General features: G+C 39.6%; 1 protein-coding gene across 2 annotated transcripts; it reads right to left on the reverse strand.

Moving 5' to 3' along the window:
* Positions 1 to 8,799: 8,799 nt before the first annotated feature.
* FRMD6 (FERM domain containing 6) lies at positions 8,800 to 87,554 on the reverse strand. Of its 2 annotated transcripts, none has more exons than XM_068545514.1 (14): positions 87,448 to 87,554; positions 43,348 to 43,594; positions 37,609 to 37,699; positions 34,602 to 34,681; positions 33,525 to 33,601; positions 31,121 to 31,307; positions 27,798 to 27,953; positions 24,496 to 24,561; positions 23,537 to 23,605; positions 20,861 to 21,035; positions 15,988 to 16,323; positions 15,101 to 15,232; positions 13,697 to 13,788; positions 8,800 to 11,709 (listed from the first exon to the last, which is right to left on the reverse strand). In XM_068545514.1, the coding sequence occupies exons 2-14, from the start codon at positions 43,444 to 43,446 to the stop codon at positions 11,425 to 11,427; spliced, it is 1,845 nt and encodes a 614-aa protein (XP_068401615.1). In that variant the 5' UTR covers positions 43,447 to 43,594; positions 87,448 to 87,554; the 3' UTR covers positions 8,800 to 11,424. The 2 variants fall into 2 exon arrangements, with proteins under 2 accessions (XP_068401615.1, XP_068401612.1); XM_068545511.1 differs by having other exon boundaries at positions 34,578 to 34,681.
* Positions 87,555 to 144,179: the final 56,625 nt, after the last annotated feature.

Consider the following 144,179-nt stretch of genomic DNA (forward strand, 5'->3'; position numbering starts at 1 on the left):
CCTCTTTGAGTCTTTCTGAGTATCACTGAGGTTCGTGAACCCTTGAACTAGGGAACAGACAGATCAACAGTCTCCTTGTTAGCTCTCCTCCCATCCTGATATCCTCTGTGTCTCCCCGCCTCCCTCAAAACCAGGCCTCAGGTTCAATCTTCTGCCCCGCTTTCGGACACTAGCCCCCAGGGGCCTGTGGCTGAAACCTGAGTCAGCCCCAGCCCCCGGCCAGGGGGAGCAATTGACTTGGGCCTGTTCAGTAGAGGCTTTGGGTTACCAGACACCCATCTGCTGGCTGTTCTCACTAAGGAAATGGGAGCCAGATCACTTTCACTGGGCATCAACCCCACGCCTCCCAGTCTGCAGGGAGGAAGGGAGACCCACCCGCCTTCTGGTGCCTTCACTACAAACAGCTCCCATGTGACTCTCCCAAGCCATTTTCATGTACATCTCAACACCTCCCAGAATAGCCTGCATGCGTTGTCAGGAAGAGATCGTGTCTGAGAACAATGGTCCCCCTCCCATTCCGCCTCCCGGGCTTGGCACCCAGGTTTCTGTTCATTCGAGACAAACGTACAGCCCAGGCCTCAAAACAAAGACTGACCTCCACCCCACTGGTGTCCATTTGCCAGTCCTGTGCTCCTTAGGGTCTCTGGGAACCCAGGGTTCTATGCTAGTGACTGAAATTAGTTTTATCTCCTTAAAAAGAATTAAAAAGGAATTTTAAAGTAATACATTTACATAATTTGACAGTCCAATGTACTATAAAGCCTCTAACAAAAAATAGCCCCTCCTTCGTTCCCTAAATGCTAATACTTTCAACTCTTGAGGTGGTTTTAGAAGAAAAATATTTACCTTCATATTTCTAAGTAACATTCTTAGAATATATGTATGCTGCTTTTCCAATTTGGAATATTATCTGTCAACTTCCTATCATGGAAGATAAGGAGAAAGCACTTTTACATACATTCACTCTGTCCCACCACCCCACCTAGAATCTCCCTCTCCTCCCAATAGTTATGTCACAGTTTTGGTTAAATCAATATTATACAGTGTTTACTTTATGCTTATGCAAGTGTTAATTGTTAAGCCAGTCGTAGAATATTATGATGATATATTTATCTTCAATATTTTTTTCTCAGAGTTAATTTCCTTTTTGTTTGCTCAGTTATTCTATATGTGTATCAAATTTTCCCACATTCCTCACAGAACTATGAAGTCCCTCTCAATATCCTGTTCTACTTGGTCAAATACATTGAGTGAGCCGTCAGTTTTATTTTCCCTCTGGAGACGCCTCTCCTAAAACCCTCCATTTTCCTGTTTCTACATGGACTGCCTGCTCCCTGAGTCTGCTGTATGGCTGACAACCTATGCCTTCCCTTTGCTTCTCTCCTGTGCTAGGTCCCATGTTCCCTGGATCTCACATCTATCTTCCTCTTAATTGACTCACTCCCCCATCCTGTGGGAGCACATCCTTCAGAAGCTTTGCGAGTATGAAAATATGGGAGATAAACTTTAAAAGACTTTAATGTCTTTATTGTACTTTCATACTTGATTAATTTATTCTACAATTCTAGGTTGAAAAACATTTCCCTCAATTTTTAAAGTATTGTTCATTGTCTTCCAGTTTCCTGTGTTACTGTTGAAAACACTAATTCCATTCTGTGCCCTGATTCTTATATATGACTATTTTCTTTTTCTCTCTCTTGTTCTCTACTTCCCCCTTTCTCCCTCCCTCCCTTCCTTCCTTCCATCCATCTCTCTTTCCATCCTTTTTATAAAAAAATCTATAATGTGTGGGGGCAGAGAGTATATGGGAAATCTCTGTACCTTCCCCGTAATTTTTCTGTTAACCTAAAACTGCCCCTCCCCACTCCCCAAATAAAGTCTTAAAAAAAACTCAACCAGAGGTTAGGGAGGGAACATATGGACGCTTTTAGGATCTTTTCTTTATCCCTAGTTTGTAAAATGTTATGATGATATGTTCCTGGATTGGTCTTTATTACTTATTTTATGGGCATTCTTTGCATTTTTTCCAGTTTGGAAATGCATATCTTTCAGTTCTGAAAATTTTTCTTGTAAGAATTTCCCTTCATTTCATGTATGTACATAAGCTATCTATTGGTATGTATGCATGTATGTTAACATCTACCATTGCTGTTTTTGTTCTGCATTCTGAGAAATTTACGTTATCTTCCAACTCCCCCATTGGAACATTTATTTTGGCTATCATATTTTGAAGAGCTCTTGTAATTCTCTACATCTCTATCCATATAGCAGTCTTCTCCAATTGTCTGAGTGCACTATTTTCTATCTCTCTGAGAATATTAACAATAGGTTGTTTTTTCCAAAGTTTTTTTTTACTCCCTGAGATATCTCTGTTTGTTTTTTTCTAAGAAGAATATGGACTTAAAACAAACAAAAGAAGGTAAGTCCCCTTTCCTACCTTGCCTTTAATCACTCTCCTCTTCAGAGTTACCCATAGTTTAGTTTGTTAGATGTCCTTCAAGGTCATTTTTCATGCACTTACATTTAAACATACACATATAATTATATACCTTGTTTTTTTTGTGCTACACTAATGTGCTGCATTGTGCCTTTGTTTTTGTACTTAACAGCATATGCTGAAGATCTTTTAATGTCTGTACATCTAAACTACTTATTATTTTAACCTGCTGCATACTATGCCAAAATAAGATTGTGCCAGTATTTACTTGACATTTAGATCATATTACATGTTTCTCTTTTCAAATCAATACTCAAGTCTTATTTTAAAATATGTTTTTATTTCTGTAGGATAAGCATCTAGAAATAAATGGCTGGGTTGTAAGTCAGCTTTATTCAAAATTGCCCTATAATGCTAGTTTATACTCCTGTAAAAAATTATGAAAGAATCTATTTCTTCACAGTTGTACAAACACTGGATATTATCAATTGTTTTATTTTTTGCCAGTTTGGTTGGCCAATTTGCCAATAGGCAAAAAAAAAATCTTAATGGTATATTAATGTTGGTTTACTTTGTTACTGGTGGAGTTGAACAGCTTTTCATGTATTTATTAGATGTTTTTTAAAATTTCTCCTTCTGTGAATTGCCCAATAATATTTTCCCCCATATTTCTACTGTGTTGTTTGTATTTTTCTTATTGATTTATAGAAGCTCTTATATACTATAGATACCAATTATTTGTTTGTTTAAAAAGTTGCAGATATTTTCCCCCTGTATGTCTCCTACCTTTAGGTGACATCTACTTTTAGACAGTATACAGGAAAGTTAAAAAAATTTTTTTTGTACTCAAATTTATCAACTTTTTTTTTTGTGACTTGTGACTATAGTGTTTAGTTTAGGAAATGCTTCCCCCCACCCCAAGTTTATAAATACATTTTTCTCCACTGCCCTCTACTTTTATAGTTAAATTTTTTAATGTTTAGCTCTTTAATTAACTTATTTTTGTGAATGATACAAAGTTGATTCTAATTTTATTTTTCAAAAGAAACAAGCTAATTTTTCTTGCACTAACTGCTGAATAATCCACTCTTCCCCCTATGATTTGAGATGCCACCTATTTCATATACTATGTTCCTTTTTATATGTTGGTCCACTTCTGGCCTCTTTGTCTATTACACTGTTGTAGATCAGGACTGGCAAACCACAGCCTGTGGGCTAAATCCAGCCTGCTGCCTGTTTTGTAAATTAAGTTTTACTGGAACACAGCCACGCTCATTTGTTTACATATTGTCCATGGCTGCTTTCACACTACAATGGCAGAGTTGAGAAGCTGCAACACAGACCATATGGCCCACAAAGCCTAAAGTATTTATTTGGCTCTTTACAGAAAAAAGTTGCCAATCCTTGCATCAGCATTATCAATAACAGGACTTCTATAGTGTGTTTTGCAGCTGGAAAAGTAAATATGATCTTGCTGGGTCTATATTTCAAAAAATTCTTCACTATTCCTTGTAAATGTCTTTGGGTGAATTTTACATTTAATTGATTGTTGATATGGTTGGGTTTAAATGTACCAGCTTTCTATTTGGTTTTTACTTGTCCTACTACTTCTTTGTCCCTTTTATCCTATTTGTCTGCCTTCTTTTGGGTTTAGTAATTTTTATTATTCTATTTTATCTCTCATGCTTTTATTTTACTGGTTGCTTTAGAGTTTATAGGATATGCCTTTAGGCTATCATAATCCATCTTTAAATAATATTATACCACTTCAAATATAGTATAAGAAACTTACAACAGTATACTTTCATTCTTCTTTCCTGGTCTTTTTGCTATTATGATCATACAATTTACCTTTTACATATGTTATAAACCCCATAACACATTGTTTTTAATTTTGCCTTAAATGGTCAATTATTTTTAAAATTTTCAATTAGCAATTATTTTCAATTATCTTTTTAGATCTAAAATATGAAAAAAAATTGTGTTTTATATTTACCCATATACTTCCCATTTCTGGGGCTCTTCGGTGCCTGAAAGACTTCTGTTAACATTTCTTGTGCAGATCTGCTGGTGTTGAATTCTTCAGCTACTGTAAGCCTGAAAAAATTTTAATTTCATCTTTGTTTTTGAAAGAGACTTTTGCTGGGTACAGAATTCTAACTTGACAATACTTTTCTTTCAAAATTGAAAAAGGCTTACTTTTTACACTTTGTTAGGCAGGACCAGAACAACCTTTAGTCTTGGAAAATACCCTTCTGAGTACTTTACGAGATGCCCCATGTATCACAAGGTTTTTTCACTCTCGCTGGTGGGAACACAAACTATTTCTGGCCCTATGTAAGCTCCGGGGATGGTTTTGCCCCTTTCTCGTGGTTCTCTTCCCAACCCCAGGTGCTTTCCTCAGATGTACATGCTGATTAAGTGCTCAGCTGAAAACTTGAGGGGAACCTTCTGCAGATCTCCAGAGCACGCTCTCTCTTTCTCCCCGCCCCCTGCTCTGTGCAGCTCTCTCTTCTCTGGTACTCTGTCCCTTGAACTCTAGTTACCTTGGCATCCCCAAATTCTCCACTCTGCCTTCTCAGGGAGACCACTCCTCCCTCCTTTTGGCCTGGGAACGCTCTCCAGGCAGTAAGCTGGGGCAGTGATAAGGCTCATCTATTTCTCTCCTTTTGGGGCTTACACTACCGCATTACCTGTTGTTGAATGTATAAAAAACATTTTCATGCATTTTTTTGGGTTTTTAGCTGTTTAAGGTGAGAGGGTAAAACTGGTTCCGATTACCCCCTCATGGTTAAAATGTTTCATTTGGGATTTTGATTGGAACTGATGGGAAAAATTGACACACTATTGAGTCTTTCCTTTCAGGAACATGGTATATTTATTTAGGCCTTCTTTTAATTTCTCCAGTGGATTTTATGGTCTTCCACATTTATATTGATGTTGCATTTAAAGGCCCCAGTATAGGCTCCTTATATTCTCTCTTATAGCACCTTATTTATACCCTGTAGCAAATCAGGGATAGAATCTAAGACCCTGGGGCTTCTGCTTTGCTGGGAAGCTCTTACACCGATCCACTTCCTCCCATCCCTGTAGATCAGAAGGAGAGGGCCTCTGACTTGATCTTCGGTGTTGGCTTCATTCCAGCTGACTCTTTCATGATGGCAGAGCAGGGTTGAGCAGCTCTGAACTAGGGCCTGGGGTGTGCATGAGAAAACACTAGAAGCACCCTTCGTGGAACCCCAAGGTAGAAACTAGCTTAAAGCTGCTTCATTTTGGCATGGTTTGCCTGAAGCTTTGTTTCCACGTTTATGTATAGCTGGGTATGAATGTACTCTGAGAAGAACCTGAAGACTTAACTATTGGTCTACTGGTGGGGGGCCGCTATCATCTCCATGTGGTTGTGGGGTCACTCCATCTACCTTATTTATACACTGGGCCCCTTCTTTGATAGATGATTACTAATGCACAGAAAAAAAATCATCTCTAATAATCTCTCTGGGATAAACAGGCATTTGTGGGCTAGTTAGGGAAGTTTGGGATGTGTATTCTAAATATTAAACAACCAATTTAGGAGCAAACTTGGAACATAATTCCTTCCTAAGCTGGGAGAAATCTACCTCTTGCCATAATGACAGTAATAAATTGAAGAGACCTTAACTGACTACAGTTGACACCAGATGGGTAAGCGCCCATCCTAAGTAATGAGTTGGTTAATTATACCAGTGCCATGTTTATAGACCTTCGATTAATCTCTTGAGAGTATATAACTCCATCACCTACAATGGCTCATAGCATCTAAGCAGGACTTTTCAGAGCTCAGGCTCCTCCATTAAGTCAAAATGTATGTCTTAAGAATCAAAGGATTGGGTGGAATTTAGCTTACTGTTTTCATTACACCTCTGTGTGGGGATCAGCCTGTATAAAGCATCAGAGAAATGATGAGGCAAATCAAACAGCGACAGGAAGGAGATTTTAAAATATTACTGGTACTCACATAACCGCCACCCTCATACTTAGCCAGACTTGGTCATATTTATGTAACACCCAGGTCTCTAGTATGTGGGTGCATTCAGACTTTCTGAAAGTGAGTTCAGTGCCTCACTCTCTGACAGCTATGTTGGCGAAAAGAAAACAATGCCACTCTCACAAAATGCAATACACCTGGATACTCTGGAGACCCAACCCATCCCATGTGCGGATCACTCTAGTTCAGGAGCAGATAACTGGTCCATATTGCTTGGGCTCACCTATAGACCACTAGGTTATAACCCTGATGCACATAAGCATCACTTGTGGAACTTTTACTAGCACCATGCCTACCGCAGACCAAACAGATCAGCAGCTCCGGTCTGGGCCCCAGGCATTGTTCTCTAGGTCATTCTAATGTGCAGCCAGGGCTGAGAACCACTGCTGGAGACTAGAGTAGTTGAAGCCATTGTGCCAATTTTCAAAGTATTCATGCAGAGTATATTTTAATTCATAATATAAAGCAGTAATGAACTCTTTAGTTCTCTCAAGATTATTGCCAAGTATGGCAAAATTGCCTATTTCTCCAGTTTTTAGCTTTGGAGGTGACAACGGTGTGTGTGTGTGTATGTCTGTGAGACAATCCTGCTATTCTGCTTCCTACACAGCTTTTGCATCTTTTCCTTTTCCTCCCTGCTGTCTCATACTTAGTTCAAATCGTCATCTCTCTCGTCTTGCTGCTCCCTCCCCACCCCTACCTGCACTGTTCCCATTATTTCTCTCAAACTCGAAACACATCTTTCTTATAACCCTCTTCAATGGCTCCCTGCTGTCCAGACACTCAGTGTCTTCACCTGGGCATCCAAAGCCTCTCCTGAGTAGGCTGGGGGGATCATTACTTGAACCAAAGGGTCCCTCGCAGGTCCTGAATGAGCACGGTTGTCCCCAGCTTCTAAGCCCCTGCCTGGACAGCTTGTACCTCACCCATCCTGCCAGAAGTCCCCATTCAAGGCTCTTCTGAATAAAACCTTCTCTGATCTTGCCACCTCCCACTCCCAGCTCCTAGGTCTTCACTGCCTATGTCAAGGCAACATCTGATTACGCCTTGTGTGTGTCTGGCAGATAGTGGGTGTTCCAAAAAAAATAGTGTGTGAACAAATAAACTCCATTTATCACAGTATCAAAATTGTAAGTTTGTCTTTCCTATTAGATACTGAGCTTTCTCTGAGAACACTGGGTAACATGGTGTATGTAGTAGAAAAAGCAAAGCTTTTGGAGACAAATTTATGTTGAAAACTCTGCTCTATCACTTACTAGTGACAGGATCTTGGGCAAATTGAACTGCTTCCTCAGCTGCAAAATGAGGGTGACGACACCTTGAAGGGCTGTGAGGATTAGCCGTGACTTGTATGGTACCAGACACATAGTAGGTGCCCATATATTTCCTCCCCTTGCCTCCAACTGACACAACTTACCAGATACTCTGCAAAATTCATGAATAACACCATGCTAGAAAGCGTTTGCTTTGTATCTTATGCTTCCAAATGACCAAATGACTCAATTCTATTAAAGTTAAATGTTTGTTAGAAGACTTGAGAACCTCTTCTCTCCCACCCTAGTCATCAGGGGCATATTACACCCATTACCTTATTTAATCCCCAACAGTCCTTTGAATTATTCCTGTTTTACAGCCGAGAAAGCTGGAGCAAAGACAAGACAATGGATTCCCCTTTAGGAGCAGAGCTGGGCTTTTCAGAATCCTGACTGTTGACTCTAAGTTCTGGGCTCTATACTTTATGCCATGTTGCTCTCACATTTGGTCTTGCGAATGCATGCTTTTAAATGCAATCACTCATTTTTCTGAAATTAGAACCAATATTCCAATAATGTCTGTTGAATGGGTAAAAGTTAAAGTAGCTATTTTAATTTAAAAAATGAAAAATACTATTATATTTTAAGAAGGAGAGTCCTTTCAGCCCCACACTTTGGGACTGAATAGTGGCTGACTGCCACACCCTCTCAGACTGAGCCTCTTGGAGCCTTGGTTCCTTCATCCCTAAGTTGAGAAGAATAATAGTACCTGCTTTATGGGAATACAAGGATTCAATGAGTTAACACATGAGCTTCTATCACACGTGGAGCAGGATGGGGCACATGGCAGGGCTCAGCATCAGCTATTAGCGTCATCTCCACAAGGGCCATTTTGCTCAGAATTCTACCAGGTTGTCCTTTAATGTGCTCTGTTATAGGAAAGAAGAACAAAAAGAGAACATTCACTCTTGCATAACTGAGAACTCAATTTAAAAAAGGCACTTCAAAGACAAATAAAAAGTAACTTTATTGACTGCTAATCTTACCATGAAATTCCTATAAGAATAATTACAAAATAATGCAGTTCTTTTTTTTTCACACACTTTTGGTATCATCTTGATATGATGATCCTTTCACAGAAAGGATTATTTACAGTTTATGTAGATATAAAGTTCATTGTTGCAAATACAAATGTAGATGTATAGAGGCAATATATACCAAATTGGTATACTGACTAGCAATGGATATTAACAAATGCAGAATAAATAACAGCTTTATACTTCTCCTTTTTTATTTTTAAAACAATTTCCAAATACAAAAATGTAGATACTCAAAATGGATTTTCACATACATATATATAATTCTGCTGCAAACAGTGGATCAAAAAGCAAAAATGTCCTTAGCACGTTTCATTTTTGAAAACCCACGAGACTATTCATAAATGCAATTAGAAAGAGGGTGTGCAAAACCACCAACGATGCTGGAAAAACCCTAAAGACCTGATTCTGTTTGAAGTAGAGAGAAAATAAAGTATAAAGCACTATGTACTTAATTAAATATGTTTTTTTCTTAATGTTTAAACAAGAAACACTAGGAGCTAAGGAAATGTACCACATTATGAGCTGGGCTCTTTAGAGTCAAACTTCATCAGGATTTGTCTCTTAAGCATCTGTAAGAAATGGTGGATTATTTAATGACATAAGTAAAATAGTCATTAGATGATCCTTTCATACTTTCATCCTTTTATACAAAGATTGAGATACTTTTATACATTCTGATACCTGAAACTTTGGTTCTTTCAAACATTTCATAAAAGCAAAATCATTTCATGACTACAGAATGTCATAGAATTTTTTTCCTTTTAAAGTGTCAAGTTAGGCCAATTTGACCAGGCTTGTGTGTACACACTGCCCTGTCACGTCCACGGTGGGACATGCGCGGGACAGTACAGGCGGAGTTTGTTCTCGTTCTCCATGTGTTTATAATACTGACTCCCATCCATGGGGAACACTGCAGGTGCTGCCGTACCCTAAGTCTATTTCTTTGTTACCTGAAAACTTAATTTTGTATAAAAATATGACCATTTCTTTAGAAAATAATATAGTTTTTTTAATAAAACCTGGTAGATAGAAAAAATCGTATATCAAAATATGGTAAACAAATGTTGTAAAATATGAAATCATTAAAAACATCTCATAGAAAGACATTGTGCTAAAGTACTTTCCTGAAGTGTGAACAACACTGTTACTGTACATCTAAAGGTTACTAATGTTCAATCTCCTGACTTGGTTTCATTATATATCCTAACAGCAGTGGCAGTAACTGTCTTAAAAACAGTTCTTTCTCAAACACTAACATTTTCTGTATACTTCAAAATTAACGAAAAAGACATCTTCTGGATCGGTGGTTTTCAATCCTGTTACATACTAGCTCCATCTGGAAACTTTAAGAGAAAAGGCAATTCCACCTGAGTCTCACCGCAAGAGACCGATTTAATTCATCCAAGGTGGGACCCAGACATTGTTATTTTTTTAAAGCTCCCCAGATAATTCTATGATGCAACCAGGGTTGAGAACTATGGCAAAAGACACGTGAGAAAACAGTCGTTCTTAACTCTATCTATCAACTGATTGTCTGTAGGCATCATTCATTTGATGACGTATCCTCTGTACCAAACAAGAAAGACCATATATACGAGATAGTCATGGGAGCCAAAATGAAAAGTTAGTAAGCTTTAAATACATATAAACACACACAGTCCCATATATTTACATATGTATAACATGTACGTATAGTTAGGGTATTTTGGTTAAGCAGAAACCAGCATGACCATACTTTGCTCTTGATTTAAAAAAAAAAAAAAATCCACCAAGTACAGACATATTTTAAGACACTTCCATAGTTTTAACAGAAACTGGTTTTGGAAACTCCACAAAATTCATTATGGCATGAACACAACCGATCCGTTACTTGGACAAGGGGCTCAGCTGAGTCCTAGAGCTTTCTGGAAGAGCAGGAGGATGACGTGGCACTGACCAGGTGTGAAGGAGTCACAAGGCATCGCGGCATGCACGGTCTTTTGGTTATTGCTTGACTCACATCTTCTTGGCCCTGGGCTGCCCTTCTGGTGGAGGCATCTTTGGCGTGCTGGATTTTGACTGCTTCGTTCGTGTTCACTTTCGTACAGCCCCAGTGGGGTGGCAATGGCTATGAGTAGGTGACGGTCTCTCTATTAATAAATGAGAGCCTCTTCTCTCTCTCTTCCCTCCAACCACCGGCATTTCATGAGGGAGTGGTAAAAAAAAAAAAAATGTACAAGCAAACAAAGGAACCCAACAACATCTTTCACATGATAAAAAAAAAAAAAGTGTTGTTACACGTAACTGAACTGGGAAACAAAACAATGAACAAACACACCACAGTTGGATATTCTGAAGGCTTGGTAACCAGTAAAGCACATTTCCTTCCAAAGGATCAGTGAACTTCTGGGCACTTGTCTTGGTATACATTCTCTGTAGTCCTTTTACTTCTGTGTAATACTTAAAGTGCAACTGTCCCTCAGCTTTTATTTCTGTCGCAAATATTATAAAGAAAGAGCTATGTTTGGGGTGAAGAAAATATGGCACAAGTAATAGGTAAAGAAAGAACTCATGGCTTTCACAGCCTCTAGTGAACAGCAGGCTGTCTGTACAGCTGCACATAGACGTCCTTTATACAACAAACTCTGGAACTTCATCATGCGTGAGATCCAGAGAAAAGTATTTGCTGGTTCTTTTGACTGGAAAAGCATCTTGGATGTTGACACACTGCTGAGCCAAGCAGCTGCTGCAATAGAGGCCTTCCTCATCCAGTTCATGGCCGCACCCAAAGGTATAACTCTGAGCAGTGTCCTGACACAGCCCCGCAATGCGCAAGAAGTCTTTCTGATACAGTCTGATGTCATCGAGGCTCAAGCTATGTCGATCGGTGGAGGTCTTTGGTTTTCGACATATAGTCTACAAGACAAGAGAAGGTTGAAACAACTTTAAGAGCATACACTAAAGCTAAAAGTTTAGCACCATTTGCCTTGTACAGAGAGAAGCTGCAAAATCATAAAAGGTTAAGGAATCCTTATATGCTAGGAAGTGGTTTCCAATCTGTGGTTTGTGGGCCCTGAGGCCCTGTGGGGCAAAACGCCACTCCCACCACCACCAATAATAGCAGCTAGCTTTTACTGAGCCCTTATTATGTGCTAGACCCTAGAACTCATTTAATCTTCCCATCAGTCTGTGAGCCAGGTGCTATTATTCTCCCCCCTCTACAGATGAATAACCCAAGGCACAGAGAAGTCAGTGCAATGTGAATCCAACTGTCTGTAGCATCTCAGAAGCCAAGCAGTTATCTTAAAATCAGGTTGCAGAGGTAAAGATACTGTTTCTCGGTTTTTCCATGAGGATATGGCAATTCAGCACGGCAACACTCTCATGCTGAGGTCTGTTATTCTTTTAATAAGAAATGGGAAAACAAACCAATTATTACTCAAGAAACACAGTTTAAAAAACGATTTTTTCAAAAGCCAGAATTCTTGCGTAGAAAAATAACATGAAGTGCTCTTGGTATAGCAAATGTTGGGAGACAGCCCCAGGGCAAAGAGGTGGCTCCTGAACACTGCAAGAGGTCACACTCTGACAAATGCTCCACACAGCAGGTAGCAGACTTTTAGAACTCATTATCTCAAGAGGTGGTTCCAGCTGAAAATATAAGTAGGTTAAAAAATGGTTCCAATAATTACATGAATGGAAGATCCTTAATGGTTACTTAATGAAACGAGGCATTACAGTTCTAATCTACTTTTGCGGCTGAAACCACAAAGGCCAGCCTTGTTAGAATAAGATATCACTTTTTCTGGAGGCAAAAGTACCAGGAAGAAAGGACAGAGCCTGAGCTCAAAAACATTTTACTTGGAAGGGTCAGGTCTGAGAGCCTCCTGAAGATGACGATCCTTGTACTGACGTCTTCTGAGGCTCCACTGAAATTTCACATAGAATTCATCAGGTCATCGCCACGAAGCATCAAGGCAGGCACACGAATGCTCTTCCCATCTGGTAGATGTGGAAGCTGATCCTTCGCGGTGCCCCACAAACGTTCACGTACAGTAAGAGCTAACGCTGACTGGCAGGGCTGGGGTGCAAACCCAGTCAGTTTGACCCTGGAGCTTGTAATCCTAATCATCATGCTACATGTACTGCAATAAATATCACTCATTGGAGTTTCCAGAAGAATATTTAATAAAATGTCACGTTCACATTATGGTTACTTAAATGGAAAAGAAAAAAAGGACAAATGAGAAAAAAGGGAAGAAAGAGAGAAAAATATAGGAGGCAAAGATTGCCAGAATGCAAGAGAAAGAAAGAAAAGAGGAACACACGTAGAAGGAAAAAAACAAAAGAGACAGAGAACACCCAAGTGCTTCCCTGGAGACAGAGGTGAGTATCAGCAGTAGATTATATCTAAATGCTGCAATGGTGCATTTTAATTTATCTATATCTTCTGATAGTTTAATAGTCTAACCAGTGATCATGGGTTATCAAATGCTCTAGCTTAGCATAGTTTGAAAATTCAATCTGAACGGAATAATTAGAGTGTGGAAACATTTCTACCACAACACACCTGATGAGAAAATCACTCTCCCAGTTATTGAGATCAACACACACATACACACACCAGAATTAACCTGAAGCCTGAAGACTAGAGGCTTCCCACCCACATAAAGTATGAAACAAAGTACATAGTTTATCCAAATAAAAACCCAACTCAAAGATAAACAGAACTAGAAAATAAATGGACATAAATTCAGACTAAAACTAGAATGTATGTATCTACTAGGAATCATTTCATTAAGGTTTTAAATTTCTGATCATTTATGTAATTATAAATGTAAGTTCCTATTTAAAATTTTCTATAACTTCAGCTGCTGATTTAAAATTTCAATCCCTTCCATACCTGCGGAAGAGAATCAGTACTCTGGCCTCGAAGTTTGACCACCGTCTCTGAGGAGCTGGAGGTGGAAGAACCAATTTCTTTCACAATCAACCCTAAAGTGAAACGTAGAGAAAAACCAGTGAAGACTTCAAATTATTCATCCCTCTTGCCACTCATCTGACATATACTGCTACCAAGAAGCAAAGGGCAAATATTAACCACTGCCCACAAATCTCACTGTGGCCCTTTGGCGGCAGACGACCAGGGGGGGATCACATTCTCTCCCTGTGCTGCAGTGAACAGGAGGAGTGAGATACACGTGGGGTTAGAGCACAGGATGGAGGTTAGAAACTGCATTTCCTAAAATAAACTTTTAATTAAGCTATTTATGATGCAGTTGGGAATGAACACAAAGGCTGAAGGTGCAAAGCAATCTCTTTACTGTATCTCCTAAAGCTCCCCCACTCTCCACACAACACTGACTTTGAATTTAACCTGGACACAGCCTCTAGGTCTGGTTCTACTTAGACGAGCAGTGGGTTAAGTGTGGGGCTCGGGCCTCCTCTGGAGTCACACAGATCTGGGTGGGAACTGGGTTCAGGTAAGTTAAGGAGCTGTGTGTCCTGGCCAGTGTCTGTGTGTCCTTGTGTCTGTCTGCTCCTCTTATAAATGGCGCTGAGCCTAGTACCCATCCAACTAAAGAGCAAACACCCACAAAGGGCTAGGTCCAGGGCCAGCATATGGAACACACTGTGTTCCGGAGGCTCCTCTTGGCCGACGGGGACACCATGGCACAGGCCTCCTGCAGCAGATCCCACCGGTGAGACACCAAAATGGGAGGCCACGGTGAGAAGTCAGTTCTGGGGCTCTGAGGTCAACGGAGCTCCCTGTCACCTTTTGAATCAACTTTTGAGTCAATCTTCATAGGAAGAAGATGTGGACTAGTGCACTGGTTGGCACTGGGTATGGTTCCTTTTGAATTTCCTTGTAAATGTGCCCTTTCCTGCCTGTCAATAACTTGCTCCAAAACCCAGAACCAGCACCAGAAAACTCAGTATCAAGCCTGGTGCTCAGAACACTGAACAGACTCCTGCCAAACTTCCACGAGAATGAAGGATAGAGCAGTACACTACGTCACTACTCAATCTTAGCTCCACGTTTTTAAAACAGTGGGCTCACATTGTAGAGATTCTGGCAAACTAGGATGATGCAAAGAAGAAAATAAAATCATCCATAACCCCATCATCCAGAGAAAAGCCTATTAATATTTTTATGTATATTTTGTCATATACACATAAATATTTTTATAATTTGAGATCATACTATCTCAACAATTTGTACCGTTTTTCTTACCTAGGTTTCTTATATTATTAAGTATCCTCTGAACCCACTAGCTAAGGAGAGCACCCTCCCGAGGGAGCTCACCAGAGTGTCCATTCAGCTTCCGAGACAGGAGCATGTCCTCTGTGATGTAGATGCACATGTCTGGGCTGACTTCCAGGGACTCTTCGTTCATCCTCTCCAGGTCCCTGGGGTCGTCAACCAACATCTCTATTTCTGACACAGAAGATGGAAAAGACATTTAGTGACATAAGGGGAAATGGCCACTGTAATTCATAGCCACACCTTGAGGGAGGTTATTTAATTATTCATATTTAAAAATAAATCTGCTAATGAGACTCCACAATAGGAAACTCTAGCGACAATTCTCAACTAGATGCTGCTTCTCTTTTTCACAGGACTGCTGTGTTATCTACATGTCTGCTAATGCCATGATTTGACTGTCAATTATTCTTCTCTTTAAGAAAAAAGAAAAGCTATACTAGCATGCTGTGATAACAAAGGGCCCAAGGAGACTGATGGGTCATTTGCCTCATGCCAAAGCAGACTGTCGACAAGGACAAAATGAGTAGTGCATGAAGCTCCCCATCACCCATAGCTGCCTTCTCTCAGAGCATTTAGCGACTTGATTTGATATCCACGTGAATTCTATAGTAAGCACACATTATGTTCTGCAGTTTTCCTTAATGGAATCAGTGTATCTTTTCCCCAAACCTGAATGCTATAGCAATTATTTGAAACAGAAAAATAAAAAAGATGCACACAAGTACTAAGTTTGGCTGATACAGGCTATAGGTCTGATCGTATCTCCTTAACACAGGGTTAAGCAGCCAAATGTTGTGTTTCTTTCTTCTCTATTACTACATCAATTCTACAGAAACAATAATGCGAAAAAACTGGAAGAGAAAAAGCAGAGCATCCCAGACAGCAGGTCAGCACGGGTAGCTCCGAGGGCCTGGGGGGCAGGTTACCATCATCCTGCAAATCCTCCTCCAGCCGGTCCTTGCCGCCACTCTCCACCCCGGAGGTGTGGGAGCTGCCGTGGCTGGTCATGGAGCTGCAGGTTTTCAGCTTGTGGTGGATGGCGCTGCCGGGGTAGGCATCTTCGGGGCCCGCGTCCCGGGCCTTGGTGTCGGCCTCGATGCCCGAGGTGTGAGAGCTGCTGTGGCTGGCGGTGGAGTGACGGGACAGGCGCTTATGCTTCATGCTGCCCGCGCTGCTCCCACTGGCCCGGGACCGCTTCTCCAGCTGGTCCATGTCGAGGTCCAGGTTGTCGCTGATGTAAGATTCCCGGTACTGCTTCTTCTCTGTGTGGTGAGGAAGACAGCTCGTCATTATATTCAACCAAGGCCGAAGGAACAGCTGATTAGCTGGGGTCAAGCCAAGAACAAGTACAATTTCACATTCAGAAGTGAGTGAATGGAAAGTGCTCATAATTCTGATAGGAGCTCAATTTAAGAAGACTGCAAAATGAATAAAAACCAGTACCACAGATATGAGGCGAGTATTTAACTACTCAAAGAGTTTTAAAGCTTCAAACACCATAGAAGAATGCTACTCAAAGTGTAAGATGGCAGATCACTTCTTGTCTGCAAACTGTTATCGGTCCACAGTGGAATAAGTTCAGGAATTGAGAATAAACATTTAGAAACTTTTAGAGTGATCTGACATTGCCAGGACATCCACGAATGTGATTTTGAACTTTGCAAAAGGATTGGTCCACAGTGGATTAGAAGTTTTTAAAAATCTGGTCCTTCCCCACAGATACTTTCAAAAGGACTGCTACAGAAACGGTTCAATAAATATACTTATGCTAATTGCCTTTCATTTGATTTATTCATCTGTTCAATTTGGGCCATTGTTAGCTTAGCTCTAACTGTTGAATACAATTTAAAATAAAATTATTCTTCTGAGAATTTCTTTCAAAAAGTTGTAGAATTTAGATTTTCATGGATGAAGATTGCTTTTCTCCATTTAGGCTGAATCAGTGAGGTTTTACCATCTATTAAGAACACATAGTAATCACTACTGGTTTGATAATTTATACCCATGTAGCCTCTGATTGATTAAACTGTTCTTTGATTTAACATGTCAGTACACCTCTTTAACGTAGCAAAGACACAATATTGGAAAGTCCCTTTTATCCAATGCTAAACTAACCATTACATAAAGGCACAAAGTTACAACTGAGCTACAGGTGTACAACTGATACAAACATACTATTTTTGTGCTTCAGGTCAGAAATTTAAAACAAAGAAATAGTTAAACTGCCTTGTATCTTTAATACTGATGAGAAGTAACACATTAGAACAATGTTAAAAATGGAGAGTGCATTTGGGGAATGTTAAATTGATATTATTTCAGAAACTGCTGACTATCAGACTAATTGGGTTCTCAAGGGCCTGTTAATGGATTTAATTGTATTGTGTCTTGGTTAAGTAAAAATACTTGCACTCTTGATGTTTGAATCCAGCTCTGAAGTATAATCACCACAGGCTTCCCCAGAGAGGGAATGAACATCAGCAGGAAGAGAAAATATGCATTCCAGGATGCAAAATGGAAAAAATGCTTGGAGAAGGTTGTGTGTACATTTCTGGGCTTCAGCCCTTTCATGTCAATTCTAAGGAATCGAGCTGAAACACTCAAAGGTGAGTGTGCGGAGCCACACAGAGGCAGACTGGAACCAGACATCAGAGCCTAACACACACATCACTGCAACAAAAGTACATCCATCTACAGCCCTTTTTTTAGGGTTAGACTGGGTTCTAATGATTCCTATTTTCTGAAGGCAACAGGAGTTTGAAGATGAAGAACTAAAGGGGTCTGCAAAATTCTCATACTTTCTATTCACTGTAGTTTCAATACAATAGCCATATGGCCCTTGGAAGGGTAGAAAGTTAAGAGAAAAAGTAAAAAAAAAAGTCCTATATGGTGTTCGAGTTCTAAGACAATTGAGAATTGTGGATCTAATAATTTAAAAACTTTTCTATCTCTTTAGAAATAGCCCTTTTACTCCCAAATTTCTGGTAGATTTGGAATCAACTTCAGTTATTCTATACTCACAAGCATAGTCACTAGAAGACAAGCACTTTGCCGACTTGTTTTCTATCTAATAGGAGCCTAGCATGAACTACTTCCTGTCAATGTGTCAGCGCAGCCTTGGTGTTCCATGTGCTGGCTTCTATTCCTGTCATCGTACTTTATCTCTTAGACCCTCTGCAAACATTTAAGAAGCTTCACACCAATCGGTTACAAAATGAGGGAAATGCTGAAATAATTCTGAAATTTATTCTAAGAGATGCAAAATGCAACCTCTCACCCCCTAGTAATCACTGGTGTCAACAGGGCAAATCATCAATGTGCCAGTGTTCTATTTATTCCCTCTATTGTAAAAGCCCACAGACCACCAAGTTTTTCCATATGTTCTTTTGTAATATAATGCAGTCAATGTGCCCTCTTGACACAGACCTAAGAATAAGCCCTAGCTACTGAATAAGGTTGAGTTGAAAAAAAATTTTAATGACAGAAGCATTTTTTATCCATCTGTTCTAAATACCGTAAGATTCTTGTGATCATTTTTACTATAAAATGAGAAAATAGTGTTTCAGACAAGGTGATTCTAGATGAAATTTAATTAAGAAAAATATAGATTCTTTTCATGCTGTGATTTTGGCTAATGTTAATAGCTTTTTTTGTTTAAAATGATGGAGTCCTTAAGTGTGGGTGAGATAACTGGATTCAGGCCAAGGTAAGTCCAAAGAAACTGTTTCAGGTTTTCTTCAGATCTGGAGGGATTTCTAAGCAGAGAAAACTAAAGATGTAAAGGAAAAAAAGCCATCCCTGCAAAATCTATCTATATGTATCCACGTAAAAGATCCAATCTGCACCTTTATCATTCTCTCACTGCCCCTACTCACATAAGCCCTCAAATGCACTTGGTGCTATGCTTGGTAACAGACAAAGCCCTCCCCTCTTAACACGACATTCTATGTAATTTTGCTTTAGAACCTGTAGGGGAGGTTCGTTAATTCTTTCAAGCTCTAAGGGGCTCCTGTTAAGGTCACCTAAACAAGAATTTACTAAAATGCTGCTGGCAGAGAGCTGCTGGAATAAGTGAATTTCTCAAGGTGCCAAGTTGGCCATTTAGGAATGAAGCCAACTTGGCAAAATGATGGGCTCTGCACCTAAGTTACCTATGCTCACAAGCTTCCTTGGCGCTTCTGTCCTGTTTAAATTCCTAATCTTCATATCAGTGTCAGAGAGATATATGCATTTATTATACTGATGAGTCATCATGGGAAAGAACTGGCAGTCTGGCAGCAGGGGAAGCCAATACACTTGACAGTGAGACCAATTCTCTCTGAAGACAGATGCAGTTTGGTGGCGGACAGTGGAAAATGATTCACATTCCAACTGATACTTAAATTACAATGGCTTCTCCAAACTGGGTCTCATTTAAATCCACAGACAGCTTTTGAGAGAAATCAATCAGATGCAAACCTCTATAAGGTTTTTGTTTGTTAAGAGAGAAAATGGTACAGATGAACCTGTCTGCAAGGCACAAATAGAGACACAGATGTAGAGAACAAACATATGGACCCCAAGGTGGGGAAAAGGGGGGTGGGATGAACTGGGAGATTGGGATTGACATATATACGTAATATGTATAAAACAGGTAACTAATGAGAACCTGCTGTATAGCACAGGGAACTCTACTCAATGCTCTGTGGTGACCTAAATGGGAAGGAAATCCAAAAAAGAGGGGATATGTGTATACACATAGCTGATTCACTTCGTTGTACAGCAGAAACTAACACAACACTGTTAAGCAACTATACCCCAATTAGGAAAAAAAAAAAAAAAGAGGACAGGTACTTGTCTCACTTCTATAGGAAAAGTGAGGTCTGAGAGGTCGAAATCTGTTTCCTATATGGACCTAAGGTGAATCTGCATCCTAATGTTCATGCAAATACCCCAAATCGAATCCGATCGAATTACCAAGAATTACTACAAAATGAGTTTGCAAAAAAATCGAAGACAGTAAAAAACCAAATATGCAAAGTAGCATTTTTGGGGATTAGAAGCTAGAGTGTGCCGAACAGGGTAACCACAGGAGATAAAGAGTTAACCATTAGGTTAATACTGTGAAGTTGAAGTCTGCAGCTAGAAGCCCCCATCCCCGTCTTCCTCTCTTCACCATGACTTGACCCCCCTTTCAGGGCCCGGAACTCTGAAGCCCCAAAGGCACTGCTCTATTCTGTGTCTCAGCAAAGCTCCCACAGGACTGGCTGACGAGATCCTCAATTGTAAACCTCTCTCTCCTTTGTTTGTCTTTCTTGCTCAGCCAGACGTGGGGCCTCCTAGCAGTCAACAAGAGGCTGGAGACATTCTGTGACCCACCTTTATTGTCACTCTAACCTAAGGAATAATCACACTGGAAGGAATTCCAGATAGCCTGTGGATAACAGCACCAAGGTGGATCAGTGTATAAACAAAGCTCTGAGACGCAGATAAAAGCTGATATGCACAGAAACCCTGGCCTGCGACTTCATGTGGTGGCTTTCTGCAAGAATTCTCAAGCCAAGTGTGGGGAAACCTTACAGAGGCTGTTCTCGAAGGTAGCTAAATGGCAGGGATCATCTCGGATATGCTGACTAGCACTGTGGGAGGTGGGCCTTCCGGGACAGTGCTGAGATGAAACAGGAATGCTGCTGGGGATCTGGAGAGGCCGGCCCCCAGGTCCCACTCTTCAGAAGACTAAAGCCCCAGTTCTTGGCAGCTGTAGAGTACGGGGCCCCGGGTGGCAAGAGCACCATCTGCTTCCCGCCCGAGACCCTGCAGGACCTTCATTTTCCTCCAGCTTCCGGATGTGGCGCAGGACAGGCTGCAGGTTCATGTAGAGGCGGTGGCTGTTACTCAGGAGCTGCAGCAGGTGTCTGGAGCGCATGGGGCACCCCGTGTAGTAGATGAGCTTCCTGGCTGAGGGCAAGCCATCTGGCAAAATCTCAAACTTCTTCCCCTGTGGAGGGACGGCATGAATCAGATCAGGAAGAAAAGTGTCCTATATGCCAAGCTCCCCTTCATTTTCTAGTTAGTAAGGAAAACTACAGACTCAGAAATAGATGTATAAAGCTCCATCCAAAATTCCCGGAGGATAAATTACTGTTTTCCCTTTCAAAAATGTCACAGGACAGAGGATTACCAAAAATTCAGGGAAGTGCCTAGCCAGGGCCTTCTGGTTCCATCTTTGGTTTCTCTGGCTGGCCAGGCCATTTACATAATGGAGAAGAGAAGGGCCCATCACAAAAGCATCCTTAAATGTAATCCCAACACCCTAACTCAGTAAACAAGACAACAAATTCTAGAAGGGTAATGCATTCAAATATCTGTTGAACACTTACAATGTACCAAACACTTTGCTAGGCCCTGAGAAAATAACAGCACAGAGGACAAAGTCCCTACCCCCATGTCACTACATTCTGGTGGGAGAGACAGTAAATAAACACATAAAATAACTGCAGCTTATGATAAATTCTGGGAAGGAAATAAACAAGGAGTTATGATAGTGAACAATAAAGGATATCTATTTCGGGTTTAGAAAAAATGAAAAACTCTCTAGTTGGATAAAAGAGGGAGCTGGAAGCCAGAAGGAAGTTAGAGGGATGAGACAGGAAGGAGAAATAAGAGATGGAAGTAGCGTAAGTATCTTTCTGTCAGTAGAGGAATCTCATTCATTAGGTTTGGGATCATTAACATAAAGTTCTAAGTTGAGGGCGAGGGTTTGGCAAAGTTCCTTACAGTTATGGAATGTTATTAACTCCTTTAACTTTCCTGACAATGAACAGGGCAGCAGGACTACAGAAAGGAATATTCCAGGCACAGTGAGTCTCAGCTGGAGGGGAGAGATAAAGCAAAGAGGGAGGCATATTCTAACTACACACTTAACGTCACCAGTGCAAAGCAATATGGGTTTGTGTAACTCAGACGTGGATGGAATTTCTTACCTCTCGACTTTACATTTTAAAAGGAACCAACATTGGATCTCAATGCTAGAATGCTTATAACTTACACTTAATGAGCACTAAGCATGAATTAACTCACTTAATCCTCACAAGTCTATGGGGTGGGGGGTGGGGGGACAGTCAATTATCCCCATTTTGGAATGAAGAAACCAAGGCACAGAGATGTTAAGTGATTTGCCCAGGGTCACACAACTAGGCAGGGCTGGGCTGGCTGCAAGAAGAATCATCTGGGAAGTTTGCCAAGATAGATTCCTGGTCTCCACCCCAGACCTACTGAATCAAAAATCTCTTAGGTGAGGATGATGAGGCCCAGAAATCTAAATAAGCTCCTCAGATGCGAGTGATGCACAACTAGATTCAGGAACCACTGGGTGCAGGACCCTTAAGAAATTCAATTTCTATAAATGTATTTTATTACTTCTTAACTGGGGACATGAAGGGGGCAAGTGGGGTAATAATTTGCTCATTTACAAATAGCTCCACTCCTTTCCCAAAGAGCTTGAACAAGAAAGAGCCAGCGAGTAGGAGGCAGGTCAGGCCCCATTTAACGTATGAGTGAAGTGAAATCAGATTGGACTGTGCCCAATGTAAAGTCAGAAACAGGTCTTTTAACTCCCAGGGCAGTGTGGAGTCAGTGCCCAAATGCTATTTGGCAACAGAGCCCTTTATTTATATAGGCCATCTTCCTGATGGAAAGAAAGAAGCACATGTGTCCTAATCCTTATCTTCCTCCTTTCTTTGTGTATTTTTTCCAATAATTTCTGAACAAAGCGAAATTATGAATTTTAACGACCACTAGAAATACATATAATTAACTGTAATTCTTTGAACCCTCCCGCAAATGGATACAGCTGACAAAACAGTGAAACAGCTGGGAAAAATCAAGAATCTGCTCCAACAAAAGAAAGTGTATCATTCTCAATAATCTAAAAGTAAAAGTACTTTTCCCGTTAAGAATTGCAGTCCTTTCTTTATAATGATGAGTTTCAACAGACAGATATTAATAGAAACATCTTTTTATATCACTCTTTATTCTTTGCTCAAGAGAAGTTAACTTCCACAAGAACTAGCCAACCCCCATGCTAAGAGTAATTTACCCTCTGATTACAGCTTTCTGTTTTCTAATCCCTCTGCTGTACATTTTTAAAAACAATTCTGTTTGATGAATTCATCTTGAACTTTTCCCATCACATTTCTTCTGAAACTAGAATAAGTTAGGGTAGAGTGGTGGGGACCAGATACACAAATAAAAATTAGTAATTTCTTTTGCTATAAGACTCTGTGTTTTAGGTTCACTACTGAAAAGTGGCAAGGATTATAATTATAGCACACGCATAAGAATATAAGACAGCTAACTAACTATTTTCATCTTCAATTTTGAGAAAATATCAAGTTTTGTGCCTGAAACAATACTTTGTTTAAAAAAACAAAACAAAAAACAATACAAGTCCACAAAAACAAAAAACTGAGTATTTTAAGTCAGTTATTTTAAACTTACCACAAACACCAACTTTCCAACATTGGTCCAAGGGAAATCATAAAGTAATTGTTTCTCTTCATCTAAATTCTGTGGAAAGAATTATAAGAGTTACTTATAACTCTTACAAGTAATGCACAGAGAGTTACTGAGGAAACTGACAGATATTCTAAAATAGCTCTAACTTCTTTCCCAGAAAACTAAAATACAGTAATTAAAATCTGAAAGAGGTCCCCAACTCTCTTTGGAGATATGCAGACAGTAATTAAAAGAGGAGTGATACAATTCTGTCGCTTTTGGTTCCTGAGTGACTGCGTTAACCTGCCCTTTTAAGGCAATCTTTTCCCTTCTGGCCTATCCCTAAATTTAAATAAAAAGTCCAGAAGCCTCAGGCATTCAAGAGATGAGATAAGGCACTCAGACTTTCATAACTGGATACTTTGCCTATATCGAAGGTAAGGCATCCTTTTATTCTCCCCGGTCTCACAGAGGGAGGCACTCTCTCCCTTGTTGATGGCTGTAGCATAAAACCATCCCACCTGCAAAAGGATGATGGTAACTACTTACTCAAGGGACAGGTTTTATCAGAAAATTGTAACGGAAATTAAAATGTCTGGTCAGTCACTGTATTAAAAAGTCATTTTTCTTTCCACAGATATAGATGTACCAGATGATAAAAAAGAATATTAAAAATTAATGACACACAAAGAAAAATGTCTGGATATTAATGATCTGTGAGTGATGAACTGGGGCCAATCTTTGGTTTGTTGTTTTCTGTTCTAGAGGACTTATTAGTGTCAAGGATCAGACTGCTTCACTTCGTCTATCCCACGTTATCTACATCTGTGCTAGACAAACAGGAAGTAATGACCAATCAATGGCTGGAAATGGACCAGTGAACCTATCGCAGGACCAGGCAGGCACAGTGCCACAGTAAGACATAGTGGATGCCATTTGACACTTACTTCCCATTAACTAACCTGAAAAATCTGTATTCCCCGCATGGTCAATCCAAGGGTCAGAGAAGCTTCAATTTCCCTTTTATCCTATAGGAATAAAATTGTATGAAAAAGTATATTTTTCTTCTACAATGAACAATTTAGCACCAAAGAAAAGAACCAAAGATAAATTTCAGGATTAGAAAGCTTTTGACTTAAAATAACTTTGCTTGTCTTTCTGCATCCCTTGTTTTCTGTAAGATTTAAGAAAATCATGGGCACATATTAAATCAGTAATGGTATTTTCTACTTTCTAAATCCCTGCGATTTCAAAGTTTTAGTGTTTTTACTATATTATATACACTTTCATATCTGACAATATTCTAAATATTTGTGTTACTGAGAACTCCAGTAAGTAAGACTATTTTGCTGCTTTTACATCATTTTTTTTAATCTTCTCTCTTATGCTTAATCTTTTCTCAGAAGTTAGAATCTTGAATATAAGGTTGTAGTTATATTCTGAGGTGTACTAGACTTTATGTGTTTAAAACTGGTTAAATCTCCCAACTCTGAAAACAAAGTCAGAGGCAAGCCTGAATAGTTAATGCTCTTTCATGAAGATAGCTAATAAAGCTATAAAAGCTTTACATTTAGTTAGTCTTGAAAGAAAATACTTATGTTTAAGAAGTTCAATTATCACTTGCCAATATGATATACATTCTACCAGCTAAACCATAAACTAAAAAAAAAAATACTACAACAAGTATAAGGGAAAAAGTTGTACAATTAAGAATGTATTCTGAACTTGGCCACATCTTCTAAGTGCTCATCTGTAACAAGTGGATATAAGGTATAAAGTTCAAAATAGAAAACAAAATTGCTGAGTAACTAAAACATTTTCATTATGAGATTTCTCAATAAAAACAATAAATGAGTACATGCAGATCTTTATTACATTTACTGCCAGTTTTTGCATGATCATGGAAAGGGATATTTTTAGAAAATGCATCCTTACCTGGCATAGTAAAGAGAAGCCACAGCTTATTTTCACTATTGGGGCTGTTTTTTCCCACTAATACTCTTTACATCAAGAAAGGCACATACAGTACAGACTTAACAGGAGAAACCAATCCATCACTATGAGCTTAGGCCAATTTCCCTTTCAAGGCTGTTCTGATTGCTTCCTGAAATAAGATTGTGCTCATAAAAATGCTGGTCGTGCGTGTATGAGGTGCGTATTACTGGGAAAGAGGCACAGAGGTTTTTTTTGTTGTTGTTTTAAGTTTCCTGTCTTCTGTCTCCATTTTATTAACAGTCCTTAAATGACGCAGTTTTAATGGCGGCCACGTGATTTCTTTAAAGAATGAAAATTCTGCCTATAAGGAAAAAATATCTATTTCCCCACCTCATTGAGTTCATTAGTATTAGTTATCTTGCTTTAAGCAGACCAGAGTGATTTTCTATGACACATAAAAGTAGTGCACTTTAAACAAATTGAAAGATTAATTTTTACATGAAAGATAAATTGGAGATATCTACTTCACTAAAGGATTCCTAATAGGATCTTAATAGGATTCTTTAAAATACCAAAGCTTCCCTAGAAAATAAAAAGCAACCAATATTTACTGAGCATTCACTAATGTGCCAGGCACTCCATCTGGTTATTTCAGATTCACCATCTTGTTGAATCTTCCCAACCTGTGATATGTATAGGATCATTCCCACTTAACAGATGCCCAGGATTGTAGCAACAGTTGCCTAGGATCCCAGCATGAGTGAATGCTGATGGAGGGTTTATAAAGCCACAGTCTTGCTGATATATCATTCATACTTCTAATACATTTAAAAATATAAATTTATTGTCAAAAAATGTCATTTATTTGCATTTTCTCATATAAATTGAGGTGTCACAATGAACTCCCTTAAAAGAAAAAAAAGAATTCAGTCTTCCAGGAATTTAGCTGAAGAGATCTTGTGGAACTCTATGCCTTTGAAAGATGACAGGGCATTAACAATGCATCTCTTGCGCATGAAAGAGAAAAAATAACATCCTTTGCTCTCAAAAGACTTTTTAAGTCTTTTGAACCAGCCAGGAAAATTACCCAGCAATATATCCAAACTACGGTCTAGTCTCCAATTGTCTAGTTATGCTAATCTTACCACAAAGGATGTAGGAGAGATAACAAACCTAATAATAACAATGATAATGGTAAAGGCAACACGTTTAATTTCATGCCTAACACATGCTGGGTACTGTTTTAAGCACTTTTCACCCACTAATTCCTTTAGTGTTCAATAAATCTCAGAGTTTACTGGGTATGTTACCATCCCCATTTATCTATGGGGAAACTAAAGCACAGAGAGGCTAAGTAACATGCCTAAGGTTACACAGTAAGGGGGTGAAGCTGGGATTTAATCCCAGCAAGGTAGGCCCAACAGACCACACTCTGAACCACTTCATCCTATTTGGTTGGAGAAGAAATATACCTTTGAATACTTAAGTGGGAATTCAAGGGTTCTTGCCATGGAAGTGATACTTGTGAAATAGGGAGAGGAGTGGGAAGGAGAAGCAGGAGAGAAGACAGAACGTGACAAATAGTATTGCCAGTGATTCCCTGCAGAGCCCGCCCCAGTTATTATTTGGGTCTGTGACCTCTGACCCAGGATGGAAAAATGAGGCTAGAGACACAAGAACACAAAACACAAGGACACAGGAGAAAGGCAGTAACAAACTTTAGAGTGACAGCACAGAGTCAGTGGTTTAAGCACACAGGCTCTTGTCAAGTAGACCTGGGTTGAATCCTGGCTCTTATTAGTTTTGTGATCTTTGGTGTGTATCCTGGTCTGTAAAATGAAGATTACAGTCCTATCTTATAGCTATGAGGATTTTAAAAAGAGGATAAATATAAAGTGGCCCCATAAACACAATACTCAATAAACATTAGCTATTGTGGTGATGTTCTTATTACTAATGGATACATGCAGGTACGGCTTCACTTCAAGGAGTATTAAAAATTACTGATTGAACAAGTTGCAAATGTTACTCCCCAAGGCAGAAATACAGATTTGGGAAGGAGAAAAATAACTATTTCATAATCACTGAAATGCCAGATGCACAACCTACAGCCACTTGTTATCTCAATACTAGGACCATTAAAGAGACTCCATTCTGCTCCCAGGACTGAGGAAAAGCATCATTGACTCCAAGACTGACCAATGATGACAAACAGCGCTTGAAATGAAACTCTTTTAGAAGCCCATTAAAAACAATTAAAATGACAACTTTCAATAAAAGCTTCTCCTGATCAAGGAGGTACGGCTGCAGACCTACTGCAGTTTTGTACCTTATACAATCTGTAGTAATGGACGGCAACATCATCCAGTCGGACGGCCTCTTTGATATATTTAAGATGAGCTTCAGAAGCCGTCAGTGCGAACTGATCTTTGTGCATGTTTGGAATGTGCTTCAGGATGTAGTCCTTTCCTCTCTTGGAAACAACCTGTTGGAATACAATGGGAGCGCAATGCAACATTTGTTGGAGGGATGCAAATACTACCCTCATCCCCAAAATGATGAAAGGATGAGAACCAAAAATAGGCCATGTAAACTGGCTGATTTCCATTAGAAAATTCCCACGCTTATTCTTTTTTGATCATCTGTTATGTGACCTGGCTGAATCAGCAAATACTAGAAGCGACAGAGTCAATTTAGCTGTAGTACTCCATATCTAAGAAGAAAAATCACAAGAAATGGGAAAAATATGTTCTCTTGGCTTTAAAATCACCAGCAAAGAAAAACCATGCAAACTTGCACAATTTTGTCCACCTCACTGCTTATACTTGCAGAATTACTGGTACCATGAAATGCAGCCACTGTCAGCACATCTTCAGGTTCCGGATCCTACTTAACTCTTCTAAAATTACAGCCACAGAGTGGGAGGTTCTAAATGTTAATCCGAAGAAAGCAGGGGACTGCGAGGAATTCTCAGAAACATTTCTGGTTTTTGCATAAGAGGCTGATATGAACACTTTACTCGAATACTTATGAGAAAACAGTTTCACGCAAATATTCATTACAATTCACTGCGACTTCAGTTTTCATCAGACAGTAGTCAAAGCTTTTAGATATCAAAAATATACAGTATCCAGTAGCTGCAGGCTCAAAGAAAGGTGTTGATAAGTTAAAAGTCTTAGCTGGTTTTACGAAGATTATAAAATATGGAAAGAATTATGCAAAGTGAACAAAAAGCATTTTAGTTCTTAAAATGACCAGGATTTGAAAATTAGAGAATTTTTAGTTTTATCATTGTTTTTATAGTTCCTGATGTTTTGTTTCTTCCTATGAATATTTTAAGGAGAATTAAACATGATGAGTTATTGGCCAATAATCAAGTTTTGCTGAGAACTCAAGTTACAGATTTTTCTTTCTAGGTTCCTTTTACATGGAGATCACCTATATCAGTACTTGTCAACCTTTTTCAGGTCAAAGAACCCCTAGAAAATAATATCTGTAAGGGCAATGAAGTAGATGATTTTGGTGATCTCAAGGGTTGAGAAAGCTGGTATCTCAGCACCCTGGGTGCCATGGCACACTAATGGCAAGCTCTGCTTTAAAGACTAAGGGTCATTGAGTACCTGTTGATAACTAGGGAATGTAAATACAGGTTAATTTTGGCCCAACAGACATTGCTATGTAATAGCCTGACATCTTTTGTGGGTTTTCTTGAACAACTGAAGCACAGTCAGCCAGTGAACAAAAGCTTATGTTGAGCACCGTGATGTGAAATGCTGAAGAAACAGAAAAGGTTAAGTTTATGCCTGTCCTTTAGAATATGCTAAGAAACACTTAGATTACTGGGTGCAAGAGACAAACAGAGCATTTGAAAATAAAATACTTATGTTCAGGGTCTTACTGAGCCCAGAGGAGGGGCATTGGGCACCTAGACAGTCTGCCCAGGGAACCACACCTGAGCTGATGAGCAGGAGTAGCCAGGTAAAACAGGGAGGGGGCCTCACCAGCTAAAGGAGCTGCAGACAGAAAGGCCCAATGTGTGAAACACCACAGTAGGTGTGCAGACACAGGAATTGCTGGGTGTTGCTAGAGCACAACACACAAGGTGCAGGACAATCAGAAAGGAAGCTGGAAAGGCTGGCAGGGACCACATGCTGGGAAGTTCCTAGGTCATGCTTGGGAGCCAGGGCTTCACTCCGCAGATGAAGGTTTAAATCAGAAGCAAAATCAACTCCTCTGCAAGCTGCAAGTAAAGCCTGAAGCAGGGACACGCGTCTGCAGGAGTGCTGATGAGAGCTGGAGGCTGGGAAACATGAAAAACCACGACGGGGAGGACACGTGGTAATGTCTAGGAAGTTAAGAGCAACAAAAATACAAGAGGATCTTATTTCTTAAGCTGGGTGATGCGGAATCAAGGGTTTATGTTAGAGGATGTTCTCGTCGACTGGATGGGGCAGGGAGAAAGGAGGGTGATAAGAAAGAGCCCCGAGTGACTCAAGTTTCTGGGTGATCAGGTGGATGGCAGTGCCACCGGCTGAGGTTAGGAACACAGGGGTAGGAACACAGAGAAGTGAGGTGGGAAGAAGACGAATTTGATTTGGGACATTCTGAGTGTGAAGTGCCTATGGGTAAACAGCTGTCTTACAGACATAGGGGAGAGAAACAGATTCAGGAGGTGCCAGCACATAGGTGGTTGTAAAAAGCATTAATTTGGAGGAGATCTCCTGGGATGTGAGTGACTAAGTGTCAAATGCAGCAGAGAAATTCAGGAAAAGAAGTGAAAAGTGTCCACCGGATTTGGCAATTTAAAGGTCACCGCTGGCTTTAAGGACAGTACCATCAGTGGAGGGGGTGGTGAGGAAAGAAGGCAGATGGATGTGGGTTGAGGATTACACGTCGAAGTAAAGAAGCTAAAAAATCAAATATACGTCGTCACTTTTTCAAGAAGCTTTACTGAGAAGGGAAGGCGAGATTGGTAGGTCTTCTTTCCCTCCCTCCTTTCTTCCCTGAGGATGGGGAGGTGTGAACCAAACAAAGTATGTTCTGACATAAGAAGAGTTAGTTGGCGTAGAGGCTGAAGATACGGGAGAGAGAGATGTCTCAGCAGAGACCTAGAGGAAGAATGGGAAGCGATATCAACAGGGTGGGGATGGAGAAAGGACCTCTGAGACAGTCAGTGCTCAAATAACCTAAGTTTTCTTGCTGAAGTAAGGGGGTGGCTCCTCTTTTGAGAGTGAAGGAGATGGTGGTCAGATCAAGCAGTTTACTTATATTTGTTTCCTCAACACAGGAGAATGATCTCACCTTTTAAAGAGTAATGTTTTTCTCCCTTCGAAGGGGAAAAATGCTGCTTGAATTAAGAGTAAATAAGAAGGTCAAGGCCGTGTAAATGCCAAAAGAAGGCAGGCAAATTCCAAGTTCCATAATCTTTAGGATGGATAGCAATCCTCTTCTTCATAAGCCATAAGCAGATTGAGTCCATCGAGAGACTGTATGTGCCACGCTCTCAAGTGTGAAATGTGTATCTGGGCGTGATGGAGGGTGTACTGGCCATCAAACATCTGGGTTCCCAGTTCTTGTAGCAGCATGACTACCCACACAATGAACTAGAAATGTGCTAGAGAAAACACTTTAGAATTTGAAAACAGTGCCTACCCAAGACGGGAAGTAAGCCTCGGGCTCAAAGTATTTTCCATAGTGCTTATTCCTTTTGAAGTTCCCAAGATCAGCCTGCAGCGCGAAGGCTGCCAGCAGGAAGTAGGCCTCCTCTCGGAGCACACACTGGGAATGAAGAACTTGTTTTCTCAGGTGCCAGTAATAATAGTATCTTGCTGCTCTGTCACTAGGAAAATAAAACAGAACTCACATTTTGATGGAACAATCTAAAGGCATGTAAACAGAACCCAAATCCTGCTATCCATCTGGTGACAAGAGCTCTTCTGTTCCTGCTCCCTCCTTCCCCCTCCCTCCTCACTCACTGAAAAGGGGGAGGTTGTAGCTAATACCTGATTGCTGCCTAACTGCTGCTTCACCAAGGTCGCAGAGCGTCAGGACCCCAAGTCAGACTACCCAGACTGCAAAAATAACACTTCCTATGGCCAACAGCATTTGATTCATTCAGAGAATGGAAAACAGATCTGAATCATTCCACTCCAATATGGGATATACTACATTGAACAAGTATTAGAATAGAAGCCTAGGCATCTGTTGTCTGTATTAAAATAATTTTGCTACAATAATGCTGCACACATGACACAAATAAGGACAAATTTGAGGAGACAATCCTGGCTTGAATGTTATGCTGTCCTTTTTCGTTTTGTTTTTCATCTGAGCACATTACAAATACACTAAGGCCCTTTTCAAAATATTTCTGTTTATATGCCCTACTAGAAAAGAATTTGCCTAACTATGAATAGTCTTTTTTTTTTCCTCTAAGAATGAATAAACTGAAAACTCTCCTTAAATCTTTTTTTTTTTTTTTTAATTAAGTGGCTGTTACTTTATGGGTGTGATTTTATAGGCACATGTTATAAGAATCATGATAGTCGTCACAAATGGAAATACTAATAGTGCACTCATTACAATCCATTGAGGTTAGAAATAAATACAGTCCCCATTAAATACACTGAGTAAGAAGTGCTGACTGGGGAAAAATATGGTCAAGCTCCAAAAAATGTCACAGGCAAACAGGACGCCTCTGTGATCAAAGTAAAAATGCAAGAAAAAAATGTGTGTGTGTGTGTGTGTGTCTGTGTATGTACTTAATGAGTATTTGTCTTCCTATTATTTTAGGTTGAATGTTCACCTGAGATTAATAGCTCATTAGTTGATGATAATAAAAACATACGGGTTTACTTTAACCAAGATTGTGTTTAAAAATGAAAAGTTTAAAATTTAAAAATAAAGCATTTATGTAATTTTTTTTCCCTTATGACTTTTCAGAGCACTTCTTTTTATAATGTTGAGTACACAGTGTTTGGACTAGCTCATCACTGGGGAAAAGGGCAGAAGTGTGGATTAAACATTCATTAGTCCCAGGGGGCTAATTAGTGGCTAAATAATATATTTTCCTTCTTTCCAGCCCATTCCATTCCAATTAAGTAAACTGAGTAAAAGTTTTATATAAACTGAGAATAACTAGAAAAGTTTCTCTGCTTTAAAAACATTCTTTACGGGCTAATATTTTTTACTTTTTAATTTGCATGTGGCAGTAACATAGATATTAAGAGCAAATCTCAGATACAACTCATTAGCCACATGTATCTTTGTCCCTTTTATGTGGGGTTTCTCAAAATTTAAAAATAAATAAGTAAAGCACAGAGTTCACATTTCTAGTATTTTCTATCAGCCAACAAAATCACCTCAAAGTCTTCCAGCACTGAATCCTCCTATACAAATAATAAACTGAGCTTCTAAACTGGGGAATTCTGAGTCTGTATCATGAGCACAGTATTATTCATGCATCTGCCTCCAGAAAAAGAATCAATTACCTGCCCTTGCCAAACTGCATCTAAGATTCACACAGGATACCTCCACTGGGCGTAATCTTAGCTTTAAAGCTACTGCCAAGAACAGAAGCAAGACCCCAAAAGTGAAAAGAAAACCAGGCTATATAAACACCCATGCATTTTTATAGGACAGAGTTCCTGCTGCTGTTCCACTCCCCACACCACCACCAGAAAAGAATATAATCCGTTAACCAACTTTCCACTTTACACAAGAGTGCTAGCTCTTTCTTAAAGGAAATATCTTTTTGGTGACTGATTTGTTATTGAAAATGTGGAGTAGAGAAAATGTGAGCTGATGAGATTGTTAACATTTTCACTGATAGTCTAACATTATCACTCATTCATTCAACACATGTTTATTGAGTGTCTACTGTACCTCTGTTTTAGGGACTGAAGAATACATGCGTGCGTAAAAATATTTTTTAAAAATCCCTGCTCTTTTATATTCTAGCAGGTGGAGACAAACAATAAACACAAGTACTTTATCTGATATGTTAGAGGATGAGTACTGTAGAAAAATAAAGGTTCGGAATTTCTCCCTGTCCTCATACCTGATCAATCGACCATTTTCCACATAGTACTGCACGCGGAAGTGGATGATCATAGGGGGTCCAAACTGGTCAATACCCTAAACAAAGACATGCGTAAAAATCAGGCTGTTTTTAGTTACTTCAAAAGTGGGTTTCAAAAACAACAAATACCATTATTTACAAGTTACTTTTTAAACACTGAAAGGTTTGATCTACTTCTAATGAGTAGGGGCTTGCAGTGGGTAGACAGTTGTCTCAGTTGTCCTAGATGGATACCAGGTTTATGCGAAAACGGGAAGTTTTATAACTATATCTGATACTCATTCACTGTAATGCCAATGACAACATACGGGAAGATAAAAATAAATGCCAGTGGAAATTTCTAGCTGAGATCCAGCTCCTCTCTCAGCTCTGTCCCCTGTGGTGACCATTTGCTCCTCATTACAATGTTCTGTTCGTCTGACATTCCACATACCAAATGCTAACATGCTGTTTGTTTATTTAGACATTCACGTTCCTTACTTTGTAGTTGGCTTTGAAGTAGCCTTCCAGTTTACTCCAAGAATTCTTAAATACAAATTGGAGGATTGAGGATTAGACACTGGGGATTATTACTGATTTGCGAGGAGGTGATCTTGAAAACACTAGGTAAATTCCCAGTGAATGCTCCCCTATGCAAATGGAAGGCACCGGTTCAATAAAGTAACAAAATATCAAATGAAAGGATAGTAAAAGTGGATTTTAAAATGACTAATAATTTCTAGACCATCAGTTTTGACAACTAACGTGGCCAAAGAACAGGAACAAATACTTTTTCCATGCTTTTCATTTCAAAACATTATCCCAAGATTACTAAAAAGTTATTATCCAATATTATTTTAGCAGATATTCAAAATCTATTGCTACATGCTATAAGCTATTAACACTTCACTAATGGGATATTTTAGAACTTATAATTCATTTCCCTTTCCCAATCTTTACTGTATAAAGTGTTAAGATATTTTTCTAATGTATAATAATTAAAATAAACCTTTTAAAAAATCAAAAGAATTTTGCTCATAAATGTAATCTCACCCAAGTGACTTCGTATTGTCGTACCTTGCTGGCCTCTTTCTTCCATTCTTTTGGACAATACTTATAAAGCTTTTGTGACAACTCCATATACACATGTTCATTATCTGCACATTAAAAAAAAAGGAGACAAGGTGATAAAGGATAGATTTTTTTAAAAGAAAAGAAATGGGTTTTTCAAAAAAGCCTCAAGATTTGTGAAAGTACCCTGAATTCACATATTACCAAGAAAACTCAACAGGATATTAAAAGATAAAAGGTTCTGTGGGATAGACATTAATGACAATCTTTATGAATTATTTTGCTTTTGCAATACAGAACACGTCTCATTAAAAATATGTTAACATTTAGAAGAAATATTAGATTCCAACTCTTACTTTTACTTAGTTTCTGGGGTCGTTATAACTTACAGTTTAACTTCCAACACTGTGGGTGTTACTCGGTTTTAGAAAAACATGCTCTTGTTTGGCTCACAGAGGACTCATCTCATAAGTGCAAAGTAATGAAACAGGGCAGAAACACCGCCTTAATTCTATGTAAGAAATTAGAAAACATTGATGAGAACCAACCGATTCCCAAGTGAGGAGCCTGACCCATGTGTTTTATGAAGAATAGTCTTTAAGACCCATGTGCTTTGTGAAGAGAAGTCTTTTAGACTATTCCTTCTCTGTCTCCTCCGCATAAAACAGCATGAAGAAATGATAAAGCATTACTCGCACTGCCTTTGGAATTGACCTTGTGGGAAGAGGAGAAGAATCTTATGCAAAACAAGAATGAATGCCAAAATATTTCTTCAAGGGAATGATGTTCTTAAGATGAACAGAAAATAAGACTGCTAAAAAACCCATGTAAAAATGATCTAAACATGTGAAAACAAGCTGGTAAAAAATGTAAAAATTTTCCGATTTCCCAAATGGACTCTTTTAAAGAGAGAGATATTTCATATGAAAAGCCTTCCTATCTTGTACAGTTTTCAATCTTTTTTTAAAAAAGCTCCTTCATTTTCCTCTAACCATCACTATGGGGGCATGCTCTTGGAAAGCCCTGGATACAAATGTACTCATTCTGGAAGAGAAGTGTGTCTCTTTGACTACTCCAAGGATAACACACTTGACCACGCTGTCACTCATGACTGAATATTGGAGTTTGACTGGAAAAGCGTCATAAGAGAACAGGAAGGGTAAGGCCACTTTTTGTCTATGAATGGCATATTAAGTCAACCAGTTTGGATGAAACTGGTAAGGAAGAGGTCCCCAAAACAAGAGGACGCTACTAAAATCCACTTATCACGTCAACTAAAACTATCTCCCATCTCTCTTATGTTACCAATTAAACATGAAATGGACAAGATCAGACAACCTTCCTGTTGAATCTGATTTGTGTTTGGCTTGAGTTCCTGTCTGAAGAAGCAACATAATGAATAGAACAGACTGTTCACCATAATGGCACATACATATTTTTTTAAACTATCACTGTGTCTCTACCATCTGACAGTTTGACCAGAGCTTTGTACTTTAGGAATTCTCAAGCACACATCAATCCTGGAAACAGGTGGAACAGTGATTTCCATTTGACCTGAGAGAAAGCTGAAATGGAGAGAAGGCAAGGGATATGTCTAAAGCCACACAGCTAGCTATTGGTAGAACCAAAATCAGAACCAGGTCATCTGATTCCTGCTCCAATGTTTTTTTGCCATCCTGCAATCTCTCTTTTAAAAAGGACATCTGAAAAACTCTTATTTTGAAACCTAAGGAAGCTGTAAACTGGTTTTATGAGATTGACTTGTTCAACAACAAAGATCAACAGTCTGGCTGTAGCTGTAGTAAGAAGAATTAACTCTGAGTACAAAATAAAAGTAAGGTTATTAGAATCTGTAGGGCATCTTATACCCCCAGACCCTTCCTTGAAAGAATGACTGAGGTGTATACTAATACAAGGATAGAGCTGAGCATTTGTGTTTTTATTGCTTTCACTACCACAGGAAGAAACTGAAGAGCAAATGGTTGGTTCCTCACTTCCTGCTCCATGCTCCCTGGCCTCTCCAGAGCTGTCTTTTTAGACAACTGAAAACTGCTCACATTTTGGAGCTGAACTTGTTGATCAGTTGATCATGATATACTTTCCAACGTGGCAGACCTAAGCATTTTATGGTACTAACCAGATTCTCAAGATATCATAAGCCTTTAAATTGAAACCAATTCCAGTAGTAGAAAATAATTCATATCCAAATATAAAATATAGATAAATTTCACAAAAAAAGGTCTCCTTGGAAAACTGAGCAAAGATTTGAAAGGTTTTTGGCATCTAGAAGACTAACTTTGAGAAATCTTAAAATATGATTTGAAAGAAGAACGTTTTAAGGAATGGCTGCACTTAAACCCTGGGAACTTAACTCTAACTAAGGTGTTATTGGCAGAGAAAGCTTATATGGAGCCCTTTGCTTGAAAATCTTTTCCACATAAAGTATACAGAAGAAACTGATCCCATATCTCCAAGTCATGTGTTCTGACTGGAAAAAAGAGAAGGGGTAAGGAAGGAAAAACAGAAAATAAGAGTAAATTAATAGATCACTTTGTTATACTATATATTCAACAGCAAGAGAACTTGAATAGAGGAAAGTCAGTTTTATTATGTCTAAATGTCTTCTAATGTTAAAAATTATAAAACAAGTTAAATTACAAAAACATCCAATTTCCTACTAGCGCCAGCTGCTCCCTGAGTGCAAAGAAACAAAAATCAAGCTTAGTTCATTAAAACATAAAAGAGCAAACACATAAAACCCAGACTCCTAAAGAGGAACCAGTTTTTAAGTTCAAACCATAATAAATTCATGACCTAAAATTTTAAACTTGTAAGAAATACAGAACAGTACTCATATTAAAATATGAGTACTAGATTAAAAATCATGATCAGTTTATGGGTATTTTGACAATCGTAATTACATAACAATATGCTCAATTTAAGTTACAGCTATGAAATGTCATTTCCTCAGGGACAGCTGGCTAACTCCATCAGAGATGGGATTGAGACTTACTTTGTATAACACTGAGTCCAAAGAGGTGACAGTCCTTTAGCCTGAGTAGGTCACACACCTGGACCAGCAACTGGTGACACAGAATTTTAACCTATAGGAAAAAAGACAAAGACAAACACACATTTGAGATAACAATTCAGCCAAGTCCAGACAGTGAGCCACAATCAGGCAATGTAATGCATCCCAAATACATGCCTTGAAGGGACAAGCTGACACTAAGCTAAACAACAGTTGGTTTATGGAAATCACTTTAATCTGCAGCTGTGTTTCAATAATGATCACAATTCAAATTTCTACAACCTGGTAATAAAGTACCACTGCAATCTTGTACAAGACTCATAAATCTTAGGATACATGGACAAGGCCTTACTCTATAGATATGGTGCATGATAAATATGTATTTCAGAAGGAACCCCAAGTAGCCTAATCAGATTATCAAAATTATTAATTTGGCAAGTATCTTTACAAGGAATGTTTTCTTCTTGATGGTCTAAACAAAACGCTCACATACTGCACAATGAGTGAATATCTAGCTTTTATTTACTTTAATAATAACTTGTATTGACACATCTTGTAAGTACCTAAACCAGGTTCTTTTTCTGAGTCCTAGTATAACTTAAACATAATAAAACCATATTAATTTGGAACTCTGGGGTTAAGTTATTCTGAAAAGTCACATGTTGAACGATAACAGTCTTTAAAACATATAGTTCTAATGACTTTCCAAATGTTTAATGAAGTGTTTTGGGAGACAGTAATTCTAATGAGTCTGCCTTGTTGAATTCAGAACCACTAAAGCTTATTAGTGTTAGGATTGACACTAAGAGACCACATGGGTCAATTTCTTCATCTGATAGAAGTAGAAAAGAAAACCCAGACAGCTTGCAGTCATGTAGCTAGTAGCGGCAGAGGCAGCAACTCACACCTTTGCTCATTTGTGTATTACAATATTTTTGTATGTGTATATTAATAAAATATGTGCAACATGACAGTTTAGCATTCTAGGTACATATATTATGTGGCATTTCCCCTCGTATTTGTAATATTAACTTGCAACTTCTTTCTTCAACAATGATGACAGTTACAGTTTTAATGATTACAAATTCTAAATTAGTTAACTCTGAATTAATGACTTATCATACCTTAATCTGTAACTCAGACTCAGAAAATAAAAACATATTGAGATCTCTTGACAACTGAAAGCCAAACAATTCAAAATGGTGACAATGTCAACTGGAGTAAGAAAAATAAGTTTACAGCTCTTTTCCACATTCACTATTAAATGGCAAATAATCTGAAGTACCTTATCCACTAGAAAGTGCAGAAAGTATTTATGTAAGGCCAGAGAGTACCACTTAGGCTGTTTTAGAAGTTACAGGAACTCAGTGAAGCTGGGACAGTGTCTTATTTTATATTCAGGATATACAGCAGGCACTCAGTAAATGTCTGATGAACGAAAACCAGGGATCTGATTTTCCCGTGGGCTCCTCACCTTCCTTCTGTTCCATGACTACAGACTACTCTCTGACCCACTAAGCAGATCATTGAGTAATGTGCCACGTAAGAATTTAGGGAAAATGTATCAATACAAATCCACCAACACCACTGGGGGAATACATTTGCCAATAGGAAATCAGTATCATCTTCATTCACTAAAAAGACTTTGGATTTGAGTTCTGTATTACTGTAATTCCACTTTACAAATAAGCTTAAATAAAGGAAATGATAAAGTAATGGAAAAAGTGTCTAATGTTAAATAAAACTGAATTAGATACTACAAATTTGAGACTTCAGGTGTCATACAGTCTAGGACTTCTCTAATCTTTAGTTTTGACTGTATTTTAAAATGTCATGGGACTTCCCTGGTGGTGCAGTGGTTAAGAATCCGCCTGCCTATGCAGGGGACATGGGTTCGAGCCCTGGTCCGGGAAGATCCCACATGCCGCAGAGCAACTAAGCCCGTGTGCCACAACTACTGAGCCTATGCTCTAGAGGCCGTGAGCCACAACTACTGAGCCCACGTGCCACAACTACTGAAGCCCGCATGCCTAGAGCCCGTGCTCCACAACAAGAGAAGCCCGCACACCACAATGAAGAGTAGCCCCTGCTCGATGCAACTAGAAAAAACCTGCACACAGCAACGAAGACCCAACGCAGCCAAAAATAAATAAATTAATTAATTTAAAAAAAAATGTCATATACAAAGCATTCTGGGTAAAACGTGGTAAAACGTTAAAAGAAAAATTCCAAACCACACAGTGTATGCAAAATGAACTATGTTGTAACTTTGTGTAACTGCTGTTCAAATAATGCTGTGCATTTCCTCCACACATCCTATACAATTATTATTGTCCCCCTAGTTTAAATCAAGTATTTGGAGCCTAACTGATAAAGCTCTTTAACAACTATTAAGGAAATAACAATGTTCTTGTTTAAAAACTGTAATTAAGTAAGGCTGTGGCTCTGAAGGCTTACCTGCTGTGAAAACAAGCTTGAGTTTTTTGCATTTGCATATTATGAGTCTTTAAGGCTACATTTTAGCTGATTGTGAAATTTTTCGAGTTCTTTAATCTTCAGGAGCAATGGGAACTTTAAAAAATGCCATAGAGTATGAGGTATTAAGAATAAGAAGGAAAGCATTATCTAAAAATATACTCTATATGGAACTTTCTAATAAAAACAGCATTTGATTCTCAATGTCAATGGTTTGTTATTGAGCAAGAATGTTTAAAATATGCTCCAGAAAAAGAACTGTTCACTCTTGTCTCAGTGAAGAGGTGTAACCTCTTACCCATAATTTATATCACTCAAAAATTTTGTGGCTCCTACATTTACCATCATTTGATTTCCAAAAGTTTCCAAGTTCCCATATTTATTATCTGATGATTAAAATCATTTAGAACAGTCCCTATTAGTCCAACTCATGGAGAATTAAAAATGACCAAAACACTAAATGTACCCCACATGCAGAAAGGCAACATTCCATCAGCTACATTTGTCAGGGAACAAACTTTCTTTGTTTAAAAAAATGTTTAGAAATGATTTAAAAAATGAGACCATTAATGAAATAGTTTTTGTTACAGTTAATTTGTTCTACCACAACTCTACAAATATCAGCTGCTATTTTCCAAAGACAAAAACAACACTTTGTAGAACACGACAGGCCTTTGGCAGCCCTGAGTTGGCTTTCTAGCAAGGAGGGGCCTCCATACTACTTAGCCCAGTTCCTCCTCCTCCGTCCTTTGGTCCAACAGCTTGCTTGCTAATGAGGAGTCGGGACATGGCAGGGCCGTCTATGGACCCTGGAATAAGAACAGGTCTACGTGGGATTCAGACTCCACAGCTGAGTTTCATTAACAGTGAGCACACAGCTCAAAGAAATGAAAACAAGTGCTACTCTATTAAGTGCTCATTCACTGAGCAATTCCCAGGTACCAGGCACTGCAATAAGCATTTATGCATGTTATGTCTTTATATCCTCACAATGTCCCTGTGAGGAGAGTAAGATTATCTCCACTTTGTAGAAGAGGAAACCGAAGCAAAAAAACTAACTTGCCCAAGGTTGCAGAGTAAATTGTGAAGCACAGATTTCCACCTACATCCCCGCGTCCTACCCTAGACTTACTAGATCAGCATCTCCAAGGAGTGGAGTCCAATAGTCTGGGTATTTAACAAGCTCTCCAGGTAATTCTGATGGACATCAAGTTGTAAAATCACTGATCTACAGGAACGAATGGACTGGCTATCTGACAGTCTGTTCTCTGTAATTATCTTCCTCAGCTAAGATTTTAGTACAAATTAATTTCTTAGAATATTATAGTCAGCTCCTAGTATTCCTCATGAAGTCAGATTAGTCTTCCTTCTAACTTACCTGAGGTCAGTAAGGTTTTGTCCCATATCCTGTGTATGTGTATACACACACATGAACACATGTATACACATTCCACCAGGTGAAAAGACAGAAATGGAACGGAGAGAAGTTTCTTAAGTGCTTATGCTTATATTTATGTATATTTTAAAAATGTAGTTGATATCTTTTTTATATAACTGTATAAAAGAACTCAAACAGCATATTCATGTATACATGTAAATTATACTTTGATATAGTCTGACAGTGCCCATACTGACAAAGAGAGGTAATGTTGCCAAAAATAACAGCCTATCACTTCACAAAACCAAAACAACTTCAGGTACGCTGAGTAGAAATGTAGCTAATCAACAGAAATTCTGCCTAACAGATTGATAAAGTTCATTCAACAGGCAGGTTTGATGCTCAGACAATTCCTGTGAGCAAAAACAAGGTTACACTAGTAAATCAAGAAACCGTGGTGACTGACAGAATAAAACCAAAATAATTATGGTAATAAGCAGAACCTTTTCCTATTTAAACTTTTAATGGAGCTATTTAAATGTCATATAGCTTCATTATAACATTTAGAAATATTCTTTTATACAGCAATTGGGTTAAAAATATAGTCGCATATAGCAAAGAAAACTAATTCAAGGCATGCGCTAAGGCAATTTTTTCCTTAATTCCATCAGAATACAATCAGTGAAAGAAAGAATATGAAAGTTGATAATAGGGAGAGGGGTTGAAAAATGCTAGGCATGACTGTGGTTACATAAAACTGTTTGGCAGTCTCTACCAAAGCTAAACATATGTTTACTTCATGATTCACAATCCACTGTCAGGTATAAGCTCAGAAATGTATACATATGTGCATATACATAAAACGTTCCAAATTGTTTCATTTGTAACAGCCCCAAACTTAAAATAACCCAATATCCATCAATAATAGTAGGAAAAGAAACTGGGCATATTCATATAATGAAATATTATACAATAATGAAAAAGGAATTACTGTCACATGTGATAGAATGGATGACTTTCACAGGCCAAATGCTGAGTACATAAAATATACCCAGATATAAAAGTGAGCATATCACATAATTTTAGCTGCATGAAGTTCAGAAACAAGAAAAGTACTCCATGGTGATAGAGGTGGGAATAGTTATTACCCTTGGGTGGAGATTACTGACTAGGAGGGATCACAAAAGATCTTTCTGGGGTACTAGAAATCTACTATATCTCAAGCTGGATGATGGTTACATGGATGTATACACTTGTAAAAATTCACTGAGCTGCTCACTTAAGATTCCTATACTTCGCTGTAAGTAAATTATAAGCCAACTTTAAAAGTAAAAAATAAAAAAAAGTATCATATTCCTCAATGTCCAGGTTAACTAAAAGAGTTAACTCCAACTCATGAACCATAAGCAACAGTTTAGTACTCAAATACACAGCCTATTCTTGAAATTGGCTAGACTTAGGCTACAGGTTACTATTAAAACAATGATCAAGCGCATGTTAAAAAGCTAGCAATTGTGTATTACCATTTCATGTGTGTAGGTTGACAACTCAAACGTATTTAAAAAGCAAACTCAGATATCCATAAAAATTATATTTCAATAAGGGTTTAAAAATAGCAGTGTTCATTTTTCTATAATATAATAACCAAAATTCTCTTATTTTACCAGACAAGAGGATGCTGAAAGCAGCTGAACTTAAGCCATAATTCAAAGTTTATACCTGTGTAGACCACTTTAATACCCCAATTCTCCCACATTATTAATGGTCTCATTCTGTAATGATTTCATCCTTAGCCAAGTCATAATTTGAATGTGGTCACTGGTGGAAAACATCATCATTTACACATTTCTAAAGTGGGATCTACTCACATTTATGATGATGTTCAGAGATTCATCGTTGGGAAGGAAAATACACACACTCCGGCGGTCTTGCATGACTCTGTTGTTATGGAAGTTCAGTTTGTTCATTGTGTTGTGGGCTCTCTAGGGATCAGGGCTGGGCTCCGAGTCCTCGGCAATTCCTCTGGTTCCGAGCACTCCAAAGCCAAACTCTGCTCCTCATCACACGCCCTACAGAAGAAGCATCATGACGTTCGACTACGTGGGTTTCATAGAGCTGTAACAAAAGCCCAGAAGGAGGCTGTGAATAAAGGCGGTAAGGCTGGTGAGGAGAGAGAGGAGGAGAGGAGCAGCAGCACGGCTAGTCTTGTTGGCGCAGGTACAGCACGTCTCACGGTGAGGGCTCCCTCGCTTAATCAATGAGAATGCACAGAAACGTACTCTGTGCTTTGCCCGCTATCAAGTGTTTTAAAACTTTCAGGGACTTCCCTGGGGGTCCAGTGGTAAAGAATCCGCCTTCCGATGCAGGGGACGCGGGTTCAATCCCTGGTCAGGGAACTAAGATCCCATACGCCGCAGGGCAACTAAGCTCGCGCGCCACAACTACTGAACTCACACGCCTCAACGAGAGAGCCCATGTACCGCAAACTACAGAGCCCACGCGCCCTGGAGCCGGCATGCCTCAACTACAGAGCCCACGCACCCTGGAGCCGGCGTGCCACAGCTAGAGAGAGAAAACCCGCAGGACACAACTAGAGAGAAGGCTGAGCGCCATAATGAAAGACCCCAAATGTCTCAATGAAGATCCCGTGTGCCGCAACTAAGACCCAACGCAACCAAAAAAATATATAAGGAAAATAAATAAATAAAATAACTATTAAAAAAAAAACTTTTATTCACAGTCATGAATTAAACACAAACCCTCTACATTTAAGGCAGTACTGTGTGCTACAGGGCTCACAGAAGCAGAAGCCTGCCTTTGAGAAGTTTCCAGCCTCACATGGGAGAAAATGAAGGGTTCTGGAATAAACAAACAAAATGACAAAACTGCAACAACAACAAAATTATCAATCTCTTTCTTTTTTTCTTCCATTACAATCAAACTCAAATAAATGTCCTGGCTCTTACATTATATTCCTTCTTCAACCACTGAGGTCTGGCTTCCACTTCCTTCTCTTCACCAGCATGGCTTTGCTACAGGAAGCCAGTGATCTCCAGACCATCAGGAGAATCCATAGGATTCATTTTGATTGATCTCTCTATGTACAACACTTACCGAGGTTGTTAAGCCCTCCTTACAACTTTTTTCTTCCTGAGTTTTTACGGTGCTGCTCTCTCTTCTGATTCTCTAACTTGACAATGCAAACTTAATTTTTCTATATGTTATTTCACCAACCAGTTAATACATAGAAATAACATGACTGTATAAACTATATTTGTATACCATGGATTTTGGATACCTCTCATATGTAATCAGTTTATCAAACCATGTCATTTTATTTTTTAACTTCTCTCAGATTTTCAGTGTATACAATTTTGTTCGCAAGTAATGAAGACTTTATCTCCAATTTTCAATAATCACACTTTTATTTCTGCTTCATGTCTCATTGCATTGGCAAGACCTTGAAGAATAATTTTAAAACAATGGTGGATATTTCCTATTTTTAATGAATGTGTCTAGCATTTCATATATTATTGCTAATATAACACGATTCAACCAAGGTATGTTAAGACTATTTGTCTGTGAAACCATTAGTAATTATTTATACTGTTCCTTTCCAGCTACATTTGTAGGATATGTAGGAATTTCCAGGCAGAAAGTATTACCATACAGTTTTAATAGAAGAGCTATTATCACTGCTGACATAAATCAAAGCATACATGAGGCTTATTTGCTTAAGGTTCAATGTCCATCTGTTATCAGCAGGAAGACGGGACAGAACATATTCTTAGATGGCACCATGAGTAAATATAAACTAGTATTTCTTTTTAAGCTATGAATGAAATACCATCCACAAGGGAGCTACTCAAACTAAGTAAAAACATATACAGTAAGTATTTCCTTATTAGGAAGGTGACCAAAAGCCCCTTAGGAGTATTCTGCTTTTCTTAAAGCATAATAGCAATTGTTTCACATTAGGTTGGAGCCAGTACATCACCCTACAGGGTCACCAGAGGTCAGTGCTATAGTTCTCTCCAGTATGGGATGGTTAGCCCACATGTTCTATGACCACACACTAACTGCACTCCAAATCCAATCGTCCATCTGCAGAACGCACACTTTTAGTTTAACAGTTCCGATGCACCAATTGAAGGACCAGTGTCGGCTGCATCAGAATCACCTAGGTGTTTGTAATAAATACAGAATCCTGAGCACAGTGACATTGCTACTGACTCATAATCTCCGGGGTCAGGGCCCAGGAATCTTAATCTTTTAAACAAGCTCCCCAAGTATTTCTGATATGCAGTCACATATGGAAACAACACTTTAGCTAACAGAAAGAAGTTGCTGAGCAGAGGGTTGGATATAACACCTTCATAGAAGACACTGGGAAAATATCTTGAGGTACAGAATTAGGGATAAGCAACATATGTGAAATATAGCACAGAGCATCACTATAACTAAAAAAGAAAAAGTCCTCAACATTTTCAAAGGTATGAATTCCTAAATCAGGTCAAATTTGTGTACTCAGAATATTTTCCTAAAAAATGTAACTAGGTGAGGAAACAGGATATCCTGTATACCCTCTCTTAGCAATTCAGAAAGCACTGAAGGCTCTGAGAAGTCCTAAGGGCAACTTCTTAAATTTAACTTAATAATTCTCAAACTTACTTGGGCTCAGAATATTTCCCCCCTCCCACCAAGAAAAATCTATTAAGGTCCTGTAGAATAATATTCTCAGGCACCTGAGAAATACAGTTCTGAAACAATTTCATTGTCAAATATTATATTTCATGGCAAAATTTTTCCCTATGAATTGATATATTCCAACATTTAGGCCTCTTCTCTGACATTAAAATCTTTTCAAGAAATTATAAGCTATGATTAAATGTAACTTGTTTAAATTCAAACCCTTAAATGATATTAATCTCAGTATAATTATTCAAATCTACACTTCAAGTTGAGTTACTCGTATAATTTTCCATTTCTAATTAAACTAATTAAAGGGGGATAATTCTACTGACCTAATTTCTAGAATTTAAAAAATAAACTAGGGAAAAATACCTTCTGAGTTTTGGGATATTTCCAGAGCCTCATTAAAATAATTTTAAAATTTCATGGACATGATTTTTATTTACTAGTTTGTTTATGGTTCAGATAGTGCAGTATTAAAAAAAAAAGACTAGAAGAGGATTATTGAAGAAAATTTAATAAAAGCAGAGTCTTTAAGAAGCGGCGCTGCTTCATTGCTGCGTTTTCTGCTTTGAGGATAGCAAACTAGAAAAGCCCTGAAAGAGAGATAGTATTAAGATTTTACTTTACCCAGGCCTGCATTAAAGCTGATTAAAAGGTTCCACTGAAATAGCAAACTACCCACATCTCTAATGTGCTTCAGTATAAGATTTAATCTTAAATTGGAGAGTCCTGGGGGAAAGAATTCGACTAAATTTAAACCAATTTTAATCGTAGAATTTAGCCTCTGAGCCATTGGCTACTTATTCTGTATCCTAAGCTAAATCCCGACTCAGTCCCAGGAGGGCACATTTCCTACTCCAGGGCAGCCCTTGTCTGTTCAATCATCTTGGGATAGATTATCTATGAAGAACAAACCATGTTATAGTACCATATTTCCCAGACAACAACAAAACAGCTTAGATACTGATCAAACCCCATCCTGCCAGCTTTACAGACACCCAACTTACAAATAAAATGTTAAGCTATAAGATTTCCCCACTTGAATTTTAAACCCACATTATTGTAAATTCCTTACTTCCTGATAAGCCCCACTGGTTACAAAGTTACTTCATTTCTTTTAAGAATCAGGAAGCTACCGCCTAGTATGGACATTCAATATTGATTTTCATTTTTTAGAAATTATTGGATGTAGCCTTTAAAACTGGGTCACCCTGGAATAAAAGTATGGGCTTTAGTTCATTATAATGTATCAATGCTGGTTCATTACAAATGTTCCACACTCATGTAAGAGGTTAACAACAGGGAAAGTGGGTACCTGTCGGGTATAGACGAACTCTGTGCTATCTTTGTAACTCCTGTATATCTAAACGTATTCTAAAGTTAAAAAGTTTATTAAAAAAAAAACCCTAGGTCACCAGAAACTTCCTACCCATACAATATGTATAGTCTCACTTTGAATGGAGGCAAAGGAGGATTCTCAATTCTGAGATTGTCGCCCTAAAAAAAGTGAACAGGTGGTTAATTTGATAAGAAAATTACTATAATGCAAGCATGGCTAATAGGCATATTTCAACAGTCAATAAGGTATCTCTATTACCTAACAAAAATAAGGCAAACATTATCTTGAAAAACTGGATTGCAGACAGCCCTATCTTTTAATTTAATCACTACACATTAATGAAACTCAAGTTATACACACAGCACTGTAGTATTTACTTGGTGAAAAGCAGAACACAAAAGCAATAGAAGATGTGCCCCTATACCCATGAATTCACCATCTAGTTAGGGATATAACAGGGCCAAGACGCTTAGATGATGACATTGTCCCTGCTTCCCAAGAGCACACAGACTCCAATGGGCATTTCTTATGAAAAGACATAACAGATGACAGCATTAGGTATACGAATACTGTAGCTAAGATCATTTTGGAAAAAAAGGACATGGTCTTTTAATGAATGGTATCCTAAAAGTGATACCAAAATGCCTTTGGTAAAATTAGTTGGCTTGTTGTTGTTGTTCACTTATTCATTCATTCATTCAGCATATATGCATTAAACACCTACTATGTGTCACGTGTTGTTGTAAGTGCTGAGTATACAGCAATGAACAAAACAAATATTCCACTCTAATGGAGAAAGACAATATAACGTAGATGGTGACATGTACTATGAAGAAAAATAAACCCAGAGTAGGTGAGAGAGTTGGTGAAGATAACGTGGTAGTGTGGACTGCTATTTCATACACGGTAACTAGGGGAAGCATCTCTGACAAGTTGATGTTTTAGCAGATACCAGAACTAAGAGAGGGATGTAATTTATTCCCTCCCTCCCTTCCTCCTTTCCTTATTTCCTTTCATCCATCCATCCATCCCAGGGAAGAGTTTTCCAAGTAGAGGGACAGTAAATGCCAAGGCTCACTTACTCTTCAGAAAAGGTAAAATAATAGCACTAATTATAGCTAACATTTACTTACTATGTGCCAAGTGCTGATGTTTAGTACTTATGGTATATTAAAGAAAACTGAAAACTCTTTGCCATGCTTCCCATGGAGAGGCGGGATCTGTTTCCCCTTCTCTTGAATCTGAGCTGGTCCTGGACTAGTTCATGCTCCGTTAAAGTTCCGCCTCATGGATGACTCAGTAACTTGTAGTTGTTATTTTTCTTGTCAATCTCCTCTATTCAGATCTTCTTAGAGCAGGGTCACTAGCTATGTGTGTATGTGTGTGTGAGAGTGTGTGTGTGTATTTTAATCTCCAATGGCAGGCACATAGTACATGCTCATTAAAAGTGGGTTGTTTGGCTTACTACACACATGTCCTTGGACAAGGAAGATTATACAGCAGGGTTTCTTAACCTTGGCACTATTGACATTATGGAGCCAAATACTCATTGTAGTGAGGGGCTGTCCTGTGCATTACAGGATGTTCAGCAGCATCTCTAGTCTCTACTCACTAAATGTAGGGAGAATCCCCCCACCCCCCAGTTGTGACAACACAAAATATCACCAGACATTGCCAAATGTCAACTTGTGCGCAAAATCACCCATTGCTGAGAACCAATTGTTGAGAACAAGTTTCCTTATTGAGTCACTATGGGCTACTTTTACCGTCCAGCTATTTTTTTAAGTAGTAGTATAATTCTTACCAGATAAACATTTTCCAACTAAAAGTTGGAACTAAGTTTGCAACTTAGTTTGCAACTAAGTTCCAAACTCAGAAATCTGGATTGAACCTTGAAGTCAAATTTTTCAACATCTTGAATGTCTAATGGCCTCTAGCTTCAGAACCACTTTGAAGTTTAGCCTTCTTGAAACTTCAATTTTTTTTTTTTTAAACTTCAATTTTTAATGGAGTATATTGCCAAACTTCTCATGTAAGTAGACTTCCATTATTACCAGGTACTTGTTGCTGGCGAGTCCTATATTTTGATCCCAGTATCTAGAAATATAAAAACTGACCTGGAAACAAGTGATACCTGATTTTCAATTTGTCTGTATGCTCTCTGTATTACGAGAATATTTTCTTTCTTAAGTAAGAGTCATTTGCTTACAAGGTTCATTTTGGATCCACAGAATTATTCTCCTCATATAATTTTAAGAGTAAGTACAGCTTCCCTGGTGGCACAGTGGTTAAAAATCCGCCTGCCAATGCAGGGGACACGGGTTCGATCCCTGGCCCAGGAAAATCCCACATGCCGCGGAGCAACTAAGCCCGTGTGTCACAACTACTGAGCCTGCACTCTAGAGTCCGTGAGCCATAACTACTGAGCCCGCGTGCCACAACTACTGAATCCTGCATGCCTAGAGCCCGTGCTCTGTAACAAGAGAAGCCACGACAATGAGAATCCCGCGCACCGCGATGAAGAGTGGCCCCCCACTCGCTGCAACTAGAGAAAGCCCGCACGCAGCAACGAAGACCCAACACAGCCAAAAATTTTAAAAAAATAAATAAATATATTTTTTAAAAAAAAGAGTAAGTAAATTGAACATTTTATGGCCTCTTTTGCAGTTACTGTTTTATCTAAAAAAGAAAGTAGCTGACATCTATCAGCTATCTGGAGCCAAACCCTCTGGAAAGAACATCAGACTCTTTTGTTTCTCTCTTTCCCACCTCTAACCATTGTTCTAGTAGATAAAGGAGGGACTGAAAAGCTGAAGATCACCTCCCATACGGTTGAACATCAGATGTTTAGAGACAATATGGACAGAATACTGATTAGGAAGATAGACTTAACCTCCCCAATCAGACAAACCTGAATCCTACCTAGATTCTACAATAAGAGCTGTATGAACTCGGGCAAGGAATCTAATCTGTGAGCCTGACTCTTCATCTGTAAAATACGTACTACTGGCCTACTAGGATTATTGGTCAGATTAAATGAGACAATGGACATAAAGTACTAGATATCAGGTTGTTGGGGGAATGCTCGTTAAATAACAGTCATGAGTTGCCAGCTCATGAGAAGACACATCTACAACTGATTGACAAAAATACATATCACCTAGAGATCTAGAGTTTAGAGCCAGAGGCAGCATCAGGGCTAAACTTTGGATGTCTATTTGGGGTGGAGAAGTTAAGTCTACTGTTGGTTGTAAATAGGACAGCTGTATTATATAAGGTGGTAATTCCTCTGAAATTTTACGTATTGAAAAAGAGAAAGTATGTATGAGTGTATAGGTTCAAATGTGTGTGCTTGTTGACCAAAGGATGGAATGTAAAAAAACATCTGTTTTCATCTGCTTGGTACCATTTCTCCACTGGGGAGTGTCCCTCTCCCATCCCAGATATTTCTAGTGGAGCTATCAATCACAGTGTATACTCTACTCTGGAAGGGTAGGGATGTGACTCAAGGCTGGCCAAACAGGGTACGTCATCTTCAGTCACAGTGCTTGGTCTAAAGGAAGAACATAGAACTCAAGCAAGGCCAGAATTCCTCCATAAAAAAGTATACAAATGGAGAGGGCTGCTCCTCTCTGGATTGCTATTTGTGAGAATGATATGAGCCTGGAGCTGCTGGCAATCATCTTTACATGGTAAGAACTTTCGTGAAGAAGGAAGACATCACAGATGAAAGAGAAGCTCAGAAAGCATCCTCGTTACATCATTTGAGCTGCTACAACCAGCTGTGTCTGAAGCCAGAAACTACCCCTAGGAATTTCCATATGTGAGTGAATAAATTATTCATTCTCTTCAGCTAATTCTGCCACTTGCAACTGAATGAGTCTTTCTGAATACAGCCCATCCAAACAAGCTGATATACTGCTTGATACATTCATTCATTAATTCACTGAATGCCTACTATCACTGGCTACCCACATCAATATTTACTTGAAAAAAGCATTGCCCTAAGTTTTAAAGCTTTTCTTGATTCTAAAACAAAGGAGAATATTCTCTATGATGAATATTCACCATTAGCAGAGAAGACCTGAGAGGCAGGAAAAAAATCTGAGTAGATGAAAAGTTTAGGTGGTTGAGTTGCTGGTCAGATACCATCATTCTCTAAGATCATTACATACAGCAAGTGATTTATGGGTATAATGCATAAATTCATTCAAGGCAAACAAAGTATACAGGGCAGTTAATTCATAACAGTAAATTTCAGCAACAAGAGAATATCTCATCTGGAATACTAATTTGTGGGTGAATAATCCTCTCTTATTAAAGACCACTATGTGTTTTTACAGAATTGTGCTGAATATGCTTTTATTACGTTTTCCACTTATAATAAGTTACAGTAGCTGCAAAAAAATGCTTTTTCTGCAAACAAAATAGCTAGAAAGCATCGTTGATATATAATTTCGGAATTGGTCAGTTTATAGTATAGTTGTAGCAATTTTGCAAAAATTGGTAAGGGGAAAATCATTAAGCTAATTACCAAATGCAATCTAGTATGGACCTTAACCTGACTGTAACATTATTACACTACACACACTACATAAGTAGCTGTGTATGTCACTTGAAATGCAGTTATTATAATATATAGTTATTGTATGAAAAGTTTGCAGATATGTAAATATATGTAAATATGTAAGTATACATATATATTTTACATAAATAGCATATGTATGTAAATATGTACATATAATACAAGTGATAACTACACGTGAAATGTAGCTATTGAATCAACGGAAAGTTTAAGTTAGGAAAGAGGCAATATAATGTGCTGCTTAAGCTTGGACTCTGGAGCCTGACTGCTCTGATTTGGATGCCAGCTCCGACACCTGCCACTTGGATGCCCTTGGGCAAGTCTCTTCACTTCCTTCTGTCCATTTTTCTCACCTCTGAAATGGAATTGTTGGGAAGATTATTAATTGGGTTACTCATTTACTACTAGGTAATGTTACTGACTTCCTATCATGGAAAGCAAGTGGAGGAACTGCTTTTTGGTAATATGTGTTGGTTCTAATCTATCTATTCTGTCATTAATCATATCTTGAGTTTTGCAAGACATAGTATTTTTCTCCTGTTAGTAGCTAATTATTTCATTTTTGTATTTAACCAATGAGATTTGCTGCACCTTGAGGCTGGGAATGGAAAGAACCTTCCAATTAAAGTGGACTTGAACTGGTGCCAAGTAATGTTTATCATACTCTAATGAATAAAATTATATGGCTAGTCCTTGGCTATAGACAAGGGAGAATATAAGAAAGATAGGCAAGGAAGCTTTGTATTGCAATAAGGAGAAAAATGAGTGAAATGGATGTACTCATAAGCTGTAGTTAGCATTGTAAATCACTGTGACCAACATGACTCTAGTAGGAAGCCTAAAAATGTTCATACCTTTTGACCCAGTAAGCCAACCTTGGGAAATGTATAAGAAGGAAATAATTCAAACAGAGCACCACACTTTTGATCAAATGTACTTAAGGAACCATTATCCATCAGAGTAAAAACCGGAAAAAGAAAATCTAAATAGTCTAACAACAGCAATGGATTAGTGAATTATTTTATATCAAAAATAACATCAATAATAAAAAACACCATTTACTGAGCACATTCCCCCCAAATCACAAATACCCACTACAGGCAAAAATTACCCTGTTTCACTATATGTTTTTCGAACAGAACTTGCAGGAATAAAGAAGTAAAGAAAGCCTCTAAATCTAAGAGGTAGGGAGAAAAAAAAGAAAGAAAAAGATTGCAAGTATTCTGTTAGTCCGTGAACAATCATAAGCCAACTGGCATTTGAGTCCTGTAACACTTTGTTAAAGTTTACTACTTTTTTTTAAAGAAATTCACGTTCTTTTATTTATTTATTTATTTATTTATGTCTGTGTTGAGTCTTCGTTTCTGTGCGAGGGCTTTCTCTAGTTGCGGCAAGTGGGGACCACTCTTCATCGCGGTGCGCGGGCCTCTCACCATCGCGGCCTCTCTTGTTGCGGAGCACAGGCTCCAGACGCGCAGCCTCAGTAATTGTGGCTCACGGGCCCAGTTGCTCCGTGGCATGTGGGATCTTCCCAGACCAGGGCTCGAACCCGTGTCCCCTGCATTGGCAGGCAGATTCTCAACCACTGCACCACCAGGGAAGCCCAAAGTTTACTACTTTTTGTCTCTCATACCATTTCTAAATTCTGGCCCTTAGAGACCTTATAATCTCTCTGAAGAGCTGAAATTAACAGTAGAAACAATAGAAAGTAATACAATTGTATTTTAAGTTAAATGCTAAACTGCGCGGTAACATAATGGTTGTGGGATTTGAGAAAAGACTGAGACCTGAGCGGAGTGCAGCATTCAGGCCAATTTCATGGAGGGAAAGGAATGACTTGTATGCGGTTGGGAGAAGAAGGAAGAACTGCAAGGGTGGAAAGCGACACAGTTAAGGCCCCGGGAGGGGAGGCAGGAGAGAGGCCTGCGCACCCCCCGCCCCAGCAAAGGCCAGATGGATGACATCAGGTCTTGGAGCTCCCCTGCATCTTAAGGCACTTTCTTCAGTACCCTGAGAGGCTTCTGGCTCATTAGGACATCATACAGTGGGTCGTTTTTTTCAAAGGTGTGTTCTAAGTTAATGCAACCAATCACCTCCTCTAGCTCTGGCAATGGTTTTTGCACACTGTGGTATTCTGACTCCCAGACCTTTGAATTTTCCCCTTCTTTGACATTATTTTCTATGACCATACTCACTTTATTCACTCAATTATAGAGGCAAAGCAAAGGGTAATGATAACAGTGATACCTGGGGAAATAAAACCACCACTTTTTTTTTTTTAAACGCTTGAGGTTAAAAACATATTTCTGCAAAGCACCATTCTGGTATACTCTCCCTAAACAGAACAGTTATAAGCATAATTCTTTTAATCAACAATTACAATGGCTTCCCTCCTGAAGTTCATAAAAGAAGTAATGGGAATCTTTAGAGTTATTTTAAATATTTCAAAAAGTCTAATAAAATTGGCATATGTACCCATGGTGATATCTCAAGGGAAGTTAAAAGAGCATTCACTTAAGTAACTTTAATGTCATTTTTAAGTGCTTATTTTCATAGCACAATTAGTTTTACCTGCCAGATTAAAAAAGTGAAAACAAATGACTTAAATTTATTTTGATAGACAATTTTTCCAAATCTAAAGCCAAGGAAGGTGGGAGAGAAGGATAACAAGTGATCCTCAATGGTTGAAAGGTTGGGATAGATTTAGTTGCTATATATACATTTAAAAAATAACCTTAGTAAGGAAAAAAAACCCCTTCCTTCTGTCTAGTCTATCATTCTAGTGGCTTTCTCCCCTGCCATACCTCCTCATTGTGTTCTCACTTGGATTTCTAAATGTTCTGTCTTTTCTCATTGTTTAAATCTACCACCCCCGCAATGCTGCCAGGGTGACCTCATTAAACTGTACATCCGATCTTGCATATCACACCCCAGCTCACATTCTTCAGGGCTACAGCACCTCCACAGGATAGCATCTGAACTCTGAGGCACAGCAATCTTTCACCATCAGGTCCCCTCCTTCCTCAGTGTGGCCATTCTCCAACTCACGTTTTATATATTAATGAAATTCTTTTCTTTATGGTTCCCTGAACAAGTCTTGGCTCTCATATTTCCATGCTTTTGACCATGGTGTTTCCTCTGCCTATAATATCCTCCCTTGCCTATTATTCCACCCACCTCCAAAAGAACAAAAGCAAAGAATCTTCATTCTCCCTGGAAAACTCAAGACACTGGTCTGTGAAGCACGTCTCCACATCAGTAGGCAGCTGAGGGGTGTTTCTCCTACACTTTTATCACCTTTGTACTTGTTGGCAAGTCTGTCTCCCCAAAGAGCACTGGAAGCTCCTCAAGGATAGGCTCTGCCAGCATCTCTATGTTTCTAATGCCTGGAGTAGTACTGGGTCTATAACAGGCACCCAGTAAGGTATGTTGACTAAATTATTTAGAAAGTCACCCGAAATGTGAATGAATTCCCTAAAAATTAAGATTAAAATTAGGTTCTTTAAGAAGCACTCCCCTCACCCCAGCAATGGGAGTCAGTATTGGTCACAGCTTCCTGAATATTTTCTGTATGTTAATTATAGGTGAAAGAGGGCACCTTTTTTCTTGTCTTTAAATTTAGTGGACAAACGTAATGTCAATACTGTCAACAAAGTACAGTTTTTAGGAAGGTCTCCATGTGTATCAGGTTAAGCCAACTTTCTCCATGTGTATCAGGTTAAGCAAACATATATAAAGATACATTCGTTGGGATGCACTAAGTTGCAAGTACCCAAGATATCCAAATTGAACTTGGACTCTGAAGCCACATTGCCTGGGTTGGACTCTTTGACTATTTACTAGCTGTATGACCTTGGACAAGTCCCTTCACCTCGCTACATCTCAGCTTCCATATCTTTAGAATGGAAATAATAACTGTATCTACTTTAAAGGGAGTTATAAGGCATATGGTAGACACTATATAAGTGTTAACTACTGATAGTTAAACTAGTTAAATGATATAAGGGGAATTTATAAAAATTAAAGTAACTGGAAGCCTAGAAGTAGGATGGGTAAGCCTGTGGCTGGTTTGATGTAGTAGTTTAACGTGTCATCCACGACCAAGTTTCTTCCTGGCACCTTGGAATCACTCCACTTCAGGGCTGGCATCTCTCAGAGTAGCCAAATCAACCAGAATGTAGAGGCAAACAAGAGTACTGATACTCACTCTGACTGGATGTCTTAGGCTACAAGCCCCCTATCACTGGGCAGGAGCATGGAATAGTTAGATGAGCTGAAGCCTCCCAGGGCCCACCTCCAGAGCTAGAGGTGGGATCAACTTCCCCTGAAGTACATGGACATCAAAACAAAAACATGGGAAGTTGGGAGATGAAGGCAGATGCTAGATAAGCAACCAACAAGAAGAACAAAGGCAATGGTAAAAATTCATAAATTTTAAACCACTGAAACTTCATTTTTTCATAGCCATCTGTATTCAAAAGTCATATCGGTTTAGCAACCAGGGCAAAAATTCCTTTCAACCAAGATGAATTTCTAGCATGACATCGCCAACAAAAAGTGCTGTTCTCAGGGAAAATCCTCCAACTTAGAAGCATCTGCTTCTAATTTCCACAATGAAATCTCTGATTCCTTCATTCATGGGAGTTGCATTCAATTCCCTCTGACACAGAACTGCAGCTTTCTAGATAATAATTTTGCTGTGAAATTCTCATTATCTGGTGGTAATATATGGAGCTCTTTAAAGATTGAATTAAGCGTTTGGGAAGCTGCTAGCTTTCTTATAACACTGCAAAAGGATTTTACGTGTCATGAAATGGTTCTTAATAACAAGAATGAAATAAACATACAAGCTGGAAATACAGAAGTCCACTGGCAGTAGAATAGGTAAATAAAGTACGGTACATTAACACAATTCAGCACCGAACATTAATGAACTACAGCTACACATGAACAAGCATGAATTTCAAAAACAGTGTTGAACAAAAAAAGTCAAGTTGCAGAAGACTATATACGCTATGATTCTTTTCTATGAATAACAAGTTCAGAAACGGGCAACCAAACAATGATTCATTTAGGGATACATATATATGCGGTGAGACTATAAAGAAAGGGAAACGAACAATTAACCTCAAAATTGTAATAGTGGTACTGAGGGGCGGGGGAGGCTGAGGTAGGGAATGTCTTCAGGAAAGGGTCAGGGACTTCAAAGGTGCTACAGAAATAGTCTTTTTCTTAAGCTTCGTGGTAAATACAATGGTGTTCTTTTATAACTATTACTGTTTAAAATGCACATAGACATTCTATGTGTGTATTTCGCAATTCTATTCTAAAATGCACATAGACATTCTATGTGTGTTATTTTGCAATTTAGAAAAGTTAAAGTCAGAGGTACTGATGTTAAAATGCTGTGAATAATCACATACTACTGATTAAACTTTAAAAAGATATGTAACAACCAGTTATACAAGGGTTAAGTCACAACCCACGTAGTCACTAACCAACAATGCATCTTGAAAGGAATTCAGGATGAAAAAACAGGATGAGGCATTCTGTGCTTTAGATAAACAAGCTCCTAGATAGTTAGATGCAGATCTCAGGAAGAATTTCAAAGACCCCAGCTTCTTGCATCTTCCCATACATAGAAAAGCACTAGAATCATTAACTTGTGATTATCTGTTCTTTGTGATTAGTAGTAATCTTTTACCAAGATGTATGCTTGACCACCTGTATTTCCTAGCCCCAAAATTCATATACATACTGGCTCCTCGCCTACCTCTTTGGAGCAGTTAACTCAGAGCCACTGAGTGGCTGTTTCCTGGGCTATATAGTCCCCAGTGAGAATAAAACTTAACTGAATAAAACTTAAACTCACAACTCTCATGTTGTGTGTTTTCCTTTAAGTCGACAGTGGATTATGCATGGGTTTCTATCTACTACTAAATGAAAAAGTAATGCAATAAAGTACAATCAAATGAAAACCTTACCACTGAATCAGATCTTCAAGATGGTTCAGTCCAAATCCTTAATTTTATAGGTTAAGAAACTGACACTTAGAGAGAATGACTGGGCCAAGATGATACCAGGTAGTTTTAGGCAGCTGGTGTGTTTTCCTTCCAGAATTTTTCTTCTCTAAGTTCTATTCAAAAACTCCCATGCGGGGCTTCCCTGGTGGCGCAGTGGTTGAGAATCTGCCTGCCAATGCAGGGGACACGGGTTCAAGCCCTGGTCTGGGAGGATCCCACATGCCGCGGAGCGACTAGGCCTGTGAGCCACAATTACTGAGCCTGAGCGTCTGGAGCCTGTGCTCCGCAACAAGAGAGGCCGCAATAGTGAGAGGCCCACGCACCGCGAAGAAGAGTGGTCCCCGCTTGCCGCAACTAGAGAAAGCCCTCACACAGAAACGAAGACCCAACTCAGCCATAAATAAATAAATAAATAAAAATTAAAAAAAAAAAAAAACTCCCATGCGTAGAAAACAATTTAAACTAGTCTCTTTTCAGAGTTCATATTTCATATATTTAAATAGGAAGTTAAGAAACATGTTAAAATGATTCACTAAAGTAAACATACCCAAATGCTAGTAAAACCTGCCTTTTATCCTAATAGTTGTAGAATTATATGTAAAAAAAAAAAGTTTATGAAGCCAGAAAAAGACTTTGAAATGCTAAGGATCCAATTTTTACACTTATACATATAAATTATGGACTGAAATTGTTTTAACCGGACACACCCAAATAAGCAGCATTACCTGGACACACCCTCACACACGTACACATACTGTGCATGTGTCAAACGTGCAGAATGGTACGCAGTGAGACTCACAGGGCCAGGCACCCTCTACAGTAAAAGATCAAAAGCACAGTCTACAGACTTCCAAGTAAAAGATTCCTCTGGACATTCTAACGGGGCTTTATAATGCTACAAAAGTCTTATTTAACATTCCTTTAGGGGTTTGGCTGTGAATATGTAAGTTAGAAACAAAACTGTCACATAAGTATAAAAGACGTCTGAAAATACCAATTTAAAAAGTCAGAGAAAAATAATGATTATTTTAATCATCAAAAACCCTCCTTAGAACTCTGATTTACAGTTTGAAAAATCCTTAAGGGAAATGATAAATGTTTGTTTTATATATGGCTTCTTTTTTTTAAACTGAAGTACATATAGTTGATTTACCATTTTGTGACAGTTGCAGGTGTACAGCAAAGCGATTCAGTTATTTTTATATATATATTCTTTTTCAGATTCTTTTCCAGTATAGGTTATTATAAGATATTGAATATACTTCTCGTTGCTATATAGTAAATCCTTGTTGTTTATCCATTTTATATATAGTAGTGTGTATCTATTAATCCCAAACTCCTAATTTATCCCTCCCCTTTCCCCTTAAGTAACCATGGTTTCGTTTTCTATGTCTGTGAATCTGTTTCTACTTTGTAAATAAGTTATTTTTATCATTTTTTTTAGATTCCACATATAATTGATATTATATGATATTTGTCTTTCTCTGTCTGACTTACCTCACTTAGTATGATAATCTCTAGGTCCATCCATGTTGCTGGAAAAGGCATTATCTCATTCTTTTTTATGGCTGAGTAATATTCCATTGTGTGTGTATGTACGTGTGTGTGTGTGTGTGTGTGTGTGTATACCACATCTTCTTTATCCATTCATCTGTCAGTGGATGCTTATAGGTTGCTTCCATGTCTTGGCTATTGTAAATAGTGCTGCTATGAACATTGGGGTGCATGTACCTTTTTGAATTAGTTTTTGTCTTTTTTAGATATATGTATGACTTCTTTATTATAGCTTTACAAAATATTTATCATTGCTATTGTCATGCAGGGATACATCTCCAACACATTAAAAGACACTCATTCCTAACAAAGCTTTCAGTTACCATTAACCAGAGACTAACAATCTAAACTTTAAGAACATCTTGCCACCCACTTCCTCCCCCCCCCCACCCCATTCCTCTGGGGCATCATCAAATTATTAGCCAATCTACTCTAAGGAGAGAGAAGTGGCTTGTGTCATTCTGGAGAAACATGAATCCAAGACTGTTAAGATTGCTATGGGGAACTCCACTGGGAGCCAGGGCTGCGGTCTTAGGTTTTTCCCAAGGGAATCATCAATCAGAAGCTGGCTCTCCTCTACCTGCCATCCAGTGTTGAATTCCCTTAGCTTCTGGAAGACAACTACCATGAATTTGCCAGTTCTATCAAGTGTGAAATCTGATTTTCCAGTGGTACTTACCTATGTACTAACATTCTATTTCCCATATACTAATACACAGGCCTTATTTCTGGAACTCTTCTCAACTAGGGTTTTGAAATAAGATAAAAACCAAGGTCTACTCAATTATTACCCACATATTCCAAAGGGAATAGAAAGAAAAGCCACTTAACAGTGAACCTCTGGGCTCCTTGGTGTGTGAAGTCAACAAAACCCAATAGAGTAAGTCACTAAATAGCCCATTTGACCTACCTGTTCATTGGATTTTCTGGTTCTGTGCTGTGCATTCCCCCTGCATATTGCCAAAAGAGAGCATTCCTTCTTACAGTAATCATCCTCTAATGCTGTGAGAAAGACAAGTCTGGTTTTTAAAGGGTGTGGAGGAAGGAAATCAGAATTACACCTTGCCCTACACTAACAGGGTTAATCCTCCATGAAAAATGGAACCACAGCTCAGCCTTGAAGGTTAGAGTTAAAAACAAACAAGCAAACCAATCAAACAAACAAAAAACAGAAACCACCCTACCTCTGCTCAGGACTGATTTTTTTATATGGCTCTAATCATGCTGGAAAGGCAACTAGTTCTGAGGCTGACCTATAGACTTTTATCCTGGAGAAACCAGATGAGCAGCCTATTCCAAGGTCTCAGCCATCACTCCTGACGGGACAGTTGTGTAAAACCAATAGTGCATCATTGCCATTTTACTCCCTTAACCCTACCAAAAAAAGGCTGTATTTTGCCAACAATTGCCTTGGAATCATCTCATCTTAGATCCAGAGGCAAAACTATTCAAGCGTTCAAAAAGTCATTAGGAGAGAAGTACCTCTTTCCCTTCATGACTTTCTCATTTGGAAGAGTGAATTAAGAAAACATGGTGTTGGTCCTAGTCATGGGCTTTCTAGGGAAAGCTGGATGAGAATTCTTTTTCAGATATAAGATTTGGAAAGTTGTAAGTTATCTATTGGCTTTGCAACTTCAGTAAAAGTCTCAGGAAATTCAGGAGATAAAATCCTGAAATTCCCTCTAAAGAGTCTTTCGAAAACATCTTCCAATTGAATTAATATGTCTACAATGTGGAAATTATTTGCTCCAAGAGTGTAAGAAGTCATGACAGTTTATGGAAAGCCTACAGCTAATATTATACTTAATGGTGAAAGATTGAATGGTTTTCCCCTAATATTGGAAACAAGGCAAGGATGTCTGCTCTCACTACTCACATTCAAAGTTGGAGGACTTACTAGCTGACTGTCAGCCTTATTATAAAGCATACGAACAGTAATCAAAACAGTATAATATTGGCCTAGAGACGGACATATAGATCAATGGAATAGGACATATAGATCAATGGAATAGGACAAATAGTCCAGAAATTGAGCCATACATAAAAAGTCATTTGATTTTTGACAAAGGCACCAAGGCAATTCAGCGAGAGAATGAACTCTCAATAAGTGGTGCTGGAATAATTAGATATCCTTAAGGAAAAAAACGACCTCAATGCATATATAAAAATTACTTTGAAAGGATTACAGATCCAAATGTAAAAGCTAAAACTATAAAACTTACAGAAACTTCTAGAAGAAGATCTCTATGATCTTGGGTTTCTTAGGGCACATAAAACCATGACACATTAAAAAATAAATTGAACTTCTTTATAATTAAAAATTCTGCTCTTTGAAAATCACATAAAAATGACAAGGCAACCCTCAGACTGAGAAAACTATTTTTAAAACACTTCTCTGATTAAAGACTTAAATCCAGAATACATAAGTAGCTCTTATAACTAACAGAAAACAATTCTCTTAAAAATATGGCCGGAAGATTTAAATAGCCACTTCTCCAAAGAAGATAGACAAAGGGCAAATGAGGATTTGAAAAGATACTCCACATTATTAGTCATTAGGAAAGTGTAAACAAAAACCACAGTGAGATACCACTACACACTCACAAGAATGGTTAAAATTAAAAAGACTGAATACCAACTCTTGCTGAGAATTTGGAGCAACTAGAACTCTTAGACACCGCTGGTGGGAATGTTAAATGATACAGTCACCTTGGAAAACAATCTGACAATTTCTCATAAAATTAAATTCATTTATCACGCAACTCAGGTATCTCATTCTTAGGTATTTGCCCTAGAGAAATGAAAAGATATGTCACCAAAGACTTACACATGAATGTTCATAGTAACTTCATTCATAACAGGTCCAAACTGGAAACAATCCAAATATCCATTAATAACAGATGAATGAATAAACATATTGTAACAACTGAATAATACCCAACAATAAAAAGGAACTACTGATACATGCAACAAAATGGATGAATATGAAAAGCATTTTGCTAAGTGAAAGAAGTCAGATATAAAAGCAAGGAAGAAAAAACTAGATGCCATATGATTCCATTTATATGAAATTATATAAAAGGCAAAACTAAAGATGATTAGTTGTCAGGGATGGGGAGGTAAGGGGAAAAGGCAGAGAAGAGAGGAAGTGGTGGTGGGGGACAGGCTAAAAGATGGCTGTAAAAAACTTTTTGGCAGGACAAAAATGATTTTTATCTTGATTGTGACACTGGTTACATGATTATATACGTTTGTCAAAAGTCATCAAATTATCTACTTAAAATTTGTGAACTTTATTTTTATTGTATGTAATTCATATCATTAAAAAATACTAATTTAAAAAAATTTTAATGAATCTACATGTTCATTAAAGTGCCTTACGTGTTAAGTAATACATCACCTCGAACCCTTCACTGCATGACACAGAGCATAAACAAAAGTGAAACAATACATTAGGTAAACTGGCTAAATCCATGGCTTCAAAAAGTTTAAACCAGACCTTAGAATTAAAATGTAGGAAGTCATGGTGATTTGGAAATAGACTATAATTTTCAAGGATACTAAGTAAAAACAAAGGTTGGCCTTTTATGTTTATCAAAGGTTACCATCCAGCAAGAATTCTGGAGAGACAAAAGAAAATTTCTTGTTAAAAATTGCAATAGCAGAGTTTTTAATAGGTAGTATTTCACTTGTCACATGGTATACCTGTTCATTTGTTTGTCTGTCTCCCCTCATCAACCAGCCTCTAACTTCTAGAGGACAGGTCCATGCATTGTTCATCACTGAATTTCTAGCAAACTGCCTGGCACATAAATGATTGTTGAATGAAAGAATGAACTGCAGATATTCTCATGCTAAATTAGGTTTCTTCTCCAAAGTCCACATGTAAGTAAAACTTCCTGCAGGAGGACATATGGTAGATGCACTTCCATAAAACATTAGCACTATTTTATTCAAGCTTCAGAGCATTCTTTATTGCAATTTAAAAATTACAAAGTTCTAAAGAGAAATCAGGCAACTGTATTTAATGTCTCACCTTTAAATATATGATGTGCAATCATTTCAAAAAATCTTTAATTTCCCTTTACTAGAACAGGTTCAAGAAGGTGGAGTAGAAGGACGTGCCCTCACTTCCTCCTGGGAGAGCACTGGAATGACAACTAACTGCTGAACAATCACCGACAGGAATACACTGGAACTCACCAAAAAAGATACCTCACATCCAAAGACAAAGGAGAAGCTGCAATGAGACGGTACGAGGCGCACAATCACAATAAAATCAAATCCCATAACTGCTGGGTGCGTGACTCACAAACTGGAGAACAATTATACCACAGAAGTCCACCCAATGGAGTGAAGGTTCTGAGCCCCATGTCAGGCTTCACAACCTGGGGGTCTGGTAACGGGAGGAGGAATTCCTAGAGAATCAGACTTTGAAGGGAAGCGGGATTTGATTACAGGACTTTGACAGGACTGGGGGAAACAGAAACTCCACTCTAGGAGGGCACACACAAAGTAGTGTGTGCATCGGGACCCAAGGGAAGGAGCAGTGACCCCATAGGAGACTGAACCAGACGTACCTGCTAGTGTTGGAGAGCCTCCTACAGAGGTGGGGGGTGGCTCTGTCTCACTGTGAGGACAAGGACACTGGCAGCAGAAGTTCTGGGAAGTACTACTTGGCATCAGTCCTCCCAGAGTCCGCCATTAGCCCCACCAAAGAGCCCAGGTAGGCTCCAGTGTTGGGTAGCCTCAGGCCAAACAACCAACAGGGCGGGAACCCAGCCCCACCCATCAGCAGGCAAACGGATTAAAGTTTTACTGAGCTCTGCCCACCAGAGCAACAAACAGCCAGCTCTACCCACCACCAGTCCCTCTCATCAGGAAACTTGCACAAGCCTCTTAGATAGCCTCATCCACCACAGGGCAGACAGCAGAAGCAAGAAGAACTACAATCCTACAGCCTGTGGATCAAAAACGACGTTCACAGAAAGACAAGATGAAAAGGCAGAGGGTTATGTACCAGATGAAGGAACAAGAAAAAACCCCAGAACGACAACTAAATGAAGTGGAGATAGGTAACCTTCCAGAAAAAGAATTCAGAATAATGATAGTGAAGATGATCCAGGACCTCGGAAAAAGAATGGAGGCAAAGATCGAGAAGATGCAAGAAATGTTGAACAAAGACTTAGAAGAATTAAAGAACAAACACCTAGAAGAATTAAAGAACAGAGATAAACAATACAATAACTGAAATGAAAAATACACTAGAAGGAATCAATAGCAGAATAACTGAGGCAGAAGAATGGATCAGTGACCTGGAAGACAGAATGGTGGAATTCACTGCTGTGGAACAGACTAAAGAAAAAAGAATGAAAAGAATTGAACACAGCCTAAGAGACCTCTGGGACAACATTAAATGCAACAACATTCACATTATAGGGGTCCCAGAAGGAGAAGAGAGAGAGAAAGGACCCAAGAAAGTATCTGAAGAGATTACAGTCGAAAACTTTCCTAACATGGGAAAGGAAATAGTCACCCAAGTCCAGGAAGCACAAAGAGTCCCAGGCAGGATAAACCCAAGGAGAAACACGCTGAGACACATAGTAATCAAACTGGCAAAAATTAAAGACAAAGAAAAATTACTGAAAGCAACAGGGAAAAACGACAAATAACATACAAGGGAACTCCCATAAGGTTAACAACTGATTTCTCAGCAGAAACTCTAAAAGCCAGAAGGGAGTGGCATGACATATTTAAAGTAATGAAAGGGAAGAACCTACAACCAAGATTACTCTATCCAGTAAGGATCTCATTCAGATTTGATGGAGAAATCAAAAGCTTTACAGACAAGCAAAAGCTAAGAGAATTCAGCACCACAAAACCAGCTCTACAACAAATGCTAAAGGAACTTCTCTAAGTGGGAAACACAAAAGAAGAAAAGGACCTACAAAAACAAACCCAAAACAATTAAGAAAATGGTAATAGGAACATATATATTGATAATTACCTTAAACGTGAACGGGTTAAATGCTCCAACCAAAAGACACAAGCTTGCTGAACAGATACAAAAACAAGACCCATATATATGCTGTCTACAAGAGACCCACTTCAGACCTAGGGACACATACAGACTGAAAGTGAGGGGATGGAAAAAGATATACCATGCAAATGGAAATCAAAAGAAAGCTGGAGTAGCAATACTCATATCAGATAAAATAAACTTTAAAATAAAGAATGTTACAAGAGACAAGGAAGGACACTACATAATGATCAAGGGATCAATCCAAGAAGAAGATATAACAAGTATAAATATATATATGCACCCAACATAGGAGCACCTCAATACATAAGGTAACTGCTAACAGATATAAAAGAGGAAATCGACAGTAACACAATAATAGTGGGGGACTTTAACACCTCACTTACACCAACTGACAGATCATCCAAAATGAAAATAAATAAGGAAACAGAAGCTTTAAATGACACAATAGACCAGATAGATTTAATTGATATTTATAGGACATTCCATCCAAAAACAGCACATTACACTTTCTTCTCAAGTGCGCATGGAACATTCTCCAGGATAGATCACATCTTGGGTCACAAATCAAGCCTCAGTAAATTTAAGAAAACTGAAATCATATCAAGCATCTTTTCAGACCACAACGCTATGAGATTAGAAATCAATTACAGGGAAAAAACCGTAAAAACACAAACATATGGAGGCTAAACAATACGTTACTAAATAACCAAGAGATCACTGAAGAAATCAAAGAGGAAATCAAAAAGTACTTAGAGACAAATGACAATGAAAACACGACAATCCAAAACCTATGGGATGCAGCAAAAGCAGTTCTAAGAGAGAAGTTTATAGCAATACAAGCCTACCTCAAGAAACAAGAAAAATCTCACATAAACAATCTAACTTTATACCTAAAGGAACTAGAAAAAGAAGAACAAACAAAACCCAAAGTTAGCAGAAGGAAAGAAATCATAAAGATCAGAGCAGAAATAAATGAAATAGAAACAAAGAAAACAATAGCAAAGATCAATAAAACTAAAAGCTGGTTCTTTGAGAAGATAAACAAAATTGATAAACTATTAGCCAGACTCATCAAGAAAAAGAGGAAGAGGACTCATATCAATAAAATTAGAGATGAAAAAGGAGAAGTTACAACAGACACCACAGAAATACAAAGCATCCTAAGAGACTACTACAAGCAACTCTATGCCAATAAAATGGAGAACCTGGGAGAAATGGACAAATTCTTAGAAAGGTATAACCTTCCAAGACTGAACCAGGAAGAAACAGAAAATATGAACAGACCAATCACAAGTAATGAAATTGAAACTGTGATTAAAAATCTTCCAACAAACAAAAGTCCAGGACCAGATGGCTTCACAGGTGAATTCTATCAAACATTTAGAGAAGAGCTAACACCCATCCTTCTCAAACTCTTCCAAAAAATTGCAGAGGAAGGAACACTCCCAAACTCATTCTATGAGGCCACCATCACCCTGATAGCAAAACCAGATAAAGATACTACAAAAAAAGAAAATTACAGACCAATATCACTGATGAATATAGATGCAAAAATCCTCAACAAAATACTAGCAAACAGAATCCAACAACACATTAAAAGGATCATACACCATGATCAAGTGGGATTTATCCCAGGGATGCAAGGATTCTTCAATATATGCAAATCAATCAATGTGATACATCATATTAACAAATTGAGGAATAAAAACCATATGATCATCTCAATACATGCAGAAAACGCTTTTGACAAAATTCAACAGCCATTTATGATAAAACTCTCCAGAAAGTGGGCATAGAGGGAACCTACCTCAACATATAAAGGCCATACACGACCAACCCCCAGCAAACATCATTCTCAATGGTGAAAAACTGAAAGCATTTCCTCTAAGATCAAGAACAAAACAAGGATGTCCACTCTCACTACTATTATTCAACATAGTTCTGGAAGTCCTAGCCACGGCAATCAGAGAAGAAAAAGAAATAAAAGGAATATAAATTGGAAAAGAAGAAGTAAAACTGTCACTGTTTGCAGATGACATAATACTATACATAGAGAATCCTAAAGATGCCACTAGAAAACTACTAGAGCTAACCAATGAATCTGGTAAAGCTGCAGGATACAAAATTAATGCACAGAAATCTCTTGCATTCCTATACAGCAATGATGAAAAATCTGAAAGAGAAATTAAGGAAACACTCCCATTTACCAATGCAACAAAAAGAATAAAATATCCAGGAATAAACCTACCTAGGGAGACAAAAGACCTGTATGCAGAAAACTATAAGACACTGATGAAAGAAATTAAAGACAATACAAACAGATGGAGAGATATACCATGTTCTTGGATTAGAAGAATCAATACTGTGAAAATGACTATACTACCCAAAGCAATCTACAGATTCAATGGAATCCCTATCAAATTACCAATGACATTTTTTACAGAACTAGAACAAAAAATCTTAAAATTTGTATGGAGACACAAAAGACTCTGAATAGCCAAAGCAGTCTTGAGGGAAAAAAACAGAGCTGGAAGAATCAGACTCTCTGACTTCAGACTATAGTACAAAGCTACAGTAATCAAGACAATATGGTACTGGCACAAAAACAGAAATATAGATCAATGCAACACGATAGAAAGCCCAGAGATAAACCCACGCACCCATGGTCAACTAATCTATGACAAAGGAGGCAAGGATATATAATGGAGAAAAGACAGCCTCTTCAATAAGTGGTGCTGGGAAAACTGGACAGCTATATGTAAAAGAATGAAATGAGAACACTCCCTAACACCATACACAAAAATAAACTCTAAATGGATTACAGACCTAAATGTAAGACTGGACACTATAAAACTCTTAGAGGAAAACATAGGAAGAACACTCTTCGACATAAATCTCAGCAAGATCTTTTTTGTTCCACCTCCTAGAGTAATGGAAATAAAAACAAAAATAAACAAATGGGACCTAATGAAACTTAAAAACTTTTGCAAAGCAAAGGAAACTACAAACAAGACAACCCTCAGAATGGGAGAAAATATTTGCAAACGAATCAACGGACAAAGGATGAATCTCCAAAATATATAAACAGTTCATGCAGCTCAAAATTTAAAAAACAAACAACTCAATCCAAAAATGGGCAGAAGACGTAAACAGACATTTCTCCAAAGAAGACATACAGATGGCCAAGAAGCACATGAAAAGTTGCTCAACATCGTTAATTATTAGAGAAATGCACATCAAAACTACTATGAGGTATCACCTCACACCAGTTAGAATGGGCATCATCAGAAAATCTACAAACAACAAATGCTGGAGCGGGTGTGAAGAAAAGGGAACCCTCTTGCACTGTTGGTGGGAATGTAAATTGATACAGCCATTATGGAGAACAGTATGGAGGTTCCTTAAAAAACTAAAAATAGAATTACCATATGACCCAGCAATCCCACTACTGGGCATATACCCAGAGAAAACCATAATTCAAAAAGACACAGGCACCCCAATGTTCATTGCAGCACTATTTACAACAGCCAGGACATGGAAACAACTTAAGTCCCCCTCGACAGACGAATGGATAAAGAAGATGTGGTACATATATACAATGGAATATTATTCAGCCATAAAAAGGAACAAAATTGGGTCATTTGTAGAAATGTGGATGGATCTAGAGACTGTCATACAGAGTGAAGTAAGTCAGAAAGAGAAAAACAAATACCATATATTAACGCATATATGTGGAACCTAGAAAAATGGTACAGATGAACCGGTTTGCAGGGCAGAAACAGAAACACAGATGTAGAGAACAAATGGATGGACACCAAGGGGGGAAAGCGGCGGGGGGTTGGGGGGAGTGGTGGTGGGATGAATTGGGAGATGGGGATTGACAGGTATACACTAATATGTATAAAATGGATAACTAATAAGAACCTGCTGTATAAAAAATAAATAAAATTAAATAAAAAAAAGAGTGAACACATCAAATAACCATTGGACAAAATAGTAAAAAAAAAAAAAAATTTCTCTTTACTAACCAACCCTACAAATTAGTAGAGATTTTTTCAAGGTAACAAAAGGATTGATAGTGTGAAATTTTATGCATATCTTGTTTTCTTCAGACAAAATCCAATGATCTGGAATTTTGTGCCAAGTTACATGCATTATCATGGGAAGTAGAATGTTTGAAAAGATTATCCTATCTAGTTCAGAATGACACAAAAATTCTCTATGGCAAAATCAACGTAAGCTAATTAAGGGCCACACGTTTAGTATCTGGCAGAAACTAAACTCACTTAAATAGGTAGTTAAAAAAAAAAAGAAAAAAAGAAATCAAAATGTTGCACCATATTTTACAAACACTCTAGAAATGTTTTATCAACAGGGCAATTGTGACTGAGGTGGCAAGAAACAAGCACAGGTCCCAGAGTTAGAAGAAGAGTGTCATGTTCTGGTTTTGTCACAAACTGAATCAGGTAAAGGTGTCAAATCATACAAGTCATTTAACCTCCTTATCTGTAAAATGGAGAGACTATTACTTTGAGGACCAAATAAAGTAACCAAGTAAAAGTTCCATTTATTAGTAAAATAAAAAATGTCCTACAGATATACATTATTATGATGCTAGAAAATCTAGTTAAAGGAAATAAATGCTTACCTTCCATTAATTTTTTTTTTTTTTTTTGGCCATGCTGTGCTGCTTGCAGGATCACAGTTCCCTGACCAGGGATCGAACCCTGGGAGTGAAAGCGCTGAGTCCTAACCACTGGACCGCCAGGGAATTCCCACCTTCCTTTAATGTTTAAGTAAAAAATACCATACAGTATATGAATCATGGTTCTTACATAATCTGATAAATAGTATGCATCCTTGCCCTACAAATGTGTCCATGCACACATACAGTACATTTGTGTTTAATTTTAGAATTAGAGTCTCTCTCTCATGATCTACAGTCTAGGTTAAGCACCCTGCTGTAGGCTGGCCCAGGTACACTATGATAATTTCTACACTCTTCTTTCTCCTACAGTATCAGTAGTAAATGACAATTCAGATAACTGTGATAAGAATTCGAGGTGTGTCTATACAGTATATCACATTTACAAAGCACTTTCAAATACATTATTTCATCTTAGTAGTATATTCCAGTTGCTAATAATTCTTTAAGATCCATGGCCTCACTCAAATATCAGATATAATTTAACTTCCTAACTGTAATTTATTATAATACCAAACTATAATGGTAGTTAGAATTCTTAATCATACTGTATGGCTATATTTCTATCTACATTTAGGCAGAAAAATCTCACTAATTAAGGTACATAAACATTTACGAAAATCTATTTTATTTTACATTTTAGCATCTCAGAGAATTGAAAAAACACCATTTGTAATTATTCTTATGATTATATATAATTATTCTCATAATCAAACATTTAAAATATATAATATGATTTTTTAAATTACCATAGGAACCTTATCAATGACATCTCAATTTTTTTGAGGAAAATGTTCTATTTTATAGCTACATTCTATTGGTAATCTTCAAAATTCAATCTTTATCTATAGTTTTTGAAAATTTAAACAAAATATTTTTCAATTCTATATTAAATTTAACTACATGTTACTTTTATTCATATTTTACTCATATGTCAGACTTGGAAGGTACATACTTGGCTTTCATAAATACATTTTTAAGTTTGCTTTATGGGTCAAACTGTTCCCCCTGGCTTGTGGAAGGTTTAAATTCATAAAAATACTCACAAAGTAACTTTATTAATATCCTCAGGGGGAAACACACACACACGGTAAAATAAACTAAGAAGGGGTGGAATCTCTATACATGATTTTAGTTAATTTCTCCTTATCCCAATATAAAACATACCATATGCAGAGATTTTGTTTTCTGTAAGAATAGAGAACACACAGGTGGACAGATGAAGCAGGAACAGAACACAGAAGAGGGGTGAAGAAGTAGAGGTCAGGGGAAGTTAAAACTCCTATTTCCAAGGAAGTCAAGGCAACAGCAGAGAAGATGGGTGGCCCAGCAACACAAAAGTTTTGTAATTAAATAATCCCAACTTTTTGTGTTTTTTGCCCCTAATCTGAAAGAAAGGTAAGACCAATATAAACTCTTTAATAATAAAATATGACATCCATTATCATCTCATTCCTAGGCCACAGGGCCAAGCATATCAACCCAAATGGTCAGAGGTCCATGTCAAGTTAAGATTACCTCCTCATGGACAACTTGATCACCACAACATGAGTGGACACCACCACCTGTCAAGCCAAGGAGAAAAAACTGCAGGAATGGTCAAGTGGACATTTTCAATGGATTAAGCTTATGCCTTGGCCAACCCAAGAAAAGCAGAGGAAATCTGTGCACACTCTACCTTCCTTATGCTCACAGAAAACTGATGGCATGAGGAAACAAGAAACCCTGTTCTTTCGCAGGCCAGGAAAAAACCCCAAATTAAGGCATTTCAAAAGAGACCTTGCCTTTCTGCATGGAGAAATCACAGATAATTTCTATCACTGCATTCTACTGTTAATGTTAAAAACCCAATCTTATGCTCTTTTGAAAGTTTAAGAAACAAAATTTGTATTTTCACAGGCTTTTGAAAATTTAAGCAACACACTGTGTATTTTTGAATGCCAACATTAAATCTGAATACACATGACTGTTACGGGAAGAGTTATATTTTACTTACATGTCAGACTTGGGAAATAGGCATATGGGTTTTCATAAACACATTTCTGTTACTTTTTTTAATGGGTCAAATGCCTCCCTGACTTGCTGAAGGTTCAAATCTACATGATGGTTCTCTCACCTTATAGAGATCAGAAAGAATAAAGCTGTAATCCTGTTGCGCTTAAGTCAAGAGCCAGCACTTTTCTAGGAGCTATGGAAGAATTCAGCAGAGGGAGAAATGCAGCATCTTGTCTGTCCTCAAACAGCTTACTGCCTACATGGAAGATGTGACTAACCTTAGTAATGCAGAAAATAACATCATACCAGAAAAAGATAGACAAACAGGAGTCCCACTACAACATGTCTGGTCAGGATTCAAAGCACTAGAAAATGGAATTCAGATGACCACTAACCAGCCTACCAAGCCCCCAAATAAAATTTTATATCCTTTCCCATCCCCTTGCCAATTGAGTATATATTTCAAAGTCTCCTCAGTAGAAAATAGATTATACATTAAAATGCATTAATTTAACTCCTGTATCTATAATATACTGATTACAAATTTCCTGAAAACGTATTGGTCAGAAACATGAGTCTAGTTCAAAAATCCATAAGCCAATTATTAAAGGAAGTTTTGTTCTGGGACTTCCCTGGTGGTGCAGTGGTTGAGAATCTGCCTTCCAATGCAGGGGACGCAGGTTCGATCCCTGATCAGGGAACTCGATCCCACATGCATGCCACAACTAAGAGTTCGCATGCCACAGCTAAGGAGACTGCAAGCCGCAATTAAGACCTAGCACAACCAAAAATAAATAAATAAAATAAAAATAAAATAAAATAAAAAATAAATAAAGGAAGTTTCGTTCTATGTTATGAATAAAATAACTTCCATTAGCTTTTCCTGCTAGGTTTTAATCGACAACTGAAATTTACAAAAATTTATCTTTACATTTCTCCAGGCACCAGTAACAGCAAATAATTTAGTAAATGACAAATTATCAGTTCAACATCCTTTCTACAGATTTAAAATGAATGTGGGTTCAGTTAATGAATATTTGAAGTTAAAAAGATTTTATTTTAAACAGATTTATTTGGAATTTATTTTAAATTGTACGTGACACTTGACATTTCTTAAAAACTATGCCCTGATCTGATTTCCTTGCATTTCCTTAAGATCACATTTAAAACTCTTGGGTTTATTTGAACTAAACCTTCCTTAAGTATGGTGATTTTTCTGAATCTCCTTTTATAATTAGCAAGTGACACGAGGTTCTTAACAAAGATTTCAGAAGTGGCACCACTGCGGCTGACCTTTGTTTCAGTGTGACAATAAACCATGCAAAAAATTAACTTTACCACTATATTTAGATGGGTTAAGTATAAAAGTCTATTTTCCTTAGGAAAAAACACTTAAAGCATGTCTGACTGTTGTGATAAAATATATGCAACCACACAAAATTCCACTCTATTTTTTGGCTCACACTTGTCACTAACTTTACTGCTGAGGTTTTTCATGACACCACATTACCTCACTCCAAGATCAGACTGATAAACTATTAATATTTCTCAGTCATGGGCTTACAAGTATAAAATCAAGGTACTATCCACTGGTTACTCTTGAAGGAATAAATCAGTTTATTTTTTATATCCTATTTTTGAAAGTCATAAGAAAAGTTCTTACTACAAATGCCTTTGAAATAATTAGTGTCATAAAACAAAAGTTGTTTTGCAAGTTAGCTACATTGGAAATTTCTAGCTCAATTTCCCTTTTCCCTTTTGTTTACTTAAACAGAGTTCAACTCAAGTATTAAACAAAGACTCTAGTGCTATAAATTATAATTTTTATCATTAATGCAATGTCTACAGCCAAAGGTAAATTCTTTGGAAAAGTTTTTTTTTTAAGCTCTTATTTTGTTACATAAATTACCCCTTAATTTATTTGTTTTTCTAAGGTTAAATTTTTACCTTCAGAATATTTTACAAACTGCTATGGAATTATGAGAAAGTCAAGGAGTTTAGAATTCAGTCGTGTTATATGCCATACTGCAGCCCCTGCCCCCAGACCAGAGTGCTCTGTTATAAGGTCTCAGAACACGCCCTACTTCTTAATACTTATCAAAATTGAACAATTATATACTCCATTATTTAATATCTGCCTTTCCAGCTAAAAGTTTCTGAAGAGCAGGTACCATCATGCTTGTCAAGTTCACACATCTCCAGGGCCTTCCGTATAGTGTACACACTATTTGTCAAATGAATGAGAAAATAAGCCATGTAAAACAATAATAGCCATTAGAAAGAAGTATACCTGAAATAAATTAAATGATATGTTGTAATGACCCATTTATTTGGAAACTTCATTCATCTGCCTAACAGAATCAGAGAATTGGCAATAAATGAGGTGTTTAGTGAATTAATACTCAATTAGATTACATAAATGTGATTACAAAGCTACAAAGGAATGGACATAGTAAATTAAGAAAGTCCTATTTGAGGAAGTAGACTTTATACAAGATTTTGATACTTTCTAATCTTTTTACAGAATCATAATAATCATATATTACCATACACTGGAAGCTAAATCTAAACAATAGTTAATCTATTAAAACTAAAATAAACTTGATAGGCACTAGTAAATTCTAAGATATAGTTGTTGCCCTCAAGAAAATTCTAATACAGTTGAGAAGCTAGGAAATATATATAAAAGGATGACTTATACAAAGTAGCATGTGCTCTGTTTCCATCAAGTGGTATAGGCAATAAGCAGCTCAGTTCAGTGGAAGGGGTAGAGGAAGCATGACCCAGACGAACTGTGTCTGTGTTTGACGGGACAAAGGGCAGAACAATTTGGCTAGACTTAAGGAGCTTTGAGATGACACTGGAAAATAAGTATTTACAACAGGAGGACAGCAAACTCACATGCCTACAGGGACAGTTAACATCGGAGTGAAGCCTGCAGGATGAAAAATGTCAACAGACACTTGGTCTCAATGTTGGAAGCAAGAGGATCTCTGTTGGGGACAACGGGGGATTGCAGAGCACACACCCGTATAAAAAGGGAAGCTGCTATGTTGCTCCAACAGATCATTGCCATGCCTTCTAGTTTTTTAAGAAAATTCAATTTTTTTAAATTTAAAGTTTCTCAATTTTTAAATGCTGGAAAATAGATGTTTTCAACACTGTGTTAAAACCAAAACATGTCTGTAGCCAATCTTGCTGGTGCGCCACAGGCTTGCAACTCTGGTTTGGCATGTCGAACTCCACGCTAAGAGATCTGGAGTTCATCCTGTAGTCAATGACTTAAGAGACTTAGCATTTATTTCATAATTTGCTTAGTTTTATACCTCTGCACGCTCCAGTATTTAACCATGTAAAACACTCAGCACTGCCAAATTATTTCACATTGGCCTTGTGTTAAGTATTTCACTGTTACAGGCCAATTTCATTCATTTAATTAACTGTAGAGTGACTTATAAGTTTCAGCTGGAACAACATTCAAAATGATACTAATAAAACAGTGTTGACAGAGCAGTACCTCAGAGAATGCTGACATTATATGTGTATACCACAACCCACTAGAAACACACATATAATCACTGGAGCTCCACTTCTCAAAAAACATGTGCCATAATCCACTACAAATGAAAAGTCCTTACCCTTTCCAGCATCTTCCCATAATCAGCAGCTTTCTAAAGGCTATTACTATACAGTACTTTCATTACCAAGCAGCACTCAAATATATGTAACAATGTTTTAATTCTACCAATCACTATAAGCTTTTAACTACCCAAAAACAATATTTAAGCATTAAAGGCCTATGTTTTAGCATTTTAATAAGCTTAGAGAAAGAAAAGATAATTAGTATCAGAGACCTGTTGATTCTTTCTGATGATAGTATTACAGAAAGTTAGAATTATAATTCAAAGGTAATTCCCAGACGAGAAAATTCTTAGTGCATAATTATGATATAAAATACAGAACTATGAAAATTGCTCAATCACATGCCTTGAAATAATATTCACAATGAAAGTTATCAAAGCATAAAAGAAATATTAAACAAGCAAAGTTTCTATTCCTCAATTTGCTCTGGCCCCTGGGAACCCCTAACCTGAGCCATCCGCTCCAGGAATGAAGGTTTTCAGGCTGGTGGAGTACCATGACGTATAGACTGGTCAGCTCAAACCTATCAGTGTTGCTGAAAAAGAAGCCAACTCAAAACACATGTCTCACTGGGGCTCTGTTTTATCCTTTTCATATGAAATGATTAATGGGTTGAATTAAAGAACATGTCGTCACTAGAAACAAAACAAAACGATCCTACCATACACTCTACTAGTGGGAAACTCAAAGGCTCCCCATGCCTGTCAGAACCCATTGAAGACCCTCATGGCCCCCAGCATTCTGAAGTCCCACGCCGCATTTTATCAGACATATTAAAATGTACTCACAAACAATATTGAATATTTATAGTATAAGAAACTGAACTGAAAATAAGAATCATCTTTCAGAAACCTTTCATTCTTGACCCCACTCCAGCCAGGTTTTTGTCCCCACCCTGCCACTAATACAGCTCTTGTCAAGGTCACCAGTGACCTCAAGGTTGTTAAATCCAATGAGCAACTCTCGGTCTTCAAGCTACTTGACTTGACACGACACCACTGAATCACTCTCTCCTCCCTGAGATGCTTTCCTTACTGGATTTCAGGTATATGCTTTTAATTTCCCTCCTGTCCTTCTGACTGCTCCTTCTCAGTCTTCTCTACTGGTTCCTCCTTATCAACTCACTCTCTAAAGCCTCAAGTGCCTCAGGCTCAGCCCAAGCCCCTCATCACAGAAAAAGTAACTCATAGTTCCTTCTTCCCATGGTGTGGGTCAGTAGAATTAATATCTACTAATAATAACACTGTTACTTAGGGAATGGAAACAATTGGGTCCACTATGTCAGAAATATGTGCATAATTCCTTTGGCTTAAGATACATTCTTATGAGACTTCTCTTTTCCACAAACTATAAATATGGATATGACCCAAGGCTTGGTCCATGGACTGCTTTCCCTGTCTACATACATTCCCTATATGATTTCATCCAAAGCCTGCTGGCGACTTCCAAATTTCTATCTCTAGCCTGGACATCTTCCATAAACTCCAGATTCCTAAATCCAACAAGCTGCTCAACTTCTCCACTTGGAAGTTGAATATAACATGTCCAAAATGGCTCTCGGTTATCCTTCCCAAACCGGCTCCTCCATCAGATCCCCATCCCAGTTCATGGCAACTCCATAATTATGCAAAAAGCCTTGGTGTTATCCTTCCTCCGATCGCTATTTCTCATATCCCTCAAACCAGGAAATCTTATTGGTTCGACCTATAAAATAAATCTTGGTCATTTCTCGCCACCTCCTCCACTGCTACTGGCATCTCTCAACTGAATTATTGCCAACAGCGGCTAACTTGTATCCCTGCTTCCTGGGACCACCCCACTCCATTTTTCAATCTCAACACAGCCGCCAGTGATTCTATTAAAATGCAAGTCAAATCACCTTACTCTTCTGCTCAAAACTCTCCAGTGACTCCCCATTTCACTCAGAGTAAAAGCCAAAGTTCTTAAAATGGTCCACCAGGCAGACACTATGTGATAAGCTCCCCAAACCTCTATAACTTCATCTACTGCTACTTTGTGGCCTTCTCACTGGTCCTGGAACAGACCAGGCACTTCTGCCCAAGGCCTTCGCTGGTCGCTCTGCTGGAACACTCTTCCCCCAGGTGTCTCTGTATGGCCACCTTCTTCCCTCATGTCATCTTCTCAGTGAGTCCTACCTTGACCATATTATTTGAAATTGCCGAAGGCCCTGCTTCCCTCCTCCAGCGCTCCTAATGTCCCTTACCTTGCTCTGCTTTTTCTTTTTCCAAACACACTACTTTCTAAAATACTATAGCTTTGTTATGTTTAGTGTTTGCCTCCTAATAGGATATAAGCTCCATAAAGGCCGGATTATTCTCTTTATTTTGTTCACTGACGTAGCTATGGAGCCTAGAACAGTGTCTAGCACACAGTAGGCATGTATTATGTTGAATGAATGAATGAATTTAATTAAACATTTAATAGTTTCAATTTCATAATTTTCTTTTAATATTTGAGACTTTTACCAAATCCTGAACATTTCTGTTGCTCCTAGAAAAGGTCCTTTGCACTTGAGGAATACAAAGGTCCCAGCCTGATCTCCTGACCCAACCCAAATCCAGCAGCCCCAGGGAAGCTAGGGCCATCCTACCTTTGGCCATCATTGGTTCTGTTCCTGGAGTCCACTTAGCACTTACTGGGAAATATCTAATACCTCTCCAAACACATATATTTTGTTCCCCCACCAAGACAAGAAACCCTTTGGCAGGACTTGCAGTAAGTATTCAACACAGTCCTGGATACTTCATACAGAAGCAAAACCTGTTTTTTGAGGGACCTGGTGAACATTTTTAAAGTATTAAGTTTATTAAATTTAAGATATTATACAACACATAACAGGGCACAGGGTTATCTGGGGTAGGCCCCCCTTTTAATGAACAGAGCAGAATGACACCATGATTATTCTGGACTATCCTGTGCCTATTTTGACTGGATTTGTAATTATGCTATTTAGATGTAAATGTGTCTTTCTAATGTGCTTAAGTTTGTTTTTCTTAAAAACTCCTTTGAAACTTTCAGACTATTAATTTTCTTTGAATGAATGGTTTAAAAATCTTAAGTTTTGGGCCTAACAGAAAATCGTAAAGGGGTCTGGCCCACGTTTTATAAACTGTGCCAATGGTGGGGCGTGGGGCTGGGAGGAAGAAACAATTGCTTTATCCCAATAATAGTGGCTTTCTTAAAAAGGACTCACATGAAATCTACAGAGTACAAGAGAAAAAGACATGGGACACTGGTACTCTAAGTTTAAAAGTACTTTGTACAACATTATTCATCACAAAGAGAATTTTTTAAATCTGTAAATTTACTTTTTGGCAGCTGGAAAGAAATATTAGCAAGCAGGCAGAAGCTGCGGGAATGAGACTGCTGGAAATAGGAGAATTAGGAAAAATAACTCAATTAGTGATCAGTGGGACATGCCAGCTATTCTTAGTGCAGCAGTATAGATTGCCCAATATCTGTAACTGAGAAATACTATAATTTGTTGCCTACTTAATGTGATCAACACACAAAATAAAATCTTGTGAGCAGGGCTTCCCTGGTGGCGCAGTGGTTGAGAATCTGCCTGCTAATGCAGGGCACACGGGTTCGAGCCCTGGTCTGGGAAGATCCCACATGCCGCGGAGCAGCTGGGCCCGTGAGCCACAATTACTGAGCCTGGGCATCTGGAGCCCGTGCTCCGCAACAAGAGAGGCCGCGATACTGAGAGGCCCGCGCAACGCGATGAAGAGCGGCCCCCGCTCACCGCAACTAGAGGAAGCCCTCGCACAGAAACGAAGACCCAACACAGCCATAAATAAATAAATAAACAAATACTTAAAAATTAAAAATTAAAAAAAAAAAAATCTTGTGAACAACTGCTTGTAAACAAAAGCTTAGGGATTTCCAATGGCTAGAAATCTTTGTATACATCATTTCTTTTTCTGTTAAGTAATAAAAGCCAACGTTTCTTGACTGTTTACTATGTGTCACACCATGGCACTTGCTTTACATGTGCTATTTCACTTAATCAAAACAACCCTGTGAGATAGTTGCTATTATTATCTTCATTTTACAGATGAGGAAAAAGAGATTCAGAGAGTTAAGTAACTTCCCCAAGGTTACACACTAGAAAACAGTGGAGCCTAGATTTGGACCCCAGAGAACTAATCTCAAAAATCTTGTTCTTAACGTTTATATTCTACTGCCTTTCTTCCATTTTGTCTTCAAAACTTATTACTCTTTTCTGTGGTAATTTCAGTGAGCAATTTGTCAGGCCCTATGGTGAGCACTCTTCCCCCAGGTATCTCTTATTTATCTCTTATTTGCTAAGATTATACATGGTAAGTTTTTGCTGTTATAAGCTGTATCTCATTTGAGCAGGATATGTTATTTACTACCCATTTATGAAACTTCAGGTTTTGCTTTTTTTTATTTGTTTGTTTGTTTTACCTTTTTTTCACCTTCCTAATGAGCCTAAGTTGAAATTCTGAGTCTTTTCTTGAACCACGAAAATGTCCTTTTTCTCTTTAGGGAAACATGAAAGAAAATACCTATACCAACAGTCTTCCTTCACAAGCACTTTGTTTTACCTATCAGATTTCTCATAATCCTGTATTTTATTACAATAAGTGCTTCCTGGGAGCACTTATTACAATAATTGCCACAGATTTCAGCATCAGAATTTCACTGTTGTTTTTGGTAGACAGAGACCAGAAACTGGATGTTTCCAGGGATATTTAAGAAAAGATAACTTAAAGGGGGTGGGGGGTGGCAGAATGGAGGAGAAAAGTGTATAGAAAGGGGGTGACATAATGGCAGGAAGAGGCAAAAAATATATATTTATATATATTCTTATCCTTAAGAATAAACTATTCTGAAAGTATTTAGAGAGCAGTCCTTTGAAACTGGAGTCAATCCTAGATTGTTTATGGATGAATAAAACAATGAGCCAGGAGGGACCTCAAGATATCACCTACTTGGCGCTTATAACCCAAAGTCTCACTGGAGAGCCCTAGTAGAGAGGAGAGAAGGAGAAAGGGGTTAAACAGAAATTCCAAGGGCTCTGTACTGAGGGCAGAGGCAGAGCAGGCTTGAGGAAGTATAATTCTGCCTCACTGGGCCACAGCTCCATTTTCTCTGGGCAGGTCTGCTTCCATCTGAACTGACCCACAGGATATCTTTGTGTGGATCAGGAAAGGGCACCCCATGCTCCAGGCCAGTGGACTCACTGCTTGGACAACAGAGTAGTGAGCTGGGTTTCAGCCCTCAGATGGCACTAGTCTAGACTAGACTGGAAGTCAGAAGCAGCTTCTACTCTTGGCACTGTCATTAGCTGTGAGACTCTGAGTCACTCAGTCTTTTGGATCTTCAGTCCCCTCACCTTTAAGAAATGAAGGGGCTAGCTGTCACCTAAGGTCCCTTACCTTTTCCCAATTCTCAAGTGAAATCCGGCAATATCCAGTTGGTATATTCCGAAATGTGTCCCTGAAACACTAGGATTCTGTGGACTGAGTTGACCTTTATTGTTTGTGTGATATTGTATTTTTTTCTCTCACGTTTCTGATGTGTTTTTTTCTTTTAATCTTAAGATTACTCTTCTTTCAATTCCAAACTGCTTGATTTTTCTTGAGCCATCAAAAGGTCAAGCCCCACACATCAGCCCCAAACTACCCAAATGTCTATCAACAGAATGGATAACCAAACTAGGTATATTTATTCACAGAAATAAAAGAAAAAAGAAGTACTGCTACCTGAATCAGTTTGGACATGACACCACGTTGAGTTTAAAAAGACACGAAAAAGAACTTATACTTGATTGCATTCAAATGCAGCCCAAGAGGGGCTTCCCTGGTGGCGCAGTGGTTAAGAATCTTCCTGCCAATGCAGGGGACATGGGTTCGAGCCCTGGTCCGGGAAGATCCCACATGCCGCGGAGCAACCAAGCCCGTGCGCCACAACGACTGACCCTGCGCTCTACAGCCCGCGAGCCAAAACTATTGAAGCTCACGTGCCACAACTACTGAGCCCACACACCTAGAGCCTGTGCTCCGCAACAAGAGAAGCCATCGCGATGAGAAGCCCGCAAACCACAATGAAGAGTAGCCCCCGCTCGCCGCAACTAGAGAAAGCCCGTGTGCAGCAACGAAGACCCAACACAGCCAAAAGTAAATAAGTAAAATAAATAAATTTTTTTAAAAATTAAGAAAAATAAATGAATGCAACCCTAAAACAGGTTAAAACCATCCTACAGCAGTAAAAGTCAGAATAGTGGTCATCCTTGGGGCAGGGATTATGACTGCAAGAAACTTGGAGCTGGGGCGGGGGGCGGGGGGGGGTGTGCCTGGTAAGGTTCTGTTTCTTGATTTGGATGCTGGTTGCCTAGATATGATCACTTTGTGCCGTACACTTCTGATCTGTGCATTTTTCTGGCTGTATGTAATTATTCAGGAACGAGTTCAAAGAAATAAAGCCACAGGGACACCTACTCCCTCCAAACAAAAGCCATCTACTAAAACTGGACAGTGTAAGTACTGCTACCTGTAGGGAGAAAATTAATTACATTTCATTTAATGTGAATCAGACAAAGAACCACCTGAGAAGCTAAGTGAGAAACATCATTAATTTCCTAAAATCTTCATCCAGAATTTCCTTGATTTTTATAATGATTTCCTCCCGCACATGAAACTGTGGCTATAAGGTAGTATAAAATATTGCTTTTCCCTCTATCTTCATATACCAGTAAAACATTTCTGCTCAAAGTTCTATAACATACATGTACAAAGGCAAAGTTATTAGAAAACATCTGAAAATATCCCAGGATAATCTAATTGGAATATGGAGGCTCAAAATAAATACTTTTGATCAGAATTATCCCAATTACCACATTAATGAAATGATTTGGTTAATGACCAAATCTCTACCTAGATTCTTGCTGTATAGATTAAACTCTGCTAGGTAAGGCCACATAGGTGGAGAAAGGCATTCCAGAAAACGCTGTGCTACAGACAACTCCAAGGAAGCTCCAGGAAAAAATGCCTTCTCCTTTGCTCTATGTTTGGTTTATCCGTGAATGTTTCGGCACAACACTTTCCTCCTTACGTTATACCAGCTGTCAGATCAGTGATTTCTTTCCCCTCCCCAATGTTCTAGGATCCCTCTTTGATCAATATGGTATACTGCATGACTGCTCCATTTGATACATATGAAAAGTGATAGTACACAAAGTTGCATCAGAAGTAATTACACCATTAAATCATATAAGATAACTGGAAACACAGATGGCTTGTTTTCACTCAAAACTTTATGATAACTTCAGCCAATATTGCTGTAGAGTCCCTCTGGTCCCACAGCATGGTGGGTGGGCATTAGCAGTTCTCCCAAATGCTGGAGGACTAATTAAATATTTCTCGAATCATTAGAACTTAGACAAAAAATGTTTCCAGCCTTTGAAATGGGAAGTGGAGGTGGGGGATATAAGGGGGAGAGGGGGAGCAGAGGACAGTAATAAGCATCCAGTCCCTGAATGCAATATTTGACACCAAACTAGTGATTCAACACAAATGCAGGCAAGGTTTCCAGGATAAATATCACTCCGCAGCACTATTTCATGTTGTATACAGACCTTATAGGGCACCTTAATTCTAATCCTTTTTTTTCTCAGCTAAAAAGATCTTCTTTAATTTACACTTTTAAATAGAAAGTTTTCCCTACTTCAGCCTTGCTCTCAATACTCATCCTTCTAGGTTTAGATGCTCCTTGCAATTCAATGCCCAGTATTCTACTTCTTCCTTCCTCTCAAATTATCCCTTTAACTTGTTTCTACTTATTTTTATAGGCCCCCAAAGCCTCTTCCTCAGAAGAATGTGCAATTCAAAAAGCCCTCTCAACTACTCCCTATATCAAAGTTTAACTACGGAGACCAACAATACCATTTTTCCTGTTTGGGTTTCAGGAAAGATACATTTTAACTAAAATTTCATCACTCATAAATTCCTTCACTAAATCTTTCCTTTCCCCCCCTCCTACACTGGATTGTTTTATATACAATCATAATGTATTCAAACACCCAAAATGTATAATTATATAATCATACAAAGACTTCCTAAAAATATATAATTTTAAATATATAACACACATACTTTATAACTCTGGTATTGGGAGTACAAGCTAAAAAAATGCTGGAGTCTTCTTATTAGTTGTGTTTGCTGTTTCTTGTTGAGAAAGAACGGTAGAGGCTCATCATACAATTGCTATATCAGAGACCACAAACTGTTAACAACAGGATTCTACTGAAGATTGTAAACACATTTAAAACTTTTTCCTTTAAAAGAAGAAAGTTGGAATTGCATAAGCGAAAACCAAAGCTTCTATGCTTTGCCTATAAGGATACACAATTCTTATAACTGGAGTTTTGTACCTCTTAATTAAAAAAAAAAAAGAAGAAGAAGAATACATGATACTGATTACCTCCAGTTTCCCCATAGGCTTCATCTACCAAACCAGAGCATTTATAAGGTTAGTATTAATGAGTAGTATGAAAAATCCATCTCTCTATAAATGCAGAAAACTTTCTATCCTTCAGAAGACTTGAAAAAATATTAAAATGACTTTATAGAAGGCTGGTGAAATTTAGTTCTGAACTCAGAAAACCACCTAAGGGATAATTTGTGAATGCCATCTGGGATCCAGGCAGCCTCATCAACAAAAGGGAAAACTGGTTGAGATCATCCAAATCTAAAATTCACATACATTTTTACATCTGGACTGAATTAATCTTTTCTTGGTACCGGCTTCCATGTATTAAAATAATTGTTTGCAGGTTTTAGTTTTTTTTTAAAAAACCCACAGACTCAGAAATCAAAATCTGCAACATTCAAGTTGAAAACTACAAAGAATTCCTTTATCAAAAAAGTTACTTGTGAGACAGGACTCATTTACACTAAACTCTGAACTTGACAGCTCAGTCAAAAACAACTCTGTTTGAAACTTTCATTTCAAGCATCTGCAGCAAAAGGCTACATGGTCTATTATGTCATAAGTTCTGAAAGCCAAAAGCTTTGTAAGTGTAGTTAAAAGTGGAAACAAAGTTCAGAAATCAGAAAAGCTCTACAACCCACCCCCCTCCCCCAATTCAACTAGACCAGCTGAATGAGTTTCTCAAGAACTTGTAGCTAAAGATTACCTAGCACATTGACATTTCGCTTTCAAAAGCAGCGGTCTTCATCCTGGCCCATTCAGTTTTCCTGTAGAGCCAGGAGCACCTTAAATCTGCAAGTTCAAATTATGTATTTGAAGCTGGTAGCTTACCCCTGTTGCCCCACCAAAAAGGAGGGGGTAGCAACAGAGAAAGATTTCCTGTCCCTTGAAATGTTTGGGGCCCTGCAAGAATTGATTACTGTGGTCCATCAGTGTCAGATCTCAGGCACTCTTACAAGCAATTCAAAGGGGGGTGGGGGGGAATTAGTTCATATTACAGGCAGTCTGCTTTCTGGAAAAGATATCCTGCAGATAACTTGATACTAGATATCCCCTGGGGGACCCTTCTCATCTAATAATCCCAGAAGTCCATTTTAATATGAAATGTAAATCCAATATGTTTACAAACATACTGAAAGAGCATTCTAATGTCAGCTGTCTCATACTGTGGAGTATTTTCATTTTTAACGTAATACTTTTATTTCTCAAAACCACACCCAAGGAAAAATGATTAAGTGCCAGAAGTTTTATACGACAAAGGACAACAACACAGGCATCTGTTTTCCTGCCTCTCTCTTCTGGTCTTCTCCCCTCCCCCACTCTCTATCCTGCAGGCAGTTTGCCGGTCTTGGTGCTTGTTAAAATTACCTTCTACAATAGTTTCAGATGCTGTAGATTCTGAAAAACTTCTGATACTTTAACACTGCTGAGTCTAAATTTATGCCCTGCTCTAAGAAGAGAAATCCAAAAGTCAAAAGCCTTTTTAATGACAGATGTATTACGGAAAATTTTCCCCACAAAGTTTTGATGCTGTGAAATATCAACTCCCTGAAATCACAGAAAGGAAATGACTTACATTCTTGCAAAATGAAGCCACTAGCAGTTTTATCCAACAGTATTCTCTAATCCCTAAACTACACCCTGTAGCAACGGGGAGTATTTCGTTCAAGGACTAAATTTAAATAGATGCTTATAAAACCAATAAACAAACATCGTCGGGTCCCAGAGAAGAAGAGACGGAATCCTACATGAGAAATCCAGCAAGAGATACTTTTTCTGCACACTCAAAAAGGCTGGAGAGCACAGGCAAGTTAAAAGCAACCCGAGAACGCTTGCTTAAGTTTTCCTTCCCCGCTGCGGGCAATGCACAACTCCTGAGGGAAATACTGGCAAAACAGATTTTTGCTAAGAAATCCAAACGAAAAGGGTGTCAAGGAGCTAATATTTCTTTGGACACTAGCTACACAACTGCACGGCCTGAAAATCCGCCAACTTTCATTTCAACTTTAAAATGGGCTTATTTTGACAGCTTTCCATTTTTTCCTGCCTTCAAGAAAACGCCCTCACCATTAGGTTATGCTGTCCCGGGACTGGAGGTGCTGCTATAATCCCTGTGGACCTCACCCGGTGGCTCCCAGCTGTCCATCCCTGACAGGTCCTGGCCCTCCCCGATCAGCAGCTGGGGGTCTCCTCTGCCCCGGGCCGGGCCTGCGCTCCGCCAGCTCCACCAGGAACCCAAATTCTGCAGGCCGCGCCCCCCACTCGCATCCCACCAAGGCCCCCTTCCGGCGTCGCCGAGCCCGAGCTCAGCCTCCGGCTCCCCCGACTAGGGGGCGATGGGGCAGACCTCGCGCCTCAGGTCTCCTCCCGCAGTCGGGCTGCCCGGGCCGACGCGCGCACAACAGGCGGCACCCAGGAATTCGGGGTTCAGGGGCTGGCCCCGCCACCGGGTCACAGCGACGGGGCGCGAAGGGCAGGCGCCCCAAGCCCAGGGCGCCGGCGACCACCGGGAAGCCGAGCACGGGCACCGAGCCCGGGGGCGCAGCCCACAGCCCCGGCCGGCCTCCCGCCCTCGCCGCAGACGCGGCCCCGGAGCTCCTCGCCTCCCCCGCCGCCCGGCTCGGCTGCCCCGGGGCCCCGTCCTCCCTTCCCGGCGTGGGCGAGCTCCGACTCGCGGAAAAGCGACCTTCCAGCCCGGTGCCCGACGCCCAGAGCCGAGGCAGCGACGAGAAGGCGAAGAAAGACGCAGAGAAGGGGACACCGCCTGGGCTGGGGCTCGCGACTTCCAGAAGCCCTCCCGAAGTCCCGTCCAGCCACCGCCACCCGGCCGGCAAGGGGCACAGTGAGCGGCCGGGGCGCGGTGGCTGGGCTGGGGGGGGCGTCCTGGGGAGCCGGGTTCCTGGTCTTACCTCGGAGATAGCTCGCAGCACCAGGCGTCGGACTCCCGTCAGCTCTCAGTGCCTTCCTGCAGCCGCCACGCCTGCCCCACTGCTCTCAGCCCCTTGGCCTGAGCAGCCGGACGAGTGCTCCGCGTCCGCCCCGCCCCTCGCCCACGCCTCCCGCCCCGCCCCCCGAGGCTCCGCCCCCCGTCGGCCCAGAGGTGGCGGGGGCGGTGGCAGAGCCGCGGGAGCGGAGCTTGCAGCCGCACGTGGAGCGCCTGCAGGCCCCGCCCCGGGCCCAACCAAGCGTCCTGCGGAGGGGTGCCGCGAGTCGGGGGCGGGAGGAAGCCGAGGGCGCCACGCCTCCGGGGTCGGAGAGGGAGGCGAGCCGCAGACGGATGCTGTGTTAGGACCGCGGCGATCTAGGCCTTTCCCCGCGAGACGGAGACGGAGGCGCGAGGGGACACTGTCAGCTACCCGCCTTCTGGCCTAATGGCCCCTTCCGACGCGCGGACCCCCGCTCCCGGGGATCGCTCCCTCCGGAGCCCGGTTGAGCTGGCCGGGGGCGGCAATTTGGCCTGATCTTCGTCTTATTAATTCGGAGCGACTGTGGGGAGGCCACTGAGAGAGGAGGCGGTCCCAGCGGAGGAGGCTTCGTGATTCCTTGCTCCCTCCCGTCCTCCTGTCTCGCACCCACCTGCCCACCCACTACTCAGGACGCCGCTCTTTCGCGGGTTTTATGCTGGATGGAGGGGGCGCCGCCGAGGAAGCCAAGCCTCCCCCGCTAACTCTGCCTCTCCAGGTCTTCAGGTAGACAAGGCCTCTCTATCCGCTGTGGTTTTAGTGCCAGTGACCTCTCAGAAATTATACCTGTCCGCTCTTGATGGTAGCCGAGGGTCGGCGCGTGATGCGAAGGGCCAGTGGAAGATATTTTTTATGGCACTAAGACTCAGGACAGGAGATGGAGATTTCTTTGCCACTTTTAGTTGTTGGGTCTAGGGAAGGGGTGAGTTACGCCTCTCCAGTCAGCCTGCTCCAACTGGACCAGCTTCTGGGGACTGGAGACGAAGAGAGAACCAGCATCCACCTGGCCCGCAGGCCCGCGACCCACAGAGCTCCAACCCGCCCACCCCCAGCCCCCCAGGCTTCTACCCTCCTAGGTCTTCTGTTGCCTGCTGATCCGGTGAGCCCTGGCCAGGGGCGGCAGTAACGCCCCACAGGGCCCCTCACTAAAGGAGCGATGGGGTGGGTCTGCATGTGACAAGGAGACAAGGAAGCAGAGGACCTAAGAAAGGACACCACCCCAGATCAGACTGATGCTAACAGAAGCCAGCTTTAAAATTGCCCTGCTCTTTTGATCCAAACATAAATGTATAAAGCTAGCTGTTATTGGTTGAAAGTATGCCTGTGTGCCTTGTTTGCATGGCAAAAGAAATTCCGTTTTGTGTTCACAGCTGAAGCTTCCTTGGAATAGTTGTCTTATTCACAGCTTTTACATTTTGGGAACCATGACATTAGAACTGAATACTAAGAACGGTAATCTTTTTGCCTTTCCACAATTGAAAATACATTCGGAGCTTATTTCAGATAAAGCAGAACAGTTTCTAAGCCTATTGCACTCATGCTTTAAAGTCATGACTCCCGTTATAGGAAGGAGGTCAAGAACCATGTTCCAATGACTACCTTTTAAATTAGCTGTATTTAATTAACAGACTGAATTTAAATTTTTGTTTAGTAGTTGATTACAATGTTGGCGTTTAAAAAGTGGAGGATTATACTTTTTCTCTCATTTTTGTCTTTAATATGCATTCAGAATGAGTGCATATTGAACAGTAGTTGTTAAGGTCTTAAATTAACTTGAGGTGAGACAAGTGAGAAATATAATACTGTCTTGGAAAACAGTTCCTAAATCTGATTTTTTTTCAGGCTTCATGCATAAAAATCTAGCAGATAAAGAATAACATATTGTTAGACTGTAAAACATTGCTGCAATATGAGATGAATAGGTAACCCAAGGAGCAAAATATTTTAAATATGATATCACTTATATGTGGACTCTAAAAAAACCCCAAACTCATAGATATAGAGGACAGATTGGTCAGTTGCCAGAGGAAGGGGTGAGTGGGAGTGGTCAAAATGGGTGAAGGTGTTCAAAAGGTACAGACTTTCAGCTATAAGGTAAATAAGTACTGGGGATGTAACATACAGCATGGTGACTAAAGTTGAAAACAACGTATTGTATATTTGAAAGTTGCTTAGAGGGTAGATCTTGAAAGTTAACACACATGCACACAGAATTTGTAACTATATGAGGTGATAGATGTTAACTTGTATTGTAATCATTTCACCATCTATACGTATATCAAACCTTCATGCTGTATACCTGAAACAAATAAAATGTTATATGTCAATTATATCTCAACAAACCTGGAAAAATGGTAAATTTTATGTTATATATCTTTTACCACAATAAAACATCATATTATCACTCCTACTAATGAAAAGAAGCTACAATTACATTGAAAAAAGAAAGAAATCAATAAACCTCTCAGGATATATAAGGCAAAAAAATAAAAAATAAAAAAAACCCCTTTTTTAAAACATGCGTTTAAGATTGGGTTTATTGTCTAGAATTTGATTATAGCAAAACTTACTGTATGAATTTTTTTAAGTATAATGATCATGTTAACAGTATGAATACCTTGATAAACATAGACTCTTAACATGATACACTTTGTAAACTAAGTACTTATTTATTTACTTGTTTATTTATTTTGGCCACGCCACGTGGCATGTGGGATCTTAGTTCCCGGACTAGGGATTGAACCCCAGCCCGCTGCATTGGAAGCACGGAGTCTTAACCACTGGACCGCCAGGGAAGTCCCAACTAAGTACTTTAAAACTCTTAAAAATCAGTTTTATAAACCCCTGAAACATCATAAAATTCGGAAAGGATTGCTTTGGAAAACAACGCATAATCCACTCAAGATGGAAATGGAACTGAGAAAGGATGGGTTGTTTTAGATGTTTCTTATCACAGGAAACGTTTTTCTGTGCTTACTACAATAAAGAATGAAGTTTTGTAGGTAAAGTTATATTTTATTATTCTTTTTGATGTTGAGATATAGATTTATTTTCATTGGTATGATGAGATGTTTTCCTAAATATGAGACATTGCCCATCAAGTGAAACATTATCCGAAAACACATCTTAAACTAATACTTTCTCCATAACATATAAATATTAACATAACTGTATGTTTTTGCTTTAGTTTTATCAGGAAGAAGTTATTCGTTCCATGAATGTATTTATTGAGTACGCCCTTACACCAAGCACAGGGTGAGACTGTGGGATTCAGACCTAAAAATAGACTCTTGGAGTAGTTTGAGGGAACAGGTGAGCAGGTAAACAGTTACAATATACTTTTTACTGCTTGCTATGGTAGAGATATGCAGGAGGAGTAATGGGAAGGCCTAGAACCTTCAGGGAGGGCTTCAGACATACCCTGTCAACTGAGATGGGAAGGATGAAGGACAGTTTGGGAACAAGTTGGTTGAGGTGGTGGTTCTCAAACTTGGCAGCATATTGCAACCACCTGGGGACTTTAAATAGAACTCCTGATGCCTGTGTACCAGGCATATGATTTAATTGGTCTGGGATGTGACCTGGGCTTGGGAGTGTTTTCAAAATCCCCAGATTATTCTAAGTGGAGACACATGTGGGAACCATGGGTTAGGGTATCTTAGGAAGAGAGCGCAGAATGAGCAGGTGCACGGAGACATGGTTTTAAAGGACAATGGCCGTAGCCTCATTTTGGAATTGAAGAGGCTTAAGCTTTGGTGGGTGATAGTTACACACTTTTATGGAAGAAACACAGTTGTATAGAAAACTAAGAGATGTGAACTGCTATAATTTACATTCCTTTATAAGTACTGATATTTTCCAAACACCAGAATAGTATGTTAAGAATTAAGATGAGTTCAGTATGTTAGAAGAAAAAAGCTTAGTTATTTTTCATCTTTTATACATAATTCAAGGGAATTTGGGACTTACCGTATGTTTTAATGCTGAAATATAAATTCTAGTCAAAGGGAGAAGCCAGTAATTTGACATATTAGCTTTTAAAGAATACTTTCCCTAAATTAAATACTGTTCATCATTCTGGCTGAAGGTCATAGTAAAGAAATTAGGTTCCTTTTTCTTTTTGGTAATTACTGAAGTTCATTGAAAAAGCAAAACAAAATGCATTTTAAAGCAAAATAAATTTAAGTAAGTCCTACTCTAAGGTCTTAAATGTCCCTTTAGCTAATGTATATCACTTTGAAAGAAAAAAAGAATCACTTGTGGAAACAAATAGTGCAGTGATGTAGTCCTGGTTTTCACTGACTAAAACTCCAAGTGCCCTTTTTATTATTCTCAGCTAGTATATAAATTGTGTTCTGTAAAATAAAAACACCAAAAGATATTTTAATTCTCAAGGAAAGGCAGGAGAATTGATTAACAGTCATTTAATCCAGCTGTCTCATTATTATGTACCAGGAATCCCTAACCAGGAATAGAAAGAATTACATTTGACCCCTGAACAACACAAGTTAGAACTGCACAGATCCACTTATATGTGGATTTTTTTCAATAGTTAATACTACAGTACTACAGGATCCGCTATTGGTTGGATCTGCAGATATGGAACTGCAGATACAGAGAAACCACACATATGGAGGAACTGAGGGTATATGTGTATATGTGGAGGGCCAACTATAAATTATACTTGGATCTTTGACTGCACAGAGGGTTGCTGCCCCTAAATCCCACCCCGCACCCCTCGGTTGTTCAAGGGTCAATTGTATCTTGCAGAGACAGCACAGCATTGGGATTAATATTATGTACCTCTAACTCAGGAAGATTTACCTTTACCCAATTTAGAGATACAAACTTGAAAAAGTCTGCATTCATTAAATTCTGTTCTCTTGGCCATCAAATTTTGAGACACTGTTTTTAAATAGGTTAACTTGATTATCCTGGGACAAAGTCTGGTTTTAATACAGTATATAAAAGTTTACAGGAGATACATTTGAAGAGCTTCTTTCTTTCTATTCCGTTATGGTTTTAGTTTCACCACAAACACCACATTCCAATTCCCTGAGGGCTTGAATTCTTGATACTCCAGACAAAAGCTTCCAGAAGACCGGGGGCAGGCAGGCCAGGCCCTTTACTCTTGAGGAGAGGCCGTTCTAAGTGGTACAGCGGAGGTATTAGGTACACAAGGTAGGAGAGCCCAGCACAGAGAATTGCACTGAGGTCTTGGAATTAAGTGTGAAAAGAGCATTGCTGCCTTATGCATGGGCTTCACATTCTAGAGAAGACTGAGGACAGGTAGAAGGGCCCTCATACCAAAAAATGTCTAGTAGAAGGGACAAGACAAGGGGTAGACTGCCTACAGTATAAAACCTCCTGATATATGCCGCTTGTGTGTTTATACAATGGGCCTTTAAGGTCCCAGAGCAGTTTTTCGGTCCGATTCCTTGATTACTCTCCGAAAAGCTGAAAGAAAACATTCCTACCCCCCAGAGATGGAAGGCAATGCCCTCCACTCCCCATTGGGGGAGACAGATGAGAAAGGAAAGGAAGTAGGACTCTGGTGATAGACTGGTTACTCTTGAGTTATGCCTCGGGCACACGCTGATGATCTTTATCTGGGATAGTATTCTAGGTGGCGTCACTTTGAAACACAAATGATAACAGTACAGATGTCACTGAAATTCTCTTCCATATTTAAATGCCATCTTATCGATTTGTGCCTGAGGCACATGAAACATACTGAACTAGAACGGGGGAGGTATGAACGTCCATCTTCCCAAATGAATACAGACTTACAGCCTGGCTGATTCTGGCTTTCTTGAGGGAAAGTCCATTTATGAAGAAGGTTTAAAATCTGTCCAGTCTGTTTTAATTTGGTTACCTTGAGTAGATTGTAGGCATAACGAACATGCTCTTAAACTTGATTTTAGTTGCTTAAAAAAGAATGATGGATAAAAGTACAAATAAGATGTGCTTTCTCTGGAATTTCACAGGAGATTCACTGAGGCTAAAGAACTCTGTCGGTGGGGCCTCCAAGAGACAGCCCTACCCATCTGCAGTGGTTGGGATTTTGGTTATAACACAAGGTCCTGGCGTGCTGGTTATTATTAACTGGTAGGATAAAAGGGAAAAAGTATTTGTGAACACCCACATTAGATCGATGTTTCCCTTTCACCTGATCCTAGTTTAGAAACAAAACCTACATTCACTCTTGTTTGGCTTGCCTATGGAACCTAATGCCAAAAAAATCTTAAGAAATTCTTCTGCAGGCAAAGCAGTGGTTCCATTTTTCTTTTTCAAGGGTAGCCTAATATATCATTCTGTTAGCCTAAACAGAATTCTTATGCTCTAGTTCTTTGACGAAGGGACACTGGTAATTAGACTATGGAGTTGGAATTAGGAATCATGGATTTGAGATTGTTCTCAAAGGATCTCAGACCCTGAAGTTTAGTTTTGACAGGCCGGGAGAATAAAGTGCTGGTTGGTAGCACTCTTAACTAGATCTTGCTTTGAAGGTAAGACCATTCGGGGTTGGGGGGGCGGGAATAGGCTTTCTTAAACTTGCTTTCTGTTAAAAACTTTTAATAAAGTATTTGTGATTCATATATCATAAGCCAAATATTCTATGTGATTTCTGGAGCAGAAAAACAGAATCAGCAAATTAATGACTTTCTCTTCTGCCAATAGTTCTATATTGGATAATAATTTTTGTCACTTTCACCCCAATTTCTTAAAAAATAATGGGGATATATACCTAGTACATGATAATTTTATATACGTACAGATTTAATATACAAATGAATATAAAATAATTTATTATCACATCACAGTTTTTTGGTAGCATTTTCACAATCTGAAATTATTTATGAATATGTTCACTTGTTTGTCAACTGTCTCTCCATTTAGAATATAAGCTTCATGTAAGCACAGATCTAACCTCTCTGACTGCTGTGGCCCCAGCATCTAGAACAGCGTCTGGTACATATTTGTTGAATGAATGAATCGCATAAACTGTGTGTAGGGAGGGTATGTATGTATGTATGTATGTATGTATGTATGTATGTATGTGTGTGTGCGTGTGCGTGCGCGCAAGCGCACACAGCTGCTTTGAGAGTGAGGTGGAGAAAAGAGAGAAGGCACTGAGATGAGAATGGGAGAGGATTAACATTTGCTGAGATGGTTCTTGGACAGATATCCCAGGTAATGATGAGAAAGAATCAATCCCTTAAGAAGACTTTCAGTTGATTTGAATGGGACATCATACATCAGCCAGTTTACCTAATGTTTATATTTAAAGTATAAACATATGGTATAATTATCAATGTTCTATCTCTACTGATATTCCTTGATGTGTACTTTATTTCTGTGTGAGCCTTCCCCCTGACTTTAACTACTCACACTACAGCCTTTTGAGATAGCAAGAAGAACGTTAGAGGGATTTTAATAGAGCAGTTAATCAATTATTGAATTCCTTGCCAACAAAACATTTTGATGAGATACCCTTGGGAACAGAGTGGTTTGAGTTGATCAAGAGGAAACGAAGTGGCCTTGCTTCCATTCCTTGCTGGATTCCCCCACCTCCATGTGAAGTTTAACTGGACCTTGTGTCATCTGGAGCTGCTCCATCTCTGAACACTGGAAACTGCTCTGTCCACCACATCCTGCCCTTCTACCTCTCCCACCAGAGCTGTTGTTTGACCTTGAGACTTTCAGTCACCAACCCGCACCCACCCCCCAGTTCCTTCAGTTTATTAGCTGTTTTGGGCTTCCCTTCTTAACCTTTGAGTTTAATGCCTGGGCTTGCCATTTTGAATATATCCTCCCCTTAGTCTCAACGTCCCATATCTCTTTGACCTTCTAATGCAGCTTTCTTAACAATCCCCAAATTCAGGTCAACTCAATCATCAATGTTCTTGCATTTTGCTTTAAAGTCACTGAGGAAGATTAAGGAAAATCGAATACATGAGTCAATTAGTCATATCACCAAGACAACACTTGCGTCAGTGGAGTGCTCACAGATGTTTGGTCAACTTTTTACTCATTCCTGGTTGGCTTCCTTTTCCTTTCACCACAATGATCGTTCAGATTTTTATGGCTCTCAAGTCCCTCATCCTTCTCTGAAACACTGCCACTCTCAAGGGTTGATCTAGCTTGACCCTTGGCTGGTCACTGGTCTAAGAGGTTTATAAGTATTACCTCATTGAACCCTCATGACAGCCTTTTGACAGAGGAACTGTCATTATCCCTGGTTTACAGATGCCCAGGATCTTAAAGAAAACAAGTGGTTGTGCCTGGATCTGAACTCAGGAAATCTGTCCAAGCTCATGCTTTCTCCCTAAACTGCCTTGCTTCTGGTGCAGAGTTGATCAGGCATCTTCTCACTAGGGCTTTAGTCCTCTCCACTTCCAAGCTTCCATGTATCTTCCTCTTAGGCCATTCTCTCCTGACTCTTCTCAGTCAATTTCCTCCTACCAAAGCTCTGTATCCCCAGTCCCCACAGCTGCTTGAGGGCCTTCTCCATCATTCGTTTATTCACTTAGCAAATTCTTATTAAGTACCTATTGTGTACCAGGTGTTAGGGACACAGAGGTAAACGAGACCTTATCTCCCATCTTGTAGTTAAATTTCAATTATCCACTCTCCCTCTTAAATATCCAATATCTGACCCTCTCCTAGACCCTTCTTTCCACCTACAGAATGTTGAAGTCACTGTATATTTCACACTACATCTAGCACCAATCGTGACAAGGCAGCAGGTATGTGTTAGACAGGTAGATGAACAATTCCAGGTAAAGTCATCAAGGTTTGGAAGTTTGTTCTTAGTCCTCCTTCTGAAAAGTGGTCCACTTGAGGTGATCTGAGCAGACCTGGGAAGGTTCTGAAAACCAACCTTTTGTATGTATGTATGTACGTTATGTATGTATGTATGTATTTCTGTGGCCGCACCGCATGGCATGTGGGATCTTAGTTCCCTGACCAGGGATGGAACCTGTGCCCCCTGCGGTGGAAAATGCAGAGTGTTAACTGCTGGACTGCCAGGGAAGTCCAACCTTTTGTCATAATTGACTGACTAGTTGCACTTTAGCTGAAAGTATTCCCACAAAGTTAACCTCAGACTGGTACCTATACAAGAATAGGTACAAGTTTAAGCCCTGTATTCTGCAATTGTGGAAAGAAAGATACAAGGCCTTATTACAGGAATTTCAGCATTTTTAAAGGGGGAGATGTATATTTTTGAGATAAGGCACTTTTCAAACCCCTATTTTGCCACTTCTAATCTGGTGGTTCTCAACCAGTATATGACTTTTGCCCCTCCAGAAACATTTGGCAGTGTCTGGAGACATGTTTAGTTGTCACAGTGCGGTGGGGCATGCATGGTGAGATGGGTGATACTACTGGTATTTCGTGGGTAGAGGCTAAGGATGCTGCTAAACGTCCTACAGTGTAGGGTACCTCATGATAAAGAATTATTGCCCCTAGTTGAGAACCGCTGATCTAAAGGGTGAACTTGACTGGAACATTTAGGTGCCCTGTGAGTTGGGATGAGGGGAGGTTCCCATCTAGGGATGCTGGCTGAGCCTACTGAAGGTCTGTTGAAAAGAGTTGCTGGAGGTGAGGGATCATTTGGGACCGACAGAGAGAGGTATTTAGTCTCGGTTTCTCCATCTACTCTCCTAACTTTACCTGGATCTCTTTCTCAGCCCCAAGACTTGATACACATTTTATGTCTTCCTGTATCACCTTTATAAGTATACAGTGATTTTTAAGAGGGAAAGAAAATAGGATAATCTTTTTATCTGACGAAAGCCTTGTTTGCATTAGCATAATTTCTATCTCTGGCTATAAAATTTCTAAGGTGGTAGAACACATCCTCTTTGTCAGCCGAGGTATGGCAAGATTTATCTCAATTCATATTAAATGATAGTGATGTCAGAGAAGAAAAAATTTGGAAACGCTGAAGCTTTTCACTTCAGTGAAGAATCAACTTACTGAACTAAAATTAGTCTTAAGGAAAAGTTATATTAATAAAGTATAAACTTTATAATTTAACAAGCCCTGACTAGTTATTAGTTCTCACAATGAATAATAATTGTAATTACTTAAATAATTTGCTAAATTTTATTTTAAAATAGTGTGATAGAAATGTACTTAATAGATTAAATATTAAAAATTGTTTTGAACAAATAGCTATTGACAAATACTACATAGAAATGAACTTTGAAAGGATTATTAGGGCTATCAAAAATTATTTGCATAAATCATATTGATCACATTCATATTGACTACAGCCACTTCCTTGTCTCTATATTTCCTTCCATTATTCTTCATATCACTAGCATTTTAAAATAAAGAATATATATGTATGTATTCAAATATATTCAAATTCTCATGAAAGCAAAACCCAAGAAAAATAGCTTTAAAAAGACATCAGTAAGTACCTTTTACAAATATTGCCCGATTTCCACTTAGACTTATTAGCTGATTTATTTTAGATAGTGGTTTCCAAACCCATAAGTGTATCAGAACCTTTTAAGAACTAGTGACAGGGCTGGGAATCTCAAAAAAAAGCAACAAACTCTCCAGATGATTCTGACACTCATTTGTGACCAGTCTCTCTGTTAATACCGATGCTAAAGTAAGATTTAAATGAACAGGCCAGATTAAAGATACTTTTGAAATGTTTCATTTGAAAGCCCCAAAATACTTTAGGTACTGTTACTCCACCAATTCATTTTATCCAATGAATAAAAATGGGTGTTGGTGGGGAGGTAATGTGTTAGTAATCTTTTTGTCACAATAAGGACATTGATGTCAGTGCATCCAATTCAAATTCACAAAGGGTTGCCTAGTTTTAATTTTCTGTGATGTGAATGGAGTAACTAAAACTGTGATCATTAATTTGGTCAGTAGGAAGCTGCTGACCTTAAACAAATAGACTGCCGATTATTTCTCCAGCAAAAGTGGGCTTACTCAGGACCAGCAAAGAATTGCAGTTTGGGGTCTGCACCCATGGGGAGCCACTTTCAAGTCCCACACAACAGGGAGAGGAGATCTCTTTCATAAAGGGGAAAAGGAAGTTGGGAGGGTTATAGTAAACAGAGTCCACTGGAGGAATTGAGAGTTCAAAGTATAGTGGCTTTTCATTGGCTGAGTCTCTCATTGGCTGAGCTCTTGCCAGGCAAGAAGAGGAAGTCTTCTTCTTTTTGGGCTCTGCTATCGTTGTAGGGCATTTTAACCCAACTCTAGTTCAACTGAGGTTTCTGTTTATTAATTTTTACAAAGTCATTCAACTAAAGATAAAGCAATAGAGACTACCAGTCTTAGTGAATAATGTGAATAACATGAATAACGCATCTCCAGAAACATCACAATAACATTAAGTCCCCAGAAACTTCCTCATGAATCTAATAGCATGTAAATGAATCACAGTCTTAACTAACATTTCTGTAAATATGCTGCAGGGCAGCTCTGAGAATATAGACTGAACAGAATATATAAGCATCCCAGTTTTTATTTCTTCCCATTTCATAGCTTTGCTCTTTTAATGCTGCCTGATAAACATCTATATATTTCATGCCCACTGCACTGACCCACTCAGGGCTTTGGAAGGTGACCGACACCTCATGGATAATAAGTGCAAGCCTGCGTGGATAGATACTATTTTGTTCTATGAATGACGAGTGGCTTCAAAAGAGTGGTTTCCAGGAATAAAATAAAATGACAGTTGATGGTTTATTATTTACTGTGTTGCAGGTACTGTGGCAAGGGTTTTAAATTTATTATCTCATTTAATCATAGCAGTCACCCCCTGAGATAGGTACCATCACAGTTCCTACTTCACAAATAAGGAAACCAGGGCACAGACAACATACCCAAATACAAAATGCCCCTTAGTATTAGAGTTTGTAAATAATTTTTTTAAAGCAAAATGGAAAAGTCACAGTTTGCATTTGCATTCAATACAATTTTTAAAACCTGACACTAGAGTGTCCACTTTTTAGCAAAGTGTCTGATTTTTCAGACAGCAAGCTACGGTATCAGAAAACTTTGAGAAATACCCAAGATCTGTGCCCACTCAAACGTGTGCAAACCCAGATTTGAGACAGGAAGGGCTGGGGACAAAATTCTCAGCCCTGCTGCCAGTGGACAGATCTATTTTTAAATAATTATAAAGAATTAAATGAATTTATAAAGAATTATGTATCATTTGACAAGAAGGTGTCAATAGGGCAGTGCCTGATGGCACCCCTTCCACCCTAACAGCTTAAGTTTGCCTGGGTTTTAAATTGATAAACTGAAGGAAGAATGACAAAGCTCTCAGGTAAGTTGCCGTTGCCTCTGCATTCTATCTGCAGCCTAGCTTTTTTCCCCTTCGGGTTTCCAGTTACTTCATCTGAGCCACACACACAACATAAAGGAGAGAGTTGGACAGTTCAGGGTCCATGTAGGGAACTGATGGCAGTCCCTGGAATCACCTTTGCCTTTCGTTCCTATGGTTTTGTTTATCACGGCTAGAGCCGAGCTGTAAAATGTAGCACGCGACAGGAGCTTCCTCTGTCAGCTGTGGCTCCCAGAGTGACCGTCAGCCCAGCCCTGACGGTCTCTAGGAGGAATGTGAACAATGCAGAACCACCCACAGCTGGAGGCTCCCAGTCTGAATGGGGTGGTAGGGACCGAATTACTGTTCCCACTGATGTTGAGGATGAAGATCGGGCACCGTGCTATCCTATCTCACTCCAAACCCATGGAAAGAATTTGGCAAACGTTCCATTTCTTAAACAGAGATTTCCCCATTACTCTTCGCCAACTTGGAGAACTAAAAGTCCTTGAGTTTCAGGAAAAGCCAGTCATTAAAACCTTTTGAGAGATCTGGGGAGAGATGAGTTAAATTGGAATGATTTTTTTAAATGGTTTTAGATGGATTTATGGATTACCTTCCCGAAGATATAAAGATATCAACTTGTCTTGTGAATTTAATCTTTAGCCTCAGTTTTTGAGATTGCCCCCATTATTTGTAATTCCTACTTCAAACTAAAATCCCTCTAGCTTTGTGACTTATGCTAATTAACAAGGAAAAAATGTTTTCCCTGTTCTCCATTCCCTTGAAGCTTGTTTTTAGATACAGGGCACTGCAAGTGTGTGCGGTTGGGCAAAATGTTATTGCTAATTGTACTGTTCTGGCTGATTACATGCCATTTGCTTGATGTCAGTTTTTTCCCCCAGCAACTACTTCCAGGCAGTGGTATCACTCTTATGTATTATGCTTCCAAAAAAAAATTGCAAAAATACGTTTCTAAAATAAAGGAATGACACATACATTTAACATCATTCATTAACATACGAAATGGGGGCACATCAGTTGTAGAGTAAAACCAGTTTTCAAAGGATTTTGATTTAATGGTTGTGAATTCAAATGTTTATTCTTCCCCTTAAATAGGAGACATAGTCATATAAATTTCCTGTCAGTTATTTTAAAGGAAAACAAACATTTATTTTTTAAAATGTAAAATACAATTACTGTTTACTTAAAATGTTTATGAATGTGAGAAAATAGTTCAAAATGAATATGGCCTTTTCTTCCCTATGGTGCCTCCATCTTTTCATTCCCAGCCCTCTTGGGGAACAGGGTCTCTCCTCTTCCCCCTCAGGTCATCCCTCTCATTGTGCCAAATCAGGACAGAGAAACAACCACTCCAGGACCCATGGGACATGAGCACAGTCCCCTGTAATAATGAGAGACCTTCCAGAGGTCACATCCCACATTCTGGCCTTTTCCCTTTAGATTTTATCTTCAAATTGGACCTTACGTATAATAAGTGACATTTGAACAGCATTTTGCAGCATTTAAACCACAGGCATTATCTCATGGGCCTTGCAAAAACAGGACAGGGACTTCCTGAACCATCATTTTCAACATAAGTCAGCATTTCACATGGCAACTTCTGTAGAGCTGCCCAGAATGGGCCAATAGCACACAGCTAGACAGATGGTTAACTTTAGGCAAATTTGATGACTTGACTAAAGCGATTTAGTTGCTTGCAGAGTGGAACAGAACTCTAGGGTAGGAGTGGCCAGGAGCAGACAGGCTATGATCCCTGCCTGCCTTCCTCACTTATTCTGCAGATGTAAATGTAAATAGCTCAGAGCGGAAGGGGTAGGTACACACCAAATGAACTCTTTTATTGTGTTCTTTAGTAGGAAAAAACAGTTGTTTCCTAAATAAAGGATATTTGGGAAAAGACCAACTGTAGCTGCTTTATTGAGTGATTACTACATGTCAGGCATTCTCCTAAGTGCTTTGCAAGTATTGTTTTTCATTTAATTCTTATGCCTCCCACAAACCTGTGAAGTAGATAGCATTTTTTTTCTTTTTGTAATCACTTAAAAGAGATGAGGTAATTGAGTCATGGAGAAGTCCCTTGTCCTAAGATCTTTTCTCCCCAGCTTTGAGATATAATTGACATATAACATTGTGTAAGTTTAAGGTGTACAGTGTGATGATTTGATACACATATATATTGCGAAATGACTACCACAATAAGATTAGGTAAGATTGGGTAGCACATCTATCCTTGGCTAAGTTCTAAAGTTAGGATTCAGTCCTAAACAATCTGATTGCCGAGAGCAGTCCTTAACAGCTAAATGTACTGCCTTGTGATAAAATTTACTTAAAATATTAAAGGAAATGAGAGCATTTTAAATTGTTTTCTGAATATATTTTTTTGAAAATCGAAAAACCAAGAGCCTTTACTTATATGCCAATGATTTTGTTTGCCAGTACCTGGGCTCAAGTAATTCAGAATGGCTCTGGGTCCATACACTGGACCATGCCAGACTCCGCCTACTCAGTACTGGAAAAGACCTGAAGCTTCATACCAAGCACTGCTCAGGAGTCTCTGGGAGAAGAATTGGAAAATAGAATTTCAGAGCTGGGAGGAAACTTATAGATAGTTTAATCTCACCTTTTCATTTTATAAATGAGAATACTGAAGCTCAGAGAGATTACGTGACTTTACCAGGTTATACATTGCTAACTAGTAGCAGAGCCAGGATTTGAGCCTGGGCTTTTTGTCTGCATTCTTTCAGTTACACTAAGCTGCCGCCAAATCCGTGAGATAGAATTTTCCATTTCCTTTTCCAGTGTTTCAGGAAATGTCAAAAGCTAATATCCATTATTTAAATACATTTATCTAAATTTATTTTTGCCTCGATTATATACATTGGTAAATGAAAATGTGTTTGGATTTCCCAAGAGTACTTGAATTTCATGAGTGTTACATTTCCTACAAAGGGGCCAGGCTCAGCAATTTAATTTTCATGGGCTAAGAGCTCTGATTAAAAGCCTTTACCTTGACAAATAATTGGTTTTGAGAGCAGGGGCTGGAGATAATTCAGAGACATGATGAGCATTCATTCATTTACTCAGACATGTATTGCATGCCTATTATGTTTTAGGCACTGTGCTAGCTACAGGTCATACAAATATAATTACGACATAACTTCTTCCCCTTTAGGAATCATTTTCCCCTTTCTTTCCTATTAGCAAAGGATCTGATATAATCTTGCTGCTCTTAAATTAGGTTGATGTTTCCCAAGGTGTATTAAGGGTACTCCTTGTGGTATGCCACATGATTTTAGATGGTAACAGACAAGCATTTAAAAAGAACAGTTATGAGTCCATTTCAATGTAATATTTTAGAAAAATGAAAACAGCTCACAAACCCATATTCAATGGATGTGATGGCTTAGAACATGGCTAATTATGCTGGTGACTACTTTCTGCAGACCGCGTGCACCACAGCATGACGCTCAGGCCCGTTATGTAAACCTTCTGCCATAACATTTAGAAAGTACGACAATATGGTTTTTTGAAAGTACAGCTGATATGGATTAATAGCATGGATTCTGCAGGTACTGAATTTCTGTGTTCATCACTGTGTTCTTTTAAAAGATACATCAAAATGTCACCTCTGAAGGTTGACAGTCATTTAGCATGTCAAGTATAATACATAACTTTATTAAGCTGATCACTCATAGTGGCCGTTCTAAGGAAATTATTTTTAGGTAAATGTGTTAGAAATTGATTAGGGTTATTATTTATACTGTTTGCTTTAAAATGTTTTACTTGTAAAATACATTACTTTTTTATTATAACTTTACGGTTACCTTCTACTTACGGCAAATAATTATTCACTTTTTTATTTTTAATTCAAAGATGTGCAACTGTGTTCATATTACAAACGGTAAACACCAACACTAATCAGTAAAAACGTCATGTTAAACTCGTTTAATGAGATGGTTTTTAGTAAGCATCTGTAGCCTCACCCTACATATTTGGGTGATAGGCTTTCTCCTATATTAAAACTACCTTACACACCTACATCACTGCCAAGTACTGGGCTGTGAAGGATGGGGCAACGTGCAAAGGCTACAACAGTCCGGAGGAAGCTAGCAACTCAGCTTTCCTAAAAAACCCTGATACTACATATGATTAAAACAGAAAGAGAGCAAGAGAGAGGAGGAGGGAAACAACAGCGGAGTTTCAGGCCCAATCTTCAGAGAGTTTGATTTAGTAGATCTGGGACTGATAAATCTTCATTTAAAAAAACACTGTTCATCATCAAAAAATTCAAACTGACAGAAAAATATTGTAAACAAAAATCCCCATATATCCCATTATTTAGATTGAACAGTTATTAATATTTTGCCATATTTGTTTCCTCTATTTTTTGAAATTTTGTTTGTTTGTTTGTTTGTTTGTTTTTTGGCTGCCCCACATGGCTTGCAGGATCTTTGTTCCCTGACCAGGGATTGAAACCGAGCCCCTCGGCAGTGAACGCACGGAGTCCTAGCCACTGGACTGCCAGGGAATTCCCTGAATTATTTTAAAGCCAATCCTAAACATCATGATATTTCACACTAAACACTTGAGTGTATGTCCTTAGATAACCAGATACAATTATCTGGTTACACAGCTAATAATAATTCCTTAGCCTCCAAACTTTCCACTTATCCCCAAAATATCTTCTTATAGTTGGTTTGTTAGAATACAGGTCCAAACAAGTTCCATGCACTGCATGTAGTTATTACACAAGTTAGTGTTTGTTTGTTTGTTTTTTAGTTTTTTTTAACGAAGAATTCCCCTTTCACGTGAAACCACCATTAATCAGTGTCTCAATCAGGCTGGCTCTCTAGGCTTTTAGAAGATAATTCAGATTTAGAAAGCGTCATAGATATCATTCCTCTTTCAACATCTTTCTGTGCTCTATGGGTTTACCAATCTGGGTCCTGGTTGGAGATATTAGACAGAAGATGGGTGAAATGGAGAGTTGCCTGGATATGTGAACTTTGGGTAGGACAAGAAAATATACTCCTAAAGCAATTGCAAATTTTCTGTGTCATCTTTCCCCAAAGTGTTTCAGGAAATGTTTCTGTGATTACAAGTTTTTCTTTTCAAGCAGCTCAGAAAATCCCCCTCTAGCATACCCCTCTTGAAAGCTGATAATGCACATTTAACATATTAAAGTCTTTTTGGTGTTACACAAATTTCACTCCGTGTTTCCCAAATGTATCTGATTATGGAGTTGGGGTTGTTTTTCCCCACCACAGATCACCTGTTAACATGTTTTAGAACGTAGTTTGGGAAGTTTGCATTGATCTATTGTACTATTATTACCGCTTTCATTAGGTACACCAATAAACATTTGTTCTGGCAAAGCACCTTGTAATCACTTCTGCTAGTTTTTCCCCTCACTCTGAGATCCTGTGGTGTAAACTGGTATTTTTATTCCCATTGAAAAATAAGAGCTATTAAGTACGTAACATGAGCTGAGTAACAAGTTTGCTGCCAGAGTCAGGATTTAATTTAAAGTCCTAAAATTTGAAGACTTAATTGGCAAAAATCCAAATAGTCCCCAAATACTAGAGTTTGTGTTGCTTGTTAGAGAAAAAGTAATTTCACAGAATATTACTCATATTCTCATCTCTCATCCCCTGTCCCTCTTACCACATTCCCAACCTAAGCATGAACAACCCCTAACTTAATGCTCTGAGGACTAGAAAAACTAAAGGGAGACAGTGCTATTTCCCCTGAAACTAGGCATCCTAAAGATGAGTTACCACTTTTTCTTTCATGATGACCATATAAACATTTATGGAAAAAAATGGAGTAAGAGACACATATATCAAATACTCCTAAAGACAGAGATTAAGGAGGCCTTCACTGTGGAATCTGTAAATGTGTTTCTTTGAGACAGCTCCTGCAAGTAACCTCTTCTAAATGCTCCACCCTATTTCTCTACTGCTATGACCACCACCTCTCAGGGATGCCAGGTGATGGTGGGTGGTGATGGCATCAGCAAAGGTTCCGCTTACCCGCGGGAAGCAGAACTATTACTCAAAAAATGTACCAGGTTAATTCTGGAACTTCTCAGTTTCTCACCCTGGGTGGTAAAAATGTCTCTGCGGTTTTTCTCTGCACTATCTGGGCAAGTGCTCAGAATGAACAATCTTTTTTCAGCTGGGAGAAAATCAAATAATCAGGAATACCACTCCTCCCCATCCTTCCTGAAGCTTCGAGTTTGATCCCTAGTCCCCAGGATGTGAACTTTGTATACGCATAGGCACCAAAGTGTGGAAATAATAGAAGCCCTGCACCACAAGCTAATTGTTGGCTGTATAATTTAGACCATTGTAAATCTCACTGTTATATTTTCTCACTAGTTAACATTTACATGACCTTTTTTTCTCCCTGTTTCTTAGAATTTTCCTCCCTTATTTATTTCTTCTCAGTTGGCATACTGACATAAAATTGGCTCAGAACTACTTGACCTGGGCTTGAATCCCAGCTTTACTCGCTGTGTGACCTTACACAATCTACCTAACCTCTCTGAGCTTTCACTTCTTCACCCGTGAGATAGTGATCATAAAATTATATCAAAGATTATGAAAATTTCATGATGTGAAAAATATGAAAACGCTTATCTCATTTCCAGTGTTTGGGCAGTTGACAAATGTTGGGTTCTCTGCTTTCTTCTCTTCTCCTCTGCTTGCATTATTTATCACCCAATCTCACCATTTGGGGAAGAAAATAAAGAATAAATTACTTCCCTGAATTTGTTTGTTTGCTTGTTTTCTTTGAAATAACACCATGGGCTATGAGAGGGTTATCCTAAAGGGACCTGCTTCAATTTGCTGGAGCAGAGGAGTTGTATAGGAGAAGCAGCTGGCCCACTGGCCCGGGGGAGAAGACAGTCCGTGCTGAGCCTCCGCCCCTGCCCACATAAAGTGCTAGGTGTGTGTGTATGTGTTTGAACTTATTCTACTTGTTTGGCCAAAACAAGAAATAGCAAATAAGCATTCCTTTTATGTTTGTACAGACATCAAAGGGTCTGTTTCAAGTTGGTAAATGACCTCTGGTCATTTTAGGATGCTTATGATCCTATTGAATGGGTATAATTAAAAAGACAGAAAATAGTAAGTGTTGACAATGATGTGGAGAAACTGTAACCCTCTTACATTGCTGGTGGGAATGTAAAATATTTTTTCACTTTGAAAAATCATTTGGCAGTTTCTTAAGAAGTTAAACCTCACCAGTAATTTTGCTCTTAGGAATCAACCCAAGAGAAATGAAAACATATATTTACACGAAGACATATATATGAATGTTCATAGCAGCATTATTTATAATAGCAAAAGACTGGAAACAATTCAAATGTCTATCAATTGTGTATGGACAATGGAATACTATTCAGCACTAAAAAGGAACAAACTACTGAAGCTTGCTACAAACAAGGATAACACTCAAAAACATTACACTAAGTGAAAGAAGCCAGGTGCAAAGGACATACTGGATGCTTTTGTGCACATGCCTAGAAAAGGCAAATATATAGGAACAGATTTGGTGGTCACCTAGTGTTAGGGGTGGAAATAAGGATTAATTGAAAACAAGCATAAGAGATCTTTTGGGGATGTTGGAAATGTTCTCAAACTGGATTGTGGTGATGATTACACAATTCTATGAATTTATTAAAAAGTCATTACATTGTACATTTAAAAGAGATGATATATCAATTATACTTCAATAAAGCTGTTTAAAAAGAATGCTTATTGTTATGCAATTCAAGAAATGATCTCCTTATCAAAAGTAACATTCAGAGATTGTGGAGAATATGATAATCAGGGTGTATTCTTAGAAATAGGGACACATCTGTCTTCCAGCTCACGTATTCATTATTCTCTGATTCTAACAGTAAACAACCCCAATGCTCCAACTTTCCAACTGGGTAAGCTGTGAGCAGAGGAGGGAAGCAGGATTGGGTGATGTCAGCCACAGAAGAGAAGGTGCAGAGGGCAAATAAGCAGAATGGAACTACTTCTGTACATTGATGTCAGGAATGGGGGTGGTAGCACACACCTGCATGGCCTGATCTTTGGCAAACCAGCACCCAGTATGCGCATGCTGCCACTTCCTATCTTGGCCAGCAGTCTCTCTTTGCCCCACCCTATCCCACTCCTGCTTTTCGATTTCCAACTTCCTCTGAGCTGTGCTTCTCCATCTATTAGTCCCTCAGTCATCTGCGCACCAGGGTGTCCTATCTGGCTAGATCCTCTGAACTGTCTTAACCCCTGTATGTAACAGTCCAAACCAAGGAAAACCCTATCTTCCAATTATTATTTTTCGGTTACTTATCAAACTTCTTTCTAGGTCTCATCCACAAACATATACCTAAGAAGCTAAGATTATTAATTTGCAATTTACATTATTGAAGAAGTGAATGTGGGTGAGAATCTCAAAAAATAGTGAAGTTTACTAGTTCAGGACTTGATAATTTAATAATTCTCCCTTTTACTTCATCCAGTTCCAGTATTTCACAGGAAAATAATCACGAGGGAGCAGTGTTACACAGATGAAAGTGATGCCCTCCTAATCTTGATGGTTGTAATTCTACAGGCCTATGAAAAATAATCAGGCATATAAAAAATTTCTACAGGTATATAAAAGAAATCAGAAATTGTGTGAATTTCACACAGAAAATATGAGATAATTTGGCATACAGTACTTATTTAAAGTGGAAGCCTATTTAAATCTACTTAAAATTAAAAATGCCCTCCCAAACCTATCTGCCAATTGAATAGTTTGGATTTTGAATTATATGGCTTTTTTTTTCCATAAGAAGCTTAGAGTACTCCACAAATAATAGCTAATAATTATTGAGTTATTGTGATGTTCTACGCACCTTATTTAATCTTCATAATGACCCTATGAGATAGGAACAATAATTACCCCAATTTTACAAATGAGGAAAGTAAGACATAAAGAGGTTCTCTGCTCAAAGTGGCCGTTGATAGCTAGTACAACCAAGATTCAAGTCCAGGTCTTTCCGACTCCAAAGCCAGAGCCCTCAGTCACTACGTTATACATCCAAGTAGACCTCATGATAATATCTTGTAAAAATTGTCACCCTCATTTTTACAAATGGAGACGCCACAAGGGGCCAAGGACATATGACTCACTCAAGAATAGGCATCAAGTCGGTTTCTATAGATTTCTGTCCTTGAGCCGTGCGGGCCTCCTCTTCAGTGTTTTATAAATTGTTCACCAGGTTGTAAGACTCTCCTGAACAGGACTCTCTTCTTCTAGGGTACTCACCTGACTTTCAGCTATAGGTTCTCCAGACAGCCAGAACATTTCAGACTCTTCATTTGCTGAAAATCACTGGAGTGGCTGAAAATAAAAGGACCATTTGTGTTCAGGTTACCAGGTCATTAGAACTAATTAAGTAGCAACTTTGGTTTACATTCAATGCAAAGATTTTGGCATCCATTCCACTGAGGAAAAGACAGGAGATTATGGATCAAGAACGTTATCACACGGTGGATACATGCACACATTTTAAGTAATTAAAACTAGTCATTTGACTAAAGGTAAATCACTGCATCTCAAATTCCTTTAAAATCTCCCTTTGGTGTGTTTCAGAATTGTTTATCTTCTTAATCTGACATCAGGCAAGAGTAGCAGAGAAGACTGACAAATCCTGAGAACAGAGTGAATGATTTGCAGAGGAATATGCTTTAAAACCTTTCATTGTGAAGATGTGACTCCTGCTATATTCACTGCAGAAAACCCCAGTTCTGAGTCTGATGCTGATAAGTAAAAAAAATATTCACACAGCCTGTAACATGCTGTAACCTTTTCCATTTTCCCTACAGACTTCTCTGATCATGAGTTCAAACAATATTACTCAATAATTTTTATTTTCCCTCAGTAAGAGAAATCTCAAAACTCTTTCATCTGTTTGGCAAACGAATACAAAATAGAATCCTTATTTTCCAGGTCTTGGTACATAACCAATAACAGCTTCCATTTATTGAGAGCCTACTATATAGAAGGCACTGTACTTGGCAATTCACAGTATTTCTAATCCAGACAACTTGGCAAGTTAGGTCTTCTTATTCCTGTTTACAGGGGAAAAAAAGAAAAAAACAGAACCAAGGGAGATTAAAAAAATTCTGTCTGACTCAAAATTCATGTGCTTTCCATCATGCTTTCTCATTCTTCATCAAGCCTTGGAGTACCACTAAGGATCAGATGATTTGGGGGGCTGCTTGAACAACCATTTATAAGTTGCCTATTTGATGCCTAACAAGTGTAGGAAATGAGAATCCTCCAAAGTAAGACATGGACCTTGTTCTCCAGAAGCTCACAATTCAGTAAAGAGAGGAGAAGAGAATGAAATTCTAAGAAGAATGATTCAGACAGTAAGTGCTAGAGGAATTTAGAGAGGGGCCTAGTTATGAGCTGATGAGAATAGCGGGGAGCCTCCTCGAATGACGTGAGGCCTCGCTGAACCTGATAGAAGACACAGTTTGGATGAGCAGAGAAGAGAGGGAAGAGCATCCTTGGAACTAGGAATGAGCTTGCCGAATCCCAGAACAGTGAGGACACCTACCCAGTTGGTGTGATGGGGCTTGTGCCAGGGAGCAAAAAGACTCAAACGCTAGAGTGATTTATCCTACGGCAGTTCATTATGACACTAAAGAAGTTACGTTCCAGTCCGGGTCCAGGGAATAGTTATCCAGGTACCGCTTCCTGTCATGGGTAGAGCTTTGTCTATTTTTTGCCATCATTCAGGGAAAAAAGAAAAAAAAAGTAAGGGGAATCCCAGAAAGGTCATGGGACAAATATGGGTTTAGAAATCAGAATTTCTGGGTTCTGTTTTCAGTTTCAGTCATTTCTTCTCTGAAAATGCAACAGTAGAAATTACTGAACCTCTTCTGAATTAGTTTCTGCTAAATGGGAAAAATATATATCACCACCTCTCCCAACACAGACAAATTCATCCCATTCTAAATATGCAGATTGTTGGAGGTATGATACCAAGTGTTTCAAGTACCGATTTTGGTAATGAAAGTGCCCCCAAACTGCCCTGCTTCACTCCCATATCCCTATACCTATTTCACAGCTTATACTATGCTGGACACACGGTGGGCAGTAAATGACGTGGTTTTAAAATTACAACAGTGTTGGCATCTTTTAGTGAAACAGGAGAAATAGCTTTAACTGTCTTTATAGTCTTCAAGCATAGTTTCTAGATACAATGTAATTATTGTCATTACGATTTTCCTACTACCTGGACAACTTGAAAACTTTCCAATGTGTATAATTACACAGTTTTTAATTTGTGCAAGATTGGGGTGAGCAATTCTGTTAGTGAGTTTTAACAAAGCAAGTTAGGCTTCCAGACAAATTTTCCCAAGCTCCCTTGGCTCTAATTTGGACTTTAAAAATTCATTTTACTAACTTGCTGAGCATAAAATATTTGGTGCTGATGTTTAGCTATCTCAGTGCTGCAGTTTAGAAGGGCAAGTGAAAAACATCCCTCGGGGCTCTTGAGGCTGGACAGAAGCAGCTTCGGACTCTGCTCGCATTCACTGGCTAAGCTGTGCCTAGCAGAGGCTGTTTTAAAAATACAGAGCAATGGGAGAGACATATATTCCATTGTGGGATAATACACCATACACACTCACCCTACAAATCCATCTTGCTTTTAGGAGGCCAACAATATTAAAAGCCAGGAAAGAGAGTCCAATTTACCCTTTTATATATCACTCAAAGTCTCCCAGACCGTTGAAATTTTCTTTTATCCAAATCTGTGAATATTTTGCCCATACGGTGTTCCCAAAAAAGGGCTACAGTCTCTTAAGTTGGGAAACATCAAAATAAGGCTCATAGGAAATTCTTTGAATCTATTTCCAGAGTCACTAAATCACAGTTCATGCCTTATTAATGATCTACAATACCTTCTTGCTTTCATTCATTTGCTCATTTATTCAACATTTATTGACTGTCTACTACAACTATAGTAAACACAGTCCTTACACCCAGACTGCTCCTGGTCCAGTGGAGTAGACAGATAATAAATGCAGTGTAGAGCCCTATGATGTGTTCAGGAACTAAGTGCTAAAGGTGATGGGCGGAGGGCAGCAGTGCTCAGGAAATCTTCCTGGAAACAGGGAAACTGTGAAGGAAGGAGGAGTGGCCCAGATGGAGAAGTTGTAAAGAGGCATTCTAACTGGAAAAACAGCATGTCCAGAGGCATGAGAAAATGTGTATGACCTTTGCAAAAATATGAAAGATGACAGAGCTGGAAGAGGGCTGAGAGATGTGCAGAATTATAGCTTTCAGAGTCACCAGCCAGCCTCTAGTTTTCACAATCTAATCAATTTGAGTGTTTGGATCTGTGGAATACAGGAGCCCAAAAGGACATTTCCTTGATTGGCAGTCAGGAAACATGATGGCAGACTGGTTCAAAATGCCTAACTCCTTGGGGCAAAGATTCTGCAATGTATCCAGCTGGTGATAAAACAAGAGTATCTCACTTCATTTCTTGCAGTATGATCAGGAAGTCCATCAAGATCATTTTTGTGTTGTTTTAACAATCACCTATTCTTTTCTCATACTCCATGCACCTAAGGTGTTGCTTTAACACATAGAGGTCAGCTGATTTTAAATTTTGATCTATTTTTTTCAAGGAGCTGCTGGCATTATTTACTTTCATTGCACATCCAAGAAAACTGAGGATCTTGTGACAAATGGCAGAGCCAAAAAATAAGTCAGTGCAGAGAAAGAATTAGATTGAAGGATTCCCAAAGCTTCGTTTGGGATGAATCTTTAGGGTACTGTGAATAGAAGCAAATACCCTGGAACAGGAACAGAGCTTGTGTGAGCTGGGGGTTGGGCAGCAACCCAGAAGCCGGGTCAGGGACTGACTCTGAGTGAAGCTCTAGGGCGAGAAATAACTCTACTAATGGGGACTATAAAAAGACTTGAAGCTCACAAACATACGATAAATCATTTTCTTCTGTATTTCTTCCTATAACTAAGGATTAGGAGTCAAGACTACTGCTACCCCTTTTCTATCAGCTGTGACCCTCAGCTCCACCTGGGAGATTGATTTTCTTCTCTTGAGCTGCCCTTAATGATCATTTTATCCTAATTTCATTAGTATAAACGTGGTGAGGGTAAGAAATAGCCTATTTGCACCCTGTGGGATGATGTTGATCCCTACTTCTCTCCCCAGACTGCCCCACCTCAGGTGCCCTTAGCACGAGGTATGAAACCTGAGGCTTAGATAACTTGGGTGGAGGTGAAGGGGTGGAAAGGGGGATACTCTTGAAGAAAAAAATTATGTATTATGCAAAATTAAGTACAGAAATGAATAATGATTTAGGAAAGCAATCGTAACAGGTAACTGAGGCCTCGGAGATCTGGGACTTTTCCTAAAATATCTTTAGGGGAGTTACCAGCATTGCTTCCATAGAGACGCTTCCAGATTGTGTCTGGCTTTCCCTTCACACCTGCAACGCTACAGGCTTGGTCCACTCCCAGCACTCACAGGGACCAATGCAAGTGAGGGACTCGAAGCTTATGCTTCATTGGCCTCATGGTTCACCCAGATGCAGTACCACTGATAAAGGCTGCTGGAGAATGACTTGGATGTACGTCCTGGTTTGCTAGAAAGTCCCAGGTAATGCCTGTGATTCTTGTTTACGTTTTTTTTCCAGTTTTATTGAGAAATAATTGACATACATGGCTGTATAAGTTTAAGGCTTACAGCATGATGGTTTGATTTACATAAATTGTGAAATGATTACCACAATAGGTTCAGCTAACATCCATCTTCTCCTCTAGCTACAATAAAGAGAAAAGGAGGAAGAAAATCATAAAGGAAAAAAAATACTTCTCCTTGTGATGAGAACTCTTAGGATCTTCTTATAACAACTCTTCTATATAACAGGCAGCGGTGTTAGCTGTAGTCATCACGTTGCACATTACAGTTCTTAGAACTTGTTCATCGTATAACTGGAACTTTGTATCTTTTGACCACCTTCCTCCAATTCCCCCTCCCCGTGGCCACAAGCCTGATCTCTTTTTCTCTGAGTTTGATTTGTTGTTGTTATTGTTTTCAGATTCCACATATAAGTGAGATCATACAGTATTTGTCTTTCTCTAACTTATTTCACTTAACATAATGCCTTCGAGGTCCCTCCACGTTGTCGCAAATGTTAGGATTTCTTCAATTTTTGTAGCCGAATAACATTCCATTGTGTATATATATATATATATATATATACCACAACTTCTTTATCCATTCATACATCGATGGGCACTTAGGTTGTTTCTATGTCTTGGCTATTGTAAATAATGCTACTATGAACACAGGGGTGCAGATATCTTTTTGAGTTAGTGTTTTTGTTACCTTTAGATATATTCCCAGAAGGGGAGTTACTGAATCATATATGGTAGATCTGTTTTTGATTTTTTGAGAATCCTCCATGCTGTTTTCCATAGTGGCTACGCCAATTTACATTGTGCACCAACAGTGCACAAGGGTTTCCTTTTCTCCGCATCCACACCAGCACTTGTATATCTTGTCTTTTTGATGATGGCCATTCTAACAGATGTGAGGTGATATCTCATTGTAGCTTTAATTTGCATTTCCCTGATGGCTAGTGGTGTTGAGCATCTTTTCATGCACCTGTTGACATTTCATAGATCTTCTTTGGAGAAATGTTTATTCCGGTCCTTTCCCTATTTTTAAATCGGGTTATTTGGGGTTTTGAGTTCTTTATATGCTTTGGACATTAACCCCTTATCAGATATATGGTTTGCAATTTTTTTTTTGAATTTTTAGGTTGCCTTTTCATTTTGTTGATGGCTATGCAGAAGCTGTTTAGTTTGACGTAGCCCCTTTGTTTATTTTTTATTTTGTTGCTTGTGCTTCAGGTGTCAAATCCAAAAAATCATTACCAAGACCCATGTCAAAGAGCTTCAGTGTTCCAGCGTTTTCTTCCGGGAGTTCCATGGTTTCAGATCTTACATTTAAGTCTTTAATCCATTTCAAGTTAATTTTTGTGAGTGATGTGAGATACTGGTCCAGGTTTAAATTTTAATAATTTCCTTTTCTTTCTGAAAAAACAGTCCTGGTTTGCCTTATAAAGTGTATGGTCACCCTATTTATGTTGGACACCTCTGTGACCACACAAGCTGGTCCCAGGTGGGAGCTTTCAGTTCTGACTTTAGCATCTTCATTGCCTTTCTGCCCCAAGTAGGTCTGGTAGAATCCCAGTTTCCCAGTCTTAAAGTCTTAATCACATTGACCTACTTATTGTGCGTTACAAGGAAGGTTCCTGTTTTGTGTTTTTCTATCTTCTTAAGAGTCATCGTTTTGATATTATATAAATTCACACTTTAAAAAATTTGTCAGAGGTGTGTAAGGCCTCTTTCATTTAGACATCCAAGAATCTGTAAGTAAGACCATCTAATCCAGTAGCTTTAGTTCTCTCGGTTATGCTTTCATGAAGATCCACCCACCTTCTTGAACAGCCTACAGGGTGGAGCAGCAGGACATTCAGGCCTAGTTAAAAAGATAGGTCAGTGCCTATCCTTTGGGTGAAACACTGCGTCTGAATGTGCTGGTGGAGTTAAGGAAGTGTTATCCCGGCAACAGCTTGGCCTTGGTGGGTCACACTGTGTCAGTTCATCGTTATTAGAGAAAGACAAGCAAGGCAGGAAATCTCTGCCCCCATGTGAAGCTGGTTTGCAGGCTGGACCAGTAAGAACGACAACACAGCTCCGTTGTGGGCAGGCTACCAGATCCAACACACCACTTCAGAGCCTTTGAGTCAGACGTCAAGCGCAAATAACCAGGCTTATTTTCCCTGCCAAAGTCACATGCAATGTCGAGGTAACATCAAAAAGTTTCCTCTGAGTGCTGATTTGGGCACATAAACAGTGGCATGGTTAGATGCCACTTTGTGTTTAAAGTAATTATACTACAGTGCTGGAATGTGGCGATGTGAAAGCCCCATTGCAGCAAAGTTGATTCTATCAGCAAACTGGCAAGTCAGCTGGCCCGGATCCTGCTTCTCCCTGAATTTACTACTTCCTACTTGGGAACTCTCTCTGGGAAAGTCAGAACTCGTGGGTGCACTGCCCAGCTCTCTAAGGCTGAGGCCAGCTTGCAACCAACAATATGTCTGGGACACGGCTTGCAGACGTTGGCCCATAGCAGCTGTGGTCACTCATGTTCAGTGGGAGCCCTTGGAAAATTGCTGAGGCCGATGGGAGTGACAGTGGCCGTGGCCTGGGTCTGTGTCTCACCTTGTCTTGCCAGATCTTGCTGGGGCTGGACAGTTACTGCTCAGCAAGCTGGAGAAATCCAGCTAGAGAAAGGCTGGTGGTGTGGGCAAGGCTTCCTGGGAAGGTGACATCCCTAGAAGTGAAGACAATGTCTCCCAGCTGCTGGCTGCAGAAGCCCTGACCTCACGGGCCCAGGCAAATGTCTGACCGGTGAAGTCTAACTTCATCCTAAATACAGGGACACAGGGCCTCTTTTATCCCTTTCCACTTTGGAATCCTGCCTTTCTCAGGGAAAAAGACCTAGTAATCACCCCTCTGCCCTATGTCCTGGCACCCAATCCCCCACCGTGTGCCAAATCAGTGGAACTTTTCTTGTGTCTGAGGTGAATCATTTCCCTTTATCCTCACAGAACTTCCTTCATAAGTTAGTGCTGGCAACTATATTCATGCTAATTAGCCGCCCTTGATGGATTTATTTCATCCAGTTGTAAATTTTAGAGGAGAAGTTCCCAGGCCAACTTAAAAGTAGAAGTCACAGGACAAGCTGAGTGGAAATCAGGTTTGGATGACCTCCACAGAGCAAGTTAAGCCAATTCCCATGGGGTTTAAACACAGTGTTCCCAGGGAGGCAAGTTAAAGTCGAAGGAAGACCTGGAAGAAATCTCATGGAGACCATTTAGTTCAGGCACTTTGCTTTACAATGAGGGACTTGGGGCTCATAAAGGTGAATTAACCTGCCCAATCACATAGCTATTTACCAGTCACCACTGAAAGTGCAAAGGGCATGGGTGACACTACTGACTACAGGGGAAATATGTTTGTCTTCTGGGGCAAATTAAATACAGTTGTCACAAGCAAAGGCCTTGTCTATTTTTCTCAAGTTCGTCTTTCTTTTCACTTGTTTTCATGGAGTAATGTTGTATCCCTAAAGAAAGCATGTGGAATCCAGCTGATGAGATATTTCAGACTTTCTGAAAAGTATACAAAGTTGCTGATGTAATTTTGGTAGGTACAGGACCAGCTGTTGGAAAGTATGAACTCCCCAAACATCTGGACTGATCTGTGTCCTAGGCTCCAGTCATAAACTGTGCATTAGCTATAAACCTTTATGCTCTGAGTCTGGAATATTCTCTGACTCCCCATCTGTCTCTGGCGCTTTAAGAGTAGTTAGGCAAGGTAGTGATGGTAGGGAGGTTTGTTTTATGGCGTATTTGGGAAGAAATCTTTCTTGTCATGTTTATGATAACTCTTCCAAATGGTATTTTTTCTTTATGTACTGGCATCAGATAGAAGTGGAAGTCAAGATTTTCTCTTATTTTTTCTTTTCTTTTTTCTTTCTCCTTTCCCTCCCTTCCTTCCTTCTCTCCCTTCCTCCCTCCCTCTCTCCCTACTTTCCATTCCTCCTCTCTCCCTCCCCCTTCCCTACTTGTCTTCCTTATTCTTCTCTTTCTTTTCTCTTCCTCCTCCTCCTTTTCCTCCTTGTACCTCAAAGCTCAACTGTGCGATTTAATAAACAGTCACTCATAGTCACAGCTTGTGGAAGGGATACTGTATCAGTCGGTCACTTGTTGAGCCTTGGCCTCCTGTGCACATATGAAAGATAAGGGCTCCTTCATGTTGCTCAGCTTTCGTATAGATACTATGAATATTCATCTTTTAATATAAATACAAGAAGACTCTTCATTTTATAGATAATCAAGACCAGGAAGTTTTAGTACAGAACTTCTGTCATGAGAAATTTCTGTTTTGTGCACAGAGCTGTAATCTTTAACTTTAAATGATTCCAGAATAACAGTCAAGGGGGTACTAAAACACCAGATGACCGATCATATTTTTTGCCTCACAACCAATTACTTGAGGTTCTTTAAACATAGGGAGTGCAAGAATCATCCAGATTTCCTTACTATGATAACTATATATATATATCAGATGAAACTTTGTCAGTTTTTCATAAAATATACATCATAATTGTATTATAATTCTTTACTGATTGCAATGGATTACAATAATTTGCATTTCAATGAAATGATTTTGAAAACAAATCACAAGTACTAATCATCTTCCCCACCAGATCTGTTCCTCCAACAGACTTCCTCATTTCCATTGGTGGCTGCACCATCTAGCCAACATCTCAGGCTAGAAACCCGAGACCCATTCTCGGCACCTCTCAGCCCTCACCCTTCACATTCAATCCATTCACCAAGTCCTGCCAATTTCACTTCCACAATATATTTCAACTCTGCCTAATTTGCTTCTCATCTCCATCTACTCCAGTCTTCCCAGGCCACCATCATTTCTTTGCCTTCCACCTGGTCTCTCTTCTTCCACCCTTGCCTCTCTCCAATCTGTTCTGCTCACAACAACCATGGTGACCTTTTAGAGAAGTAAACAGGAGCAAGTTGTGCTTTGGTTCCAGATTCCTTAATGCAGGTCTAGATCTCTTGCCACTTTTCCCTTGGCTCCCTAAACCCTAACTGCCTTTACTCTTCTTTTGGTGTGTAAACTGATCTGGAACATTTCCTCCTCCTCCCCTCCACCTCCACCCCCATCTCTACTTTCTTTATCAGGCAGGTCTTAACTAAACATCAATCCTCAGCAAAGGTTTGTACCCAGACTAACATAGTTCCCATTGTAATGCTCAAACATAACAACTGGTTCTTCTCTTTCAGAACCCTCACTGCAATTGTAAATTTTTATAATATAATACATATTATAACATATACTATATTGTATTATTCTATCATATATAATGTCTAGCTTCTCCTGCAGACTTTAAGCCCTGTGTGGGCAGACATCATGCGTGTCCTGGCTCAGTGCAGGCATATAATAAATGTTCAATAACTATTTGTGAATAAACAGATCGTCATTATAATGCATTTGTACACTGCATGTTTTATTTTACTTTAAGGTGCATGAGCATTCTAATTCCCTTAAATGTATGTACCTATTGACCAGATGATTTTATCCCCCTTTTACAGATAGTAAAAAACAGGTTTCAAGAAGAAAAATAAGTTAGGAAAGGTGACTTAACGTCCTCAAGTTCAGAGCTGCCTAATACATAGAAAAAACATATTAACAACAGCAATGATTACCATTTATTGTTGTCTTATGATGTTCCAGGAGTGCTCCAATAATATTAACTCATTTAATCCCTATAACAACCCTGTGAGGTAGGTAATATCTCTTTTTTTTTGAGAAAATGGAGGTTAGGTAACTTGCCCAGGGTCTTAAACATATATATATATGTGCATCATGTTAAATGTTTTTTACATACGTATTCATGTTGGTTATCTCACTGACATTGAGCTTTACTCAGTCAGGGTTCTCATTAGTGAGGAATACTGCAGGTAGCATGATTTATTTTCTTTTCTTTTTTTTTTTAACATCTTTATTGGAGTACAATTGCTTTACAATGTTGTGCTAGCTTCTGCTGTATAACAAAGTGAATCAGCTATACGTATACATATATCCCCAAATCCCCTCCCTCTTGCGACTCCCTCCCACCCTCCCTATCCCACCCCTCTAGGTGGTCACTAGCTGATCTCCCTGTGCTATGCGGCTGCTTCCCACTAGCTATCTATTTTACATTTGGTAGTGTATATATGTCCATGCCACTCTCTCACTTCGTCCCAGCTTACCCTTCCCCCTCCCCATGTCCTCAAGTCCATTCTCTATGTCTGCATCTTTATTCCTGTCCTGCCCCTAGGTTCATCAGAACCATTTTTTTTTTTAAGATTCCATATATATGCGTTAGCATATGGTATTCTTTTTCTCTTTCTGACTTACTTCACTCTGTATGACAGACCCTAGGTCCATCCACCTCACTACAAACAACTCAATTTCTTTTTATGGCTGAGTAATATTCCATTGTATATATATGTGCCACATCTTCTTTATCCATTCATCTATCGATGGACACAGGTTGCTTCCATGCCCTGGCTATTATAAATAGTGCTGCAATGAATATTGTGGTACATGTCTCTTTTTGAATTATGGTTTTCTCAGGGTATATGCCCAGTAGTGGGATTGCTGGGTCATATGGTAGTTCTATTTTTAGTTTTTTAAGGAACCTCCATACTGTTCTCCATAGTGGCTGTAATCAATTTACATTCCCACCAAAAGTGCAAGAGGGTTCCCTTTTCTCCACACCCTCTCCAGCATTTACTGTTTGTAGATTTTTTGATGATGGCCATTCTGACCCGTGTGAGGTGATACCTCATTGTGGTTTTGATTTGCATTTCTCTAATGATTAGTGATGTTGAGCATCTTTTCATGTGTTGTTGGTAATCTGTATATCTTCTTTGGAGAAATGTCTATTTAGGTCTTTTGACCATTTTTGGATTGGGTTGTTTGTTTTTTTGATATTGAGCTGCATGAGCTGCTTGTATATTTTGGAGATTAATCCTTTGTCAGTTGCTTCATTTGCAAATATTTTCTCCCATTCTGAGGGTTGTCTTTTTGTCTTGTTTATGGTTTCCTTTGCTGTGTAAAAGCTCTGAAGTTTCATTCGGTCCCATTTGTTTATTTTTGTTTTTATTTCCATTACTCTAGGAGATGGGTCAAAAAAGATCTTGCTGTGATTTATGTAGTAGACTGTTCTGCCTATGTTTTCCTCTAAGAGTTTTATAGTGTCTGGCCTTACATTTAGGTCTTTAATCCATTTTGAGTTTATTTTTGTATATGGTGTTAGGGAGTGTTCTAATTTCACTCTTCTACATGGTAACATGGTTTCTGGTCCCTCTTGAAATTTCTCTTTCTCTCTATGTCCCCTGCCACTGCTCTCCCTACCCTCCCTCTTCCTTTCCCTTCTCCTGTTCCTGGCTTCCCCTCCTGCTGTTCAGTAGGAAAATCTCTGCAGAGCCACTTTTCTGCCAGGCTATTATATACATAGTCAGTGTTCCCACATTCCAAAGGTGGGTAAAAATGTGTGTGGAGAGCGGGGAATTCTGCCAGAACAATGACTCACTGTGCACATGCAAAATGGTTCAATAATAGGTCACTGCCTTAGCGAGAGCGATGCTGTCCGTCCCCAGGGGAAAAAAGGGGGCTAGTAAACAGCCCTCCTGTGATCTGGGACAAGCCTTCTATGACAAATGGAAGAGCCATACCCACCATCAACCACATCCTGGTTTTTTATTTCACGGGCATGAAAGGTGATTTTCAAATAGGGATGGGGATGAAATGAGTTCCTGACATGCAGTGGCACACATATTTATAGTAAGCGTGTACACTCACCTCTAGGTTATTCAGCAATTAGTTATGTAAGTGCTGGAGTGTCCGGTTCCCTGGCTTTTCCCAGCGGGGTTGTTTACTTGTTGGTTTTTTTGGTCTAAATTCCTGCTGAGAAGAACTCCCACTAGTAGAAATATAGGATTATGGTGGAATTGGGCTGGGCTGCTCCCTGCCTCGCTTTCTTCAAAGCCCAGCCTAAATTGCAGGAAATGACCTGACCCCTTTCTCACGCCTCTGTTCCCTGGAGACTGTGTAAAGCCCACCTTGGGACCAGTCCCGCAAATAGCCTCCTTGGCTGACGTAACACTGCCGTTGGGGGAAGAAATCAGCCCGTGTGGATTGGGGCTCTTATACAGATATGATCTTAAGACTCACCTGGCTTTAAGATTGCCTCACAATTATTTTGCTTCTCCTCAGCTCCCTTTTCCAGACCTCAGCAGCTGTTCTAGACCTCTTCACTACTTTCCTCAGCCCCCTTACTCTAGTCTGAGCCAGGAGTTCTCAACTGTGGCAACCCATTAAAATCACCCCAGGACTTTTAAAAAATCCCAGTGCCTAGGCCGCATCCCAGGCCAATTATATTAGATTCTCTGGCAGTGGATCCAAGCATCAGTTGTTTTTTTTTTTTAAAGCACCCCAGATGATTCCAGTGTACAGCTAAGGATTAGAACCATTGCCTTAAAGCAGAGAACTTTCCAAATTCATCAGAAAATGTGAGGCAGTAAACACCAAAGATCTCAAATTCCTATCTGCTCACAATCTTCTCTACATGTGCCGCCACCCTGTTGTCCTGCCCTCTGGTCTTACTGGTTGAGTCATCCCTCTATTTCAGGAAAACTATGTCCTTTATACCCATATCTTCCAAGATCTTCCAGGACCTGCTTGTATCTCTAATCTCTTCCCCTCTACTGGATCTTTTCTTTTAGATTATAAGCAAGATTAAATCTCCCTCATCTTTGAAAAGGTATCCATGGAGCTTGTCATCTCTCTGTTTCCAGCCTCATGCCCATCTACTCTCCACTTAGTTCTTTGTATGCTGGTAATATTCTTCCTGAATACCAGGCTTTCTTAGCTGGACTCGTCCTCATCTTTCATAATTGGGCCCAGCTGCTGCATACACCCTCCATGAAAGAGTCCCAGATTCGCTGCCTGGATCAAGACTCTTCCATAGCGTGTAGTACCTTCAATTGACATTCTCTATTTGTATTCTCTCCTCTCCCCTCAAATGTAAGCGACTTGAGAACAGAAATCATGTCATTTTCATCTTTGTTAACATCGGCACCTGGTTTTTTGTAGGAATTCACCTATGCTTATTGAAATGAATTGCAAAACAATTTTCTACCTAGCTTCTTGGGCAGAATGACGTGGTCTAACTGACTGTAGGTGAATTTCATTTAACCAGGCCCCCATGCTTTTCTCCCGTGAATAACTATCATAGAAATGACCTAGGGCAATTATTGAGACATTCTTCTGGATTTCACATTATGCCACAGAATAATGTCATATTCACTTGTTTAGGATGAATTTCTAAACAAATCCAGTATAGGAATCCTCTCCTCAGAATTTCCACACTTTCCAAGGCCATTGCCCAAACAATAATGATCATGAGAAATCAGAAGAAAGAAGAATAAACAGTGTGGCTTGTACTCTAGACACAGTTTTCGAAATTAAAATTCATACCCTGATACAGCCACTTTTAGAATCCAGCACCATTTCTTTGCAGAGGCAGAGCTGATCCAGCTCTGCAAAGCAGCCAGAATAGGCTACGCCACCACTCTGAGCTCTCACCGGCAGCAGCTTACTGAAGTGTTTCTGTTTCCTTTTGTTTTCCTTTTAAACTCTCCTTCAAAAATACAGGTTACTTCTCAGTCATACTCCAAACGCTTAGCTCCCTCAACAGAATAGCCAAATCCCTACCCTGCCTGATTAATCAGCTGAGTAAATCTAAGAAACTCCTTGGCCGCACGGCCCTTCCTTCTGCCAAGTTTTGTAAAATTCATAGACTGCGTGTATTCATAAGCACAGGAAAACACCTGTGAGCAATTAACCAAATAACCTTGATTTAGAGGGCTTGGAAATATGCTGATGGCCCTCAGACCCTTGGCACGGGTCTGTAATTATGTGAGACCACAACCAAATCATCCCAACAGGCCAATTACAGGAAGGGTCATTCTTTCAAATACAACATGATGCTTTCTCTAAAAATACTTCTGCCTGAGACTCAGAAAGAAGTCTCCTTTATAATGGTGCTGCTTTAAAGCGACTACACATAGGAGTTTGGAAAAGGAGTGATGTCTCAGGCCATTTCTCTGCAATATGTCTATAACCACGATGAGGGGAAAGGAAACCATCTAAACCAATTTTTAAAATTCACTGAATTAAAAAGCGTGTTTAAAATGATTCACCTAGAAAGTGTTGCATTTAACCCTTTGTTTCTGTCCAGCCTAGAAACAATATCCACAGAGTTAACAAATCAAGTCTGCAACCAATAGTATGTCCTGTGAAAATGTAAAAATCCAACTTTTAGAGTAGACAGTCCACTGCAGAATTTTAAAATAATAAGTTTTGTTTAATCCTTTCTTTTATGTGCAAGAATGAATTCTTATCACTCTGCACTGTACCTTACTTTATATTCTACACGCCTATAATATTTAAAATTAACCTCACAATATTGAAGAAAGCCATCTATTTTCAGAATCAGTCTCAAAAAACTCAAAGACCTGAAAAACAAGAGTTCTTAACCAAACATGGATATGCTTCAGGAGCTATGAGCATCCTTAGAAATTCTAGAAAAATTCTGTGTGTATGTATTTTTTTCCAAAGCAGGGGAGTGGGAGGTATTTGTAACTACACGGTCTAGTGCAGTAGCCATTGCTACATGGCTATTGAGTGCCTGATATATTATAGCCTCAATTGTAGTGTACTGTGTTAAAATCCCTACTGGATTTTAAAGACTTAGAGTGATAAAAAAAATGCAAAATATCTCATTAATAATTATTTTACTGATTAATGTTGAAATTATAATATTTGTATGTATTTGACTAAATAAAAATATTATTAAAATTAATCTTACCTGATTATTTTTATTTTTTTAAACCTGGTTACTAGAAAAACCAAGACTACCTACTTAGCTCACATTATATTTCTGTTGGATGGTACTGTGTCCATAGCTTTCATCAGTATTTAAAGGGCTATTTTTCTTAGAGCAAAGAGAGACTTGCTGAGATATAAATGCTCATCTCTCATCCTGCAGATTCTGTCTCAGTGGGCCTTGACAGAGCCTTGACAGAGCACCAGGGGTCTGTGATGCTGGTAAGGCTGTCCTTGGTCCACATTAGAGACAGGCTGCCTTGGAAACCCCTAACACTGCTGGTGTTTCCAGAGACAAACATTGACGCACCCGTCACTTCACCACTGACACACAGATCCTGTAACCTCTCTTCTTCCAGTCTTAGAGGGACACATATCCACGAATCTGCCCTGTCTTCGTGGATTCTCCATCTAATGTATCCATAGTAGCACTTCTCACACCAACCTTGCCCTCCTGATTTTCTATCTGGGTCACAGGCATCTTCGAATTCCTCTTCTCATTCCCTGCCCACACCAGCACACGCAAACAATCATTAAGGCCTATCAATCTTTCTAATACACCCTTTTGTGTTTCTCTGTTACCCCTGCCTGGATTATTGTCATAACCTCCCACTTGCCTCCCTTTTTCAAGATCATCTTCCTCACCACCGTTAGAGTTTATTTTAAAATCACAAATCTGATTATATTACTCCCTAGTTCAAAGAGTAAGTCATAAAGTCCTCATTGTAGCCAAAAAGGTGCTCCATAAACTGTCTCAATCCAGATTTCATCCTTATTTCCCAACCCCCTACCCCACCCATATACACTCCAGCCACACCAGACACACAATCTTCTTTCATGTCTCCAAGCCTTTGAACATGTGCGTCCTTCTGCCTGAATGCCTTTTCCTCCCCTTGCCTTTCAAGACCCACGTTATCACCATCTCTACTACATCTACTTTGAGACGCTCAAAGCACTTTGTATACGTCTCCGTTATGACACACATCATACTGTATTGAATTGTTTGACTGTGAGCTCCTCTTAGTTATTCACTTTTTGTCCTTGCTGCCTAGTACAGTGCTAAGAACGGTAAGAACTTATTTGACACCCAGAGCAATTCCAAGTAATCTTGTTTCTATAAATCTTCCAAAAGTAGAGCTCTCCAGCCTCGCAAGTTAGAGTTTGAGGAACCTTAGGAAACTTCTAGTCTACTCTCTCATTCCCTGATGAGCAAATCAAGATGCTTAGATGAGTCATCACTTATTGAGTGCCTGCTATCTCATTTCATCTTTATGATGTTCCAGGAAGTAGGCATTTCTATTAATACCCATTTTACAAAAGGGAAAAATGAGGCCCCACTGCATTTAAGCAATGTGCCCAAGGTCACATCGTTAGCTAGTTACCTGGTGAGATTACACAAGAATTTGTCCTGGTACTTGCCCTAGCCATCTTTCTCCTGTCTCATATGACTACCTACAATTTGAGGTGCTCCCTGAGTTATTCAACAGACATGAAGATGGTATTTTACACAGAGAGATAGAATGTTTTAGTGGGAAGAACCACATTATGACAATGATGCACTTTTTCTCTGTTTGACATATTTGTGAGCATATAACATTTTAATCTGCCATCATTTTTTCATTTTCCATTATGACATAAACATTCCTCCATTATTAGTGTATAATCTTCATAAGCATAACTTTTCATGGCTGCATAATAGTCCATCAGCTACTTATACCATCATGCTCAGACTTGTTTGAGTCCTAACTGAGTGATATATAAAAGCATGAAATCCACAACTTGGTAGAATAATACCTCAAAAGGACCTCAGAGATCTCTAGTCCATTGTTTCTCAAAGTCTTGGCCTCAGACCAGCAGCCTCTGCATCACCTGGGAGCTTGTTAGCAATGCAGACTCTTGAGCCCCGCTCCAGACCTACTGAATTCAAATCTGCATTTTAACTAGAAACCCAGGTGATTTGTGTTCACGTAATATATAAGAGATAGTAACTAAAAACAGTAGTTCTCAACCTTGGTTGCACTTTAGAATCACTTGGAAAGATCTTCAAAATCCTGATGTCCAGGTCACACTCATGACTAAATCAGAATCTCTAGGAGACAGACACAAGCATCCATCTTTTTTAATGCCTCCCTGGTGATTCCAATATCCTGGAAAGCCACAGAAGAAGGCACTGAAACCGACCATAGTTGATGAGATGTTTAAGCAGTCCTCTCTCCCTAGTGCTGGAGTTCTTTTTACAGGTCATTCTATACATTCCTATGGGAAATTCTGGTAAAACTAGACAAAACAGAACAAAAGAGAACAACAACAATGGAAACAAAATAAGACCTCATAAAGCTTTTAAGAAAATTTAAATTTTAAAAGTTCTTAAAATTTCCCATTTGTGTTTTCCTTTCCACCCCTCCCTAGCCTCCTTCTCGCTTTTTGCCCCTCTCCCAAGAGATTCCTGGCCATGACAGACTCTGGCGATCCTGCTCAGAGACCACAAAAAGTGAGTTTCCTATACCACAGAGACAAGAAGCAGTAGAAAGACTACTCGATTTCTTCTTAATAATTTTCTTTGTCCCGGCACCTTCTCCTACCTTCACGCCCCAAATCCACTTTCTCCTATATGTCTGTATTTAGGCAAGCAGAGGATTTGGGGACTCCAATTCTCTCTACACAATGCCACAACCATAGGTTGATAGAAAAGTCAAGGTCACAGCCATGAATCGTTTTCCTCAATTTTCTTTTCAATGACTTGACCGCTTTAAAAACAAACACCTGGGTTAACCTGGAAGCCCTTGGCCTCCTAGTCCTGCAGAGTGTTGAACCATCTCGAACACTGGGACCAGGAGGAGGACGCACTTTTTCAAAACTAGGACTCAGCACTATTTCCCTCTTTACATAACCTAGGACCATAGCACATACTCCGAATATTTTGCCTTTTGTAGAGAATGTTGTAGTGGAACTCTGAGCACATGGCATTATACTTGGTCAATGAAAAGTGATTTTTAAATGTTTTCATCTTTAATCCCCTTTTAGGGATTTTAGCCATTCTGGTTCTAATTTATTTCAATGTTTAACCCCTATTTGATACTTGTTTTAAATTTAAACATGTATTTTAAAGGCTTATATTTTAAACTTTTTACTCTGAGTAGTACAAAAATTTTTAAACAGATGTCTCATTAGTCATTGTCAACTGAGTACAAGCACTTCTTTTTCCTCCTGATAATCACAATACGTTAAAGACTTTCTTTTAAAGAAAAAGGTATAGAAAGAGAATGGGATAGGTTTATCAAATCATCAGCTTATGAGATATTTTGGAATTTTCTGGAAGAAAGAAAGTGATTGGAAGGACGGTGACCTGGAAAAAAGGAAGTTGGGGCATTTATGCATGGATACCCCTCTCCCTTAGGCCTCTAGGTCAGGAGCTGCCCTGGGACAGAGGCTTTGTGTGGGTCACCAGAGTCGCAACTGCCAACGTGAGGACATGTCCAAGCTTGCACAGAACCGCCCACCTCAATTGCCACTGCAACCCGAGGTGGGCTTCAGGGCTGCTGCCACCACACACAGCTGGAAATGGAAGAGCCAGAACTCAATCCGATATCTGAACAGGACATTCCTGCTTAAAATTGTCAGGGGCTTCCCTGCTGCCTTAGTAGAGGAATGGGAATGGGTTTCAGATCCCTTAAGCCCTAAAACTTTGGGTGTATGTGCATTTTGGGGGGTGAGAAGGCCTGTAATTTTCATCATATTTTCAAAAGGGTCCATGATAAGTGTTTAAGAACCACACACACACAAAAAAAAAAAGAAACAGAAAAAAGCCCCAGAACATGACAGGCGAGACTGCACAGTTCAGACTCACCGACCTCTCCGGAGCCTCGTCTCCTCCGAGTGTTGTCTCCCCATCCATTCTCCCCGACTCAGTGAACACCGGGTTCTGGTCAGAGAACTTCTCGCCAGTCTCAAGGGCCATAAGACCTTTAATACCTCTTTGATTTAATATATGCCTTTCTCTCTGCCAGGAATGCCATTCCCCCTTTGCTACTTCCTCTGTCCCTTCTCTGCCTGGTGAATTACTTCTTATCCTTTAAGACTCAACAATAAAATCGTCTCTTCTGCTGTGGGCACCCCGCCAGCAGCCCCAGCCCAGTCTCTTCCTCAGTGGCTTCCTAATCAACCCATACACTGATGAACGTGGTGCTTACCCCCTTGGTGTTACAACTCTTCACATGCTAGTCTCCTCCACTCAACAGTGAACTCTCGAAAGCACAGACCATGCCCTCACTACCCAAACCATAACCTGCAACGCCAGACAACAATAACGTCGATGCAACGAATTGACTGGATTGAATGCATGAAGGAATGAATGACTGCATTTATCAGCTTGGTTCCTTGTCTCCCTGGATGTTACAGAGACCCTGACCTTGGGAGATGGGGATATTCATAACCAGGTTTCCTGCTCAGGTTGTTAGAATCTGTCCTGGTCCAAATACACATTTCTGGCTGATTCCTACTCACTTTTTAAGAACTACTATGAAAAAAGAATAATCAGGACAAGGAAGGAGACTTGGGAATTAAGAATGTAACTGATGACATAAAAATCTTCAGTAGGAGATTTGGAAGGGAGAGTTAGAGAAACTGTCAGAAATTGGAGAAGGCACCCAAGCCTGGTGTGCACGTCCCTCCTTGAAGCAGCCTGGACACACCTTCCCACCAGAGCACGGATTTGTCACCCCACATTGTAATGGCCAGTTGATTGGTCTGTAACCCCCAGTAGACTGGGCTTCCTTCAGAGCTGGGACTGTGTCTTTTCCTACCTCTGTCACCTCTCATAGTGCCTGGCACAGAGTAGGTGCTAATGTACATGTGTACTGAAAGAATGAACGATGAACGCGTGAGGGAGTGAAGATAAGCTGTAGCTGGGCCCAGGGTTGAGCGAGGCTCTGTCGTAACTAGCTCTGTGGGTTTTGGAAAAGCTGAGTGACGGCAGATCCCAGGGGGCACCCCCCAGGGGAAGGGCCAGGCTGGGGCAGCAGGCAGGTTCCTAGCTATTGTGAGCTTGCCTGAACCGGGAAAGGGTGATGAGCTGGGCAGACACAAGCGGATGGAACCGCCGAGAAGAACTGGAAGAGAAGGAAGGGGAGGGGAGAGCTCAGCCAGCAGGCAATACTTCGTGAGGAATTACTACATGCCAGACCCTGTGTTAAGGACTTTTCATGCATTCCCTCACTTACACTTCACGAAACCCCCTGTAATTTTTACTACACCCATTTTCTAGATGATAAGGATGAGATGTACAGATAAGTATCTAACCCAAGGTTCTAGAGCTAGTAAGTGATGGAAACGGGATCTGGGGGAAAGAAAAGTCTGGTCACGTCTGCGTGGCTCTAATACTGGGCTGGTGTTCCTGGAAAAAGGTCCCATTTGCCAGGGGTTGGCTCTCCTGGGAGCCCAGAGTGCTCGCTGGGTATCACGGCTCTGCGACCTCGCTGAGGATGGCGGCCGATCCTTTTCCCAGATGACTGCAGTCTCCCTTTCCCAGAAAACACTGTGTGGGAGGGAGTAAATAGCTGGGTTTGGGGCATAATGGTTTTCTTCTGTTTTGTGTTACTGGATTTGATGCACAGAAAACTGCCCAGAACCTCAAATAATTACAGTAAGACGACTCTGCTTCCTTCACGTGGCCGCAGCAGACAGGCAGGAGCCCAGAGACACTGCAAAGCGAGTGTTGTAACCATCAGATGGGAAAAGGCAGGAGCCCAGGATCGGGAATTTCGGACAAAACCGCAAGCACAGCGTGGCACTTGGCAGAAATGGGGAAAGCTCCCACCCCTTGAAGTTTATTGACTTGTTTGATTAAAAAAATCACTTAATAAAAAGACCTTTAAGACGTATAATTAAGGGGGGAAAAGGCAAGTCATAAGACAATTTATACAGTGGGTACCATTTGTGTCAGGAAAAAATTCCACCAGACATTCTACAGTCTGGACGACCATACACTGCCTGCTAACACAGGCTGTCTTAGGGGAGGGGGCCAGATGCCAGAGAGATGTTGGCTTAACCCGTATTTCTGGAAGTTTTCACAATACTATGATAATCATGTATTATCGGGTAATGAAAACTAGAAAAATAAGTTAAGTAGGTTTACAAAAGAGAAAAAGAAAGTGAGAGATGACCCCTGTTGTCTCTTTGTCCGTCAGGATTAGAACCAGTGCTTCAGTGACACTGCCAATTCCTTCTTTGATCGTCATGAGAAATGCCTCAGTTGCCCCAGTCAATTTTAAACCGGATGCATAATGCACCTCCTACCACAAGGTGCCTACTGAACATTGATAGTTGTAGAGTTTGTCCTGAGCCAGAGAGATGGAAGAGATCATCAGGGCCAACATTTTTATAGATGAAGGAAGGAAAGGCACTGCCTTCCTCTGCCCTCCTGGTTTTCCCTGACTTTAGCCTTCTCAGTCTTCAGCATTGGTTTCAGAGACTCAACCCTAGAGCTACCGGGATAGGGATAATTCACGGAGTGAGCCCAGGAGAGCCAGGGTCACTTGGACACTAGCTCAAGGCCAGTGTGTCATGAGGGCAGAGGTGGTGGGTAAGGGCTGCGGGTTAGAGATAGTTCTATGGAGAGGGCTTGCACAGTACCCAGCTGGTGTCTGCATACGTGTGCATAGTATGTGTGCATCTGAGTGTTTATGTGTGTATTTGTATGGGTGACTGTGTATATGTGTGAGTGTGTGTGGGTGCACTGTGTATTTGTGAATGTTTATGTGTGTGTATTACTGAATGTGTGTGAGTCTGTGTGTGTATGTGTGAGTGTGACTATGTGTGTGGAATGGAGGATCTTTCTTTCCCGGAGCCCGAAGCCCAAGGAGATGTTGCAAGGTATCGAAGACCTCATAACACAGTCTTGATTCCTCTGCAGAGGACTTCCAGGTACCCCGCTGTGATTCAAGGATGTGGCCCAGGATAGTCTTTACCTTACCCTGGAGGGAACGCACTTGCCCTAGCCTCTGGAAACTGACCCATCACCCTTCAGGCTATATTGTCAATATTCAATGAAGACACCACTTTCTCTGGCCCTCTGGAGACAACGGTGTGGAAACTGGGTAATTTACAGTCACCCTGGAGTGGATCAGATTATCCAGCTTCAGCGGTGGGAAGGACGCAAGTTCCGGGACTCAGAGGATCTAGCTCCTTCTGACAGGCTCACCTTAATCCCCTTTACAGATGAATTAACTATTTTGTGACTCTAGGTACCTTCCTTTTCAACAGGTTTCCGGATATATAATATAACTTACATTACATTACCAATGCTTGCAAGGTCCACATACCACCTCCAATCACAGAGGGGGCCCAGCTGATAGAAAGAGCCTTCTCCCGGATCCTGTAGAACATAAATAAATCCTACATAGTCTTGGTCTACTGGGTGCCTTTCCTGAAGATGGGGGTACGGCACCTCACTGGGGTGCCTTTTACAACATGATATACATATCCTCTCTCTGCATCCTCAAGAGATGCAGAGAGAGAATATATATTTAAGAAGAACATACATCTTTTGGAGTAAGACATGAGCAATATAATTATACAGACTCTAAATACTTCAGGCATGAACACATTAAGTGAGAATGATTTATTTCTCTTTGATGTAGCAAAGGCCTGCCTGACCCATCCTAAAATTAGAATAAGTAACATAATGCAAATATATGTTAAAAAAAAACCTGCAGAGAAGTATACAGCATAGAAAAAATAATGACTGCGCAATGCATTATATGAGTGGCAAGGCAGGACAGGGAGAGACAGAGTGAACTTTATGAAAAAACGGTTGTGTTTTTGACAGGTTTTGCTTTGTTTTACCCCCAGGTATCTTGAGATTGCAGCTCACACAGGCCATTGACGCTTCGAGGATATAATCTCAAGGACTGAGATTCACATGCCATATTCACATGCCAGTGTTAACAGTAAGCACCAGTCTAGGAGGTTGGGAATGTATGGATATGGAGAGGGCCTGGGAGAGAGTAAAAGTGGAAAGTGAGCTTTTCCCTGGAAAACAAGAAGGACAAAGAGGACGAGAAGAACATGGCACACTGAAGAGTTTCCATTTGGTGTTATCCCACCCAAGGGTTGCTCCTTGATGTTTGCTGAAGTACAATGGGCCCTAGAATCTTCCCTTCACCTTTTCCCATTCTCTTAAGCTCTTGACATCTAGACCCCTAACTTATCTTTAGATGTTTTTAGTGACTCTTCTTATTCCTGGCCCAATCATTTCCTCAAAACAAGGTAATTTTAAGAATACTGTTGTAATAATCTTCATTCTTGCTAAGCCCGAGTGTGCAAGCACTCCTTGGAATGCTATTTACTTGAACTAGAAAATGTGGTAGACGCACAAGTGATCAATTGCCCAAAATCTCTCCCCAGAGTCCCCTCTCTCAACCCACCATGAGGGACTGTAGCTTCCTCTGGAGTTGTGTTTTTTGCATCTCAGAATGCCTGGCACTTTCCTCCTAACAGACACTCAAAACCGTCGAGCTCAACTGTGAACCGTTGGAACAATTTTCCTCCAAGACCCACTCCGTCACACACATGCACACATTCTGCCCACGCCCACCCTCCCTCCCCCCAGCAATCTAGCTGTCCCCAACTGCTGCGGGTTGTAATGGAAGCTTCCTAACCAAAGGGAAAAACCAATGGCTCTTCTGAACCACTCCATTTCCCTCGTCCTCAGGAGAGCTGGCATTCTTGTGCCCTTGCTGCCCTCCTGCCCACACCTCCCCTTCCCCTGCTCCTTGATCCACACATCTCAATTTAGGGGCTTGTCACAAAAGACACTGCTGCAAAAGGTAGGACATCTTTATAGCAAATATTCTCCATGAAGTATGTTGGAAACTGGCAGATTTTTTTTTTTTAATTAATTAATTAATTTATTTATTTATGGCTGTGTTGGGTCTTCGTTTCTGTGCGAGGGCTTTCTCTAGTTGTGGCAAGCGGGGGCCACTCTTCATCGCGGTGCACGGGCCTCTTGCTATCACGGCCTCTCTTGTTGCGGAGCACAGGCTCCAGACGCGCAGGCTCAGTAATTGTGGCTCACGGGCCTAGCTGCTCTGCGGCTTGTGGGATCTTCCCAGACCAGGGCTCGAACCCGTGTCTCCTGCATTGGCAGGCAGATTCTCAACCACTGCGCCACCAGGGAAGCCCTGGCAGCTTTTTAATGCTGATGTGCCTGTCACTACATGTGTTGCTACTTGCTTTGAAAGCACTGTCTTATTTAATGCTTGAAAAAGCCCCAAGAGGATATTTTTTCTTCACTAGAGAAAAACCGAGGCTCGGAGAGAGTGAGCAGTTCACTCCCGATTACAGAACTAGTGACCCACAGACTTGGTTTCTGAACCCCAGTGGGCGTTTGATGCCAAGGCCCTTGCTTCAATATCTCCCAGGAAAACTCAATTTTTTTCCCTTAGGGAAGGATGAAAAATACCTAATGTATTAATAGCCTGTTCTATTTTTCTATCCATCAGATGACAAAGAGTTTTTCATTACATATTTTTCTTTTTTATAAAAGTAATATTTGTTCACTGAAAATCGTGTAGGAAATACAGAGAAGCAAAAAGAAGAAAAAAGATCACTTGTAATCCCACCACTTGGATATAACATGTCTAAATTTTGGTATGGATCTTTGAAGATATTTTTGATTGGAACCTTTTTTATGGATTATGCTGTACAAAGAGTTAAGGTTGGACACATAGTTCTATGCCAATAAATAATTCTAGAACATTCAATTGCATAGATGTACCATACTTAAACCAATACCAAATGGTTAGCCATGAAAAGGAAGAAATATTGTTTGCTCACTTTATGAGTGATAAAAGGCTGCCACCCAAAAGCGTTAAAGCTAAAAAGGAACCAACCAGAAAACTTTATCTAAATCAAGAGCTGGCAGACTTTGCGTGTAAAGGGGCAGGCAGTAACTAGCTTAGCTTTGTAGGCCATGCGGTCTGTTGTAACTTGTCAGCTCTGCGTTACCGCACAAAAGCAGTCACAGACCACACATAAATGAATCAGTGTGGCTGTGTGTCAACCACATTATTTATAGACACTGAAATTGGAACTTTGTATGATTTGCATGCGTCATAAAATAGTATTCTTCTTTTGATTTAAAAAAATTATTTAAAAATGTAAAAACAACCCTTGATCTGTGAGCCACACAAAAACAGGTGACAGGCGGCAGTTTGCCCACCCTTGCTCCAAATCATCCATTCAGGCTTGGAGCACATCACCAGAGCCACAGACCAAGTTACAGAATCAATGAGAATTCTCTTTCCAACCCTTCCTTCTCCTGGATATCCATTCTCTCTCTCAATCCCTCTCTCTCTCTCTCTCTCTCTCTCTCACACACACAAACACACGCACACACACACACACACACACACACACACACATCTGGTTGCCCCAAAGTCCTTCCTTTATAGGCTGGCCACCTTCTCCCTGAGTCCCACAGGTTTAAAAATTACTTCCATTTTCCTCGATTCTCTTTCTGGGAGCATCTGATTATCTGACCGAAGTAGTTCACATTAAGAAGTGATTGGCAGGGACCAATCCGCCCTCTGGGAATTTTCATTTGAAAGAAAACATACAGATGTAGGTAACTGGATGTCAGGGAAGACATTTTTGAGTAGCAGGATATCCAGTTCTTTATTCAGGAAGTTGATTTTGGTGTTATGAGGCTGACCAAGAAGGCTAAGATGATGCGTCTACTGGGTACTTAGTATCTGCAGTAGACCCTTGAGAAGCACAGGTTTGAACTGCGAGGGTCCACTTACACGTGGATTATTTTCCATAGTAAATACTACAGTCCTACACAACCCACAGTTGGTTGAATCTGAGGATGGAACTGTGAATATGGAGAAACCGTGAATGTGGCACGTGGATGTGGAGGGCTGACTATAAGGGTTGGCACCCCTGTACCACCCCTCCCCTTTGTTCAAGGGTCAACTGTTATTGGGGAAGCAGGACAAAGAAAATTAAAAAGTCAAATCAGAGGCTATTAACTGTCAAGAACTGATGAATAAATTCAATGGCTAAGCTCTGGTGGAGACTATTAAAAACTGCCCAGTGGTATCAAGCCCAGGCATTTGGGGACATTTCTCTGTATGCTCTGTATACTGGCAGACATAGGGCCTTACCCTTTGCCTTTTGTGGCTAATGGCTTCACGACATCCTCAGGGGCCCAAGGCTTTTCTCCAGTTAGAACCCCTGCTTTATGGTTTTACCTGTGCTGTTGTATTAGGCAGCAACACAAGCTTGGAGGCAGTTCTTGAGCCTTTTCTTAAATAGCCAGAGATGTGTGAAGGGCTGAACAAAATGCCTTCACGAGTGCTTTAGTGACTGGGCCAGGGAGTTTCACCACTAACTCTAAGGCAACCATTGGACAAGCAACGGGAAACAGGGCAACAGGTGTGGATGTGAAAACATCTCCTGCAAAGGTCTCCTCTCACCAAAGAGGCGGAGGAAGGTAGGTTACTCAGAGTGAAGTCACAAGAACCTTCTTTCCTGAAGGACACGCCCTAAACTCCAAGGCAGTGACAGCCTCCTCACAGGTATCAAGAAAGGGGGAGCAAAAAGGTGGCCTCGGGAAACAAAACCAAGCTTGGACCGAGGTGCTCTACTCCAGCGGTTTCCCTTTGCAGCGATGTTTGCCTGCCATCCGCCCAACTTCAACGCTGGCCACAAGCTGGAATTCAGCTCTACCCCAGTTCCGGGAAGGCTGAGGCGGGGTCCGCCCAGGAAATTCCAGGAGAAGCGCCAGGGCTAGGAGAGGCAGCTTGAAGGTCGACATCTGGGTGTCAGACTGCTTCTGAAAGCAAAGGGTAAAAAAATACACCTTCCCTCTATGTTCTAAAAATCGCCCAGATACCCTTTTTTTAAAAAATCACCCAATTTTCACTTCAATGACAAGTGCTAATAGGTCGTTAAAATAATATGCGTATTACTAACCCAGGCTATTGGAAACTGGGGTTCACTGCAAACCCTTGACATTGCCTTCCTGTATCTGACCGTGGGTTCCACTTCATCTGGCTCCCTGCCTGTGGCAATGGCCAGGGTTTGAAGAGACATGCAAATTGCCTAGCTAATTAAACTCTGTACTTTTAAAAACAATTTTCTCTCATGCCAGGCAGAGTTAAATGGGTACAACTTTCTTTGAGAAAGCCAAAAATGAATTCTGGGCTTAGATATTGTAGATAAATTTGCTGTCTTAAATTCTAAATTTCAGGAAAATAAAGGCTTATCATGGAAACTGTTATTTAGCTGTAACTGTGGAGATGTAGGTATGATGCTATTATTAACCTGCTTTACAAATGGATGTGTCAGGAGCTGGGAAGAAAGACTCAGAGTTTGGTTGCCAAATGCCAGTGTGGGTAAATATCCATGGTGAACTCTTCTCCCTTTGGTAATCATAATGCTAGGTCTGTTTCTAGCCTTTCTCACTTTGGTTATAGCACTCGGCAAGAGTCAGATGGATTTCAGAGTCAACTACAAGGGAGTAATCCAGAACCCTGTTGATAAATAAATTGTGTTCCAATCACTGGTGCTCTTTTGAAATATGTTACTGAATGAAGCAAAAAATTAAGCCCCTAAGCTTTAGCATATCTTATTTTGCTATTCACCATAATAACTCTGTGTCTCTGTTCAAGTAACTCATTCCCTTTGGCAATTTAAAGGAGAGCTTGAGGTAAGAAAGTGAAAAAAATACAAACCAAATTGTCTTCTTGTTTATACCTTTTCTGGAAAAAAAATGAGAGTGCTGTAATGAAAATTAGAACGGTAACAATGTCACCTTGTATTTATAAAATGTAGGGGGTTTCAGATTGGGGCTTTCAAGTCTTCTGACAGCTTTATTTTTCAGGTGAGAATAGTCGGGAATCTGTGTGATGGAGATCAGGTTGGCCACGGGAGCTGAAATGGAGACCAGAACTCCCAACTCCCTCCCTGAAGCCTGAGGACCTGGCAGTCACTCAGAGTGGAGACCAGACTCCAAAGGGAACCATGCCCAGTGAAGTAGGAGGGTCTCAGGGGCGTTTCTTTCAGCATTTAACATAGAGAATTTTACCTGGGAGATCATTTATCATTTAAAACCTGACTCCCAAGCTTGGAGTAAAAAGGTCAAGGAGTGACTGAGGAAGCCCATGCTTGCCTTGGAAAGGCAATGAGCTACCACAACAAGGGACAACAGGTGAGGGAGGGGAGAGAGCCTCCCACCCTGCACCCAACAACCTGCCTCAGTTACTCTTCGTGGGCTTCTGCCATGGACGTGAAGGGGGTGGCTAGAGGTTTGGCTCTTGGGGCCACTTTCTGTGTCCGTGAGTACAGATTATAACGATGATTTCTGTTTGTTTTGTTTTTTCATTTTGGTTTGGTTGTTTTTCTTATATTTTTTCTCCTCTCTATGGCAAAGCTGTTTTTCTCTCACTCTCTTTTTTAAAAAAATCCTTCATTTGCCAAAGAAGACACAAAAGAAGAGCCAAAGGAAATTAAAATAGGGAATTTTCCACTGAGAGGGAAGGCTATGACCTAACAGGGCTTCTTTCCTTTTCTTTCAACCCCATATTAATATTAACAGCAAAAGTCAGATGCAGCAGCCCTCTGTTTTCAGAGCCTTCTCTGTTCCCAGGTCTGTCTCTTCCCACACTGTTCTCCCAAATTGTCGTCAGGTTCAGTGGTGCAGTAGCCTTGGGAAGCTGGCCTCCTCCCTCAGGAGGCCACTCAAAACTCTTAGCAGGTATGCGTGCTGGGTCCTTAGAATTAGAAGACCTTACAGCCATCTGGTCTTGAAATCTCTTTACCCCTCTCGTTAATAATAACTCAGATCTAACATTTTAACTCTATAACATTTATAGAACACTGTGTACCAAGGAATGTTCTAAGTATTTTCCATATATTAACTCATTTGTTTCTCACCTAGCCTCATGAAGGAGGTGCTATTATCATCCCCATCTTACAGATGAAGAAACTGGGCCCAGAGAGGTTCAGTAACTTACCCAAGAGGGCCTTCTAGAAGGTGTCAGAGGTGCCTCTTTGCACATTCTGGCCAAATTTGCTGTATGTGCCCTAGATCTTCTGTCTCCTGCCTGGAAATCTGCCCAGCTGCCACTCCGCCAAGCCAGGTATTGTCTAAATCCCACCTAACCCTCATGGTCCAGGGCTATCTCCTCCAAACAGCCTCTCCTAATTGCCTTCAGCTAGAGTCAGTCTCCTTATTCTGAATCAGCAAAGAATTGTAACTGTGCTGTGTGCCATGTGCCATGTTCTGCCCTTTATAAGCACCTTTTATCTTTAAAACCATAAGATAAGCACTCTAAGATCTGATGCATATCTGATTTATCTCTGTGCTCGCACATTTCGTAGCTTATGTTTTGAGCTCATATCTGTTGCAGTATTTATCACATATCAGAGAAAATGGCTGAATGAATATGCACACTATACATTATGTTACTTCATGAACCAATGCCCTCTTTTACATATTGCAATTAGGCTCACTGGATATATTAAATGCATACTCACAAGAGGAATCTTTACAACATCTGTCAAATACTATGCAATTTTTCCTGAAGGAGAAAGCATTTGTATAGTGTATAAACTTGAACCAACAGAGCAAGAAATCTGAGGACCCCCGTGTATACATGCAGGGCACTGTCTGCCCAGACGAACCAGGAGTCACATTGCTTCTCTGCATTCCCTTGTGTGAAAGAAAGCATTTCTGTCTGGCCTCTACTCTACCACCGCCCTTTCTGGGCCCATGAACTTTTGAACCAGGGCAGTGGGGCTCCGCTCCAGGCAACTCTCTCATCTACCAATGTGTCCACACAGCGAGCTACGTTCACAGGCCACAGAAGCATCACTGCTTAACCGTGAGGCTTGGGGCTCAGCCACAGCTCAGGCCACCACCCTCAGGGTGCAAAACAATTCCTCCCTTGTATAAAGTAGTACATTTAAAAAGTCATTCTCGACACTTTATATTTATACCTTCAGCCACAGGGGTAACCTATAAAGGAGTTTAGATCTCCAACTTTTGTGTAAGCAGCAGGAGAAACAACCAGGCAGAGAGAGGAGCACACACAAAATATTTTGATCTGATCATTTGGCAGGATCTTACATGGTAAGTATCAGTTTAAAATAGAGGTTTAAATCAACTCCCAACCCCAGACTTAAACAGTTTGCAAATATTCACTGACGTCAATAAAGTGAGAGTTCTTGACTCTGGCTGTGCATCAGATTCCCTGTGGAATTTAAAACATACGTGCACGCACGCACACACACACACACACACCAGTCAGGCTCTCCCCCTGGAAATACCACAATTTGAAAAAGCTGCATAGTTCAGTCTGATGTGAAGTCTGGGTTGAGAATTACTGTGACAAGAGAAGACATAAAAATAATGGGCAACTCTCAGTCCCATGCCTTGTCTCCTGCTGTTGCTGCTTTTTAATCAAAAGGGTGAGGAGGGAAAATCAGTAAGAACATTAGTTCTGCAAGCAACAAGACATAATATTTCATAGCTACAGAAAACAGTAGGTGGCTATGATTTCAAAACTAGTAGAAGTAAAACATTTTTCACAAGTATGAATCAAACCAAAATATAAACAAAACCCTGCAAAGTCTAAAAAAAAACTATAAACTCAAGATTGGGAACTTATATTTCATTCACATTCAAATACCATTAATTAATATAATGTTCCTAGAAATGTACAATCTCCCAAGACTGAACCAGGAAAAACCAGAAAATATGAATAGACAAATTACCTGTAATGAAATTGAATCAGTAACTTAAAAACTCCCAATAAACAAAAGTCCAGGACCAGATGGCTTCACAGGTGAATTCCACCAAAAATTTAGAGAAGAGTTAACACCTACTCTTATCAAACTATTCCAAAAATTACAGAGGAAGGAATGCTTCTGAACTCCTTATATGAGGCCAGCATCACCCTGGAACTAAAACCAAACAAAGATATCACACAAAAAAGAAAATTACAGGTCCAAATAACTGATAAACATAGATGCAAAAATCCCCACAAAATAATCACAAACTGAATCCAACAATACATTAAAAGAATCATACACCATGATCAAGTGGAATTTATCCCAGGGGTGCAAGGATGGTTCAATGTCTCAAAATTAATCAATGTGTTATACCATATTAACAAACTGAAGAATAAAAATCATATCATCATCTCAAAAGTTGCTGAAAAAGCTTTTGACAAAATTCAGCATCCATTCATGATAAAAACTCTCAATAAAGTGGGTATAGAGGGAACATACCTCAACATAATAAAGGTCATATATGACAAGCTCACAGCTAACATCATACTCAATGGTGAAAAGCTAAAAGCATTTCCTCTAACATCAGGAACAAGACAAGGATGTTCACTCTTGCCACTTTTAGTCAACATAATATTGGAAGTCCTAGCCACATCAATCAAACAAGAAAAATAAATAAAAGGAATCCTAACTGGAAAGAAAGAAGTAAAACTGTCACTGTTTGTGGGTGACATGGTACTACACATAGAAAATCCTAAAGACACCATCAAAAAACTGCTAAAACTCATCAATGAATTCAGTAAAGTTGCAGGACACAAAATTAATATACAGAAATCTGCTGCATTTCTATACATTAACAATGAACTGTTAGAAAGAGAAAAAAGAAAGTAACCCCACTTATAATTCACATGAAAAAGAATAAAATAACTCGGAATAAATTGAAGGAGGTAAAGACCTGTACTTGGAAAATTATAAGACGCTGATGAAGGAAATTAAAGACAACATAGATGGAAAGATATACCATGTTCATGGGCTGGAAGAATTAATATTGTTAAAATAACCGTACTACCCAAGTCAATCTACAGATTCAGTGCAATCTCTATCAAAATATTGATGGGATTTTTAAATAGAACTAGAACAAATAATTCTAAAATCTGTATGGAAACACAAAAGACCCCCAGATAGCTGAAACAATATTGAGAAAGAAGAACAAAGCTGGAGATACCACACTCCCTGATTTCAAACTATACTACAAGGCTACAGTCATCAAAACTGTATTGTACTGGCACAAAAAAACGACACATAGATCAATGGAACAGAATAGAGAGCCCAGAAATGAACCCACATTTACGTGGGCAATTAATCTATGACAAAGGAGTTAAAAATATACAATGGTGAAACGACAGGCTCTTCAGTAAATGGTGCTGGGAAAACTGGACAGCTACATGCAAAAGAATAAAACTGGACTACTCTCTCACACCATGCACAAAAATAAATTCAAAATGGATTAAAGACTTAAATGTAAGAACTGTAACCTCAAAAATTCTAGAAGAAAACATAGGCAGTACACTCTTTGACATCAGTCTTAGTAATATTTTTTTTGGATGTGTCTCCTCAGGCAAGGAAAACAAAAGCAAAAGTAAACAAATGGGACTACATTAAACCAAAAAGCTTTTGCACAGGGAAGGAAACTATCAGAAAATGAAAAGGCCACATACAGAATGGGAGAAGATATTTGCAAAAGATATATCCGATAAGGGGTTAATATCCAAAATAATACAAAAAACTAATACAACTCAACATCAGAAAAACAAACAACCCAATTAAAAAATGGGCAGAAGATCTGAACAGACATTTTCCCCAAGAGGACATAGAGATGGCCAAAATGTACATGAAGGGATGCTCAATAGCACTAATCATCAGGGAAATGGAAATCAAAACCACAATGAGATATCACCTCACACTTGTCAGAATGGCTATTATAAACACGACAACAAGTAACAAGTATTATCTTCAATTCATTCTGATCAATTGCCTTTTCCATGAAACAGCAGGATCAAACAGCAGCCTTCTTTGATTTGGCAGATAGAGCTGGATTTGATGTTGTCAGGCTTCACCCTTTGCTCTCCTCTCTAAACATTATTTTTCTTTCTGACACTTCACTCCAGGGGCAAATATTCACACTGTTAAAGATACTTTCATATTTCTGTTCACTCCGGAAGCAGGTTTTCTTCTCATTCTTTCTGATATAATCAAAATTTACCAGTCTCCTGTTCCATTATTCCAGAGTCCCTTTTTCTCCAGTCTCTGTTAAGGGAAAGTGCAAGTGTTTTATAAACTAATCTGGAGAAATGGGAGCTAATAATATACATTATGTTCCTAGGGAACAAATTTGAGTTCAAAAGGATCTTCTGGCAATAATTCCTGAGCCTAAAACTGGAACTCTAAAAGGTAAAATTTCAGGCCCTCGGAGTGATGGGACTGATGTAGCTTTGGCAAGTTAGGTCTTTCAGAAACTCTCAAAATCATATTTTATAAGCATCTATCTAGTCCATCTATTCAAAGAACCTTGGTTCACTGGTCCACATGGCCTCCAGGGATATAATGGGGATGGGGATACTAAGGCTGCAAGAACACCCCCATACTCCCTCTTTCCATTTCTGGCACAGTTCCAGACTCCCTCTTCTGTTGAGGCTGGATTATCCAGAGTTAACCCAATGGGGTATCACTCAGCTATCTCTTCCATACAAGTTCTGGCAGTTAATCTGACGGCAACTTCTCCAATGGAAGGAATGAAAATTCAAAGCAGTTAACTTTGCTTTTGCTTACCAGCTCTGACCCAAGTCCTGCCACCTCTAAATAGCAGGGACCTTCCCCACCCTATTTCCCATATCCAACTGTAATGGGGAGTTGGGTTCCTGCTGTGGAAGAGGGTTACAATGCGTACTCACTTTCTGTTCTTATTAAGTCTCTGGAAGAGGTACAAGAAATGCCCTGAGTTCATCTAGGCTCCATCAATCATGCAGTCTGTTATTTCCACTTCACACACCCTGGTTTTCTGTCCCCAAAAGTACACCTGTGAATGCCAAGCTCTTTGGCCCTCTCTTCAGTTCAGAAAGTATGAGGATTCTATTCCTGGGAAGAAGGAATGGAAATTTCACAGAGGTGGAGAGGTGGGCTTCATAAATGTATGTTAAATACATTTCAAATTGCCATCTTCAGTTTTGTACTTAAAATATCAAACAAGTGTCCTGGTATCCAGCAGTGGGAGTCCTGGTTAACCTAGATTATTCTCTTTGGGAACGAAACCCACAAGCTCTGGCAGGGAAGACAGAATCAACTGGATTTGCCATTGGAAAGCAGGAGTTCCCCCTGTCCGGTACATCTGTGTGCTGCCACCCAAGACTGAGGGCAGGGACCTGAAGAAACAGCCCTGAGAGGCACTGGAATTTATGTGCAGCAGCCAACTGTCAGCTGGTACAGACACAACTCTACAAACAGTCATTTATTTCCAAATTGTGACAGGTAAAATTTAGTAAGCCTGGGAGGAGGCGGGTGTTTATTAAAAAGGCTGGGGGTGAGGAAAGCTAAAAATTCTGGATATATTTTGAAATGAGAATTTGTCTTTGCTTTCACTTGTTCACATTCTTTAGGAAAAGGTGAATGATACAGTCTTGGATGGAAGATGGAGTTTCTTTGGCTGGGGTTAGAGGCTATACTACAAAAACCTCTTTGTCAAAAGGGAAAATCTGGAGTGATTTGCTGGCAGCACGTTAGAGCCCCTCTGCCTGCTCTCCTCTGCCCAGTTCACCTCCTTCTGGAGGTGGCGGTGTAGTGACACAGGCCTCAGTGATGTCCCACTAAGTTGAGGGCAATGCGGTGAAATACAGTGTATCTATGAGAAACGAAAAGGTGTTTTAGG

This window comes from Eschrichtius robustus, chromosome 1 (assembly GCF_028021215.1).
Source record: "Eschrichtius robustus isolate mEscRob2 chromosome 1, mEscRob2.pri, whole genome shotgun sequence".
NCBI lineage: Eukaryota > Metazoa > Chordata > Mammalia > Artiodactyla > Eschrichtiidae > Eschrichtius > Eschrichtius robustus.

Coding starts and splice junctions, on each gene's coding strand:
- FRMD6 (XM_068545511.1), bottom strand. CDS start 43,446: ATGAACAAACTGAACTTCCATAACAACAGAGTCATGCAAGACCGCCGG. Junction 33,602..34,577: donor GACAATACGAAGTCACTTGG/GTGAGATTACAT, acceptor GTCTTTGTTTAG/GGTATTGACCAGTTTGGACC. Junction 23,606..24,495: donor GGGGAATACAGATTTTTCAG/GTTAGTTAATGG, acceptor TTCTTTCCACAG/AATTTAGATGAAGAGAAACA.